At 50.4% G+C, this 141,659-nt stretch overlaps 2 protein-coding genes across 2 annotated transcripts; one reads left to right on the top strand and one right to left on the bottom strand.

Moving 5' to 3' along the window:
- Window positions 1–5,563: 5,563 nt before the first annotated feature.
- Window positions 5,564–12,235, bottom strand: IFT22 (intraflagellar transport 22). The gene is made up of 5 exons (XM_049787883.1): window positions 12,144–12,235; window positions 8,648–8,727; window positions 8,462–8,548; window positions 8,044–8,246; window positions 5,564–5,725 (listed from the first exon to the last, which is right to left on the bottom strand). Exons 1-5 carry the CDS (start codon window positions 12,180–12,182, stop codon window positions 5,577–5,579), a joined length of 558 nt encoding a protein of 185 aa, XP_049643840.1. The 5' UTR covers window positions 12,183–12,235; the 3' UTR covers window positions 5,564–5,576.
- A 19,981-nt stretch (window positions 12,236–32,216) lies between these two features.
- COL26A1 (collagen type XXVI alpha 1 chain) lies at window positions 32,217–125,395 on the top strand. Its single transcript, XM_049787866.1, has 13 exons — window positions 32,217–32,464; window positions 61,082–61,204; window positions 76,240–76,337; window positions 118,002–118,063; window positions 118,581–118,731; window positions 119,254–119,352; window positions 120,332–120,460; window positions 121,271–121,354; window positions 121,579–121,631; window positions 122,325–122,360; window positions 123,149–123,196; window positions 124,374–124,458; window positions 125,126–125,395. The coding sequence occupies exons 1-13, from the start codon at window positions 32,307–32,309 to the stop codon at window positions 125,278–125,280; spliced, it is 1,281 nt and encodes a 426-aa protein (XP_049643823.1). The 5' UTR covers window positions 32,217–32,306; the 3' UTR covers window positions 125,281–125,395.
- Window positions 125,396–141,659: the final 16,264 nt, after the last annotated feature.

Genomic DNA, 141,659 nt, shown 5'->3' with positions numbered 1-141,659 from the left:
CAGGACACTTTGGAACTTGCCATTGTGGCCTCCTTCCAGTCTAGCCACATCCCTAGCAGATGGGCCTGTAGCCTCTTAGTTCAAGAGGTTCTGCACAGCGATCCCTGCTGCACCCCTCATGGTAGAACTTGGCTTTGCACTAGGAGTTTAGGCTAGGTGGCCCCTTGGTGGTGCGACTTGGCTTTGCCATGGGCGATCGGTCCGAGATTTTATTTAGAGCCACATAAAGTGTCAAAGCAAACAACAACTCTTTCCTAAAAGTGTGTGTGGGGGGGGTGTCTCTGCTTTCCCACTTGGGTTGGAATGAATGATTTAATAGGTTTGTTCTCTGAATTCCCAGCCCCTGCTGGTCCCCAAGACCCCACAAAGGGATGAAGAATGGCCTTGTCTTCAAGACAAGTGAGGAGGGGTTTGAGCGATAGGTGTTTTTTTGTTTTTTTGGGTCACACCTGGCAGTGCTCAGGGTTACTCCTGGCTATATGCTCAGAAAATTGCCCCTGGCAGGCATGGGGGACAATATGGGATGCCAGGATTCGAACTACCATCCTTCTGCATGAAAGGCAAATGCCTTACCTCCATGCTATCTTTCTGGCCCCATGAGCGATAGGTGTGATCCCTGAATGCAGAGCCAGAAAGAATCCCTGAGCATGACTGGATGTGGCCCCAAACTAAAAACAATAACAAGCTCCAGCATATAGGGTGGTATGAAGCAAAAAAGTGACAGCCACCGCCATGGCCCAGAGTGTAGTACGGTCATGTTACTCTTGGGGCAATGAAGAATTCTGGAACATCCATGTCTGAGGAAAGGGGTTCATGGTCCTCTCTATCCCCCAATTATCTGGGAACCTCACTGAATTGTGTGCTCATTTGAGGAGCGTACTCATCTCCTAGCTCAGACCTGCCTCTATGCCTAGGCGGCCTCCTGGATCTGGAAGCTACTTTGGAACTGGTGGCCTGGAGGGGCAGAGTTCCTTGGGTTCCAGTGGGTCCTCAGGAAGACTTGACATCTTGTTCCAGTTTTTCCTGCAGAGACATTCAGAATCAGCACACTGAAGGACACATGGGGTCTTCTCCTTATAAATTCTCTAACAATAACACTTTTCCCTTCTGTGTGTTTCTTTAAAAATTGGAACCTGGGGGCCGGAGAGATGGTACAGTGGTAGGACATTTGCCTTGTATGTGGCCGACCAGGACAGACCTGGTTCTATCCCTGACATCCCATATTGTCCCCTGAGCTTGCCAGCATTATTTTCTGAGCACAGAGCCAGTAGTAACCCCTGAGCATCACTGGGTGTGGCCCAAACTCCAATCAATTAATAAACTTTTTTTTTAAATAAACTTTTTTAAAAGGGGGGGGCGGAGAGATAGCTCAGCGGCGTTTGCTTTGCAAGCAGCCAAACCAGGACCCAAAGGTGGTTGGTTTGAATCCCGGTATCCCATATGATCCCCCGTGCCTGCCAGGAGCTATTTCTGAGCAGACAATCAGGAGTAATCCCTGATGTGGCCAAAAAAAAAAAGAAAAGAAAAGAAAATTGGGACCGGAGAGGTGGAGGTAAGGTGTTTGCCTTGCATGCAGAAGGATGATGGTTCGAATCCCGGCAACCCATATGGTCCCGAGCCTGCCAGGAGCGATTTCTGAGTATAGAACAAGGAGTAACCCCTGAGCGCTGCCGGGTGTGACCCCCCTCCAAAAAAAAATGTCGTGTCATTTGGGGCCAGAGCAATGGTATAGCGGTAGGGTGTTTGCCTTGCACACGGCCGACCCGGGAAGGATCCGGGTTCGATCCTCGGCATCCTATAAGGTCCCTTGAGCCTGTCAAGAGCGATTTCTTGAGCACAGAGCCAGAAGTAACATCTGCGCCGCCGGGTGTGGCTCCAAAACAAAACACAAAACAAAAAGAATAAAACCCAAAAAGTGTCATTTGCCAAAGTGTTTGTTGAAGGAAACGACACTCTTACGTGCACCCGCGGGCCGGGCACTTTTCTGGAGCAGCGACTAAGGGGCCAATCACCAGTTGGGTCTCCTCGCCCTTCTCCAACGGACGAGGCTGCGTTCATCCGGGGGTTCCACTCGGACCCGGCTCCGACACTCGGCCAGAGGCGGCGATTCTTTTTGCAAGACCCCCTCGGCGCCCCAAGACCTAGCGAGGTGGGAGCCCGAGACCCTCCCGCTTTCCCCGCGGCCGCCCACCTCCTGCCCGGGTGCAGAGACGCCGAAGTGGAAGCCTCGCCAACCAGTGGACAAGTTGGGCAGCGGCTCTGAGTGCAACGGTAACTGTCAAACTCAGGTAACTGTCAAACCGCCTGGACTACATTTCCCAGAGTGCCCCGCGGCGGGCGGATGCCAACGGAAACGGCTGGGCCGTTAGCGGCCGTTTGCGATCTGGGCAAGCGCGTGGCTCTGTGCGGCTGAGCCCGGCTCCGAGTCCACGGCTTCCCAAAGGACGAGGCACGCGCCCGCCCTTGGCTCTCGGTCCTGAAGCCTTTGGGTTGGATCTGAACCCCGCCTCCAGCAACCAAACTACATTTCCCAGAAATCCCCGGGCAAGCCGCCGCCGAAACTGTCATGGCGGTCTGTCATTTCACCGATGCGCGGGGCCCCGCACTGTATTCTGGAATGTGCCTCTATTAATTCTGGGAAATGTAGTTCCAGAGCCTCGGCCAAGCCCCCAGCACCTGTCACAGCCTTCACCACCTTTCCCTTTCCCCGCCTGCCCTTAGATGTTTATGGCTTCCGGTTCCTTCCTACCAGGCACTGCAGGCACTGCATGGTCTCGTCTCGTTGGGGCCCCTGTTTGGGTGTCCAGTGTTCCATGGGGCACCAATTTCTGGCCTCCTCAAAGGCAAATAGGATCAAGTCGGCCCGCCGGTTTTGCATGGATAGGATTCACTTTGGCCTAGGTCTTTTCTCATTTGGGATGGAGACTTCAAAGTCTTGTTGCTATTTTTTTTTTAAACGGCAGATAATAATTTTACCTGCTGTGCGATTGCTCCGACCCCATAATTTTATACTTTTTTACATTTGTATTCCACATGCCAAAGGATAATACATTCCAAGAGCTTGGTTTGCATTGTATTCTTGAAAAGTACACTTGCAATCGTTTTGAATATGTAGAAACTAACTGCTTCATTTTTTTTAATATAAAGTTAGGATTTCATGTTTCATCACACAATATGGTTAACTCACACCTAGAGATTTCCTGGACCCTGTAAAGACATGCAAAAGATTTTTTGTTTTGGGGCCACACCCGGTGACGCTCAGGGGTTCCTCCTGGCCCTCATAAGTCGCTCCTGGCTTGGGGGACCATATGGGACTCCTGGGGATCGAACAGCAGTCCGTCCTAGGCTAGAGCTGGCAAGGCAGACACCTTACCTCTAGCGCTACCGCGCCGGCCCCTCCTCCTCCTCCTCCTCCTCCTCCTCCTCCTCCTCCTCCTCCTCTTCTTCTTCTTCTTCTTCTTCTTCTTCTTCTTCTTCTTCTTCTTCTTCTTCTTCTTCTTCTTCTTCTTCTTCTTCTTCTTCTTCTTCTTCTTCTACTACTACTACTTCTTCTTTTCATGCAAAAGATGGTTCTTTTTAGAGTGTACAGTGTTTATCTGGAAACACTGGCACAATAAAAATATTAGATGAGTTGAATCTTCCCCAAATACCGTTTGAGTATTTAAGAATTTGTAATTATGGGGCCGGGCGGTGGCGCTAAAGGTAAGGTGCCTGCCTTGCCTGCGCTAGCCTTGGACGGACCGCGGTTCGATCCCCCGGTGTCCCATATGGTCCCCCAAGCCAGGAGCAACTTCTGAGCACATAGCCAGGAGTAACCCCTGAGCGTTACCGGGTGTGGCCCAAAAAACCAAAAAAAAAAAAAAAAAAAAAGAATTTGTAATTATACTTGATCCAAAGTATGAATCCGATCTGGCCCGTGGCTTCAGAGAGACCGCGTACTTCGAGAGACCATCAAACAGCCGAATGAGGAATGAATCACGGAGTGCAGAAAGATAAATGAGGCGCTGCTCACATCAAAGCGCCCAGAACTTTCCTTTTGAAGGGGGAATACTTGGCAGTTTCACCGGCTTTATACCTTCCATGGGAAGAATTACCCATTTTATAAATGCAGATAATTATGTCGCTGATAACACCACTTGGAAGACCATCAGAAATATGTACTCTTCTAACATTTCAAAGCAGAGTATCCCTCCATTTCACTTCTTACAGCTTTTAAAATAATTAAAAAGAATTTCCGGGGCCGGAGCGGTAGGACGTTTGCCTTATCTGCGCTAACCTAAGACGGTCCGTAGTTTGATCCCCCAAAGTCCCATATGATCCCCTCAAGCCAGGAGCAATTTCTGAGCATATAGTCAGGGGTAACTCCTAGCGTCATCGATTGTGGCCCAAAAAAACAAAAAAAAATAATAAAAGAATTTCCCCCTCTCACCCCTTCTGCTGCTGCTGTGGCGATGTGAGGGAGTTGGTGGGACTCACAGGCCTGCAAGGGCCTACACTCACTGCAGTGCTCACACACACCTCATACACACTGTCAGGATCCCTGACAACAGAACAACAGTGCACACAGTGGCCCTGGGAGTTGCACTCAAGACAATGCTCAGAGCAGGGGCTTTAGCCACTGGCCATGCCTTACACCATGTTTTATTTCTTTGGGATTTTGACTATTTTTTTCAGTGCTGGGATCAAAGCCAGGCAAATGTGTAACTGCTGTGCTACATTCCAAGCCTCTAAGCCCTTCATTGTATGTGTTGGGGGGGGGGGGGCAAACCCTGGCAAATGTGTGACTGCTATGCTACATTCCAAACCTCTAATCCCTTGTGTGTGTGATGTGGGTTGTGTGTATGTGTTGGTAGTAGTGGTTAGTTGGTAATAGTTGACTCTGTAGCTCACAGCCTAGCTCTGCACAGGTAGCTTAGGGGCTACCCCCAGATCTGCGCTTATAGCTAAGTGGACGGAGGGATGATTCTCAACTTTTCTCAATGGAGTCCCCCATGTTACACAATTTTCACTTGTGTCCCCAAAAGAATATCCTGGGAGCTCACAGGGGCACATATGATCCCCAGTTGAAAAGCCTGAATTAAGGAATAAATAATATACTCAAACTGATGAACATGTATTAAAATACTGCTCAAGCATAGGCCAGGACCAGTACAGTTCCTCTGTATTTCTTTCTTCCTTCTAGGAGGCCACACCTAGTAGTGCTTAGGGCTGACTCCTGGCTCGGTGCTCAGAGACTATATCTGGAGGGGCTCAGGGAGACCATATATGGTGGTGAGGATCCAATCTGGGTCCGGGACTTGCAAGGCAAATGTCTTGCCTGCTGGACCATCTCTCTGGCTCAGTTCCATAGTGCTTCTAAAGACCTGGGTGAAAGAGACGCCTCAGTATTCCCACGCTCTGCCGGCTATACCCCCTGGAGAAGCACAAAGCCCAAGCACAGAGCTTTATTGACAGCATAGGCTGGCTCCTTCCATTGGGCAAGTGCAGTCCCAGCACACCCCAGGAAGAAGGTCACCAGTGTTTCCAAGGGGCATGTGTGGTTTGAGCACAGTGCGACCCCTCTCTTCATGGGTCAACTAGGTGATGATGGACATCTCCTCCCGGTCACGGCTCTCGGATATGGAGCTGATGACACTCTTTAAGTATTTAACGAATTCAGTCCGAATCTCTTCAGGGTCCTCCTCCAGGCAGGAGTGTACCAGCTTCAGCTTATTCAGGGGAGGTGCTGAGAAAGAAAATGAGGCATCAACTAGGGGGTTTCCAAGGGGGACATTTCCCCTCCCAAAGGAGACATAGAACTTTTTTTTTTTTTTGATTTTTGGGTGACACCCAGCAGTGCTCAGGGGTTACTCCTGGCTCTACGCTCAGAAATGGCTCCTGGCAGGCTCAGGGATCATATGGGATGCCGAGATTCGAACCACCGTCCTTCTGCATGAAAGACAAACGCCTTACCCCCATGCTATCTCTCCGGCCCCAAGACCTAGAACTTTCTAAAAGTCCTAAATCTCATGTCTGTCCTAATTACAGTCCAGAGAAGGGAAGTTTTTGTGTGCTGCAGCCCAGCCTAGGGGTACCCAGGAGCTCTTACTCTCTTCCTGCATGGGAAGGAAGGGGTTTCCCCAGTATATTTTTTGTTTGTTTTTGGGTCACACCTGGCAGTGCTCAGGGGTTCCTTCTGGCTCTGTGCTCAGAAATTGCCCTTGGCAGGCACAGGGGACCATATGGGATACCAGGATTCGAGCCACAGTCTATCCTGGATTAGCTGTGTGCAAGGCAAACGCCCTACCACTGTACTATCTCTCCGATCCCTTCCTCAGAGTGTGAAGTGCTCCCCACAATCACAGAAGCACCTCTGTGACAGGGTGGAACTCACAGTAAGGGCAGCTCTCCCTAATTCCTCTCTCATTCCTCTCTATTCCCCAACATCCCTGCAGAGCTGTGGGGCCAGGTGTGTACCCTCTGACCTTCTGTGGCTTTTAGAAGGGGGCTGGCCTGACCTAGAAGACGGGTCCCAGGCCTTGAGAAAAAAACACATGTTGAGTCCAGGGATGGGGCTCAGAGGACTTGAGCTCAGGGTGTGTGTGTGTGTGTGTGTGTGTGTGTGTGTGTGTGTGTGTGTGTCAGGGTGTGTGTGTGTGTCAGGGTGTGTGTGTGTGTGTCAGGGTGTGTGTGTGTGTGTGTGTGTGTGTGTGTGTGTGTGTGCAGGAGGCCCAGATTTTAATTCCTGCTGGAAGCAAGGCCTGAGGTGGAAGGAGCACCTGAGCACTGCTGGGTGTGGCTCCCAAACAAGGAAGGAAGAAAGGGAGGGAGGGAGGGAGGGAGAGAGGAAGGAAAGAAGAAAGGGAGGGGGAGAGGGAGGGAGGGTGGAAGGAAGGAAGAAAGGAAGGAAGGAAGGAAGGAAGGAAGGAAGGAAGGGAGGGAGGGAGGGAGGGAGGGAGGGAGGGAGGGAAGGTAGGAAGGAAGGAAGGAAGGAAGGAAGGAAGGAAGGAAGGAAGGAAGGAAGGAAGGAAGGAAGGAAGGGAGGGAGGGAGGGAGGGAGGGAAGGTAGGAAGGAGGGAAGGTAGGAAGGAAGGGAGGGAGGGAGGGAGGGAGGGAGGGAGGGAGGGAGGGAAGGTAGGAAAAACAGAAGGTAGGAAGGAAGGAAGGAAGGAAGGAAGGGAGGAAGGGAGGGAGGGAAGGTAGGAAGGAAGGAAGGTAGGAAGGCGGGAAGGTAGGAAGGAAGGAAGGGAGGGAGGGAGGGAAGGAGGGAGGGAGGGAGGGAAGAAGGAAGGGAGGGAGGGAGGGAGGGAAGGTAGGAAGGAAGGAAGGGAGGGAGGGAGGGAAGGTAGGAAGGAAGGAAGGAAGGGAGGGAGGGAGGGAGGGAGGGAGGGAGGGAGGGAGGGAAGGTAGGAAAAACAGAAGGTAGGAAGGAAGGGAGGAAGGGAGGGAGGGAAGGTAGGAAGGAAGGAAGGTACGAAGGAGGGAAGGTAGGAAGGAAGGAAGGAAGGAAGGAAGGAAGGAAGGAAGGAAGGAAGGAAGGAAGGAAGGAAGGAAGGAAGGAAGGAAGGAAGGAAGGAAGGGAGGGAGGGAGGGAGGGAGGGAGGGAGGGAAGGAGGAAGGAAGGAAGGAAGGAAGGAAGGAAGGAAGGAAGGAAGGAAGGAAGGAAGGAAGAGAGGAAGGAAGGGAGGGAGGGAGGGAGGGGTGCTGGGAAGGTGGCGCTAGAGGTAAGGTGTCTGCCTTGCAAGCGCTAGCGTAGGACGGACAACAGTTCGATCCCCCTGCGTCCCATATGGTCCCCCCAAGCCAGGGGCGATTTCTGAGCGCATAGCCAGGAGTAACCCCTGAGCATCAAATGGGTGTGGCCCAAAAAACAAAAAACAAAAAAAATAGAGAGAGAAAGGGAGGGAGGGAGGGAGGGAGGGAGGAAAGGAGGGAGGAAAGTAGGGAGGGAGGGAAAGGAAGGAGGGTGCTAAACCTGACCACCTGTGCCCAGGCAGTGCTGTGTACCAGCATCTGGGGCAGGGGCATGGGAACAGGGGCAGTGTATGTGTGTGGGGTCCTCACCCAGCGGGGGAATGCTCCTGTCACCACCAGAGCCGGACTTGTAGTGCGCAACCAGCAGACACTGGCTGTCCCGCATCAGCTGCTGCTGCACAAAGCAGGAGTACCAGGATTCAATCTCCTTCAGGTGGCTAGGCACATGGGCATTGAAGACAATCACCACGCCCTGTGCATCCTTCATGAGAGCTGGCCAGCATGACTCAAACCTGCGGGTACACACGAGGGGGTATTGTTCCCGCTTTACAAATGGGGACCCCTATTCCCCCCACTCTGCAGAAGTCACTCTCAGGAGCTTCAAGAACAGAGCTAGGCTGTGAGCTAAGCACCAAGGAAGTCGGGTAGGGGCAACCAGGGGTCCTGAGCCCAGCTGAATTTGAGTCATGCCACCTGTGAGTACCCCTCGTCAAGGAACAAACCGTACTTGGGGTCTCCACCACAATCCCAGAGCTCAAATTCACACCCGGCGCCTTTGCTGGTGGAGACCTGTGGGTTCTTGAATTCCAGGATCCTGAGAACAGACAGACACAAGACAGAGGAGCTGGGAATGCTGCCGGCACCATTAAGTGGGGATCTCGGTGGGGGAAAGGGCTGGGTGGGCTGGGCTCACCTCACTCCCTGCGTGGGCTTGTAGTCAGAGATGTACTCAGAGAACTCGGTCAGAAAGTTGGCCAGCACTGTCTTGCCACTCTGCAAAGGGAGGCAGGAAAGGGGCAGGCTGAGGGCAAAGGCAGTGAGTGGACAGCACCACCCATACTAAGGAGGAGCTGGAGTTCAGGCCACTGGGTCCCCCAGAGAAGCAGGGCAGGTGGAGCCCAGGAGCCATGTCCACTACCATGAGACTGTTATGGGGAACTGCATAGAGAAAAAGTTCAAGGATTTCAAGGAGTTTTCCACTGCGTAGGGTGGGTGTGGGGGGGCCCAGCCCCAAAGCCTAAAGTCCCAGTCATGGTTCTTCCAGGCCTTTGAAATATTGGGGAGCACATCCCCTAGAGCAGATGTGCACTTAGAGGAGCAGGAATCTACACCTGCTTGTACAGTGGTCATCATGCAGTAGGAATCACGCTGCCTCCCTCAAGATTATTACTGGGGCCCGGAGAGATAGCACAGTGGCGTTTGCCTTGCAAGCAGCCGATCCAGGACCAAAGGTGGTTGGTTCGAAGCCCGGTGTCCCATATGGTCCCCCGTGCCTGCCAGGAGCTATTTCTGAGCAGACAGCCAGGAGTAACCCCTGAGCACCACCAGGTGTGGCCCAAAAACAAAACAAAACAAAACAAAACAAAACAAAAAGATTACTACTGGGTAACTGGAAAGGCCCCATCTTTGGTCTTGCTTGATTATTTTACTGCATGTTCCAGTTTTAAATGACACTTGCCAGTCACTGGTCACAATCTAGTTTTATGCAGTTCGTTTAAGGAGAACAAACTGCAAAAATGATGGTCTGGGGGCAAGATGGCTGCCCTCATGTTACGGTCATTTCAAGACTCAGGGTGGAACCTTGTATGAGGGAAGGGATGTGGCCCATGGAACCTGACAGGTAGGCCTAGCAGGTGCGAGATCCCGGATTCACACCCCAGTATCCCAGGAGTGGCCATCTCAACAAGATGGAGGGGGGGAGGTTTTAGGGGTCATGGGCCACACCCACTGACATTCAGAGCTCACTCCTGGCAGTGTTTGGGGGACAGTGTGCAGGGCCCAGGTCAAACACCTTTCCTACAGTGTGTCTCCAGCCACACAAAAGGTTTTTAACTTGAATTTTATTGAGGGGGTGGGGGGAGAGAGAGAGAGAAAGAGAGAGAGGGAGAGAGAGAGCACGCTACATCCAGTGGTGTTCAGGGGTTACTCATGGCTCTGCACTCAGAAATTATTCCTCGTGGTAGTCAGGGGACCATATTCTGGGGATTGAACTCAGGTTAGCTGCAATGCAAGACAAAACCTTAGGTGCTGTACTAATGCTTCCTCCAAGCCTGGATTTTTAAATATTTCTTTTGTGTTCTACCCATTCTTCTGATATTTATTCTAGGCTTTCATTTTGCTGTCACTTAAGTTTTTTTTTGTGTTTGTTTGTTTTGGGGCCACATATGGTGGCACTCAGAGGTTACTTCTGGCTTTACACCCAGAAATAGTTCGCTCCTGGCAGGCTTGGTCTGTTGCCCAGGTTGTCCATGTGCAAGGTAAATGCCCTATATTGTGCTATCACTCTGGCCTTCTCTTTTTCCTTTAGGTCAGGGGTCTCAAACTCGCGGCCTGCAGGCCGTTTGCGGCCCTCTGTACAACATTTTGTGGCCCTGCTCTAGAGGAATCTTTTTTTTGTTTTATTTTGTTTTGTTTTGTTTTAGTTGTTTGGGTCACACCACCCAATATTCCAGGCTTACTACTGACTTTGCACTCAAGGATCACCCCTACTTTGCCTCTTGTGGCCCCCAGGTAAATTGAGTTTGAGATCCCTGCTTTAGGTCATACTAGGCAGTGCTCAGGGATTATCCCTAGCTCTCTGCTCAAGGATCACTCCGGGGGGATCTTATGTGGTATTGAGGACTGAACCAGGGTTGGTTGCATACTAGATTACCACCTAAATCCTTATTCCTTATCTCCAGCCTTTATGTATCTCAAAATTAGATATAAAGTTCCCATAAATTCATTGACTGGGGCTGGAGAGATAGCACAGCGGTAGCACATTTGCCTTGCAAGCGCTGACCCAGGACCAATGGTGATTCGAATCCCGGCATCCCATGTGGTCCCCCGTGCCTGCCAGGAGTGATTTCTGAGCAGAGAGCCAGGAGTAACCCCTGACAATCGCCAGGTGTGGCCCCCCCAAAAAAAAAAGAAATTCATCGACTGAGGACCCAAAAGATGGCTACAGGGATTAAGATACTTACCTTGCCTTTGGTCATCCCTGGTTCAATCCTGAGCACTGCATATGGTCTCCTGAGCACTGGTCAGGAGTGAATTTTGAGCAGTGTCAGAGGAGTAAGCCCTAAGCACTAAAGGGTGTAGCCCCAAGCCTCCCCTAAATGCATGCATCAATCTTATCTACTACAGTGAGGATTTTTTGGTCTAGTTTTTGGTCCACACCCTGATGCTCAGGGTCTACTCTGAACTCCTTTTTGTTTGTTTGTTTGTTTTTGGGTCACACCCTGCAGCACTCAGGGGTTACTCCTAGCTCATCGCTCAGAAATTGCTCCTGGCAGGCTCGGGGGACCATATGGGATGCCAGAATTCAAACCACCATCCTTCTGCATGTAAGGCAAACACCTTACCTCCTTGCTATCTCTCTGGCCCTTTTTTTGTTTTGTTTTGTTTGTTTGTTTGTTTGTTTTTTACTCTGAACTCTTGCTGAGGCTCAATAATGGGACTATTACAGGGAGGGAACCAGGCTCTCCTGCATGGAAAGCATATGCTCAACCATCTGAGTCCTCTTTCTAGTTCCTTCAGTGGTTGTTGGGAGTAAGGTTCCTGAGAAAACAGCTTTACTTAATTTTTTTTTTTGGGGGGGGGAGGCCAGCTATTCCCAGGGCTTATTCCTGGCTCAGCACTTAGGGATCACCTTTGCAAGATTCAGGGCATCGTATGTTGGGTTAGTATAAAACCTGGTTGGACCATGGGCAAAACAAGTGCCTTAACCCGCAGTTCTAGCTCTTCAGCCCTAAAATAGCGTTACTAAAGCACAAATCCTCAGTTTCTCTCCCAGATCTACTGACTTCCGAGGCATAAGGGTAGTTAGTAGATAGGGCCTGGGAATTTGTGCTTTGACAGATGAGTCTATCCTTGGAGAATAATCACCACTATAAATAATCACCATATATAGTTTTTGGTTTTTGGGTCACACCCGGCAGCACTCAGGGTTCCTCCTGGCTCTACGCTCAGAAATCGCCCCTGGCAGGCTCGGGGACCATATGGGATGCCGGGATTCGAACCACCGACCTTCTGCATGCAAGGCAAACGCCCTACCTCCGTGCTATCTCTCCGGCCCCCTAATCACTTATTTTTACACCGTTTTTTAGGGGCGCACTGAAACCAGGGCTTAAGATCTAACAGCGTCAAGTTCACAGGGAAGCCAGCAGTTGGTTTCCAGCCTCGTCAGCGGGCCCCTGCCCCGGCCTCACCTCGCAGGGCCCAACGAAGAGGATCTTGGCCTTGAGCATCGCTTCGGTCCGAACCACTCACCGTCGCGCGCCGTCGTCTGGGCGGAGCGGAGGGCGCCGCGCTGATTGGCTGCTCCGTTGCCAGGGAGACGGGGCGCGCGGCGCGGGGCCCGACGGGAGTGGGGCGTGGCCAGTCGTGAGTGGGCGTGGTGTGTTGGGGAGGGCGGGGCCTCTGTCAGCTGGCTTTGGCATTGGAAGCGCCTGGGCCCTGGGTTTCCTTCCTGCAAGGAGGCTGGTGGAAAGGAAAAAATCTCGGGGTCAAATTCATTTCGTAGGGGCCGGAGAGATAGCATGGAGGTAGGGCGTTTACATTAGACGCAGAAGGACGATGGTTCGAATCCCGGCATCTCATAAGATCCCCCGAGCCTGCCAGGAGCGATTTCTGAGCACAGAGCCCGGAGAAACCCCTGGGCGCTGCCGGGTGTGACCCCCCCCCCCCCAAAGAAGTCCCCCCTTCAAAATCAAATTCACCTACAGAGAGACCTGAAAATGAGGCTCCGGGACGGGGGAAACTGCGGGACTCTCATCCTTGGCTCTTCTCTCTGCTGGGTATTCAGGCTACTGCGTTTAGAACCAGATAGCTTTGTGTTTCTGATCTGCAAAACACATCTAGGGGTTCAGAGTCTCTGATCTCTGTAGAGGGGTCTCCAAAATGCGCACTTGGGATGTCCCTGGCTTTGCAGCTGCGTTCAGCCTTGGAGGTCAGTCTTAAGTGGCAGTCATTTGCATTTTAGATGTAGCCACAAAATTCATGATCTCTGAATCAAGGCCAGACAGTAAGTAATTGGATATAAATTACTAATTTATATAATTGGATATAAATCCCATTTTTATATCTAATTGGATATAAATTCAATTTGATATAAATTTCATATAAGCACCCATATAAATCCAAAAATTTACCGTATGGTTGATCAAAAAAGACCCCCAAGGTGCTGGAGAGATCCATTTTACAGCAAAGAGGGCATTTGTTTTGCACGCAGCCAACTCTATGGTTTGATCCTCGGCTTCCTGGCTTCCTATCTGCTCACTCAGGCCTCACCAGGAGTGATTTCTGAGAGCAGAGCTAGGAGTGAGCCTTGAGCATCGCCAGGGGTGGGCCCAAATAAAAACAAAACAAAACAAACAAAACAAAACAAAAAAGGGGAGGCTGAAGAGATAGTGCTGCCGGCAGGGCTCTTTCTTTGCATGCTACTAATCCGAATTCGATACCTTGCACCCCATATGTTTTCATGAGCACCACCAGGAACGTAACCTGAGTTCAAACCAGGATTAAGCTCTGAGCACAGCCAGGTGTGACTCCAAAGCAAGCAAACAAAAAACGAATCTCTCCCCTGGAGCAACCCCAAAGCAAGCAAACTACCTCTCTCCTTATGAAGTCTTTCTGCTAAATCTCTGCTTGACTCCATCAATGAAATATTAACTGGGAACCCTCTTTCCCCCTCTTTTGGAGTTCCCGGCTGATGCCAAGCGTTTGGTATGATTAATGGTGCTATAATTGACACACAACATGAGCTAAAATACAATTGATATATGCAATATTTTCTTTTTTTTGGTTTTTGGGCCACACCCATTTGATGCTCAGGGGTTACTCCTGACTATGCACTCAGAAGTTGCTCCTGGCTTGGGGGGACCATATGGGACGCCAGGGGGATCGAACCGAGGTCCGTCCTACAGGTAGCGCTTGCAAGGCAGACACCTTACCTCTAGCGCCACCTTCCAGCCCCGATACATGCAATATTTTCTAATCTAAATGTGGCTTTATATGTTATCTCAGGTTTCTAGTACAAACAAATATAGACATGTTCATCTCATTTAGCACATCACCAGGCATCTCTCTACAGTTAGCCTTTGTGCAATGAGTTTTTATTTGGGGGGGGTTGGGTCACACCCGGCAGCGCTCAGGGGTTACTCCTGACTCAAAAATCGCTCCTGTCAGGATAAGGGACCTTATGGAATGCCAGGATTCAAACCACCGTCCTTCCGCATGCAAGGCAAATGCCCTACCTCCATGCTGTCTCTCTGGCCCCATGATGAGAATTCTTTTTAATATTCACTGTGACTTTCACTTATAAAAGTTATTTCAACTTGACAAAAAGGCATATATCACAATCATTTTCAAGTTAATTGTGGAAACTGAGACTTATAAAATTGAAGAAGTTGTCTAGAATTCACAATTGGCAACAGGAGGTGAAGTTAAACCTAGGTCTGACCAACCCCATTTGGGGTCTCTCTAAAGTTATTGTCCTACAACTGGAAATTTGCCCAATGTCTAAATGGCTTCAGAATACAGTACAGTTTCCTTTTTTTTTTTTTTTGTGATGAGAATTTTAAAAAAGTTGTGGGGTATTTTTGTTGTTGTTTTTGGGCCACACCCGCTGACGCTTAGGAGTTACTCCTGGCTATGTGCTCAGAAATCACTCCTGGGTTGGGGGGACCATATGGGATGCCAGGGGATTGAACCGTGGTCCGTCCTAGGTTGGCATGTGCAAGGGAAATGCCCTACTGCTTGTGCCACCACTTCTGCCCCTTAAAAAGATATTTTATTTATTTTATCTTTTTTTTTTTTTTTTTGAGAGGACCCACCGGCAATGCTCTGGGGTTACTCCTAGGGCTGCTTGGGGGAACATATAGGATGCCAGGAATCAAACCCACGTCAGCCACATGAAAAGGAAAAACTCTATCCATTGTGCTATCACATTGGCTCCTATTCATCTATTTTTATTTTTTTAATTTTTTGTTTTTAATTATGAGAACAATGATGCAAAGAGGACAAGGTAAAGTTACAGTGAAAGGACAATCACCCATAAACAGAGTTCTCAGAAGAAATCCCCTTGCTGATGCCTAAATATTGAACTTACAGTCAAAGAACATTAAGAAAAATAAGGCAGAACCCATGTACAGTTACTTTGTCCACAAGTCCCCAGATTGTAGTACATTATAACATTTCTGAGTAGTACACAAAGCAATCTAAAGCCATGAGATTTATGTGACTCCTTATACATTGAAAGCATAGTATTTTTTTTTATTTTCATGCACATACATATTAGTTTAAGTTAACATCAAAAGTTTAAGAGGTTTATTTTTTAAGGGTTAGTCAAAAGGGCACAGTAAAAACGGTGTTAGAATGGCAAATATTGTTTGCATAGGCCCACAAAAATATGGGGGACATGGAAAGGAAAAGCCTTGGTCTAAAAACAAGGAGACCCCTACCCCTGAAGTTTCCTGGCATAAGACCAACTCTAGGCTCCAGGCAAACTAGTTTATTCAATCCAAGTCATTGTCTGTAGTGCCAATACAGTTTTATTTTTCACGCAGTCCTATTGTTGGCATCAGGTTTCTGTATTAAAGATCCTGGAATCTGCACATCCTACATTGAAGTCAGGCTGGTGTGGAGTATCGTCTAGTTTCACCTCACAATTAAGGGGCAATACAGAAAGCCCTGTCCAGTAAGCAGGTCGTTGTTGTTGTTAAGTCTTCTCAGTGTTAAGTGAAGTCTCTTTTGAGTAGGTCGATATCAGAGCAGCGGTAAGGTCTTCCCTAGTAGAGGATTGCCTCCAGGTGATGTTATAGACAACCTTGGATGTTTCGTAGATGTCTTCTCTAGATCAGGGTTGAATGGAGAATGCCCATTCTTCTGAGGCCTGTGCCAGGTCTTTATGTTCAGGATGTAAGGTCCCATTGTACTACAAGATTTGTGTGTTCCCATCTCTATTAAATAAGAACTTATTTGTATGTATAGTATTTTCCCGTTTTAGTGTGCCTATGCAAACAAGAAATAAAGCCACGTGGCGTTATCAGAGTATATGGGGGTGTAAGAACACGTCCAACAATACCCATGACTTGGTTCAAACATAAGCTTTAAACTGAGGGATTCTTTCACACCAAATTCCATATTGAACAGTTCACAAAGAGAAGATAAAAAAAGGGGGGGGGGAATCTTCACTGTATAAGAAAATATTCAGCAAAAGTTATAGCCGTCAAAGAAAACACACATAAAATGTTGAAAAGACATACGTGTCCTTTTTTTATTCATCTATTTTTAATTTGGAGCCATACTTGTCAATGTCCAGGACTACTCCTGGCTCTGTACGCAGGAATCACTCCTGGTGGTCCTCCAGGGACCATGGGATGTGGGAGATTGAACCTGGGTGGGCACATGCAAAGCAAGTGGCTATCCCCTAAACTATCTCTCCGGTATTTAGTTTTTATTTAAATAAATAGATTCTTTAATTGAATCACTGAGATATATAGTTACAAAGTTGTCCATGTCCAATACCCTTCAACAGTACACATTTCCTATAGTCAATGCCTCCCACCCTACCTTTGCCCTCTGTGGCAGGCATTTTTTTTTTTGTTTTTTGTTTTGTTTTGTTTTTGGGCCACACCCGGTGGTGCTCAGGGCTTACTCCTGACTGTCTGCTCAGAAATAGCTCCTGGCAGGCACGGGGGACCATATGGGACACCGGGATTCGAACCAACCACCTTTGGTCCTGGATCGGCTGCTTGCAAGGCAAACGTCGTTGTGCTATCTCTCCGGGCCCAATGGCAGGCATTTTTCTACTCTCTCTCTCTCTCTCTCTCTCTCTCTCTCTCTCTCTCTGTCTCTCTCTCTCTGTCTCTCTCTCTGTCTCTCTCTCTCTCTGTCTCTCTCTCTCTCAATGAGATCTTTGTTTTTGTTTTTGTTTTGTTTTTGTTTTGGGGGGTCACACCCGGCGGTGCACAGGGGTTACTCCTGGCTGTCTGCTCAGAAATAGCTCCTGGCAGGCACAGGGGACTATATGGGACACCGGGATTCGAACCAACCACCTTTGGTCCTGGATCGGCTGCTTGCAAGGCAAACGCCGCTGTGCTATCTCTCCGGGCCCCTCAATGAGATCTTTGTTGGATCAGAAAATGCCTTCTAGGGGCTGGAGAGATAGCATGCAGGTAAGGCATTTGCCTTGCATGCAGAAGGATGATGGTTTAAATCCCGGCATTCCATATGGTACCCCAAGCCTGCCAGAAGCAATTTCTGAGCATAAAGCCAGGAGTAACCCCTGAGCACTGCCAGGTGTGACCCCCCCAAAAAACTGAAAAAGAATAAACAAAATGCGTTCTAGGGACTAGAGCAATAATACAAGAGTTAAGGCATTTTCCTTGCATTTGGTCCACCTGGGTTCAACCTGAGCACCTTCAAGCCCTGGGGCCAGAGAGGTGGCGCTAGAGGTAAGCTGTCTGCCTTGCAAGCGCTAGCCAAGGAGAAACCGAAGTTCGATCTCCTGGCATCCCATATGATCCCCCCAAGCCAGGGGCAATTTCTGAGCGCTTAGCCAGGAGTGACCTTGAGCATTAAATGGGTGTGGCCCAAAAATATTTTAAAAAAAAAGTGACCCCTGATTATAGGACAGGAGTAGCCCCTGAGTACCAATGGGTGTGGTCTCAAATTCTTCCCCCTTTCTAAGCATGCCATTCATGGATGAAGCCCCAAGGAACTTGACTCATGAACACCTTTGGGGGAAACCCTAGTGGCCTCAGAGCACCACTCGATATCCAAGAGTGATCTTGGGTCCCCTAATGGCAAAGGCATAACATTTTACTGGGGAGCATACCCAGCTATGTTCAGAGGATACCTCCTGGTGGGGTTTGGGAGACCATAGGGTGTTGGTGTGAGACCCTGGATTTGGTGTAGATACCTAAGACCCACCCATTTCTGGGAGGGGTCTTGGGAACCAGATAGTAGGTGTAACCTTACCTGCAAGACCCCGCCCATTCCTGGGAGGGGTCTTGGAAAAGTTAGATAAGCCTTGAACCGAGGGAATTCGGCCCTTTGGCCCTTTCGGCCCTGCTGAGCTTGCTGGCTTTGGGGTCTCTGTGTTCTGGTCTTGGACCAGCATGGAGCCCAAAGGGAAGATGGCTGAAAGGAGTTTAAGACGCAGGGCCAAGAATAACTAGTGCTTAAAAGGTTATGAGATAGGCCACACACATGTGGTGAATAGGGCATGAATAAAGCTGATGGTTCCTAATGCCTGCCTGTGAGTGAGTCTTCATTACGCCGTTCACCTGGGCCTGGGACTCACCAGCTGGATGGGGTTGCGGAGCCACGTGGCCTGGGATGGCAGAAAGAAATCCATCGCCATCCACCGCCATCCAGCACCATCGTTAATTATTTGATACAACAATAGGGGATGATAGAGATTAAACCCAGGTTTGCTGCATGCAAGGCCAATACTCTGCCTGCTGTATTATTGCTCTGGCCCCAACAACTATATTTTGAGGTTCTTGGAACTTACTTTTTTTTCATTCATACATACAAAAGAATGTACATATTGGATAGTGATGAAGCATTACTAATAAAAATTCCCATCTGGAAGCATGCAAGGGTGTCAATCTGTAAAGAACTCAAAAAAGACAGATATTTCAGAAGCACATAAAAATTGAGGTCTGTAAGAGTGGGTAAGAGTTCAGTTCTTGGTACCAGAGAGATAGCATGGAGGTAAGGCATTTGCCTTGTATGTAGAAGGACAGTTGTTCAAATCCTGGCATCCCATATGGTCCCCTGAGCCTGCCAGGAGCGATTTCTGAGCATAGAGCCAGGAGTAACTCCTGAGAACTGCCAGGTGTGACCCAAAAAAAAAAAAAAAAAAAAGAGTTCCGTTCTTTGGGCCAGAGAGATAGTGTAGTGGTAAGGCATTTGCCTTGCATGCAGAAGGACAGTGGTTCAAACCCTGGCATCCCATATGGTCCCCCAAGCTGCTGGGGGCGATTTCTGAGTGTAGAGCCAGGAGTAACCCTTGAGAGATGGCGGGTGTGACCCCCCCCCCCCCAAAAAAAAAGAGTTCAGTTCTTGGAACTGGAGCATTAGCACAGTGGGGAGAGTCTTTGGCCTTGCATGTAGTCAACCTGGGTTCAATCCTGGACATCCCATATGATTCCCCAAGCCTACCAGGAGTGATTTCTAAGCCCAGAGTCAGAGTGCTGCTGGGTGTGGTTCCCTAAATTAAAAATCAATAAATAAGAGATCAGTCTTTGTTTTTTCTTTTGGGGCCAACCTTGTGATGCTCAGGGATTACTCCTGGCTCTGCACTCAGAAATTACTCCTGGCTCTGGTGACCATATGGGATGCCAGGATTTGAACCACCATCCGTCCTGAATTGGTCGCATGCAAGGCAAATGTCCTACCAATGTGCTATCGCTCTGGCCCCAAGAGATTAGTCTTTCATGTCCCTGAGGTCAATGGGCTGGTCCAAGCTTCTGGGTGCACAGTGGGTGCTCTGTAAATGCATGCGTCCTTGGTGGCCTACAAAGTCTGTAAGTTTTGAGATAACGAATGTATGGCTAGGCCATACCAGGTGATACTCAAGTTACTCCTGGTTCTGTGCTCAGGAATCATTCCTGCATTGTTTGGGGGACCTTATGGGATGCTGAGGATCAAACCCGGATCAGTCACATGCAACGTAAACTAACGATCGACCCACTATGCTATCTATCACTCTAGCCCTGAATGATCCTTTTGTTCATGAGGGTGTTAGTTTTTATTTCCAAGTGGGAGAAAAATTAAAAAAGGAAAAGAAAAAAAACTGAACTCTCCATTTCTGGGCACTCTATAAATTCGGGGTTATTATGGTGCATGATTAAAATACTTTGCTTTATGACTTTCATTTTAATTGGGAGAGGTAGGCTTCAGGCGACTTAAGCCTTTGGCCCCCCCAGGGACCCATCTGACACTGGGAAGGGCCGGGCTGGATGACCTCAGTGCGACTTGTCTCCTGAGCCTGTCACCCGCTGCAATAAAATCTCTCCCTTGGAAAAAAAAAAAGGGCAAAGAAATGCGCTCGACATATTTCAAACCCTTGCTCTCAATTGTTGAAAAGATTTAATAAAACCGCCTGTCATAAAATCTTTAATTTGAGTTGGCCCTTTGTGGTCCCAATTCTTACACATGCAGTTTTTATTACTAAGGAATAAATTGTGGATTTCCTGTTATTTGAGGGAATAAAAATTCCCCTCAATCACCTCCCCAGGCACATGGGGATTTGAACTACCCCGTTCTCTGCTCCAAGAGAGGAGTGATCACGGCATGGTTTGTAACCTGGAAATACTTTGTCCTCCGTTTCCCAGAGGATCGAAGATCAAACTTCTGGCAGAAACTTCCAGACGAGGATGTGGCTTGGCTAGAACCTCTGCTTTTTGGCAGCGTCTTGTGGGGAGTGTTTTTGGGGAGACCTGAAAAGGGGTGCTGGTTGTATTTCGGGTTTGGGAGGGCCCAGCAGCTATTCCTATCTCTGTGTTCAGGAGTGCCCCCTGGTGGAGTTCAAGGGCTCCTATATGGTGCCAGGGATTTGAACTGGGGTCTGCTGTATGCAAGACAAGTGCCTTAACTCCTGTCCTATCTCTCCAGCCCAGGGTACTGATGCTCTGGGTTTACTCTTGGCTCTGCACTCCTGGCTTTGAGGACCTGGGTCGACTGTGTGCAAGGCAAACACCGTCCCTGTTGTCCTATCACTCCAGACCCCTGAGTGTTGGTTTGAAAAGTAGAAAATTATCTAAAGAGACTCCCCCGAGGGCTCAGCATGCATTGCCTCCTCTCTCCCAATAACTTCCTGCTTTTCATGTTCTCATGGCTTTTCTCCTGAGCAGGGACAGGAGTGAGGAAAGTGTTGGGGAGACTGACACTGGCCACAGCAGGCATTGCAACTTCTACTTTCTCTTCCATCAACTATTCAGGCCACACCAGTTGCTGGGTCTCTGTGGAGACTGTGAGAAGTAGGTGAGGCCCATGGCCTGTGGGAGTCCTCTTAGAAGCAGGATCCTCTGCTCCTGGTCAGTCAGGCCTGTGGATTAGATAGGCCTGACCAGCCCTTCCATCAGCCTCCTAAGGGATCCTGAACCGGAAGTCACCTGCAAAGTTGCTCTCCCATTCCAAACCCTAGGGCTGGAGCAACAGCACAGAGTAGAGGTCACTTGTCTTGCATATGGCCAAACCAGGTTCAATCCCCAGTGTCCCATAAGGTCCCCTGAGCCTGCCAGGAGTGCAGAGCCAGGAGTAAGTTCTGAGCACAGCTGGGTGTGGTCCAAAAACAAACCAACAGGCCTGGAGAGATATCACAGCGATAGGAAATTTGCCTTACACACATCCGATCCAGGACTATGGTGGTTCAAATCCTGGTATCCCATATGGTCCCCCAAGCCTGCCAGAAGTGATTTATGAGCCCAAAGCCAGGAGTAATCCCTGAGCACCGTCAGGTGTGACCCCCCAAAATAAACAAATGAACAAACAAAAAAAAACAAGGGCCAGAGAGATAGCATGGAGGTAAGGTGTTTGCCTTGCATGCAGAAGGACAGTGGTTCAAATCCTGGCAATTCATATGGTCCCCTGAGCCTGCCAGGAGCAATTTCTGAATGTAGAGCCAGAAGTAACCCCTGAGCACTGCCGGGTGTGACTCAAAAACAAAAACAAAAAAACAAAAACAAAATAAAACAAACTCCCCAAACCCCAAATTCCAGATCCTGCCATTTCCATATCTAGGCCCATCTCCCATAATACCAACTGTGCACCTTTGAAACACTAAAATTTATGTTGTTTTTGTTTTTTGTTTTTGTTTTTTGTTTTTTTTTTTTGGTTTTTGGGTCACACCCAGCAGTGCTCAGGGGTTATTCCTGGCTCCAGGCTCAGAAATTGCTCCTGGCAGGCACGGGGGACCATATGGGGTGCCGGGATTCGAACCGATGACCTCCTGCATGAAAGGCAAACACCTTACCTCCATGCTATCTCTCCGGCCCCTGTTTTGTTTTTTTTTTTTGTTTTTTGGGCCACACCCAGCGGTGCTCAGGGGTTACTCCTGGCTGTCTACTCAGAAATAGCTCCTGGCAGGCACAGGGGACCATATGGGACACCGGGATTCGAACCAACCACCTTTGGTCCTGGATCGGCTGCTTGCAAGGCAAACACCGCTGTGCTATCTCTCCGGGCCCTTTTTTTTTTTTTTTTTGAGAAGGGTACATTTACATGTTTAACTTATCACAGAGAAGTTAACAGGGCTGGCTAACCCATGATGTATTTTCGCACACACAAAAAAATTTTATATAGCTATTTCATTTGGGCTGAAGTGAGCTAATTTCCTGCCTTTTCAGTATAGTTTGCACCCAAATTCAGTAGATTATGTTTGCATAAAATGAAGACTGTACATGTGTCTAGTTCTCAGATACGTTGTATATTTTACTTGCCTCTGTGCATTACTGGACGGCTGGCAAAACCCAATGGCATCCAGTAAAGAATTCACCCCCTTCCAACACTTGGAGTTCCAGAGCAAATTCGATCCCACAACACAGCACATGGTGCAAGGACTGTGCTGAGTCTGCGGGTCTCTTTAGACCCGGGCTGGTTGGGCCAGAGAGAGGCTCAATAGACTGAGCGTGTGTGGGAGGTTGAGGGCGCTCCCTGGTCCCAAATGGTCTCCAGACCACTGCCTGGAAAAGCCTTCAAGCACAGAGCTTGGGAGTGTCACCCCCAACACACACACACACACACACACACACACACACACACACACACACACACACACACAATGTTAGAGCAGATAAATTGAGTACCAACTCTTCTTCCTGCCTCACCTCCAGGGTCCCATATAGAAGAAACAGTATCTATTAGTTTCTCTTGTATCTTTGCTCTGTTTCCTCATTCTAGCATAGACACACACTTTTTATTTGTTTCACACCAGCAATGCTCAGGCTTTCCTCCAGGCAGTGCTCAGGATATAGAATGCTGGGGATTGAACCTGGGTTGCCATGTAAAAGGCAAGTGTCCTTTCCACTGTCCTATTGCTCCAGGTTTAGACACAGGAATATCTGGCTGGGTTTCTCCCTTTGTTGCCCAAAAATCACACACACTCCTCACTCTGTTCAGCAATTTTCTCTCCTTCCCTCCCTCCCTCCCTCCCTTCCTCCCTTCCTTCCTTCCCTCCTTCCTTCCCTCCGTCCTTCCTTCCTTCCTTCCTTCCCTCCCTCCCTCCCTCCCTCCTTCCCTCCTTCCCTCCCTCCCTCCTTCCCTCCTTCCCTCCTTCCCTCCTTCCCTCCTTCCCTCCTTCCTTCCTTCCTTCCTTCCTTCCTTCCTTCCTTCCTTCCTTCCTTCCTTCCTTCCTTCCTTCCTTCCTTCCTTCCTTCCTTCCTTCCTTCCTTCCTTCCTTCCTTCCATACTCAGCAGTGTTCAGGGCTTACTCCTGGCTCTGCACTCAGGGATCCCTTTTAGGAGAGGCTTGGAAGACCCTTGGGAGGGGGTGAGTCATGACTCTTTTCTTTTACCTCTCTCTAAAACTTACATTCTGGGACCGGGGAGGTGACCTGAAGGACAATTGTCCATGCCCCACATAAGGGATACCAGGACTTAGCCCTTGGAGCATCACCAGGAGCAAAGCCCAGGTATGGAGCCCGATAGCCCTTGAGTTTTGCCCCTAGTGCCTGTCAGAGTTACAAGCTATCACTCAGGACAGACCCTCCTTCACCAGGCACTGAGGATCAGTGAATGCAACCCTGGGAGAGTGGGGAAGGGCTTCACTAGGCTGTGTAGCACTTTCACTGCCAACCAGCAGAAGGCAGTATGCCAAATGCTGGAGCCTTGCATGGGTGAGGCCCTGGGTTTGACCCTCCCACCCTTTGGAGTTCCCAAACCTCACAAGGGAGGGACCCGTGCAGTAACAATAACAGCAACAAACATAAATCAAACAGCCCCAAGACTCCCCTCTGAGCATCATGAGTACTGGGTGGTGTGGGGTTCACCAGGACCTTCTGGAAAGATCCATGAACGCTCTGGGCAAAGGCTGACAGGGTTGATGAACCATCCATCCAAATTTTGCTCATTCTGCTTGCAGGAAATGGGGATGCGCCTAAATCCCAGAAGCAACAGGCATGGCCCCTGGGAAATGAGGTTTTGGAAGTTCACCCCACGTTTGTCTGTGGGCAGAGGAGAGGAGCGGCCTGGTGAGGCTGGGCCTGAAATGTGAGCTCTGCTCGGACTCCACCAAAGACTCCCCAAAGGGCGAGGGGATAAACGCAATTGCTTTTGACAAAGCCCATGCAAACAAGAGAATTGGATTTGAGTCTGAGGAGCCTGGGAAAATGCAAAGGCTCGGTCTGTGGCCAAAGGGCTGCAGGCAAGGTGGGGAGAAGGGGATAAAGGGTGGACTTGCTGGGCTGAGGCAGCAGACAAATGGCAGAAACCAGTCTGGCTCATGAGCAGAAACTCGTGTAGGTCCTTGCAAGATGCCATGGCCTCCCTCGCCTAGCAAATGCCAATTCCTTTTCTTTCTCTCTTTTTTATTTTTGTTGGGGGTGGGGTGAGCCATCCTAAATGGTGCTCAGGGCTTATTCTTGGCTCTGCACTCAGAGATTACTCCTGGTGATGTTTGGGGAGCCATTTGGAATGCCAGGCATCAAACCTGGTCAGCTTCATGCAAGGCAAGCATCTTCCTGCCACAGGATGTCTCTGCTCCCAGATGTCAGTTCCTTTTTAAGTACCTGCAGGGGGCCAGAGAGATAATAGTGCAGGGGTTAAGGCACTGGCCTTGCACACAGCTGACCCGAGTTCCATCCCCAGCGGGTCCCCTGAGCACCTCCTGAGTGGTGACACCTGAGAATGACTTCTGAGCAGAGAACCAGGAGTAAGCCCTGAACACTTCTGGGTGAATCCCCTTCCAAAATAGAATACAGCAAAATAAAAAATAAAAAGAGTGGAGCCAGAGTGATAGCATATGCTTAAAGTATTTGCCTTGCATGAGGCCAAACTGGGTTCAATCCCTGGCATCTCATGTGGTCCCATGAATCTTCCAGGAGTGATTCCTGAGTGCAGAGCCAGGAGTAAACCCTGGGCACTGCCAGATGTGGCCCCCCAAAAATCAAAATAAATTAATGTAACTAAATTAAATAAGAAGAGCAGCAGGCACCTAGGGATTGTCATTTTGGTTTGGTTTGAGTCTGATTTTAGCCCTGATTTCACTCTTCTTGCACATGATTGACTCAGGTTCCCCCTGAGCCCTGCCAGGAGTGATCCCTTAGTGCAGAGCCAGGAGTAAGCCCTGAGCACCATCAGGTGTGGTCCCAAAACAAATAGCAAAATTCTCATAATGAGGGGTTTCAAATCAGGATGCAAACGAGGACCACCCACTGGCTTTGGCTGTTCTTTGAATGAAAAGTCTTATAAAGACTCACGCTCTCTCTCATAAGCTTTTTATTTTCAAATAATTGTAGGCTTACAGGAGAGTTGCTAAGTGAGTACTGGCACTGAGAGTTCCCATACTCTCTTCCTCTGATTTCCCCCGAAAGCCAATATCCTGCCTTTGAAGGGGCCTGGATTTATCTCCAGCGATGTTCAGGGACTTTCCCCAGATCTGCGCTCATCAGTGACCCCTGCCGGTGCTCAAGGGACTCTTTATGGTGCCAGGGATTGGAACCAGGGATAGAGTCATTAGGCCTTAGCTCCTGAACTAGCTCTTTGTGTCACTAGCTCTTTGTCTCCTGCTCCTCGTAGGAGGTCCCTGTCACAACTAAGGACAGAACAAAAATATATGATTAATGAACTAAACTTCAGCGTTTATTCAGGTTTTATTGGTTTTCCTGCCTGTTGGGTCTGTTTCAGGACCCAACCCAGATCTCACTACATTTGCTCACTACATTTGCTCTCACTCTGAGAGAAAAACTTACCTTCTTTCCTTCATGCCTCTGGGGTTTGGAGAAACTTGGCTGGCTGTTCCTGAGGGTGGTGATTAATATTTCCTCTGCCTTTCTTAGGACTTCCTAATAAGATGCAAAGATTAGATTGGATGAAAATTCCAACTAATTTCATCCAATTAGATTGGATGAAAACTCAGGAGTAACCCATGAGCACTGCCGGGTGTGACCCCACTCCCCCCCCAAAAAAAACTCCATTTCTTCTTTTCTTTTCTTTTTTTTTTTTTTGTTTTGTTTTGTTTTGTTTTTGGGCCACACCCGGCGGTGCTCAGGGGTTACTCCTGGCTGTCTGCTCAGAAATAGCTCCTGGCAGGCACGGGGGACCATATGGGACACGGGGATTGGAACCAACCACCTTTGGTCCTGGATCTGCTGCTTGCAAGGCAAACGCCGCTGTGCTATCTCTCCGGGCCCCATTTCTTATTTTCTTAAAAATTTTTTGTTTTTGTTTTTGGGCCACACCTATGGGGACTCAAGGGTTACTCCTGACTCTGTGCTCAGAAATCACTCCAGGCAGGCTCAGGGGATCATATGGGATGCCAGGAATTGAACCCAGGTTGGCCATGTGCAAGGAAAATGCCCTTCCCACTGTGCTACTGCTCTGGCCTCATTTCTTCCCCTCCACCCCCTTCCATTTCTTATTTTAATTTCTTGCATACATCTAGTAATGCTCAGGGTTTACTCCTATCTCTGTGCTCAGAAATTACTCCTAGCTGTGCTCAGGGGACTATATGCGATGATGGGGATTGAACCCTGGTTGTCTCTGTGCCAGGCAACCGTCTCCGTTGCTCTATTACTCCAGTCCTCCCTTTTTGTTTCTTTTGAATCTAGAACCCATGCACACCCCACCTTGGAGAGCATGAGCTCCTTCCTTTCTGGATTCCAGAACATGCTCTTGGAGAGATGAGAAGTAGATGGAGTTGGGTGAAGGCATGTGGGATCACAGACAAGACCTCCCTGAGAAAGTGAAAACCCTTCTCTCCCCAACTTCCTTTTTCCCTAACCTCTTCCTCTGAGATGTAAAAGTCCACCTGTATTCCTAAACCACCTCCTCCAGGGTTTGGGAGTTGGTTTGAATAAAGAAAGGCCTCTGCCTGAGGGCTAGGAAAGAGCTTGAAAGGGAGAGCACATGGTGAATAGGCAGAACCGGCAGTGAGAGCACAGGGCAGATAGAAAAAGCACATGGCAGAGAAAGACCAGAGGAATAAAGCGAGCTGACCTCAATGAATATCTTTTCCGGCTGTTTTGGTGTATTATTTCTCCGAAGCTACCCTGTCTGCCTGAGGGGTTAGAAACAGCATCACAGGCCCGGAGAGATAGCACAGCGGCATTTGCCTTGCAAGCAGCCGATCCAGGACCAAAGGTGGTTGGTTCGAATCCCGGTATCCCATATGGTTCCCCGTGCCTGCCAGGAGCTATTTCTGAGCAGACAGCCAGGAGTAACCCCTGAGCACCGCCGGGTGTGGCCTAAAAACCAAAAAAAAAAGAAAAAAAAAGAAACAGCATCACTCAACTCTTCGATTTATTTATTTTTTTTTAGTTTTAAGGTCACACCCAAAGGTGCTCAGGGGTTACTCCTAGCTCTGTGCTCAGAAATCACTCCTGGCAGGCACAGGGGACTATATAGGAAGGATGCCGGGATTCGAACTACTGTCTCTCCTGGATAGGCTACATGCAAGGCAAACACCCTACTGCAATGCTATCTCTCCAGCCCCTCTAGGATTTTGTTTGTTTGTTTGTTTTTGTTTTTGGGTCACACCAGGCAGCGCTCAGGGGTTACTCCTGGCTCTACATTCAGATATCGCTCCTGGCAGGCTCTGGGGGCCATATGGGATGCTGAGATTTGAACCACCATCCTTCTGCATGCAAGGCAAACGCTTTACCTCCATGCTATCTCTCCGGCCCCTGGATTTATTTTTATATTGTTATTTTACAGGAACAACCACTGATGTTTGCTTCTTTTTTTTTTTTTTCTTTTGGTTTTTGGGCCACACCCGGCGGTGCTCAGGGGTTACTCCTGGCTGTCTGCTCAGAAATAGCTCCTGGCAGGCACGGGGGACCATATGGGACACCGGGATTCGAACCAACCACCTTTGGTCTTGGATCGGCTACTTGCAAGGCAAACGCTGCTATGCTATCTCTCCGGGCCCTGATGTTTGCTTCTTTTGTTTGTTTTAGGGGCACAGTGGTGATGCTCAGGGCTTACTCCTAGCCTGGTTCTCTGCACTCAGGAATCACTCCTGGTGGGTATTCAGGGGACCACTTGGGATGCTGATGATCAAACCAGGGTCAGTTGCATTCAAGATAAGCGCCCTCCCCACTGCCCTATCACTCTTGCTCCTGCCTCTATTTTACTGCGCTAGTCCCACTGAGCATGTTTGTCCCAACCCTCATTTCTTTTGAGCCACACCTGGTGACACTCAGGGTTACTCCTGGCTATGCACCCAGAAATCGCTCCTGGCTTGGGGAACCATATGGGATGCTGGGGGATCGAACCGTGGTCTGTCTTGGGTCAGCCACGTGCAAGGCAAGCGCCCTACAGCTGCGCCATTACTCCAGCCCCTGAAAATATTATTTTTTTGTTTGTTTTCAGGATATACCTGACAGTGCTTGGGGGTTACTCCTGACCTAGTGCTTGGGGGTAGGGGAGATAGGCTGTACCAAGGAGGGCTCCCACATACACAGCTGTTCTAGGGTCCTTTGAACCATCTATGGGCCCACAGGGACACCAATGAGATTTGGGGGTGTTCCCGCAAAGAAGAGCACAGAGCTGGAGTCTTGCAGGAGTCCTGTGTTGGTGGAATAGATAGGAACTTCTTTGGGTCCATCTCCTGCTCCCCCATTTCTTTGCTGTCCTAGATTCTGAAGTGGGGAGCAAGAGGGCTGCAAAGAAATCTTGCGGAAACAGCTTCCTTCCTACCGAATGTGCCCTCCCTGAACCTGGCCTAATGAGGGACACCAGAATCCATGTCCTTCAGGGCCAGGGGGAGGGCTGTTCTCTGTTTTGGGTTACCCGGAGCATTTACCGGCCACTGGGTCAATATTTATCTTGGCTTGGGACAGACCAGTGTTCACATCTCTGTTCGCTGTGCTGACTGGGCAGAAGCAGGTTTGTATTGAGTCTGCCAGGGACTTGGCGGATGGAGAATCTTATCAGAAAGGCCTAAAAACATAGTTGGGGGAGCCGACTTCATGCATGTGTAAGAATTCGTGTATATGTGCATATGTGTGGATGCATATATGTATACACATGTGCATATATGCGCGCACATGTACATGTGTCTCTGTGTATGTGTCTGTGGGGGTGGGGACCATCTTTTTGCATCCAGTAACCTGATTCCTCTGTGTGCAAACACCCACCTCTCTAAGGTGCTTTGAAGTCTAGAGCTGGGAGCCCTATGCTTCCCCTCTGTCTGAGAGTCCGGATTAACAGAGCCCCACCCCCCTTGGAACTGCCAGAATTGGGGCTAGTGCTGGAGAGGAGGCCCCACCCCCCACCCCCAGACCCTTATTGTCTGATTCCCACTGAGTGTGGCCCTCAGGAGCCTCAGCAGAATCACAGACCCAGGGACTGCTGGAACAAGTTTGAAACAAGCCTTGTGGGTGTGGATATAGCTGCAGCCTGGGGAAGTGCTAGCTCTGTCCCCCAAACCCCCCTCCCCCAGCCATTCTACCCGCCCTCAGGATTCTCTGATGTCCCTGCCTGCCACTCACTAAAAGTTTGTTTTTGTTTTTGTTTTTGTTTTTGGGCCACACCCGGCGGTGCTCAGGGGTTACTCCTGGCTGTCTGCTCAGATATAGCTCCTGGAAGGCACTGGGGACCATATGGGACACCGGGATTCGAACCAACCACCTTTGGTCCTGGATAGGCTGCTTGCAAGGCAAATGCCGCTGTGCTATCTCTCCGGGCCCCAAGAGTTTGTTTTTATACCCTGTGCTGCTTTGGGAGAGGGCACATGATGTTCAGTGGTTACTCCTGGTTCTGCACTCAGGCATTACATCTGGCAGGGTTCAGGGGACCATATGAGATGCCGGGGATCGAACCTGGGTCTGTAGCATGCAAGGCAAATGCCCTCCCCGCCATGCTATCGCTCTAGTCTCTACATTGGACACTTACTCCCTTACTTGGCTGCCACAGAGTCAATTTAGAGGAATATGATTTCTCTGATTTTTGTTTTTTTGTGGGTTTACACCACTTGTACTTAGAAAGGGCTTTCTCCTGGCTCTGTACTCTGAAGTTGCCTGACAGGATTGAGGGGACCATTTGTGGTCCCAGAGATGGAACCCAGGTCAGCTGTGTACAAGGCATGCTCTTTACCTGCTCTGTCATCTCTCTCAACCTTCTCTGTCCTTGAAGATCTCCTTATTCAAGTAAAGGAGGAGAAAAGGGAAGACAGATGCTTACAGATTCCTGTGGTGGGGATGACCTCACCAGTACTGGATGTGGGCCAACTGCCCATAGAACACAGTTCAGAATCTTTTTGGAAGGCACTGAAAATCCCCCGGTATCCCAAATTCTCCACATTTCAGGCTTTGAGAGAGGGATGGAGAGAGAGGTCCTAGGTGTAAGTTCTGATCCCCTTTTGGGGACTCTAGATATTGATTCTGTCCTGAATCCCCAGACAAATACTCATAGGACAAGCTTTTCTCTAGACTAAACAGCATTGGTAGAATCTAGTGGAGCTGAAGTGGGTGGGACATGATATCCTGAGCTAGAAACTTAGGAACTCAGGGTACAGAGGTGTGTGTGTGTGTGTGTGTGTGTGTGTGTGTGTGTGTGTGTGTGTGTGTGTTTTGTGAATGAATACTCAAGGCATATACTAGATATACAGGCATGTAAACCAAAGGGTAAAAGCCTACAGAGGAAGGGAGAAGATTTGATTGGTTGTTTTACAAAACTTCATTTGCATAGGGCATATGCCACCGTTCAATTGATTGCTTTTATACTAAAACTTATTTACATGAGGTTAACCAATCAGATAGCAGAACCAGATAACCAATCAGATAGCAGAACCAACCTGCAAAGGAAAGCTTAGGATCTATATAAATACAGGAGATCTTGTATTAGAGCTCAGAGGAGGAAGAAATGGGGTAGGCAGCTGATGAAAGTGGAACTTGAGGCAGGTACATGAGGTCTACATGGGCTGGAGTGGTGAGGAAAAGAAAAGAAAAAAAGAATGGGGACACAAAAGCTCCTGTTTCTGCCCCTGTTGCATGAGCTGTGAAATAAAGATAGTGTTATTTCAAACAGAGCAGGCGATTGGTGTGTTAATCTTACATGGAGAGCACAAGAACCTGGGAGTCAGAAGATTCTACTCTTACACCCCAACTTTTGCAGCACTTTCCTCCTGCCTTTCTCCTGCCCCACTCTCCCCAACCCATCTCATTCATCTCCAAACTAACTGGGGTTCCTGTTCAGCCTTTCCTCCTAAGGAAGTTTCTCTCCTGAGTGTCCCCCTTAGCAGGGGCAGAATAAGTCCTAAGGGTCACCACGAGTTTCAGGACACTCTGGGGAGAGAACAAAAGATGCCCCAGTCTAGGAAGTGGCTCTGAGACTGAGTGTCCGATGCCACCTGTCCTGTGTGTGGCGAATCCTGCAGCCAGAAAACACCAGCCTGGGGCCAGGTTGTGGTGAATTCTGTAAGAAATTGGGGCTCGGGGGCTGGAGAGATGGCATGGAGGTAGGGTGTTTGCCGTGCATGTAGAACAGTGTTTCGAATCTCGGCAACCCATATGGTCCTCCGAGCCTGCCAGAAGTAGAGCCAGAAGTAACCCCTGAGCGCAGCCGGGTGTGACCCCAAAACAAAACAAAGAAATTGGGGCTCAGCCTTTGGGTCTGAAAAGGAGGCCTAGCTACAACCCTTTCCAGATGATGCCTGTTGAGCCTAGGAGTCTGGGATTTGGGGACAATTTACCCACTCCTAAAGCACCGTTTGACTCCATCCTAGTTCTTTCTCCAGAAGGAGAAAACATTTTCTTGACTCGTCTATTCCGAGGTTCCATTTGGTATAGGAACGAATATGGTGAGTTGGAAGAGATGCCAAGGCAGGAACGGGGCACCCCTAAGTAGCAGCAACCCCCCCGCAAGAGTTTGGCTGGTTAAAGTTCTAAATTGCGGGGCGCCGGCCGGCGCTTTCGGAACCCTCGGACTCCGCGGGTTCGAATCCCAAGCGGTGCGATCCGGGCCTCTGCCTGCGCCATGGAGCGCGGAGGGTTAACCCGGGAGCCCCACGCCCCCATTGACGGCGCCGAGCCCACCTCGGCGAATTTGAAAAGGCGGCCCCGGAGAGGCGTGGGCGCCCCCCAGATTCTCCCCGCCGCCGCCGCCGCTGCTGCTGCTGCTGCTGCTGCGCGCCCCGCTCCTCGCTCTGCTCGCCGTGGGGCCGCGGGTTCGGTCCGCCCGGGCCGCGGGGTCCCCGCAAGATGAGGCTGGCGCTGCTGCTGCCCTGGGCTTGCTGCTGCCTGTGCGGGTCTGCACTGGCCACCGGCTTCCTCTACCCGTTCCCGGCCGCGGCTCTGCAGCAACACGGCTACCCCGAGCCCGGCGCCGGCTCCCCGGGCAGCGGCTACGGGGGTCGCCGGTGAGTGCGCGCCGTGCGCGCGCTCGGGGCGGGCAGGCTGGGCGCGTGGATCTGGGGGTTCAGGGGTGGTGGAGAACGGGGTCGCCTTGGAGTCGGAGCCGGATGGGAAGCGGAGGAGTTAGGGGTGCGGGAAGAAGCACCGGGGCCTGGGGAGTGAGAGCGAGGGCCTCCGGGCCTGGGGCGCCAAGCAGTCGGGGGCTGGAGAGATGGGGGGCCATGGGGACTGCGAGCTGCTGCGGGTTTAGGGGCTCGGGCAGTTAGCGATCGGGGGAATTGGGGGCTACGATCTGGAGAAGGTAAAGTGCGGGACCGGGATTACGGGGATCTCGGGCCGCGCCCACCCACTTTCTTCGCGTCCTGCGCCCCCCATCCTCGCCCCCTTGGATTCCCGCTGCGGGCGCTGGCGGCTCGGACCCTCCGTGGGCTGCTTGGAGTGACTCGGGGACTCGAACCCGGTCGGCGAGCGGCTCCCGCGCTTCCAGAGGCGCTCGCTCACCTGCGCGTCCGCGCCTTTGTGTGGGTCCCCAGGTTCCCGGGGGGCTGAGGCCGTGCGCCCCGCCTCTCCAGAACCCCAAATGGGGCGACTCGGCCGGGGCTCCTGGGCTGAGACGATGGAGGAGCCTCGGCCCCGGCTTCCCCTCGCCACGCGGGGACGGGAGAAACGCGCTTCGAGGAGCTGGAACCGCGCTGAGCTGGGAGGAACAGAGGGGTCCCCCCCGCGCCTGCCTAGCGGGGACCCATACGCAGCCCCCCGCCGCCGCCGCCGGCAGGTGGCGCGCCGGGACCCTCCGGCCTGGGGAGCCCCAAGTGTCCCGCCCCGCGCCCCAAAACGCGGGAGCGCGCGCGCGCGTGTGCAGCCGGCCAATCGTTACTCATAGGCACTGAGCACCCTCAATTCCAACGGATAATAATCGGGTTCATATGGCTGTAAGAGCTCTCATCAGATGCCTCCTTACCCGTCACCTTCCTCCCACCTAAAACCTAGACCCAGGATGGGAAGAGGAGTAGTATGATAAGGGAGGAAACTGAGGCATAGCGAGTGTCCCTTCCCACCTTCTCCTAATGGCGTGCATTTGGAACTAGAAGAGACAGGATCCCTAAATCTTTCTACTGGAGAGTCATCAACCCCCTGCCAGGGATCCATGTCACCCCCTGCAGGTCTCCAAGAAAGGCTATTTTGGTCAGGGAGAAGAAACGTGCTTTATACTCGCTGGACAAGACTTGCTGGAAGGCATAAAACTGCTTCTGGAAAGCGTTGCGCACGAGTTTCTTTTCCCTCCTTTTCGCTGGGAAACATTTTCCCAAGGCTTCTCTGGGTTTTATTCCCCCAGACACTCAACAGTCGTGTGCTGGCTGCTCACTCCCAGATGAGAATGGGCTGAAAAACAAGCTATTCAAGAGGCAGAGGACGAAGAGCATGATGGCATGTATAAAAGACAGAGATTCCCTTCAATAACGTAAAGGCTTATGAACAGATGCCCAGGTTGAAAAGAAGATGGGAAACGGGGCCCGGAGAAATAGCACAGCGGCGTTTGCCTTGCAAGCAGCCGATCCAGGACCAAAGGTGGTTGGTTCGAATCCCGGTGTCCCATATGGTCCCCCGTGCCTGCCAGGAGCTATTTCTGAGCAGACAGCCAGGAGTGACCCTTGAGCACCACGGGTGTGGCCCCAAAACAAAACAAAACAAAAAAAAGAAGATGGAAAACCATGGTTCCCACAGGGGTGTGCAGAGCAAGAGGCTGGTCAGGAGCAAGAAAAAAGTGGGGCCTGGGCCTCTTCCTAACTATTTTGCACTTGTTTTGGATGGTTTTACCAGCAGAACTGATTAAAACGTGTGGCCCCCAAGCAAGAAGTGATTTCTGAGCGCATAACCAAGAGTAACCCCTGAACGTCACCAGGTGTGGTCCAAAAACCAAAATAAATTAATTAATTAATTAAAAAAAAAAAAACCGTGTGGGAAGGACACACGTTGGGAGATAGTTCAAATTAGTACCTGGGCATTACACATTGGAGGCCAGAGCCTGAACCCTGAGCACTGTTGGGTGTGGTCCCCAACAAAAGTGCAGGAAGGGAGATTAAAAAAACAAAACAAAACCCAATAACTCAAACAAACCAAAAAACAATTAGACTCCAGCAGCCTGGAATAGGCATAGTTGAAGGGGTCAGAATATGAACCCAAGTCACAAAGGAGTTGAGTGTGTGTGTGTGTGTGTGTGTGTCTGTTTTGTTTTATTTTGGGGCCACATCTGGTGATGCTCAGAGGTTACTTCTGGCTTTAACCTCAGGAATTACTCCTGGTGGTGCCAGGGATCCAACTCACTGGGGCGCCCTACCACGCTGTCCAGTCTCTCCATCTCCCAAACTTGAGAGAGACCTTCAACACAAACACAATAAGCTCACACAAGTATAATTTCCTGTGGGCTTTGCACCAGGATGTGCTCCGAAAGGTATAATTAAGTGCAGGAAGATCTGGGTGGATTTGTGGGAAATGGATTCCTGAATGAATTTGAGTTCCTGAGTTCTGGGGCCAGATCCTACTCGTAGCTGAGTCTCCCTGGCACCTGGTTGGGGTCTAGGCTGGACAGGGGCTTGGGCAGACCTGATTATTGAGTCCCGTGCCTGGAGAGCTGTCAGTCAGGCCCAAGTGACCTGGATCTCTGAAATCTCAGGGTCACAGAAGCAGAGGCTTTGGACAACAAAGCCTTTGGAATGGTGCATCCCTCATTGGTGATCGGGGGTCTCTGTGATGGCCTGTTGTCTATTGTACCCTCCCCTCTCTTTCTCTTTCTGTCTCTTTCTGTCTTCTCTCTCTCTGTCTCTGTCTCTGTCTCTCTCTCTCTCTGTCTCTGTCTCTCTCTCTCTCTCTCTCTCTGTTCTGGCAGTGAGAAGCGACTTCACGCCGAGTGCTCCCGTGGGCACGCGCTTCGTGTTCTCTCTGTGCATGGGCTGGGCCAAGTGTCTGCGTCTGATAAATAAACGTTGGAACATATCACCCTCCTTATTCATATGTGCTCAACAGGCCCAGGGTTACCCCACAGTTTCAGCTTTTTTGTTCAAAAGAAGAGGACCCCATTTTTTCTTTCTTTTTTCTTTTTTTCTGTTTTGTTTGTTTGATTTTGACCCAGCCCTGGTGGTGCTCAGAAGTTATTCCTAGCAGTGCTAGGTGGCCATATGGGATTTCAAGGATCAAACTCAGGTTTATTGAGGGACCACTAATGAATGATTCTTGCCAACTGCAGAGCAGTTCAGAACAGGGGGAGAGGAACATAGCATGGGGGGGTGACTAGGGACTGCACCCCGCACAAAAGACCTCCCACATACATAGTTCTTCTGTTTTTCCTAAGAATGAATAGCTAAAAAAAAAAAAAAAAAAAAAAAAAATAAAAGGGGCCCGGCGGTGGCGCTGGAGGTAAGGTGCCTGCCTTGCCTGGGCTAGCCTAGGACGGACCGCGGTTCGATCCCCCGGCGTCCCATATGGTCCCCCAAGAAGCCAGGAGCAACTTCTGAGCGCAGAGCCAGGAGTAACCCCTGAGCGTCACAGGGTGTGGCCCAAAAACCAAAAAAAAAAAAAAAAAAAAAAAAAAAAAAAAAAAAAAAAAAAGAATGAATAGCTGAGAAACTCACTTATCGCCTTAAGCCTAGGGGTACCAGATGCATTCATAGCATTGTACCTACTGCTGCCACCACCATCGCACATTTCTAGAACTTTCTGTATCTTCAGCTCCCATTTTCAAGGCTCTGTGGTTCCTCATAGTGGAATGACTGGAGTTTCATTAGCTTGTCCCTGGTTGATTATTGGGTTGTTTTTCTGCCCATAGGACAACACACTCAGCAACCTTGTTACAACAAGATCATAGTGTTAGAAGCACAAACATTGAGGGTCAGAGTGACAATATAGTGGGGAGGACACTTGACTTGCATGCAGCTGACCCAATTTGATCCCTGGCATCCCATATGCTCCCGAAAGCCCATTAGGAGTTAATCCTGAGTGCAGAGTCAGGAGTAACTCCTGAGCAGTTCAGGGGTTACAGAGCTGCTGTGTGTGTCCCCAAAACAAACACCACTGGATATGGCCCAAAAGCAAACAAAAGAGTCATCTTTTAAGTTTCAACTTTTTTTGGGGGGGTCACACCCGGAAGTGCTCAGGAGTTACTCATGGCTTTATGCTCAGGAATTGCTCCTGGCAGGCTCGGGGGACCATATGGGATGCTGGGATTCCAACCACTATCCTTCTGCATGCAAGGCAAATGGCCGACCTCCATTCTTTCTCTCTGGCCCCTAATTTTTTTTCTTATTCTTTTTTGGGGGCACACTTGCTGGTGCTCAGGGGTTACTCTTGGCACTATTTTCAGGGATCATTCTTTTTTTTTTTTTTTCTTTTTGGCTTTTGGGCCACACCCAGCGATGCTCAGGGGTTACTCCTGGCTGTCTGCTCAGAAATAGCTCCTGGCAGGCATGGGGGACCATATGGGACACCGGGATTCGAACCAACCACCTTTGGTCCTGGATTGGCTGCTTGCAAGGCAAACGCCGCTGTGCTATCTCTCCGGGCCCAGGGATCATTCTTGACTGGCATCAAAGGATTATGTGGAGTGCTAGGAATCGAACCCAGTCGAGACACATGCAAGACAAGTGTCTATCTGCTGTCTTATCTTTCTGGTCTCCTTTTCCTTTTATTGTTTTGTTTTTTCAGTCTCACCTGGCAGTTTTCAGGGTTCTTCCTGGCTCTGCACTCAGAAATTACTCCTAGCAGTGTTTGGGGGACCATATGGAATGCCAGGCATCAAACCTGGTAGATCACGTACATGGCAAACACTGCCTTTTCAGCCCTTTCTTTTTTATTTATTTATTTTGTTTGTTTTTGGGTCACACCCAGTGGCTCTCAGGAGTTACTCCTGGCTCTGGGTTCAGAAGTCACTCCTGGCAGGCAGATGTCAGGATTCGAATTGGGGTCCGTCCTATGTTGGCCGCATGCAAGGCAAATGCCTTACCATTGTGCTATTGCTCCGCCCCCTCCCTTTTTCTTTTCTTTGTTTATTATTTATTTCGTATCACACTCTGATGCTCAGGAGTCACTCCTGGCAGTGCTTGGGGACTGTATGGGTTCCCTGGAATGGAATTCGAATGGGTAGGTGGCGATCAAACCCAGGATCTTGCAATTCCAGGCCTGCCCCTCTCTCATTGGGCCCCAGAAAATTCTCTTTCTTAGGAGAGAAAGCAGCAGAGTCCAGGGGAAAAATCCCTTTCTGAGTGAAGTGATTGCATTTTCCACTTAGTTCTGCTGCCTTCAGCCTGGCTTCTCAGGTAGACACCTCTGGACCCTAATGTTGGCCTTTGTCAGGGAAGCAGAAGGGGAAGCTCCTCTGCCTGGACCATCTGTCAGTTTGGGGGGATTGTTGCAGGGCCCCACACCATTTGTCTAAGTGCTGAGCAGCTGCTAAGTGAGATAGATTCTGTTCTGCTGGAGTTGGGGGGCTGGGCTCCCATTTCTACTCTGCGCAGCTCAGTTTCAGGCACGGATGACCAGTCTTCCTTGTTGGCTCCCCTTCTCATCCTGCTGGCCCTCACCTTGGGGGGCTCCCGCACGGTTTCCCAGCACACCCTTTAACCACACACTGGCCTGATCAGTCCAGCTGTTGGGAGGGGAATCCCACGGCTCCAGGCCTGTGCTTGGTGTGTAAGGGGAACAGTGAGCTCTGGGGTCACCCTCATTACCACAGGCTTCCCCCTGTGCTTTGTGTCCATTTCTGGGGGGGTGTCATGAGGCTCATGTCAGCCCTATCTCCCCTATGGTTGCTGCTCCCCAGTTCTGCCTTGCATCAGCATTGGGGTCTGACTTGCTGTGGGCCCCCCTGCAACCTAGCATGGGCACAGTGACAGTATGGCTGGCAGTATAGCTGTGACCAGGAGGTTAAGCAGATGACTGGAGCCGCAGTGACCCCTTGCTGCTGATGTGTCCCACCCCCTTCTGATGGGATTCGGACACTCTCTTTCGACATTGCTGGCCCGGGTCCCAGTCAGGCTGGGCATCATGTGTCAGGAGAGACTGATGGGCTGCAGGCTGCATGCATGAGTGAGTGTGTGTTCCGAGTGTGAGTGCATGAATGTGATTGGGTGAGTGCATGAAAGTGTGTGTGCATGCATGTGTTAGTGTTCTGTGCTATGGGTGTGTGTTGTGTGCATTAGTGCATGTTTATGCTAAGGGTGTGTGTGTATCTCATACAGCATGCATGAGTGCATGCGTGTTTGTGTTCTTTAGGCTATGTGTGCTCCATGTTGAGAGTGCGTTTGCATGCACGAACACTCCTTGGAGGTGCTGGAGAGGTCCCCAGCAATGCTCAGGGCTTAAACCTGGCGGGGCTCAGGGAACACTATGGGGGAGCCAGGGATTGAACCAAGATCGTCACATGCAAGGCAAATGTATGTGTACTGTGCTCCCCATTGTACTATAGCTCCTGTAGTACAATTTCTTTCCTTTTCTTTCTTTCTTTCTTTCTTTCTTTCTTTCTTTCTTTCTTTCTTTCTTTCTTTCTTTCTTTCTTTCTTTCTTTCTTTCTTTCTTTCTTTCTTTCTTTCTTTCTTTCTTCCTTCTTTCTTTCTTCTTTCTTTCTTTCTTTCTTTCTTTCTTTCTTTCTTTCTTTCTTTCTTTCTTTCTTTCTCTCTCTCTTTCTTTCTCTCTTTCTCTCTTTCTTTCTCTTTCTTTCTTTCTTTCTTTCTTTCTTTCTTTCTTTCTTTCTTTCTTTCTTTCTTTCTTTCTTTCTTTCTTTCTTTCTTTCTTTCTTTCTTTCTTTCTTTCTTTCCTTCCTTCCTTCCTTCCTTCCTTCCTTCCTTCCTTCCTTCCTTCCTTCCTTCCTTCCTTCCTTCCTTCCTTCCTTCCTTCCTTCCTTCCTTCCTTCCTTCCTTCCTTCCTTCCTTCCTTCCTTCCTTTCTTTCATTTTTGGGCCACACCCAGCAGTGCACAGGGATCACTCCTGGCGGTGCACAGGGGACCCTATGAGATACCGAACATCAAACTTGGGTTGGCTTCATGCAAGGCCGATGCCCTCCCGCTGTGTGCTGGCTTGGACCCTTGTTGTGCTTTCCAAGTCCATTCCAGAGAAACACTCGGCAGCTGCAGGAACATGACTCCAGGCTTCTCTTGGCTTGAGCTGGGCCGACACCTCATTGCGGCTTCGAGAGTGTCTGAGCTGGACCCTGACCAACTACCCAGGGCAGCGGCGAGTTGTAAGGGTAGCTCAGGGGCTGGTTGAGTTTTGGGAGCCCCTGGAGCCTCCACATGCTCACTGTTTTCTCCAAGGACTCCGGGCCTTGGCCTATCCTGTCTGGTCCTTCCTTTTCATGCCTCCTGCATCCTGGGATCTGGAAATTTCCCTTTGATGGCCCATGTGAGAAGGGCTGGACCCCATCCAGAGAGATACTGGTATGAGGTGCGGGGCTGGGGTGGCGACCCCCCAGCTATGCCCTACATAAAAATTAGAGCAAGCTAGGATGCCCCCATCCTTGCCAGCCCCCCCCTGCCTGTCCTTGGTGATGGTGTTCCTACATTAGAAAAGTTACTAGAACTTTGGCATGAGCTTGTGAGATTAGCTGGAGCTTCCTGCATGAGGCTCCAGGGTTCGTTGTTCCCCTTCGAGTGTCCTGAGTCTTGGATCTCTTGGGACCTCAGTCTGCTCCTCTGTGAAATGAGAAAGACTGAATGTCGGCCTTATGGAGCCTCCCTTGTTAGTGTCAGCAGCTCCAGTGGCCTCGGGGAGGGATGAGCTTTGCCAGACACAGGAACTCAGTTGCTCAGACCCAAGGTCAGTGGCTCCTTTTCCAGGGAGTGTTTCTCTGAGAAGATGGTTCATGGAACCCCAAAGGGAGGGCTCAGCTGCCCCTGCTAAGCCTCTGGCTTCCTTGCTGCTGCCCAAGGGTGCCTGGCACCTGCCTCACCCACCCTGTGCTGCAGGAAACTTCTGCTGACTTCCTGGCATCCCTCAGGGCTCCTGCTCAGGCTTTCAAGGCCATGAGCCAGAGCAATAGAGAGAAGAAAGAGGGGGGAGAAAGAGGGGAGGGAAAGAGAGGTGAAAGAGTGGGAGAGAGAAGGAGAGAGAGAGGTGAGTACCTGTAACCACCAAGCACAGTGGGACTGGGAAAACTTTATAGGGAGCCTGGGGAGCAACTCACCTTTAAGATGCTCATGTGAGGACCCAGAACCCAAGACCGTGTGACCCGGGACTGGGGATAGTTTCTGCTTCAGGAAGCCAGAGACCAGCAGGGCCCTCAGCAAGGGCAGGGAAAAGTATCTGTTAAATGCAGCGGATGGAGGGACTGGCCTGCTTCCCTACCCCCTATTCCCCTGCTTCTCCTGCCCCCTTGCTCCCTGGGTCCCCCTGCCCCCTTCACTCCAACCCATTGACTAAACAAAGAGAGGGGCATGGATAGTTGCATGAGAATGCATGTACGAGTGCCCGTGAGTGTGTAACTATACACACATATCCAACTATATGTGTTAAGATAGGCACACATGGGTCATGCCTGCATGTGTGATACATGCCTATATCTCCATACATGTACACACGTGCCATACAGATTTACGTGCACACATACACCTGTGCGTAGTGTACAGGTCTTCATGCACACCCACCATGCATATTCGTGTTCATAGATGTATGCAGACATCTGTACACATGTGCATGTGGTTTGAACCTGGACTGGGGGGGCTTGTGTCTCCAACATTGTCTTTTTTTTTTTTTTTTTTTTGGTTTTTGGGCCACACCCGGTGGTGCTCAGGAGTTACTCCTGGCTGTCTGCTCAGAAATAGCTCCTGGCAGGCACGGGGGGGGGGGGGGGGGGGGGACACCATATGGGATGCTGGGATTCGAACCAACCACCTTTTGGTCCTGAATCGGCTGCTTGCGAGGCAAACGCCGCTGTGCTATCTCTCCGGGCCCCAACATTGTCTTTTTTAAAAATATTTTTCTTTGTTTTTGGCCACACCTGGTAGCGCTCAGGGGTTACTCCTGGCTCTGTGCTCAGGAATTACTCCTGGCAGGCTCTAGGACCATATGGGATGCCGGAGATTGAACCTGAGTTAGCCACCGGCCATGCAAGGCAAAACACTCTCCCCGCTTGTGCTGTCGCTCAACACTGTGTCTTTGTTTGCAAGTATCTGCCCCCCCCAACTGCTCTACATTCACCCCCCCCCCCCTTCCAGGCCCCCAGTAGCTTCTGTTCTGAAGAAGGCTGACAGGGTTTTCCCTGCATGGAGCTTTTGTGAAAGGCCCAGTCAGGCCAACCTGTACCCTGGGCAGGGCCCCTGGCCCCCTGCTTAGACCCCTGGGGGTGGCAGACATTACCCCACACCCCAGGCTCACTTTGGCTCTGGGCCCACCGGGAGAAGCTGCTGCTTCCTTCCTTCCGACCTGGCTCTGTCTGCGCTCCGCCAGTTGCCTCTGGCATCTGGCATTTTTGTCATTCCTGCGCCCTGGAGGAGCTAATCCGGGAATGTGCTCGTCTCTCTTCCTGCCCTGTGGTGATTGACTCGGCCACACGGCGGGGGCCCCCTCTGGAGAGGCCTCAGCCTGCCTGGCACCGGCGATGGGGCCTCTCGCCTCTTTCTCTCCTTTGTCCCAGGCGCATGATGACGACACAAAGCTCAGGTCCTGAAAACTTCCCGACTCAGGCCCAGAAGAGGTGGAGGGAGAACTTGTCTGGGGCCCCTCCGGGAGCTCCCTCACCCTGGCCTGCCCCATCTCTGGGTGCTCTGCTTGGCCTGCAAGGGCTGAATTGACCCTCACTGCTTCCTACTCTAGGCCTTGGCCCTCCTAGGACTTTGCTTTCCCTTAGCTGGGCTAACTTAGCTTTTCTGCTCCAGAAAAGCTTCAAGCTCTGTGCAGGAGCCTTTTGTTGTGCCTGAAGTAAATACTCCCTCCTCCCAACTGCCCTTTTGTTGTCCGTTCTGCACACTCCTGTTTGCATTGTTCCCACTGTTGGACAAGGTGCTCTGTGGTAGAGATAGACATTCCCTGTGAGCTGAGTTCACACTTACTCAGAACTCAGAGCTGGGCTGGCCACCAGGCGTGGGAGCTGGTGCTGTAGATCGAACTCAGGGCTGCAAGGGTCTCACCCTTGCTTATTTTTGTTTGTTAGTTTGTTTGTTTGAGGGGTGCAGGCTCTTAGATGCATTCAGAGTTTACTCTCTTAAGTAGGCCATCCTGGAACCAGTTAATAATTGATGAAAGGTGGGGCTGGAGAAATAGCATTGAGGTACAGTGGCGTTTGCTTTGCAAGCAGCCGATCCAGAACCTAAGGTGGTTGGTTTGAATCCCAGTGTCCCATATGGTCCCCCATGCCTGCCAGGAGCTATTTCTGAGCAGACAACCAGGAGTAATCCCTGAGCACTGCTGGGTGTGGCCCAAAAAAACAAAAAAACAAAGAAATAGCATTGAGGTAAGGCATTTGCCTCACATCAGAAGGACGGTGGTTCGAATCCTGGCAACCCATATCATCCCCCAAGCCTGCCAGGAGTGACTTCTGAGTGTAGAGCCAGGAATAACCCCTGAGTGCTGCCAGGTGTGACCCAAAACCCAAAAATAATTGATGAAAGGTGTCTAGTCTGAAGTCTCAGGCTCTCCAGGCAGGCAATATTCCTGCCCACTTGCTTGGAACTAGATCTCAAGGTTCCTGCTCTGATGATCAGAAACTGCTTAATTCTGGCCTGCCAAAAGGCTGCTTATGGAGGACTTGATGGTCTTCTGTCTGACTCTTCATGTGTACACAATTTTTCTTTTCTTTTTTTGGAGGGGTCACACCTAGCAGTGCTCAGGGGTTACTCCTGGCTCTACGCTCAGAAATTGCTCCTCGAAGGCTCGGGGGACCATATGGGGTGCTGGAATTCAAACCACCGACCTTCTGCATGCAAGGCAAATGCCTTACCTCCATGCTAACTCTCTGGTCCCACAGTTTTTCTAAATTGTGTTTTCAGCTGAAGTCATTGAGGTGGGAAACCTTGAGTGCCTCACCAGATGTGTGCATGTCTGTATGTTGGTCTCTGTGTGATTCAGTAACTTGCTCAGGGCAGAAGGAAACGGTTTCATCTTTTCGTTTGTTTGTTTTGGGGCCACACCTGGTGATGCTCAGGGCTCACTCCTGGCTCTGTTCTCAGGGATTACTCCTGGCAGACTCCCAGGATTACTCTGAGGACCATATGGGATGCTGGAGATCAAATCTGGGCTAGTTGCGTGCAAGATAAGTGCCCTCCCAGCAACACTATCACTCCAGTTCCCAGACTTCATCTTTTCTAGGGTGCAGGATCCGGATGGGTTGAATGGACAATCCTGGTTGTCCCACCCCCATCCCCTGTCCCTTCTCGTCTCCTGCATTGGTTTTTTCCATGAAGATCCCAGTAATGGTGTGTGGTTTCTGGACCAACTGTGGATGCAGGTTCTGACCTAAGGCTAACTCATTTTTTTTCCTTTCTTTTTTTTTTGGGGGGGGGGTGGGCCACACCTGGCAGAGTTACTCCTGGCTCCACACTCAGAAATTGCTCCTGGCAGGCTCAGAGGACCATATGGATGTCAGGGATCAAACCCACGTCCATCCTGGATCATCTGTGTGCAAGGCAAACACCCTATGGCTGTGCTATCTCTCTGGCCTTAGGCTAACTCATTTCTAACGTCATCATGGGTTTGGAGGTATCCTGTTTCCTCTACTGGCAGCATCTAATTTTTCCTACTTTACACCCTGAATTGGCAGCATCTTTGGTCCTGGTCTTTCTTCCCCCTTTTAGGATCCAGAGTCAAAGGACGAGACCACACAATTGAAATAAAGCAAAGCAAGTCAGGGTCACCTCGTGGAGGAGACAATACCCATCAAGGTTACAAACCAGTTTATATAGGGAGGGGATGAAGAGATTCTAGCTGTGTGTGTGTGTGTGTGTGTGTGTGTGAGTGTGTGTGTGTGTGTGTGTTTGGTTTTTGGATTATATCAGGCAGTGCTCAGGGGTTACTTCTGGCTCTACACTCAGAAGTTGCTCCTGGCAGGTGCCATATATATATGGCACCATATATGGGGGACCATATGGGATGCTGGGAGTTCGAATCAGTAGGCAAACGTCCTACTGCTGTGCTATCTCTCTGGCCCCGAGATTCTAGCTTCTGATGATCTTTTTTGTTTTGTTTTGTTTTGTTTTTTTGTTTTTTGTTTTTGGGCCACACCGTTTGACTCTCTCAGGGGTTACTCCTGGCTATGCGCTCAGAAATCGCCCCTGGCTTGGGGGGGCCATATGGGACACTGGGGGATCGAACCGTGGTCCATCCTACGCTAGCGCTTGCAAGGCAGACACCTTACCTCTAGCGCCACCTTCCCGCCCCCCTGATGATCTTTAAGGTGACTGACTATTGTCTATTGTTCCCTCAAGTCCTTTCTCAATAGTCTATAATATGGCCAGGTAGCTTGGGGGTGGTGTTAAGAGAAACTTAGGCTTGAAAAAGAGAAGCCTAAGACATCTACAACATGGCGTCCTTCCTTGTTCAGAACCTAGAACCCCCTCCCCTCCACTCACAGGGGGACCCAGCTTCTGTTTGGGGACTGACAGCCTCAGCCTGCCAAGCTGCGAGGAAAGTTGGAGAGACTTGGGGAGAGTATAGGAGTCCCCTACCCCCTGTCCAAGCTAGAAATGCAATGAAAACAAAAACCAAGTTCACCTTGACTAGTAGAGCCAAGACTGCAAACCTGTGTCCCTCTGCAGAGGGCTCCTCCAGACCCAAAAGCATTGTCTTAGGGCTTCTCCAGCTACGTTTTAGACCAGAGTTAGCTGCCCTGGAGGCTGGGGCTGGCATGTGGAATGACCCCAGTTCTTCTGGGTCTATTAGAGCAGCTATGGGAAGTCACCCAGGCAGTGTGAAAGGCCCCATGTCTAATCACCTGGGTTTTGAGGATATCCTAGAGGGGAGAGTCTGGAGGTCTGGGAACATTTCCTCAAATGGACTTTTTTGTTTTGTTTTGTTTTTGTTTTGTTTTTGGGTCACACCTGATGGCGTTCAGGGGTTACTCCTGGCTCTATGCTCAGAAATTGCTCCTGGCAGGCTGGGGGGGGACCACATGAGATGCTGGGATTCGAACCACCATCCTTCTGCATGCAAGACAAATACCCTACCTCCATGCTATCTCTCCGGCCCCTCCTCAGTTGACTCTTAAGCCCCTGGTGGCACTGGGGTGGTGGTGGTGGTGGTGACCTGGTCTCTAGGTGGATACTGGAGGCAGGTGGGGGTGCACCTGACCCAAAAGCCCCACCTTCTCGCCAGGACCGTTTTGTACTTGGCTGTCCCCTAGCGTCGGGCACCTTGCAAGTATTTTGCACCCACAAGATTGCGCTGTGGACGCGGGGTGTGAAATGAGACGTTTGCATTTGGACTGTGCACTGCATTAGGTTTGTATGGGTTGATTTTTTGTTTTGTTTTGTTTTTGTTTTCTTTTAGATTTGTATGTTTTTGGCTTTGTTATGGAGCCGAGCCCAGAGGTGTCAGGGGCTGTTCCTAGCTCTGCACTCAAGAATTGCTACTGGCGAAGTTCCCTGCACCTAGAAACCAATGAAGCAGCGCCCACTTCCTCTGCCCGGGAGTTGGTCCTGCTGCCTGCCATGGGATTGTGGGGACGGGAGGAGGTGCCTGGCAGCTTGCCTGTCTGGGAGTGACTTTTTCGGGCTCCTGCCCAGGCCTGTCCTGGAGCGGGCTGGCAGCCGGGATTGAACATCCATCTGCCACCAGACCACCTAGAATGTGCTGCCTTCATGTGTAAGGCCCAGAAGTTCAAGCTAGTGGGCAGCACAGGAGCCCCAAGCTGAAGTCTAGCTGGGAGTAACCCAGCAAGTGTGCAGAGAACCCAGTGGCCCCCAAGGACTGTGCCAGGAGCCTGGCAGTTGGCAGGGTCCAGAACTTTGGCAAAGGAGCCTGCAGCTCTGCCAGGGTGTTGGCAGGGAGACAGTGGTGCTGGAAGTGGCAGCGGACAGCCGAGAGTGGGGACAGCTGTCTCCGCTTCGGACACAGGATCTGCCCGGAGATGAGTAACAGGCTGGCCGTGCCCATGGACTGCTTGGGTTACCGCCACCAGGAAATGCAGCGGCCTTACTGGCTGGTTGGGTTTCTCGGGCAGGAGTGGGATGAGGGAGAGGAGGAGGGGGGGGGGTCTAGGCCTGGCCCTGCCAAATTCACCCCCCATGGGATGCAAGTTGACGCTCTCAAGAGCCACTTTCTTTCCGTTGGACCTGAAACCAGCAGGAGCTGGTCTCTGAAATTTTGGTGGAGAGCTGGGATTGGGAACAAATGTGGATATCAGGTACAGGATGTGGATGGGCAGCTCTGCAGGCCTGGAGCCTGGAGTTTAGAGTCTGGAGCCTGGGAACTTAGATCCTGGAGCCAAGAGTCTGGAGCTTAAAGTGTGAAGCCTGGGAATGTAGAGCCTTGTGCCTGGAGCCTGGAGCTTAGGGCCTAGAGCCTGGAGCCTGAGACTTTAGAACCAAGAGCCTGGGGCCTAGAATTTGTTTATTTATTTGTTTCTTTATTTATTCTTTGGTTTTTGGGTCACACCCTGCAGCGCTCAGGGGTTACTCCTGGCTCTACACTCAGAAATTGTTGGGGCCGGAGAGATAGCCTGGAGGTAAGGCATTTGCCTTGCACGCAGGACAGTAGTTCGAATACCAGCATCTCATATATGGTCTCCCGAGCCTGCCAGGAGCAATTTCTGAGCGTAGAGCCAGGAGTAACCCCTGAGCGCTGCTGGGTGTGACCCAAAAACAAAGCAAAACAAAACAAAACAAAACAAAAGAAATCACTCCTGGCAGGCTTGGGAGACCATATGGGATTCAAACTACCTTCCTTCTGCATGCAAGGCAAACGTCCTAACCTTTTTTTTTTTTTTTTTTTGGGTCACACCCAGCTGTGCTCAGGGGTTACTCCTGGCTGTCTGCTCAGAAATAGCTCCTGGCAGGCATGGGGGACCATATGGGACACCGGGATTCGAACCAACCACCTTTGGTCCTGGATCAGCTGCTTGGAAGGCAAACGCCGCTGTGCTATCTCTCCAGGCCCACGCCCTAACCTTTAAGCTATCTTTCTGGCCCCTGAAGCCTAGAATTTAAAGCCTGATCCTGGGAGTTTAGACCTTGGAGCCTGAAACATAAGAGTGAAGCCTGGACCTGGAGCTTGGTGTCAAATCTAGAGTCTGGAGCCTGGGAATTGCAACTGAGGCTCTAGTAGCTGCCCTGACCACGTTTCTGAAGGAATCAGACACTTTTTTTTTTTTTTTTTTGCCACATCCAGGGGTGCTCAGAGGTTACTCCTGGCTCTGTGCTCATAAATCATTCCTGGCAGGCTCAGGGTACTATGGCTCGAACCCCGGTCAGCAGTGTGCAAGATAAACATCCTCCCCTCTGTGCTATTACTCTAGCCACTCAGACACTTTTCTTCAGAAAAGTGTTTACTGGGTGGGCTGGAGAGATAGCACAGCAGGGAGGGAGTTTGCTTTGCACATGGCTGACCTAATGTTCGATCCCCAGCACCCCATATGGTCCCCTGAGCCCTGCCAGGAGTTATCCCTGACTTCAGAACCAGGAATCAGCCCTGAGCACAGCTGGGTGTGACCCCCAAGCTAAAAACATTAAATAAATAAAAGGAAAAGTGTTTACCATTTTTCCTGATTACACATAACTTCTTCTCCCCTGATTATGATCATTAAGGATCATTTGGAAACTATAGAACAGTGAGAAGAAAAAAATCATTTATCATTCTTTCTTTTAGTTTAGAATTTAGAAAAATTCTTTTTATTGTGGTGCAAGGCCCAGACCACAGATCCGTCCTCTTAACTCTTGAAGTTCAATGACATTAAATGCATTGACGTTGTCTTGCATTGCAGTTTCCAACCCTTTTCATCTTGTAAAACAGAGATGCTATCCTGGGGCACCAGTGCCTTGACCCTTCCAGCTCCCCCACCATTCATTCTTCACTTTTTTTTTTTTTTTTTTTTTTTGGTTTTTGGGTCACACCCGGCAGCGCTCAGGAGTTACTCCTGGCTCTACGCTCAGAAATCGCTCCTGGCAGGCTCAGGGGACCATATGGGACATCGGGATTCGAACCACTGACTGCGAGGCAAACGCCTTTACCTCCATGCTATCTCTCCAGCCCCCATTCATTCTTCACTTTCTATCTGTTCATTTGACTCACTGGGTCCCTCCTATCATGAAATAGGACAGTATTTGTCCTTTGGTGATGTATTTCAGGGTCCATAACATTGTCAGTTCTTCCCTTGCCTGGGCCACTTTCCCCCTTCTTTATTTTGGTTTTGAGCTCACATCTGGCTATACTCAGGTCTGACTCCTGGCTCTGCACTTAGTTTTCACTCCTGGCTCAGTGGACCATAAGGGGAGAAGAAATCAAACCCGTGTTAGGCAAACACCTTCCCCACTGTACTATCTATCACTCTGACTCCCTTTCTCATTCTGCCCCACCTTTTGCTTGTTTGGGGGCCACACTCAGTGATGCTTCTGGTTCTGCACTCAGGAATCACATCACTCCTGGTGGCGCTCAGGGGGCCATATGGAATGCTGGGGCTCGAACCCAGGTCACCCATGTTCAAGGCAAGTGCTTTTCCCCAAAGTATTATTGATCCCTTGGAAGTGGGAGTGGGTGGAGAAAATTTTCTTCTAGAAAATTCCTGGAGCAGAGGAGACTGCCCACCTTGCCCGCTCAAGGCTCTGTGTTCAATCCCCTGTTAAAAAGAAGTAAAGTGAAAGAACTTCTAGAAGCTTCCTTGAGATTGGTTCAGTGTTGAATTCGGTCGTTTCAGGAAGGGCCAATCCACCACTGTGAACCTGGGAAGTGCTTTGTGCTGCCAGTTCGTACATGTGTGTATACAATGTGTGCATATGCGTGTGAATGTGAGTGTGTGAGTGTGTGTGTGTGTGTGTGTGTGTGTGTGTGTGTGTGTAGCTCCCACCCATCCCCAGGACTCTGTTCTCCAGCCTGCCTCATGTGACTTGAGGGCTCCCTCAGGACACACCCCCATTCCTCTTGTCTCCTGTTTGACCTATGCCCTTTGCTCCCTTCCACTAATGGAAGCCGGCTGTATGGGATCAGGCTGCCTGACCAGGGGCACAGGGCGGTGGAAGGAAGGGGTGCAGGGAGGGCTACAGATGGTGAATAAACACAGAAGCTTGGTGGGCGCCCACAATCCAACACAGTGGGGGTTTCTGGGCGCTCAGAACTTTGCCAACAAACTTGTGGTGGGGGAACACTCCTTTTGTGTGGAAGCATCCAGATCTGATGATTCTTCCAGGGCCTGACTTTGTTTCTTTTTTGGGCCACACCCAGTGGTGCTCAGGAATCAGGGATTCAGGAATCACTTCTGGCGGTGCTCAGGGGATTCTATGGAAAGCCTGCGATCAAACCCCCCATGCCAGGCAAATGCCCGCCCCACTGTCTCTTTCTGGCCCCATAGAGGGCTGGTTTTGTGCTCGGATTAACCCCTGACCAAAGGCCCAGCCCCATCCAACAGCTCCATCAGGAACTCTGGGAACTTCAAGGGGCCCAGAACCAGCCTCTCCTTGGAGGTGGGTTCCCCTGTAGCATGGGTGAAGTTTATAGGAAAGGTGCATTGGCTCCACACCAGTGTCCAAGTTCCCAGGGGGCAGCCCCTGTGGGATAAGGGGGAGGTCTAGGGAGGAAAAGCATTTTGTAAGGATGTGAGTGACATGTGTGCATATACGTGTGTGTGTGTGTGTGTGTGTGTGTGTGTGTATGTGTGTGTGTGTGAGAGAGAGAGAGAGAGAGAGAGAGAGAGAGAGAGAGAAGCTACTAAGAACCAGAGGGGGCATCTCTGTGCCCATCCTGGGGAGGTTACAGGTTTGTCTATGGGCTTAGAGTACAGCCTTTCTTGGGGCTCATGGACCCAGCTGCCAGAGGAGAGAGAAAGGGCACAGTGGTAGCCACCTTGAGGGGCACCTGCCTTTTCCCAAGCAGCACAGATGCTCAGAGGTAGGAGCCAGGCTGCCTACAGCCCTGAGGTGCAGTGAAGCAGCTGCGGACATGCCGGACCCAAGTTCAGCTCAGTTCTGCCTGTCTTCCCATCCGGGCCAGCTGGGCCCAAGGCCACATGGCTAAGTTCAAGGCTGTGGTGGGATAGTCCACGAGTCCCTGGCTTGGTGGAGCAAATAGCCTACAGCTGGCTCAGGGCGACACCCTCCCCCGCACCTTAGGCCTCTGGCATTGCACTTCGGATGGGGCCACTCTGGTGCCCACCCCAGGCCTGTTGGCACTGGGCCATGTGTCTCCCCTGTGCCACCTGACAAAGGCCCGCTCTTGCTCTCCTGACTCGGGGCCTCCATCTGGGTTCGGGAAATAATTCAGAGTGTGGGACCACACCTGGCAGTGGGTGCTGGCAGCTGTTCATGGAGGCACTTTGGGGGGGGTCTCTGTGACCCCTGAGGTCACACTCAGGCCTCCAGCATAGTGCTTAGCCTTCGAACCAACTCTGTCTGGCCCCATCCGAATGTCCCAAGGACTGGGCTTCCCCTATGTGGGGGTGTGTATGGGATGGGGGTGAGGGTGAAGGTCCTGGGACCCCTTCGCAGCTCTTCCTAACAGGAGGATTAAACTTAATCCCCTCCAGCCCTCCCTGCGCAGTTGTTCTCATGGAGAAATGGGGGTTCCTCAGACACTCTCAGACAGCTGTGCGGAGTGGGGGTGCCCTAGTCTAGCAGCTGGGGCTCGGTTTAACACAGGAGCTCACTAATTTGGCTCAGAGACCTCCCTAGCTTTCATGCTGTGGGAGCTGCTGCGGAGTGGGCACCAGTCCCCCATTCCAGGGCAGCCTCCTTCTGCTAGCGAATTCCACAGATTCTTATCAGTGACTTCTTCCTCCAGTGAAGGCAGGAGAAGGATTGAAAACAGAGGTACCCCTGCCCCCTCCTCCTTCACCAGCTGAGGCAAGGGGCTCCCCCTCTCAGCCTTCCTGTCCTCATCTGGGAGGGGGTGCTCAGGGCAGACCCCCTCACTGCAACTCTTTACCTAAGTGGTAATGCTTCCAAGGGACTCTGACTCAGCAGGACTCAACAGTATGGGGGTGTTTTTGAGAAAGGTGGATCTTTCCCTCTCTTGAAACTCCGAGACTAAGCTAAAGTGCCTAGGCACTGGTGGAACTTTCTAGAAAGTTTGCATCTGGCAGCCTGTCTGGCCAAATCTCCCATCTCAGTGGCTGCAAACCTGCTGCCAGGTTCCTTGCCAGGTTCCTTTGATGGTGCAGATGGTGAATACAGTCCCACTGGGCTAGGTTTGTCCCAGGCTGCTCCTGACTTAGTCCCATTCTGCAGATGACGCTTTGGGGGACTCAGATGAGGAAGCAGATGGGGTGTGTTTCCAGCATCGAGGAAAGACACATAGTCTGTCCAGCCAGCCCTGCACAATCAGGACCTGCTTCCAGAAACTGCTCCTTTCCCCCCAAGGCTGGGTGCTGTGAGAGGAGGACACCTGTTGGCTGAGGGAGCTGGTGTGTGAGTTGAAGGCCCTGACAGTCTGAGGTGACCTGCTCAGACCCACTTTGCTCACAATGGGGGGAGAGGGAGGCGAGCTCTGGGGGTGGAGGCTTCAGCCTCAAGCACCTCCCCTGCGCTGCCTTTCTGGGTCCGGGTCCAGCTCTCCTCTTGTTTAAAAGCCACTTATACCGGGGCCGGTGAGGTGGTGCTAGAGGTAAGGTGTCTGCCTTGCAAGCGCTAGCCAAGGAAGGACCTCGGTTGGATCCCCCGGCGTCCCATATGGTTCCCCCAAGCCAGGGGCAATTTCTGAGCGCTTAGCCAGGAGTATCAAACGGGTGTGCCCCCCCCCAAAAAAAAGCCACTTATACCAAAGACACAGCAGTATGTGCCTTGCATGTGGCTGAGCAGGTACCCCCATATGGTCCCACGAGCCCAGTCAGTAGTAATTTCTGAGCACAGAGCCAGGAGTAACTTGAGGTGTGGCCCTCAAACAAAACAAACAAAAAGTACTTTCTGTGACTGAGGCTGCAGCAGACCCCACCCCACTTCTCAGACCTGTGGGAAATAAAATAATAATGGGCAGCTCCTACCAGTGGCCCATCCTGGGAGCTCTCAGGTGTCTCCACTGCTGAGCCTGAGTCTACATCTGAGCCCCACCAGGCTCTGAGTCTCGCCAGCTGGTGGTGGCTGGGATTTCCCCACAGACACTCCCTTGCTGCTAGGGTGGAAGTTGTCAGCCAGATGCCCACAGCTGCTTATGCAGCCATACTAGGGGATCAGGATTTCTGGGCTTGTTGGAAAGGACAGTGGGGGGAGGGGCGGAGAGATAGCACAGAGGTAGGGCTTTCGTCTTGCATACATACAGCTGACCCAGGACAGATTGTGGTTTGAATCCTGGCATCCCATATGCCCCCCCCCCCCCAGCCTGCCAGGAGCAAGCGGTGGGAACCTGCTGGGCATGTCCTGGGGAGCACAGTCTGAGCCGCATACCTGCTGGGGATTCCTAAGAGGAGGAGCAGAGTGTAGTTCAAGGCAATGGGAGCAGGTGGACCATTCCCAGAAGGGCCCTCAAAGTTTGAGGCTTGGCTCAGGCTTCAAGCTCAGAGCCTCATGCTTGGTGAAGTGGGGGATGTTGGAGGGATGTGGCTAAGTGGAATTGGAGAACACCCCACTCTTGTTTTGAGCAATACTCATTTCTAGGCAGATCGCGATCTAGCTCTGCAGCACCCACATTCTGTAATCCAGGGAATGAGGGGCTAAAAGGAAGTGATGTCTCTGCTCTATCCATCTCTTTGGTGGTTCTCACTCCATCACCCCACATCTATGCTGGGGGCATAGGTAAGGGGGTGAATGAGAGGAATCTGGACTCCACTTTGTCAGAATTTGAGGTGCCTGGGGGCTGAATGGCGTTTTGAATTCTATCAGAAAAGTCCCGGACCCCGTTCTGATTCCCTGCCTGCCTTCCCATGTTATTTTTGGCCCAGGCTGGACTTGGGGAAGCCATTTACAGCCCATTAAAAGATCAAATGTCTAGAGATGATGAATCGAAGTATTTGAAAATGTTTCCCAATTCACAGCTCATTTCGCTATAGCAAGCCCTGGCTCTGTAGGATGGAGAGACAAGCCTGTTTGCTCCAGGCTGCAGGGCCAAATCTGGGGTACAGGGAAATGTGTGTGTGTGTGTGTGTGTGTGTGTGTGTGTGTGTGTGTGTGTGAGGTGGAGAGCCCCCATCTGTAGCTCTGGCAGGGCAGTCCCCCATCCCCAGAAGCGCAGTATTTCTTCAACACCTTTTCTTTCGTTGACATGACCAAGTCATGCAACAATTGTGGTTCATTTATATGGAAAAAATGAGATTCTCCTCAGGGCCCCCCATCACCTGCCAAACCATACAAAGTCGTGCGTCAAATCTGAACCCACACCAGCCTAGAGTCAAGTGGAAATGACTCCACGCACACCACACACACACCCCACACCCCACACGGGATATTTAGCCCAGAGGCAGGAAGGAATCTGGGGGGTCTGAACCAGGTGCTGTGTGCAGGACAATGGGGGTCAGAGGTGTTGACACCCACTTTCCATCTTGGCCTTGGGGGTTTCTTTTTCTTGGTGATAACAGGCATTAGTATAGGTCTTTCGCAAAGGCATTGTGGTGAGACAAATGTGAAAAGTGGGGGTACTACCTGGGTTGTATGAATTTGGGGGTGGTGTTGAGAGAAAGACTGCAGAAGGACTCAGACTGTGGAGTCTAGCTCAGAATTTCCAACATCAACTTCTTCCAGTTGTTGGAACCTGGCTTTGTACCCCCCTAAAATTTTCCTCCAGAAGGTGGGGACCCCTTCCCAGCCTCTGTTTTGAGGTCAAACCACTCAGCTCTTTCTCCCCTTCATTCTCCTGGGAGAGACAGACTTCAGGCTCTGTTATACTATTATACATGGTGGCCCATTGAGTTAATTAATCAGCGAGTCAATAATGACTCTCCACACAGCACTTGCCCAAACGTCCTTATTCTTTATTTTGTACAATTGATATGAATTTCTCTGCTCAACTCATCCCCAGGTGGTGGTAGAACCAGTTTGGAACCAGACAACTCCACCCTCCCTGGGGCCTTTGGGGAGAAAGATCATGTTGTCTGGCTTTCCTCTTCATGCTTTTTTTCCCCCTAACTTTTTAATTTTCTCCTAGGGAAAATTTGACAGAAATGATACTGGGGGCCCGGAGAGATAGCACAGTGGCGTTTGCCTTGCAAGCAGCCGACCCAGGACCTAAGGTGGTTGGTTCGAATCCCGGTGTCCCATATGGTCCCCCGTGCCTGCCAGGAGCTGTTTCTGAGTAGACAGCCAGGAGTAACTCCTGAGCACCGCCAGGTGTGGCCCAAAAACCAAAAAAAAAAAAAAAAAAAAAAAAAAGAAAAAAAAAAGAAATGATACTGGCCACGTTATTTCCTTCCTTCCCTCCTTCCCTCCTTCCCTCCTTCCCTCCTTCCCTCCTTCCCTCCTTCCCTCCCTCCCTCCCTCCCTCCCTCCCTCCCTCCTTCCCTCCCTCCCTCCCTCCCTCCCTCCCTCCTTCCTTCCTTCCTTCCTTCCTTCCTTCCTTCCTTCCTTCCTTCCTTCCTTCCTTCCTTCCTTCCTTCCTTCCTTCCTTCCTTCCTTCCTTCCTTCCTTCCTGTAGCAGGACAGCCCCTGAAGAGGTTGACTGATGGAGGGATGGAGAATGAGGCCCTTTTCTTCCAGCTCGGAGCACGTGTCTGCCACCCTGTCTAGCCCACGGTTCTGAGGTGAAACGGCGGGTAAACAGCTCGCAGACAATCAGGCTCGTGGAAATATTTGCTTTATTCGGATGGACAAAACTGAAGTCCGAAGACTCAGATTCAGTTCCAGCCAGCAAAAGCCTCTCGCCTTCCACAGACCCTTGCTCTTATAGTCCAGAGTCAGGTCCCACCCAATGGTGGGATCAGATACCAACCAATGGTGGAAGCAGAATCAGGTCCTACCCTAGGGTGGGGTCAGAATGCCAGGTCACACCCTAGGGTAGGGCACAATCACCTAATCAGATTAGGGTGAGCAACATAGTAATCCCCCAAAATATTTACATACACAACACTTCCTTCCTTCCTTCCTTCCTTCCTTCCTTCCTTCCTTCCTTCCTTCCTTCCTTCCTTCCTTCCTTTTCTCCCTCCCTCTCTCCTTCCTTTCTTCCCTCCCTCCCTCTCTCCCTCCCTCCTCCCTCCCTTCCTTCCTTCCCTCCTTTCTTCCTTTCCTCCCTCCCTCCTTCCTCCCTTCCTTCCTTCCCTCTCTCCCTCCCTCCCTTCTTCCTTCCTTTCTTCCTTCCTTTCCTCCCTCCCTCCTTCCTCCCTCCCTCCCTCCCTCCCTCCCTCCCTTTCCCAGCAGTGCTTAGGGGTTACTCCTGGCTCTGAGCCCAGAAATTGCTCCTGGCAGGCTCAGGAGACCATATGGGGTGCTAGGGATTGAACCCGGGTCAGTCCTGAGTTGGCAGCATTTAAGGCAAACAAACACCCTACCACTGTGCTATAGCTCTGGCCCTTTCTGTTCTTTTCTTTTCTGTTTTGTTTTTATTTTGTTTTGGAGCCACACCAGTGACGTGCAGGGATTACTCCTGGCTATGTGCTCAGAAATTGTTCCTGGCTTGGGAGACTATCTGGGATGCCCAGGATCCAACAGAGGTCTGTCCTGAGGCAGCCGCATGCAAGGCAAACACCCTACTGCTGCGCTATCATTCCGGCCCCATTCTTTTTGTTTTTTTTTTTTAATATCTTTATATATGTACCATGATTACAAACATGTTTGTTGTTGGATTTCAGTCATAAAAAGAACACCCCCTTCACCAGTGCAACATTGCAACATTCCCACCAGCAATGCCCCCCATCTCCTTCCTCCCACTCCCTGCTTATATTCGAGACAAACATTCTATATCTCTCACTTATTAACATTGTCATGATATTTGTTAGTGTAGTTATTTCTCTAACTGCACTCACCACTCTTTGTGGTGAGCTTCATATTGTAAGCCTGTCCTTCTAGCCCTCATCTCTATTGTCTCTGGGCATTACTACAATACTGTATTTTTTATTTTTCTCAAAACCCATAGATAAGTGAAACTATTCTATGTCTATCTCTCTCCCTCTGACTTATTTCACTCAGTATAATAGTTTTCATGACATCCATGTATAGGAAAATTTCATGACTTCATCTCTCCTGATGGCTGCATAATATTCTATTGTGTATATGTGCCACCGTTTCTCTAGCCATTCATCTGTTGAAGAGCATCTTGGTTGTTCACATCTATTTCTTTTTTTTTTTTTTTTTTTTTTGTTTTTGGGCCACATCCGGTGACACTCAGGGGTTACTCCTGGCTATGCGCTCAGAAGTCACTCCTGGCTTGGGGGACCATATGGGACACTGGGGGATCGAACCACGGTCCGTCCTAGGCTAGCGCAGGCAAGGCAGGCACCTTACCTCTAGCGCCACCGCCCGGCCCCCACATCTATTTCTTAAGACACAGTTGGGACTTTGGAAAATGACATGAGATCATAAATATTTCATTACCTATACAGGTTTTTTGTGGGGGGCACACCCGGCAATGTTCAGGGATTACTTCTAGCTCAGGAATCACTTCTGGCAGTCTCAGGAGACCATATGGGATGCTGAGAATTGGACCAGGATTGACAGAGTGCAAGGCAAGCATCCTATTTCTCCACCCCCATTGATAAATTAAATGTTAAATAAATTACAGTATTTGCTTGCCTCTTGGTTCATTCCTTTTTTTTTTTTTGCTTGCAGTTTCTGTAAATTTCTGCTTTCTCTGGTCACTTTCTTGCTTTTCTAATATTCGTTTCACTTTATCTTTCATAGCTTGTCTGTTTTTACTTTTTTGGTGCAAGGAAAGGCGCATCAAATGGCTCTTAGGGCTTTCTCCTGGCACTGCTCTTTGGGATCACTCCAGGCAGGACTTGTGGACTAAAAACGCTTTCAGCTTTTCTTCTTGTGGACTGGGAAAATCACTCATCAGGCTGCGGTGTGTGTTTTGAATGTAAGAGACCCAGATTCTGTCTCCTGTGTCCTTGATCCTTGGAAGGATGGACCCGCTTGCTGCTGCTGAAAAAGCTGTTTAGTGGTCCTCAAACTTTTTTTGCGGGGGGGGGGGGGGAATCACACCCAGCAGCATTTAGGGGTTATTATTCCTGGCTCACAGCTCAGAAATCACTCCTGGCAGGCTCGGGGACCATATAGGATGTCAGGATTCGAACCATTGTTCTTCTGCATACAAGGCAAACACCCTACCTTCATGCTATCTCTCCAGCTTCATCCTCAAACTTTTTAAACAGGGGGTCCAGTTCACTGTCCCTCAGACCATTGGAAGGCCAGACTATAGTAAAAACAAAAACTATGAACAAATTTCTATGCACACTGCATATATCTTATTTTGAAGTGAAGAAACCAAACAGGAACAAATACAATATGTGGCCCGCGGGCCATAGTTTGATGACCACTGTAAGATGATCAGTTTCCCCTTTCTTAGGGTTGTATTTAATATTTTCTCTCTTGGGTTGTCTGTATCCTGAGTGTGAGTGAGAGAGAGAGAGAGTGTGTGTTGTGTGTGTGTGTGTGTGTGTGTGTGTGTGTGTGTGTGTGTGTGTGTGAGAGAGAGAGAGAGAGAGAGAGAGAGAGAGAGAGAGAGAGAGAGAGAGAGAGAGAATTCTTATCACAGAAAGTATTTCTAATCATCCTGCTTAGCGGCCCCCTTTCAAATACAATGCTCACATCTTCCTTCTCGAACTGTCTTGACTATTTTTGCAAGTATCTGCTTTCCTTTGCTCTCAGTCTTCCTTGGCAAAGCTACTAGACATTGGGATTGGGCTTGCAGTCCAAGAGCCTCCCCCTCTCCCACACCAGGCACCTCTCTGACCCTCTGCCTCAGCTCAGCTTCCCCCAAAAGTTCATGGCCTTGATTTCTAGCTTAGCAGCAAGCCCTGGAGTCCCGTCCATCTGTTCATCTTATTTTCACAGCCCTTCATTTTCTTCAAAAGATGTCAATGTTTTTCATTTCAGAATTTTGGGGAGAGGGAGTTTGAGCCATTATCCGGAGATGCTCAAGGCTCTGCCCAGGGATTCCTGGCTTCATGCTCAGGGATCACTCCTGGCTCTGTGCTCACGAATTATTCCTGGCTTTGTGCTCAGGAATCACTCTTGGCTTTACTCAGGGGTGATTTCTGGCTCTGTGCTCCAGGGTCACTCTTGGCAGGGTTCTGAGGATCCTACGGGATGCCAGCGATCAAACCCTGGTTGGCTGTGTGCAAGACAAAACCCTCCCCCTGTATTATTTATTATCTCTCTGGCTCTTCATCATATTTTTTTTTCCTGCATAAAATGTTCTATCTCTTTGGGAACCTTAGCTGTGCTTTAAACATGATCCCCAACGCTCTGCTGGACTCATTGTCTTTCCCTGCTGTGTGATTTCTTGTCTGTGTGTTTCTGCTGGGAGTTGACCTTGACAGATGAGAACTTGGGGGAATTTGGGGCTTTCCATGAAGTTATGCCTGTGGCTTGGTTTGTTGTCTGCTGCCTTGCCTCTGGGAGGGAGGTGGGTTTGGATGAAGATGGGGTCAGAGCGATAGTCCAGCAGGGAGGGCACTTGCCTTCCTCTTGGCTGACTGGGTTTGATCCTCGACATCCTATAGCCTGAGTCCTGCTAGGAGTGATTCCTAAGTGCAGAGCCAGGAGGAAGCCTGGAGCATTGCTGGATGTGGTCCCTCAAATCAAACCAAACCAAAATCAAGATGGGGAAGTGTGGGAGAGCAGAGTACGTGAATTGGAGGGGTCCCCTTCACGCAATGGACTCAATCCAGGGACACTAATGCTCGATGCCAGAAGGTCTTGGGATCCCACTTCCCTATCTGTCTCCTCTCCTCTGGACCCTGGACTTAGTTGCTCTCACCTTTAGCCCCAATCCTCTTCTGTTTTGAGCCACTCCTGCTGGTGCTCAAGGCTCTGCATTCAGAAACTACTCCTACAGGCACCATATAGGATGCTGGGTCAGTCTTGTGCAAGGCAAATGCTAGGACTCTACTTTTTACTCTATTTTTTGTTTTGTTTTTGGGTCACACTTGGTAGCATTCAGGGGTTACTCCTGGCTCTACACTCAGAAATTGCTCTTGGCAGGTTCCGGGGACCATATGGGATGCCAGGATTCGACCACCGTCCTTCTGCATGCAAGACAAACACCCTACCTCCATGCTATTACTCCAGCCTGTTTTTGACTCATTTTATCCATTGTTACACCTTTTTTTTGGGGGGGGGGGGATCATATCCGGCAGCACTCAGGGGTTATTCCTGGCTCTATGCTCAGAAATCGCTCCTGGCAGGCTTAGGGGACCATATGGGATACCGGGATTCGAACCACTGACCTTCTGCATGCAAGGCAAATGCCCTACCTCCATGCTATCTCTCCGGCCCCTGTTACACCCTTTTATTTTCTCAGGAATCCTTAAAAACTTCTAGCTCCAGTTTCCTGGTACCCATTGCGGGTAGGAACTTATTTCTTTTTGTTTGTTCATTTGTTTGTTTTGGCCACACCTGGCAGTGTTCAGAGATTATTTCTGACTCTGTACTCAGGGATCACTACTGGTGGGTTTGGGAACCCTATGGGATGCTGAGGATACAACCCGGGTTTGCTGCGTGCAAGGCAAATGCCCTTTACACTGTGTTATCACTCAGACCTCTCGGGCATTTTGAAGGAAGATATTGTGGGGTTTGTTTTTTGCTCTTAGTTTTATTCCTGAGGGCGGAGAGGGCTCATTTTGCTGGTGAGTCAGGATTTACTCTGAGAAATTATTTTTTATCTCTAGTATCTGGGGTTGCCAGAGGTAAGATTAGAAATGTCTCTGCAGGGGCCGGGCGGTGGCGCTAGAAGTAAGGTGCCTGCCTTGCCTGTGCTAGCCTTGGATGGACCTCGGTTCGATACCCCGGCGTCCCATATGGTCCCCCAAGCCAGGAGCAACTTTTGAGCGCATAGCCAGGAGTAACCCCTGAGCGTTACCGGGTGTGGCCCAAAAACCAAAAAAAAAAAAAAAATTTCTCTGCCACCCTGCCTGTCCCCACTGTCCTTTGTCTCTGTCACCCCAAGGCCTGGTCACTCTCTTTCTAGTCAGTGGCTCCCTGTGGCCTCTTGATGGACCTACAGGCTGAAGCCATGACACCTTGGCCTGGCCTGTCTCCTGGCTTCTCCTGCCATAGGGCTCTGGTGGGTGTCCTTGATCCCCATTTTCCAGTGCTCATCATGGGGCTGACCGGGGGCCTGTTCTCTGTGTATTGGCTTCTCCTCTGTCTGCCCCAGCAAGCATCAGGGCAGGATTCCCGGGGGGGGGGGGGGGGAGGTCTTGGTTATGTCTTTGTCATGGATTCCATATGGAGTGTTTGACAACTGAATCATGCCAAGGCTTGGCAACTGCCAGAAGTGGGTCTTTTCCCTTCCCCTGGGGTCCAGACCCAGGAGAGCCTCAGTGGGCTCTTTCCCCAGGCTTGCAGCGGGGCCCTTCCTCAACCCCCATCCTCTGACCTTCAGGAATCTCTGGGCTCACATGACTGTGTTCTCCCCACAGGCACTGGTGCCACCACACGGTGACCAGGACCGTGTCATGTCAGGTGCAGAATGGCTCGGAGACAGTGGTCCAGCGAGTGTACCAGAGCTGCCGGTGGCCGGGACCATGTGCCAACCTTGTGAGGTAAAGGCGGCAGGGCTGGGTGCCTTGGCTTTTTCTTCCTGTGTGCCAGGGTGCAGGCAACCTAGGTGGCAGCAGGGGGTGGTGGGTGATGCAGACATGAGTGTAGAAGGGACATGACATGACTGAGTGTTACCATCACATGGGCGTTTGATGGGCAGAAACCCATGAGGATCAATGATGGGCAGGCTGGGGAGGAAAGGGGGCACAGAAAAAGGGAGCAGCCAGGATCCAGATCTTACATACAGAGTATAAAGAAATGAAGAGATTTAGACAATCCATAATGGAAGCGACCCTGAGATACCGTGATCCGGGGATTCTCAGAGGGTTGGAGGAGAAGGGACTTTGGGATACTAGTGGAAGAATAGTGCCAAGTGCCATCCCTAATAACCAGGCCCACAAACTCTGTCCTCAAAGCCATGCTCACACCCCTGCCTCTCCCACCCTCAGGGTCTCACAACTGCCCCTCAGCATTCACAAGGGTGGTTTGGAGGTACGGACTCACATTCTGGGTCATGGAGACTCTGCATATCCCACCTCAGCCTCCTCAGTGTCCCTGTTCCCCCTCTAGGGATTGCCCTCTTGCTAACCTCTCCCACCCACCTTACCCAGTGTCACGAACATTCACTACCTCAGTAGAAACTAGTTTCCAAATCAGGGCCCTGCTCTGTGCCCAGGGACTCCCTCTCTATGCTATGGGACCCTTTCTTTGGACTAAGGGGTCCTCTCTCTGTGCCAAGGGAGTATTTGTGCCCCTCCCGATGGACATGCTTTTGCACTGGGCCAGTTTTAGTCAGGATTCTCCAGAGCAGCAAGACAGGTCGAATTGCACGCATAGACAAATCTTCAGGAACTGGATCTGGTGAGTGTGGGGCGGCAGGGCCTGGATCTGCAGGACAGGCTGACAGGCTGCAGGCCCAGGCAAGAATCCACATGGCAACATGACTGGGGTGGGTGGGGTGGGGGGTGGCCAGCCCTGGGCCTCCTTTCTTCATTGGGGGAGCGCTGACAGCCGTTTGGATGAGGCCCACTAGGTTGCTGCTTTCTCCAGCTCAGCTGGCAGCAATGTCAGCTTTGCGCACTTACCTGGCTGCTGTGACCTCGAGTTGTGCAGGCCATGAGTCCTCAAGGGGTGGGAATGGTTCTTTCAGGAGCTGGTGTGCATTCCACCCCCCTAATGTTGCTCCTACAGACCTGATGCAGAGCTCCCCTCAGAACTGCCTGCAGCAGGAACTGGGGTACCTGTCAGGAGGCTGAGTGGACACTCAGGAGGCCGAGATCCTAGTCAGGGTCAGGAGTGGGCTAGCTGGTTGATTGTCTGGATCGGCATTAGAATCTTTATTGCTACTTTTATCTACTGCTATTATAAAGAAAGCAGTAGATTCCTGCTGTCAAAAGACATGTGAAAGTTGCAGAACTGAGTAAGAAATATCAGAATTATTTTGTCTCCCAAGGCTGCCTCCCTAAAAACCCTCGACATTAAAGAAGTCACTTTCTAGACTTTCTTCCCCATGCATAGGTAAACAAAACATTTTTGTTTGGGGGCTACACGTTGGGGTGCTCAGCATTTACTCCGGCTCTGCATTCAGGGATCACTTCTAGCACAACTCAGGATCCACATGGGATGCTGGAGATCAAACCCAGGTTGGCCTGGTGCAAGGCAAGCATTCTCCCCATTGTACTAGCTCTTGGACCTCAAGAAAACGTTTGCCTTGCATGCAGCCAACCGGGACGAACCTGGTTTGGTTCCTGGCATCCCATATGGTGCCCTGAGCTTGCCAGGAGCGATTTCTGAGCACAGAGCCAGGAGTAACCCCTGAGCATCGCCTGGTGTGGCCTAAAAACCAATAAATAAATAAATTGCTTTAAAAAAAAAGAAAACATTTATTTTTTATTTTGGGGGGAGGGGAGAGCCACACCCTATGGTGCTCAGGGGTTACTCTTGCCTCTGCAACTCAGGAATTAGTCCTGAGCTTGAGGGACCATGATGAGATGCCAGGGATTGAACTTGGGTCGGCCCTGTGCAAAGCAAATGCTCTCTCTGCTGTGCTGTCGCTCCAGCCCCAGGAAAAGTTTTTTTTTTTTTTTTTTTTGTTTTTTGGGCCACACCCGGCAGTGCTCAGGGGTCACTCCTGGCTGTCTGCTCAGAAATAGCTCCTGGCAGGCACGGGGGACCATATGGGACACCGGGATTTGAACCAACCACCTTTGGTCCTGGATCAGCTGCTTGCAAGGCAAACGCCGCTGTGCTATTTCTCTGGGCCCAGGAAAACAGTTTTTAAACAAAGACTATGATGATCTGGAAGCTGAGACATCTAGGACCTAAGTGCTGGTAGGTTCTGTATTTGGGGGTCACTAAAGATCCCTTCAGTGACCTCACATGATTGATGGCATGATGGGGGTCTGCTGTCTCCCAAGTCACCCCATCCTAGTGCCACTCTCTGGCCCCAATCACTTCCCAGAACCATCACATTTGGGCACATGGTTAAATTTTTTTGTTTGTTTGTTTGTTTTGGGGTCATACCTAATGGTGCTCAGGGCTTACTCCTGGCTCTGTGCTCAGAAATCACTTCTTTTTTTTTGTTTTGTTTTTTTGTTTTTGTTTTTGGGCCACATCCAGCGGTGCTCAAGGGTTACTCCTGGCTGTCTGCTCAGAAATAGCTCCTGGCAGGCACGGGGGACCATATGGGGCACCGGGATTCGAACCAACCACCTTTGGTCCTGGATCAGCTGCTTGCAAGGCAAACGCCGTTGTGCTATCTCTCCGGGCCCTAGAAATCATTTCTAACAGTGCCCATGGGACTCTATGGAATGTTGGGGATGGAACAGTAAGTCCTTGTCTTTTTTATACAAATTTCAGCATAGTTTTATCTATATCTATTTGAAATCTTGATGGAATATTGGAAAAGATTGTATTCAACCTGTTGCTTTTGGAGACAATAGGTCTACATTTGATAATGTAGGACCATAGGATCTTGACCATTTATTTAGTTTTTTTATTGTTTTTGTTTTTGTTTTTTTGTTTTTTTTGGGCCACACCCGGCGATGCTCAGGGGTTACTCCTGGCTGTCTGCTCAGAAATAGCTCCTGGCAGGCACGGGGGACCATATGGGACACCGGGATTCGAACCAACCACCTTTGGTCCTGGATCGGCTGCTTGCAAGGCAAACACCTCTGTGCTATCTCTCCGGGCCCTATTTAGTTTTTTTTAATATCTTATTTATTTACTTTTTTGTTTTGTTTTGGGGCCACACCCGTTTTGACACTCACGGGTTATTCCTGACTATGCGTTCAGAAATGGCTCCTGGCTTTGGGGACCATATGGAAGGCTGGGGGATCGAACCGTGGTCCATCCTAGGCTAGTGCTTGCGAGGCAGATACATTACCTCTAGCGCCACCTCTCCTGCCCCCACCCCACCTTTTCTTTTTTTTTTTTTTTTTTTGCCTTACTTAGTGCTTAAGGCGATACTCTAGTTGCTGTACTATCACTTCAAAGACCTCTTTTTTTTTTGTTTTTTTCAGGCCACACCCATTTGATGCTCAGGGGTTACTTCTTTTTTTTTTTTTTTTTTTGGTTTTTGGGCCACACCCGGTAACGCTCAGGGGTTACTCCTGGCTATGTGCTCAGAAGTTGCTCCTGGCTTGGGGGACCATATGGGACGCAGGGGGATCGAACTGTGGTCCCTCCAAGGCTAGCGCAGGCAAGGCAGGCACCTTACCTCTTGCGCCACCGCCCGGCCCCCCAGGGGTTACTTCTGGCTAAGCGCTCAGAAATCGCCCCTGGCTTGGGGGGACCATATGGAACGCCGGGGATCGAACCGCGGTCCTCCTTGGCTAGCATTTGCAAGGCAGACACCTTACTTCTAGCGCCATCTAGCCGGCCCCCGTTTTTTATTTTATTTTATTTTATTTTTTAGTGGCACTTTAAGGGTTAGACACCTCGATATACTCAAGGGTTACTCCTGGCTATGGTACTCATTGTTGTCATTTGTGTTTCTGCAACAACTTGTTCCATTTTCTCCGAAGCTGTCAGATCTGTGTGTTAGGGGCTATTCCTGGCTTCTTTCCTGTTCTGGATGGTGGGTGTCGCCTCTCCTGTCTCTGCCATATCCCTAGAGGTTTGTCCATTTCATTTCTCTTGCCAGAAAATACTCTTAGAAATTCTTCCACTGGGGATCAGATGGATGCCAGATTGAACCCTGATCATCTCATACAAGCACCCTACCCACTGTACTATCTCTCCAGCACCTCTGTGTGTGTTAGTTTTGTTTTTTGTTTTTTTGTTTTTGTTTTTGGGCCATACCTGATGACGCTCAGGAGTTACTCCTGGCCAAGTGCTCAGAAATCACTCCTGGCTTGGGGGACCATATGGGACGCTGGGGGATCTGACTGCGGTCCGTCCTAGGTCAGCGCATGCAAAGCAAATGCCCTATTGCTTGCGGCACCGCTCTGTGTGTGTGCGTGTGTTTTTTTTTTTTTTTTGGTGTTTGGGCCACACCCATTTGACGCTCAGGAGTTACTTCTGGCTATGTGCTCAGAAATCGCCCCTGGCTTGGGGGGACCATATGGGACACCAGGGGAACGAACCTCAGTCCGTCCTACGCTAGCACTTGCAAGGCAGACACCTTACCTCTAGCGCCACCTTCCCGGCCCCCTGTGTGTGTTTTTAATTATAGTGTCATATTTGGTCAAGAAAAGTTTCTTGTGCATTGATGACATAATCATGTGATTTTTCTTTTCTTTTTGTTAATCTAGTGATTACATAGACTGACCTTGGACTATTGAACCAGCATAAGGCCCTTGGATGAACTCTTTCTTGTTCATTAATCAGATTCTTTTTTTTTGGGGGGGGGGCACCTGGCAGCACTCAGGGATTACTCCTGGCTCTGAACTCAGAATTCGCTCCTGGCAGGGGATCAAGCCCAGGTCCATCCTGGTCAACTGCGTGCAAGGCAAACACACTACTGCTGTGCTATCAATTTAGCTCTGATATAGATTCTTTTAATATTGCTCATATTACTTGTTCAGGATTTTCTTTATGTTTATTTGTTGTTTTTTTTTTGTTTTTTTCTGGGGGGGCCACACCCATTTGATGCTCAGGGATTACTCCTGGCTATGCACTCAGAAATCGCTCCTGAGTTTGGGGGACCATATGGGATGCCGGGGAATAGAACCGCTGTCTGTCCTTGGCTAGAACTTGCAAGTCAGATGCCTTGCCTTTAGTGCCACCATTCCGGGCCCCATGAATTTTCTTATTTATATCGCGAAGTATATTGGTCTGGAGTTGTCTTATTCTGTAATATCTGTGGCTGATTTTATTACAGAAGCTGAATCAAATGAATCAGGATTCACTTCCCTTCCCTTCTATTTGCTCGAGAAGATGGCAGGGAGTTGGTATTCATTCTCTGGCACTGTTTGGTAGACTTCTCCAGGGAAGCCATCTGGATCTGGAAAGTTCTCTGGGGAGAGTTTTTTCAGCTACAAATTCAATTTCCTGAATGGCTCTGGGGCTATCCCAGTGATAGATTTCAGCTTGCGGAATTTGTCATTTGTGTTTCTGCAACAACTTGTTCCATTTTCTCCAAAGCTGTCAGATCCTTCCTGTTCTGGATGGTGGGTTGTCACTTCTCCTGTCTCTGCCATATCCCTAGAGGTTTGTCCATTTTATTTCTCTTGCCAGAAAAAGCAGCTTGTAGATTGGCTTTCTTCTTTCACTGGGTTTAATTTCAAAAACTTGGACTCTAACCTTGAGACTCTTCTCTCTCTCTCTCTCTCTCTCTCTCTCTCTCTCTCTCTCTCTCTCTCTCTCTCTCTCTCTCTCTCTCTCTCTCTCTCTCTCTCTCTCTCTCTCTCTCTCTCTCAGAATTACACTGGGAGTTGATTTTGGTTTTGGATAAGTCTTGGGCAGAGGTGGGTGCGGATGGAGGTAGCCATGATGGTGGCTGTGGTACCTGGAAAAAAACAGACATGGATTGAAGCAGGCAGACTCAGTTGGGTTCTGAAGCTAAGATGTCCACTGAAGAGCAGCAGAATTGGGGCTGCCTGGACCGACCTTTCATGGAGCTGAGGTACTGGCAGAAGGTTGGACCCATCTGCTATGCTCTGGCCCAGCAAGACATAAGATGGCAGGGGCAACTTTCTGGGGGAGAGTTGGTCGCTGGGGGCTCTGTGGCAGTTTCAGGAGGACTCAGTGGGGAACAGGGATCAATCATGGTTCAAGATGCCACAGGTGCATAGATGGGCACTAGGGGCTGGAGCACCTGCCTGGCATGTGCAGGGCCCTGGGTTTCATCCCTGGCACTATTGTACCTCTCTGTTGGCCCCTCCAGCACTTGTGGGACTCCTCCTCTCCCACAAGGAAAGAAACATAACCTATAAAGATAAAGAATGTGTGAGGCTGAAGTGATAGGACAGTGGAAAGGACATCCCTGGCAACCCTTAGACTACCAAAAGTGATCTCTGCATGCAGAGCTAAGGAGTAATACCTGAACAATGCTGGGCATGATCCCCCCCCCCCCAAAAAATAACCAAAAGAACTGGCTAGAGTAATAGCATAGTGGGAAGGGAGTTTGCCTTGCACATGGCCAACCTGGGTTATATCCCAGGCATCCCATTAGAGTCCTCCAAGCCTGACAGGAATAAATTCTGAGCACAGAGCTAGGAGTAACTCCAGCGCACCACCAGTGTGGCTCAAAAACCAAAAACAACAAACAACAAACAAACAAACAAACAATTTTTGGGTTTTGGGGGGGCCACACCCAGAGGTGCTCAGGTGTAACTCCTGGCTCTGTGCTCAGAAATTGCTCCTGGCAGGCTCAGGGGACCCTATGAGACCCAGGATCAACCATCCTGTGTCGCTGAGTGTAAGACAAATGTCTTACCACTGTGCTATCTTTTCGGCCCCAAACAATTATTTTTTTAAAAGAACGTTGTGGAAGCTAGAACAATAGCACAGCAGGGTAAGGTATTTGCCTTGCACACTGTTGATCTGGATTCTATCCTTGGCCTCCCATATGGTCCCCCTGAGCCTACCAGGAGTAACTCCAGAGCACAAAACTAGGAGTAACCTCTGAACAGTGTGGGCAGCATCCCCGGTGGCTGCCATAGGAATAAGAAATCAGAATTAGCTCAGGATCGTGAGTGTCACATGCAGAATTTGAGCAAGGCTGTGGAGTGAGGTCCAGGGGAGCCATTAGAGGGACGAGGGGCGCTGGCTAATGCTGACAGTACTGAAGCGGCATCAGTGAGGAAGATAGGGAGGCAGCTCAGCCTGGAAGCCTCAGATCACTAAGTATCATTTAGCCAGATTGGGGGGTCTCGCCAATGCTGAAAACTGAGGTCTGACCCTGGGTGCATTTGGGGGAGAGGAGGTGTCTTGTTGGTTATTTGAGGTGGTAGCTCAAAGTAGACGCTGCCAGTCAAGAGGAGGGGGCACATCAGAACAGTCGGGGGCACCCATTTCCTTCAGACACAGGCACCATCTACAATTGGGGCAACTCGATCCCCAGATGTGTGGTGCTCTCAGTGCTGGTTTAGTGAGCACAACCAGTGTTCTGGGGGGTGGGAGACAGGCCACAGCCCCTGGGGCTTCTGCATATGGGCATGTTAAGTGTGAATGTGTGTGTGTGTGCGAGCATAAATGTAAGTATGTGTGCATCTAAGAGAATGTGTGAGTGCCTGTACATGTGTGAGCATGTGTGTGTACAAATGAGTGAGTGTGTAAGTGTCTGAGTCTGTGAGCATGTGTGTGGAAGTGTGAACAGAAGTGTGTGAGTGTGCATCTGTGAGCGATGTGAGAGAATGTAAGAGTGCTTGTGAGGTGTGATTATATGTTGTGTGTGACTGTGTGTGTGTGTGTGTGTGTGTGTGTGTGGTGTGTTGGAATTAGTGTCTGCTTGGAACAGCCCCCAAATGCAGCTTCATGAACCACACTGAGGCCCAGAGGACCTGAGGGAGGCGGCAGATGTGCCTCCAGTTTGCTGGACCCAGGTCGGATCAGTTCTGTGCTTAGTTGGGAGCTGCACGAGCATGTGAGGACCCTCCCTCTCATGTGGGAAAAGAGGGTGGCCAGCATGGGGGCCCAGCTAAGACCTCCCAGGGTTAGAGCTAAAATGAGGGTGAGGGCAACAGGCATCCCCTGCCCACATAAATTATGTGCTCCCTGTATGTCTCCTTCTGGATCAGGAGCAGGTCCCCTTTATACCCAATCTAGCTCTGGGGAGATATCAGGCCCCTGTGGCCCCTGTGGCCCTTCCCCCAACCCCGGGGCCACTATGGGGTCAGTGGCTGCCATAGGGCTGGGCTGACAGATTTGGAGGCTGAAGTGGGGCCTTGGGGTTAAGTTCCCTGCCCCCCATCCTCCTGCACTGCTCTTTGATGGCAGCAGAGTAACCTTTTCCAGATGTGCAGAGAGAGTGCGGGGTCTGCCTGAACCCCAGGGTTTCAACGCCCCTCTCCTTCTCTCCGACAGCTAGCCTCCACCCCTCTGCTTGGGTTGTTACGCCTTCCCCTCTGGTTGGGTCACCATCGTGAAACCCTGGTCTTTGCCAGACCTGGTCTTCCTCTCCCTCCCTCCTCCCAGCATGCCTCTGTGAGGTTGAGTGGTGGGAGCTCATCTGAGGGGCCTCCCGTTCCCCCACTGCAGAAGCCCCGGGCTGGTGGGGAAGGCCTGGCCACCAACCCTTTGGTGTTAGGCACTGGCAGCCTGGGTACAAGGGTGCAGAGCTTGGAACCCCCACACACCACTGACCTAGCATTGAACTGTCCCCTGCCCCCGCTGCTGCTATATGTCCAGGACGCCCTCACCTCCAGGTGGGCCCTGATGGGGGCAGGCCAGTGCAGAGGTCTTCCTGGAAGTGCTGGGGGGGGGGGGGAGGTGAGGTCCCACCCCTCTGGGCGTCTCCCTCATGAAGGTCTCACACCAAGGGAATGCCCTCCTCTTCCTCACCTTCACAGGACCGCTTTTGGGGAACATAGAATACTCATAACCTCATCCACTGGCTTTGGAGAGGACCCCTCCTGCCCAGAGTGGGCGGGGCTGATGAAGACATGGGGCTCAGGAGGACGCATGTGTCAACCTTCCTAATGTTAAGTCTCCTTCACCCCCCTCTCCAGGCCATCGGTCTAGTGCTCCCCGGGGTCACCTACCACAAGGCTGTGTACTGAAAGCTGGAAAATCCCACCCAGCTTTTGTTTAATTTTCAACCCACAAAACGAGAGTAGAAGTAAGCTATGGGGTGTGTGATGGATGCTGTCGGTAAATAACAGGGTGCAGGGCATGCAAAGGCTCATCTGTGGGGTGTGCAGCACTTAGTGGCCTGGGCAGGGATGAATGCTCACACAAAGACCCAGGCTACACCCTGTCCTCAACAGAGAACCCCAGTTTCCCCATCTTGCCTCATCTTCTCTTCAGAACACTCCATTCCTGCAGGGCACCAGATTTCTCTTCCAATGACCGCCTCCCCCGCATGTGCTGATGTTAGGTGCACTTTGCTCTGGGCTCAGGAGACAGTCCTTTTTTGAGATCATCCCCATTCATGAAAACAACCAATAAGGCAGACAAATCTTGCTCATCTTACTAGATATACAAACAAGTCATTTGAGGATGGAGTGGTAGCATAGTGGAAAGAGCATTTTTCTTGCACGCAGACAACCCAGGTTCAATCCCTGGCATCCCATATGGTATTCTGAGCTTATCAGGGGTAATTCCTGAGTGCAGAGCTAGAAGGAACTCCTGTGTGTTTTTGTTTTTGGGTTTTTGCCATTTGAAGACCAGAAAGATAATACAGTATAGGCATTAAGGCATTTGCTTTGCATATCCTCAACTGCAGTTTGATCCCCAGTACTTTGAGGTCCACAGAGCATATCTGGGAGCAACCAGCAGCTTAGATCTGGCCTCACTCACTGCTGAGTGTGGCCTAACATCCCCACTCCCAGATTTGTACAATAGAGTCTCACACAATGCTAAGAAAATAAGACTCAGGGCCAGAGAGAGCACAGTGGTAGGGCATTTGCCTTGCATGCAGAAGGATGGTGGTTAGAATCCCGGCATCCCATATGGTCCCCAAGCCTGCCCATGTTCATGGATAGAAAGTCAGTGTTAGGATGCTAATTGTTTCTACCTGATCATTTTTCAAAATCACACTGGGTTATTGGGGGGGGGGGGCAGAAATTTATAAGTCAATTAAAAAATCCTGGGGAAATCAAAGGACCTTGAAGAATAGAGAAAGTCTTGGAGAATAAAATGGGAGGAGTCACATAATCGGATATTAAATGTAGATTAAGAATGTGGTTTGAGTACAAGGACCAAAAAAAATGGTTAATAGAACAGAAATAGACACGTATTTGGATGTTAACAAGTGGAGTGAACTAAAGCCACACAATGAGGATAAAATTTTGCAGTAATGTTGGGAACAAATGATTGTCCAAATGATGAAGAATGAACCTTGATTTCTCCTCCTCCTCAAATCATATTGTTTTGTTTTGTGGCGATACCCTCCCAGCTGTGCTCAGGGCTCACTCCTGGTTCTGGGCTCAGGAATCACTCCTGGCAGTCTTGGGGAACATATAAGGTACTGGGGAATCAAACCCAGATCAGTCGCATGCAAAGAAAGTACATGACCCACTGTACTATCTTTCTGGGTCCAATAGATATTTAAATTATGTTATTTAATTTTTGTTTTTGAGTCACACTTGGCTGTACTACTGGCACTGTGCTCAGGGATCACTTCTGGTGGTGCCCAGGGGATCATGGAGTGTCAGGGATTGAACCCAAGTCAGTTCACTTCTGGTGGTGCCCAGGGGACCATCCCTGGAGTGTCAGGGATTGAACCCGGGTCAATTGCTTGCAAATAAAACACCTTACCTTCTGTGCTATCACTCTGCATCCACCCAATAAAATTTTGATTGATTAAATTGTACTTTATCAGAATGAAAAGATGAGCACCATCATCATGGCCCTTTTCAAAAAATGAAAAGGAGACCTTCAGAGGGGAGAAAGCAGTGACAATCCATATACCTGACAAAGACCTCTATAAAGAAGATGTATGGGGCTGGAGAGATAGCATGGAGGTAAAGCGTTTGCCTTGCATGCAGAAGGTTGGTAGTTCAAATTCCGGCATCCCATATGGTCCCCTGAGCCTGCCAGGAGCGATTTCTGAGCATAGAGCCGGGATTAACCTCTGAGCACTGCCAGGTGTGACCCAAAAACAAAAACAAAACAAAACAAAAAGAACATGTATACCTTAAATTTAGTATAGAAGAGACAAAACTCAATTTAAAAATAGGCAAATAATTGTGGCTGAAGTTAACCTTGCATATGGCAGACCCAGATTCAATCCCTGGTATCCCATATAGTTCCCTAAGCACAGCCAGGAATTATTACTGAGCACCACCAGGGGAGACCCAAAAACAGACACTCCCCCCACAAAAAAAAAAAACAACAAATAAAATGGACAAATAATCTTATGGGCATCTTCCCAAAATATATTTAAATAACATGGAAAGGGAGTAAATTAAAATGAGAATTGTAGTGAAAGTGATATGCCTTCATATGTCAAAAAAGGAAAACACTGATGAGATCAAAGTTGGCAAAGACATGGGGAAACAGGTATATGGATCTTCATTCATGCAAAACTGCTCAAGGATCTACTCAAGTGAATTATATATAGCCATCCTGTGGTCCAATGTCAGATCTGATCTGCTGGAGATGAGTCCACACTGCTGGAGTCCACAGGGCCTTGCAGGAAAGACTCTGACAAATATGTCAGTCTTATTTATTAGAGAAGCCAAGGGGCCTCTGACCAACCCCTAGGCCAGGAGAGAGATAAAGAGGGAGAGAGTGCTGGGTTTGGGGCTATCCAACTGTCTCCTCCAAATGCCAACAAACTCTTCTCTTGCTCCTCCAACTGTCTCTTCTAACTGCCAACCCTAGGGAGGGTTTTACTAGACTCAACAGCCAATCACGATTAGGGGTTTATTTAAAGGGATGGTATCTTATTAATTACTTAATTAATTTTATTTTTTGTTTTTTCGGGCTACACCCATTTGATGCTCAGGAGTTACTCCTGGCTAAGCACTCAGAAATTGCCCCTGGCTTGGGGGGAATCACATGGGACGCCAGGGTATCGAACTGTGGTCCTTCCTTGGCTAGTGCTTGCAAGACAGACACCTTACCTCTAGCGCCACCTCACAGGCCTCTTAATTAATTAATTAATTAAAGGGGTGGACCCCTCTTGTGGCTGTCTGGTGCTGGACTGTAGGACTAGAGTCCAACAGTGCCATTGTGGAACAGAGACTTATGCTCATGAATACTGACACCAGAAAGCTCATAGCTCATAGCATCACAGCTCAAAACTGGAAACAACCCAAACATGTACCAACAGGAAAACAAATAGTGTGGAATATGGCTACAAAGGGAATATTTACTTAGCAATGAAAAGGAACACAGTCCCACTAATTTCCCCATGCGGATGAGCATCACAGAGACCAAGTGAGCGGTATCCATGTGAAATTCCAGGACAAGAAATATGAATCTCTGGCAAGAGAACTCAGCAGAAATCTAGAGCTAGATGATGGACTTAGGGGGGCATGGGGAGCTGGGTGAGTTATGGGGGTGTTAGTGCTGACATAGATGAAAGTTGTTTACTCACCAGTAGAATAAAACTTGCCAGTCTAAGCAGGTAGGGTGCTTCCAGTGGTTACTTTCTGTTTCATTTTCAAGACCATGATTATGTGATTTGTGTCTAAGCTCTGGTTTTGAACAGAGTTCAGGCCACATAGAACACTCTGGGACCTGAATGTAGGAATAGGCACGGGGTGAACTACTGAGCTGTGTCCATAGTGGCCGAAGAGAGAACCTCTAATATTCTGACCACTGGTAGGAGGAGAGAACACATTTGAGCCTTAGCCTGGAGGCTATTGAGGATTCTCGCTGGTAGGATAAAAGGAAGAAGGCAGAGGGTCATGTGCAAAGGTCCAGGGGGAGGAAGAGCATCCATTGTGTGTCTGCATGGCTGGAGGGGAGCAGAGGAAAGCAGGAGGAGCAGAGCCTTATTTGATGAGGCCCTGAGAGTTTTCTCTTTGACTTTGGTAGCCTTGGTAGGGTCTGAGAGAGGACAGTCACAGAACTGGACCCACATTTAGAAGGGTCTCTGTGTTTGCAGGCTAGACTCTAGGGGGCCAGGAGCGCGTTGTGGATGTAGGAGTGACCTCGAGTTCTCACCCTGACTTTGGAGCTTCCTATAGGGAGCCCCAGGCCTTCAGGTGGGGACCCCAGGATCCCCCACGCTAAGCCTTTGCCCTTTGGATTGGTGGAACAGCGCCACCTACTGGTGTATCTGTACCGCTCTCCAAAGTTGACTGATGGGTGTGTGTGTGTGTGTGTGTGTGTGTGTGTGTGTGTGAATGTGTGACGTGAGTGTGTCTATGTGTGATGTGTGGCTGACAAATGGGACTGTGTGATGCATGTGCATTTGATGCGTGTGATGGTTGACTGTGAGCACATATGTGAGTATGACTGATGTGTGTGATTAAGTAAATGTATGAATGGGCCCATGTGTGAATATATAATGTGAGTCTGACCTTGTGTGATGGCTGAGTGTGAGTGAAACCACACGTGTATGCAATGTGAATGTGACGTTGTGTGTTCTGTGAATGCATATGTGTGATGGCTGACTGGGTATGATGTGGCTGTGTGTGGAGATGACCCTGTGATGCGTGTGTTTCTTGTACAACCTGTCGGGATCCTTCGATTCAGGTCCATGGTCCCTCTGTCTCCAAGCCCTGTTGTCCAGAGCACAATGCTGATGGTCACTCACTCCAGGGGCACCCAAGGGTCAGATGCCGGGGTCTGTGCTCAGCTCCCAGTTAAAGGCACCTCTTTGGGCTCAGCTCTGCACCTTTCTGAAAGTTTCCTGCTGTGAGAAAAATAGTTTACTGGAAGTAGGTAAGAGGATCTTACATAGAGAGAAATGAGTGGGAGGGCTCTAAGGATCAGGGCAGTGTTTCTGGGATTTCACATGTAGCTTGTGTCTGTTCATACTTGTAGTTCCCAGTTCACACCTGAAGCTTTTTGTTCACTTCTTGGTTTTCCTGCATCCTTACTACCACTGAGGCCAGCAGGGTTGAATTGTGAGGTCATGTCACTGTCCTTTCAATGGTAGTGGTGGTCGGGTGGTGCTACCTGGATCAGTCAGTGGCTCTGTGAGAACCCTATGCTGAATTTTTGGAACTAGATGTCCTTGTCCTTGCACCCAAGTCCTGAGCAGCTTCTCAGCCTCTTCTGGGAAGTCTCTGGGCTGTAGAGGTGGGAATCATATTGAAGGGTTTCCTTTTAGGGGTGCTGGGGCTGTGTCCTGGATGGGAGGGTAGGGAGGCCGGGTTCGATCAGTCTGTGACCCCAGTGTAGAGGGCTCAAGATGTCTCATTGTTGACTGTCAAGACACAAGGCCTGGGCTCTAGATTGGATTCAGGTTACTACTTGTTGACAAACTAATTGTCAACTACCTACTGGCTACATGTGAAGGTCCTATTTTCTCCTTCATCCTCATGGCCTCTGTCTTAACTCAAGTCCCAGAGGGGCTGATTCCCCCTGCCCGCCACAGCTCATCCACTGAGTGGTTGCATCTGCTCTGAGCCCTGGGTTTTGCTCTGCTGCCCTCATGGAGATCTCCTGCCTCTCCCCTGTCCTCTCCAGGCCACCCATGTGATGGCCTTGGAGCCTAACGTCCAGCCTCTTTCCAAGTTCCTGAAAGAGTCTCAAAATAGAGTTGCACCAGAGATTAGGGCTCATGCATTTTGGGGCGGTCACAGTCCGCACGACACTCCTTCTCAGGAGACCAGGAGACCATGCCTAGCACCTTGCAGGAAGGCAGGCCAGGGGCACTTGAGAGCAGACATGCTGCATGGTGGTCACTTGTCCCGTGGGTGCAGAGCTGGGCTGGTGGGGTGCCCAGGGTTGGCTTTTGGCAGGGGTGGGGGTCGTGGAGGAGGGAGTCGGGCACACCGTCCTGACGCTGCCCCTGTGTTATAAGTTACAGGACTCTCATCAGACCCACTTACAGAGTGTCCTACCGGACGGTCACAGCGCTGGAGTGGCGGTGCTGCCCTGGATTCACTGGTAGCAACTGCGAGGAAGGTGAGTCCTTGGGGAGGGACCTGGCAGGATGGGACTGGGCTACTCAGAGTTGGGGCGGGATGGGGTGGGACCAGTCGAGTGTGGGGCGGGGCTTTGGGTGGGACCAGTTAGAATGTAGGGCGGGGTCTTGCTTGCAGAGCCAATCGGAGTGCAAGATAAGGAAAGGGGCAGGGTCTGGAGCAAGGCCAGCTATGGTGAAGGGCTTGGCCAGGTAGCCTGGGGCGGGGCCAGGCAGAACACAGGGTTGGGCTGGACAGGCCTCCTACCTGGCCTTTCTGTGAAGCCTCTGGAAGCACCTGCTCCTAGGAGGTGAGGGGAGGGGGCTTTTCTGCACCTTCCTTCTGACCCCAGTACCTAAAAAACCTCAGGCTTAGGGCTGGCCCAGTCAGGCTGCTGCCAGCCTGTGTGCACTGAAAAGCAGTCCCTGTGTCCAGTGGCCTTGTGAGTGGAGAATCCTAAACGCTATCCTTCCCATTGAGACTATCTTTTCTCTCTGATTACGACTCCCCTGGGAAATAGGTTAGGCTGTCATTTTAGAAGGGTCACGGGGCTTAGAGCAAAAGCAGATGAGGAGCCAACAGCTGGAAGGAGAGGAGGTAACTTTGGCCAGCTAAGCCAGCTCTGACCAGGACAGTCCCAGCATCCCGTAGGTGAAGCTCAGTGCTCAGCTTTGAGTGAGGATCAAAAGCCACTTCAACTTCAACTTTTTCGCTTCATTCTTTTGGCCTTCCCATTGGTGTTGGGGGTCCGTGGGGCCCCTCTGGAGATGGAGATGCTCAGGGTGCAGGCTTGGTGGTTGGTGCTCAGGCAGTTTCTGCTCAGTCCCTGCTCTGAGGCTCTGAAATTTATGAATCAAGTCATTTCCGCATTAAAATTGCATATTCTTTTTTTTTTTTTTTTTTTTTTTTTTGGTTTTTGGGCCACATCCGGCGGTGCTCAGGGGCTACTCCTGGCTGTCTGCTCAGAAATAGCTCCCGGCAGGCACGGGGGACCATATGGGACACCGGGATTTGAACCAACCACCTTTGGTCCTGGATCGACTGCTTGCAAGGCAAACACCGCTGTGCTATCTCTCCGGGCCCAAAATTGCATATTCTTTTGACTTATTTCTTTCTCCTGCTTATTGGACCGACTAGAACTCCTGGTAAAATGTTGCACACGTGGTAAGAGCCAGTTTCCTCACCTTGGGCTGACTTTAGGGAACGTCTCTGTAAGTGTGGTGTCAGATGTGGGCATTACTTATCTGCTAGGTTTAACTGAGTTCATTCATCAGAAATAGCAAAGTCTTGGGGATGCTTCCTATGACTTGGATGGCATGATTCCTTTATCCCTTCAGTGTTAACGTTCAAATGACACAAATCTGAAATATGATATCAACTTTTTAGGGGGTTGGGCATCACCTGGCAATGTTCAAGAGTTACTCATGGCTCTGTGCTCTGGACTTATTCCTGGTGGATTCAGGGACCATATGGAGATGTCAGAGATTATGGGATGTTGGGATTGAATTTAGGTCAGCTATGTGCAAAGTAAACCCCCTGCCAAGCTCTAGCCCCAAATCAACCTTTTATTCCCCTGGGAATAACCTTATTATTACCAGAATTAGCCTCCTTTAAATGCATTATTCCTTTTTATATTTCTATATTTGACATTTCAAATATCCTCTTTCCTTATAATGTCTTTTCAGTATTTATTGAGGGTTATGCTGTTCTCATAAAAAAATTTGGGAAAATTTTCCTCCTCTATTTATTTTTGCAAAGTGGGTATTACTTTCCCCTTAAATGTCTACTAGAACTCACTGTGAAACCATCTGGACTTGAAGTTTGCTTTGTGAGGAAGTTTTTGGTAGCGAGTTCATTTTCTTTAATAGACATAGTCTATGTGTGTTGTGTTTTCACATGTGCATGTGTGTGGTCGAGTTTGGCCATACTTGGTGGTGTACTAAGGGCTTTTCCTGGTTCTACTCCTGGGGGTGCTCTAAAAATCCGAGGTGGTGTTGGGGATCAAAATCAGGCTAAACTGCATTAGAGGCACATGATCTTCCTGTAGTACTATTTCTCTGTTTCTTTGTTTCTATTTTTGAGAGGGGGGGTCACAACAGTGGGGCTCCTGACTGCACTCAGAAATTACTCCTGTCTGTGATTAGGTACCACAGAGGATGCCGGGGATCAAACCTAGGTCAAGTGAATGCAAGGTAAACACCTTATCTGCTGTACTATCACTCCAGCCCCATCCTCTGATTTTTAATAACTACATTTTAAAACTTTATTGAGATAAAATTTCCATATAACTTATTTGTACATAACTTACAGACATCAGAAACATGCAGTTTAATAGTTTTGACACATGAATAATTTTTTTTTTATTTTGGGTCACACCTGGCAACGCTCAAGGGCTACTCCTGGTTCTCCACTCAGAAATTGCCTCCGTCAGGCTCAGGGGACCATATGGAATGCTGGGATTTGAACCACAGACCATCCTGATTAGCTGCATGCAAGGCAAATGCCCTACTGCTGTGCTATCTCTCCGGCCCCATGAATAATTTTTGACAGGATTCTCTTCTCTGAAACTCTGTTCTCTAATTTTCTTCATCCTCCATAATTCAGAGAAATGTTCATATTCTACAAAGCCCCCCCCCCCACCCAGGGACCTCTAGGAAGACCTTATCTGTTTTCTCTTTGCTCTTGTCCAGTATCTGTTACCATTAATCTAACACATTTTGTTCATTTTTTTTAATTTGTTTTTGATTTTTGGACCACACCCAGTAGTGCTCAGGGGTTGCTCCTGGCAGGCTTAGGGGACCATATGGGATACAGAGGATTGAACCTGGGTCCATCCCCTGTCAGCTGTGTGAAGGCAAATGCCCTACTGCTGTGCTCTCATTCTAGCCCCATTTTGTTCACTTTTTTAGCTATGTTGGGAAGGCAAATTCAATGGGAGTTAATCTGTATGTGGACGTAGTCATTGCTGCTTGTTCTTTATATGGTTTCCAGTCATACCTCTCTATTATTTTTCAGGAGTTCATCTGAGGTTTACACTGTGTATCCTTCTACTTTTTATTTTAGGACATTACCCAGGGGTGTTGAGGGCTTACTCCTGGCTTTGTGCTCAGGAATTATTCCTGGCAGTGCTCAGGGAACCATAAAAGATGCCAGGGAGTGAACTCAGGTCAACCGTGTGCAAGGCCAGCCTCCCACCCTATTTATTATTACTCTGGTTCTGCGCTGGGCTTTCTTATCAAAGAACACTCAGTAATTATAAGACAATTCCATATAAATTGGAAGAAACTTTGAACTCTTCCACTATCCTATTGTCATCTGTTTTAAATCTAAATATATTAAAAATGTCACAAGTCAATATGATAATTTTGTATTAAACAGATCATCCTTTTTAAAAAACGGGAGGGAGGAAAGAATGATCTTCTAGTTATCACACAATTATCATTTCTAGGAATCTTTATTTCTTCCTGATGTGCTCCTCTCCATAAGCTCCATCTGGTTTCCTTTTTTTTTTCCAGCTTTTCTTATTACACAGATTTGCTTTGCTTGCAGCAAATTCTCTCAACTTAAACAAAAACCTAAACTATTTTATCTTAATATTAATTAATTAAAGTGCACTAAAAGGCATCATTTTATTTAATTTAATTTTTGGATTGGGTTCAGACCTGGCAGTACTCAGGACTTACTCTATATTTTTTTTCTTTTGCTTTTATTTTCATATTTTTTAAATAAATTATTTAGTTGAATTATCACTGAGTTACACAGTTACAAAGTTGTTTATGATTGAATTTCAGTCATACAAATTCAACACTCTTCACCAATGCATATTTCCTGACACCCCTGTTCTCAAGTTCTTTCACCTTTCCCCTTGTCCTCCTATCTTCCTGCCTCTATAGTAGACTCTCTCTCTCTCTCTCTCTCTCTCTCTCTCTCTCTCTCTCTCTCTCTCTCTCTCTCTCTCTCTCTCTCTGTCTTAGAAATTCTGGTTTTCATGGGGCCAGAGAGATAGCACAGTGGTAGGGCATTTGCCTTTCATGCAGCTGACCCAGGACTAATGGTAGTTCGAATCCCAGCATCCCCTATAGTCCCCTAAGCCTGCCAAGAGTGATTTCTGAGCATATAGCCAGGAGTAACCCCTGAGCATCACTGAGTGTGGCCTCCCAAAATATACATATACCACAAATGAGTGAGATCATTCAATATCTATGCCTTTCCCTCTGATTCATTGCATTTGGATAATACTATTCTCCAGGTCCATCCATGTATAAGCAAATTTCATTAATTCACTTTTTCTAATAGCTCCACAGTATTCTATTGTGTAGATGTACCACAGTACCTTGATCCACTCATCTGTTATCAGACACTTAAGTTGTTTCCAGTATCTGGCTACTGTGAATAGTGCTACAATGAATATAGGAATGCAGAAGATTTTTCTGCATGTTTTTTTTTTTTGGGCCCGTAGGCTATATTCATTGGAGCAATATTGCTGGGTCATATGGGAGTTCAATTTCTATTTTTTGAGGAATATCTATATTGTTTTCCACAAAGGCTGGACCAGTCTATATTCCCACCAGCAGTGAATGAGAGTACCTTTCTCCCTACATCTGCACTGGTTGTTCTTGTTCTTTATCATGTGTGCCAGTCTCTGTGGTGAGACAGTATCTCATTGTTGTTCTGATTTGCATTTCCCTGATGATTAATGATGTGAAGCATTTTTCATGTGCCTTTTGGCCATCTGTAATTTTTCTTTGAGGAAGTTTCTGTTCATCTCTTCTTCTCTTTTTTGGATGGGGTTAGATGTTTGTTTCTTGTTAAACTCTATGAGTGCCTTATATATCTTAGATATTAATCCCTTATTAGATAAGTTGTGGGTGGATAGTTTTTTGATTTCCTGGGCAGCCTTTGTATTCAGGACTTACTCTTGACTCTGTTTTAGGGAATCACTCTTGGCAGGATTCTGGGGACCATATGTGATGTAGGAATCAAACCTGGGTCAACATATTCAAGGCACTGCCTTATCTGTTGTACTATTGCTATGGCCCCATTTTAGTTTATTTCTGGTTTTTTAAATAAAATCATGGCCACATGTGGTCAGGGAACACTCAGGGAACCATTTCTGATAAGTTTGGGAGACTATTTGCCATGCTAAGAATTTAATCAGGGTTGGCTGTGTGCAAGGCAAGGGTTGGCTGTGTGCAAGGCAAGCACCATATCTACTATACAATCTCTCCAAACCATTTAAACAGTTTTATTTTATTATGTTTTGTGGGGGTCCTAACATTGGTGATCATGGAACTATTATTGGCTCTGTACTTAGGAATGACCTCTGGCAAGTTTTAGGGTACCCTATCTGATGCCAGGGATTCAAACCAGGGTCAGTAGGATACTGCCTTGCCTCCTGTACTATCTCTCTAGCTCCTTAACTATTTTAAAGTGTATATAGTGTGTTAAGTACATTCATGCTTGTTTGGCAATTCAGAATCTTCAGGTACCTTGGAATCAACTTAACTAAAGAGACGAAAGACATATAAAGAAAACTACAAAACACTGCTTCAAGAAATAAAAGAGGACACAAGGAAATAAAAACACATATTCTGCTCATGGAATGGGAGGATCAACATCATTAAAATGGCAATACTCCTCAAAGCACTGTACAAATTTAATGCAATCCCTTCTAAAGATACCCATGACATTTTTTAAAGAAAGAGAACAAACACTCCTGAAATTTAAATACCTCAGAATCAAGTGCCTTAGAATCTTTACTATTACCCCCAAAGAGAATCCATATACTTATTAAACAAATTTCTTTTTTTTTTTTTTTTTTTTTTTGGTTTTTGGGTCACACCTGGCAGTGCTCAGGGGTTACTCCTGGCTCTATGCTCAGAAATCAGTCCTGGCAGGCTTAGGGGACCATATGGGGTGCCAGGATTCAAACCACCATCCTTCTGCATGCAAGGCAAACAACTTACCTCCATGCTATCTCTCTGGCCCCTAAACAAATTTCTTAGCTCTTCCTGTCTTAGCTCCTGGGAACCACAAATCTACTTTTTATCTCTAGTAATTCACCTATTCTGGATATTTTTTCTAAATGGAGTCAGACAGGTCAGAGAGATAGGACAAGGGTAGGGCACTTAAGCTGCATAGTCACAACCCAAATTCAATTTCTGACCCCAGGACTGGGGACAAAACCATAATTAAACTCTGAACATAGGTATAGCCCAGAGAAAACAACAGAACTTAGTCCTATACTAAATTCCTCCCTTCATGGGGAATTCCTTTTCCTGTCTCCTCTTCTTTCCAATATGCTTTCTACCTTCTAAAAAAAAAAAAAAAAAAAAAAGAAGTAAAAGAAAACAACAAAATAATTAAGTCATAAAACATGTGGCTTTGTGTGTCTGGTTTCTTTTACTTTGCATAATGTTTAGAAACATCATCTAAGTTGTTGCATATATCTGCATAACAAATACTATTCCATTCGAGGGCTAGACCGTGGTTTGTTTATTCATTCACTCATCAGTGGGTGGCAGACATTTGGGTTGTTTCTTCTGTTGGCTAATGTGAATAGTTCTGTGATGAACACTCATGGATGCATTTTTTGTTTGTGCACCTGTGTTTGATTACTTTTGACATAGATTTAGGATTGGGATTTCAGAGTCACATGTGAAATTCGTGTTTAATGTGCTGAGCAACTGCTAAACTGCTTTCATGGTAACTGCCTTTTTATGTCCCTACCAGAGGGTACAAAGTTTCCAATTTCTTATATCATATTGGATACTCGGATTTCCTTTAATTTTTTGAATGATATTTTCATTAGCCTCATATTCTAGACTTACATTTTTTTTTTAATTTTGAGCCACATCATGATGCACACTAGTAACTTATGGCTCTGCACTCAGGAATCACTTCTAGAGATGTTCAGGAAACCATACAGGATGCTGAGAATTGAGCCCAGGTTAGTCTCATGCAAGACAAGTGCCCTACCCGCTAGTGTATCTCTCAAGTCCCCTGCATTTATGCTTGTTTTTTCTTTTGCACTGAAAAGGGAAGTCAACCCCACCTCCACAGTACTTAAAACAATAATTGGTGGTTCCATTGTCTATTGGCATCCATCATTTCAGGTGAAAAGTCTGCTGTGTTCATTATCTCCTAATTTTGTCTGTTCTGTCTCCTCTAGTTATTTTGAAGACTTTTCTTTCTTTGTTTTTAGATCCCACCTGACTGTGTCCAGGACTTATTTCTGGTTTTGCACTCAGAGATTACTCCTGGAGGACTGGGAGATCATATCAGTTTTTACACTTCTCTGCTGGTCTCTCTCTCTTGCTGGTCAGTGGCTGGTCTCCTTATTTATCTTCTCAGCTGGTCCTGTTCTTATCAACCTTCCTCTGGTTATTTTCTGCTGACTGATCTTTTTTTTTTTTTTTTTTTTTTTCATGCTGAGCTCCTAAATGGGCCAAGGATTTTAGGGAGTTTGTTCACAGAGTTTGGGGGTTTCTGCTCTGTATGCTCCTCTCTGTTCACTTATTCCCCAATTTTCTTGGTCTATGCTCTGTCTTAAAGAACTCACATTACTAAGGCTCTGAATTCTGAGGGTCAGTTTAGGCCCCCAAAAGTTGTTGTCCACACAAATGCAGACAGGCCAAGCTGCTGAAGACATTTCTGAGACCAGAAGGTGTCAACACCTGCTTCCCCACTCCCAGCCATTTGTTGAATCCAACTCCCCATTGGGATGGTGTTTGTGAGTGGGATTCTTCAGGGATTGGATGAAATCATGGTGTGGGGAGCCCCCTGCATTTAGGTTAGTGCCATCCTGAGAAGTGACCTCCAGGGGCTTTCTCTGGTTTCTGCCATGTGTAGCCACTGTATAAAGATGAATAAAGGTCTGCACCAGGAAGTGGGTTCTCACCAGCTATGGAATCTTCTGGGACCTTGATCTGGGACTCCCAAAAGCATCAGAAATAGATACTTGCTTTGAGTCTCTGATTCTGGTTTTCAACAGTACAAATAGACTAAGACAGAAGCAGACGCTATAGTTCAGAAGTGAGAAGCAATGGATGGGCCAAGGTCAACCAGCTGGGAAGGGATATATCCAGCAGTGCTCAGGGATTACTCCTGGCTCTGCACTCAGGGATCATGCCAGGTGGAACTCAGAGAACCATATAGGATGCTGAAGATTGAATTCAGGCTATCTGCTTGCAATCCTCCTCACTGCACTATCTTTCCAGCCCCATAACTCTTGATTAAATGCTCCGGGGACCTTGGAGCTCTTGAGAAATTCCACCTTAAGTTGGCCCTGTGCAAGGGATATGCCAACTGGACCCTGGGTCTCAGGATTTTGTCCCCAGAGTCCCAGAGCTAAGATCCCATTCTTGCCAGGCTGTTGTGAAACTGCCACAGAGCTAATGGAACCAGACCCTTCTCGGGAGATGAAGTTTCACTCAACAAGGGGCTTTGTTTTTTGTTTTTGTTTTTGTTTCAGCTGGAGTCCTGAGCAGGACAGGAAATGAGTCCCTGAGTCCCCCAGATGGCAAGGCCAAGCCTGGGGCGAGGTGGCTTAGCTGGTGCTTCCAAGCTCACTGATTTGCATCCAAGATGATGTTGCCCTTTCCCCCCTTGGCTTCTGCTCCACTTATGAGTGTGTTTGTGTTTTCAATGGCTGAGGGTTCAAAGCCACGAGGGGGTCCTGGTGGGAGGAGGCTGTGGCCTTCTGCAGAGCTCAGCACTTTAGGAGACCGGAAGTCTTCTGCATGAGTGTGATGGGATATGTGGGGTTGTAAGAGTGAAGGAGAAGTTGGGGGACAGATTCAAATCAACTGAGGGCCTGGGTTGTTTCTGGCACTGTGCTGGTGGATGTTGGGGTCCCATTGATGAGATGGGGACTCCAGGAGCACCCAGATGGGACTGTGGATAGGGAGTTGCTGGTCTGGGTTGGGGGGAAGCCAGAGATGTGGACAAGTCAGTGGAATGCTGTGGAATACAGGCTGGGCCGTAGGGGGCAGGATATGGTGGGTCTTGCCAACTGACCCTTGGCTTTCGCTGTGTCACTCACTGTTGGGGACTCTGGCTCTGAGCTTCCCCTCTCCAGGATTTTCCTCTGCTCTCTCACTGCTCTGTCCCATCTGCCCTGCTCAGTTTTAGGAAAACCACGTCGTGAATCTGCATCTATCTGCCTGAGACCACTGCCCTGCTGCTCTCAGGATTTTCTTTCTTGAAGCTTCTAGAAAGGAACCACCTCCCTCAACCCAGCTTTCTTGCTCCTTCATCTTTTCCAGCTGGTGAGGTCTGGTCTCTGCCCCCTTCCCACTCCAGGGTCTTATTATAGGGGTTGGGAGAGGATTACCTCTTGGCAATGGTCATTTTTATGTCCCCAGAAAATAGCCAGAGCTGGATCTGTTTCTGAATGACCAATGGGCTGGCCCAGGCCACATTCCAGTGAAAAGGGGGCTCAGCAAGGAGAGGGGGCTCTTTGCCAGGGGAGATAATGGGATTGAAGAGATGTTAGTTTCGCTGGTGAAAGGCTAGTGGGGTGGGAAATGCTGGCGGAGTGACCCAGATAGGAGCTGCCCATCACTGCCTTGCTGGCTGGTCACACCATCAGTTGTAACAGCTGTCTGGTTCCAGGAGGCTTCTGAAAACCTCAGACAGCCTGTGGTCATGGGATGAAGGGGCATATCTTCTGCACTCAGCACACAGCAAGAATGAAGGATGCTGGACCCTTTGGAATCCTGTCCCAGCTGTTCTGGCTCTAGTCAAACAAGAATCTCACCCTCTTCATGCTGTGTAGGGCTGGAAGCCACCATAGACTTTACCTGTTTTTGTTTGGTTTGTTTGGATTTTTTTGTTTGGGGGGGTTTGGGGTCACAATCGGTGGTGCTCAGGGATTACTCCTAGCTCTGCGCTCAGAAACCGCTCCTGGCAGGCACTGGGGACCATATGGGATGCCAGGATTCGAACCACCATCTGTCTTGGATCAGCTGGATGCAAGACAAACACCTTACCACTGTGCGATCTCTCCAGCTCATGGTTTGCTTGGTTTGGTTTTTGGTCCACAGTTGGCTGTGCCCAAAGGTCACTCAGGGGCTCATCCCTGACTTTATGTTCAAGGCTCACTCCTGGTTCTGTGCTTGGGACTCACTCCTGGCTCTGTGTTCAGGGATCAGTCCTGGTAGGTATGGCGGACCTTATGGAGTTCCAGGAATCAAATCCACCTTGGATGCATACTAGGCAAGTGCCCTCTCCACCACACTAGCTCCAGCTCTGCCTTTTTTTTTTTTTTTTTTTTTTTTACATGTTTCTGTTCAGGGCTGCACGGCTGTTCTGTCTGGGGGTTCTCTGCCTACCCCTTGGGATTCACACATGCATGACGGGAGATGAGTGTGAAGCTCCTGAATTTTTTCCTTTTTAGTTGTTTTGGCCACATCCACTACTGCTGGAATGTGTGGCAGCTCTGTGGTTCCAGGGAGGGGGACCCAGTCCCCTGCGTACAAAGCCCTAGTCCCACCTTTTGAACACCCTCTCAGGCCATGCCAGAAGCACCAGAGTGTTTTGAGATTCTTTTGGCCCCGGGCAGGATCCATCCACCTTCTGTGTGTGTGTGTGTGTGTGTGTGTGGTGGGGGGGGGGGGGGAGGGAGGGCAGGGAATCCTGGGCATTTGCCAGTTGGCCTGGGACATTTTGTATTTCTTTTTTTTGTTTTGTTTTGTTTTGTTTTGTTTTGTTTTGGGGGGGAGGTCACACCCGGCCACGCTCAGGGGTTACTTCTGGCTCTGTGCTCGGAAGTTGCTCCTGGCAGGCTCAGGGGACCATATGGAATGCCGGGATTCTAACCACCGGCCTGATGCATGCAAGGCAAACGCTTTACCTCCATGCTATCTTTCCAGCCCCCAACATTTTGTATTTCCATAGTAACGTCAGGCTGCTTGTTATGGGAGCTGCGCCCTGCTGGGAGTCAGGGGAGAGGGGTGCTGGGCCGAGTGGTGAATCTCTCTGACTTTGACATCCACCTCCTTGTAGGTGCACTATGGCTATTGCAGAGCCCAAACCCATGAAGCCGGGAGAGATGTGGATGCTCTGGGGGTGAGGGATGGGGGTGGGGCTGTGAAGAGCCAAAGAGGGTCAGTAAAGTGCAACAGGTGAGTTTGTTGCACCAGCCAAAAGCTTGGGTCATGAAAGTCTTGGGTGTTGAATTCTTGATTATGCTGAGACTCGGGGGAGTCATTCATGCTCAACACAGTGGCTGGGTAAAAGTGGGTGCTCACCTGAACTTGGGATGGCTGGGTTTAGGAATGGGGTACCAGAATTGGGAACAAGAGGAGCAGAAGAAAAGAGGCCAATGGGCCCGGAGAGATAGCACAGTGGCATTTGCCTTGCAAGCAGCTGATCCAGGACCAAAGGTGGTTGGTTTGAATCCCGGTGTCCCAAATGGTCCCCCCGTGCCTGCCAGGAGCTATTTCTGAGCAGACAGCCAGGAGTAACCCCAGAGCATCGCCGGGTGTGGCCCCAAAACCAAAAAAAAAAAAAAAAAAGAGGCCAATGAAGGAGCTCAGTACTTCCCTGTGGCCAAGTTCACTTTCTGGTGTTGTAATGCTGCTGGAGACACAGGGGACACCTCACTGAAGAAATATCGGTTGGAATGTTCAGGAAGGAAGCATTTCTAGAACTTTCCAGCCCAGACTAAGAATACAGACAGCAAGTGTATAAAAACTACACAGTGATCAATAGGATCAATAGTTGGTTGCCTAAGTTTAAGGTTGCGTCTAAAAGGTATTGGGTTGGGGCCGGAGAGATAGCATGAAGGTAAGGTGTTTGCCTTGCATGCAGAAGGATGGTCGTTCGAATCCTGGCATTTCATATGGCCCCTCGAGGCTGCCAGGAATGATTTCTGAGCATAGAGCCAGGAGTAACCCCTGAGCACTGCCAAGTGTGACCCCCCCAAAATAATAATAAAATAAATAAAAGGTATTGGGTCAATCTGGGCCCAGGCTATGCATTCAGCCTCTGCTTCTTGGGATGCTTAGATTGATGGTTCAGGCATGTGCAGCTGAGCTGGACCCCTGGCCTGTTATAAAGACTGTGATGGATGGGCCAGAGTGATAACACAGTGGGGAAGGGAGGGTATTTTCTTTACATGTAGCTGAGCCAGGTTCAATCCCCGGCATCTCATTTGGTCCCCTGAGTACCAACAGGAGTGATTTCTTAGAGCAGACCACAAAACAGAGACCTCAGGAGGAGAGCTTATATTTTGAAAGAAACTTCTTTGCTTCGAGTGTGGACTTAAAATGTGCAGGAAACCATGTTGTAAACAGATGTGCGCTCGTCCCGGCTTTGCTTGTTCCATTTATAGATGCAGGCGGAGTAAATTTAGCCTCATTCTTTGGGGGCCCTCACATCTCAGGATGGTAAGCAAGAACTGGCTTCGACTTCAAGTCTCCCCCCCCCACCACCACCACCACCGCTGCCTTGTCCTATCCTTAGAAGCCAGGCATTGACATCTCTCTGGCCACAAAAGTTCTAGAAGGCGTTGTCTTCCAGAAGAACACTGTCTCCTGCTTGCTTGGCGTGGACACCTTCACCAGGGGTTTTGTTTGATTTGCTAGAGAACATGCTGCAGTTTGTCCATCAGCTGCTTCAATCTGAATTTCAGAGACTTGCCAATGACTTTGTTTAAACTTAGTGAACAAGTGACACTGGCAAGTTGCAACAACTTCCCTGTTCTTTGCCTTGAACTGGACTTTGTCTTAAGGATTTTGGCTTAAAGCTTATCAGCTGTGGCTAAGATGGATCTTCTATCTAGACCACTCAGGCTCACTTCCTAGGGGCAGGAAGGCTTGTTCCCTTTCTTCTTCTTATTCCTGTAGTAACACTTCCATCTCCTTTCTAGAACATTCACTTTGAGTGCATACCCTGACGTCCCCTAACTTTGAACCTGTGTCCACTTTTGACCTCTCTTCCTTGCTCAGCCCCACTGTTGCTAGCTTTGAATATAAATGAAAATAATTACATACCTTTTCCAGCATAAGAAGATTCAGAGGCCTTTGGAGGGTTGGAGATTAATCAATCTAATTCATTATTGCTGGCTCTCATGGGGTAGGGAGGCCGGAGGAACTGGAAAGAAATGGGAGGAACTTTCACAACATAGAAACTTCTGCATGCTTGATTGTCTCCTTCACAGTGAATGTGGGCAGAGTTTGAGGCATCCCACTAAATATCGTTTTGGTGTTGTAATCTATGTGGCATCATCTCTGATTAAAGATCACAAACCATCCTAGTAGTGGAAAAAGTTAGAGATAGTCTGAGAATTGCCAAAAGTACCTGCTGTTAGAAAAATGGTGCACGGTTCCTCCATAACACTGAGCAAACCATTATGGATGGAGGGATGGAGATTGGGGTCCAAATGATGGCAAAAGTGAGTTCAACCCACATGGTTGGTTTTCTGCATCAGCTACTGAACTGGGAGCAGGAAGCTCAGGTAGCCTGTGGACCACAAACTTTGAATGAAGGGGGCTTTGGGGGGGAAAAGAACCAGGACTTTAGAAGACAAACACCCAGGGAAAATCAGGAACTGAGTTTTCTAGCATTTCAGAGCAGGAGGTCTTAGATGTCGAGAAGGGGCTTTGGTGGATGGGACTTAAATCTCACATTTAGGGATGTGGGGGTGGAGAGCAGGAGAAAGGATTCGAGCTCTGGGTCCTCTCTCCTGCTTAGAAAATGGGGCAAGAGGGGCTGGAGAGATAGCATGGAGGTAAGGCATTTGCCTTTCATGCAGTAAGTAGGTCATCGGTTCAAATCCCGGCATCCCATATGGTCCCCCGTGCCTGCCAGGAGCAATTTCTGAGCCTGGAGCCAGGAATAACCCCTGAGCACTGCCGGGTGTGACCCAAAAACCACAAAAAAAAAAGGAAAAAAAAAAAAAAAAGAAAATGGGGCAAGAGAGAGGACCTGGGAGAAAACTCCGTGTCCTCGAGGGCTCCTGCAGCGCCCTCTGGCAATTAGCGAGTGCCTCCCACTTGAAAAAGCTGGAGCTGAGCTACAACTCTTGGGGTGCATCTGTGTCCGGATTGGGGGGGTAACAAGGGAGCTTGGGGCGGCCACAGCTGAGTGAGCTGGAGCCAGGTGGCCGCCTGTGTCCCTGATGCCCACAGCTGCGTTTGCATTTGCTCAGAAGCTGGACCCTGCTGGTGAATGTAGGGCCGGTCCCTGGGTATTCTAATTGATCTGCAGCCTGCCCACCTCAATCCAATCAAAAGGGGATTCAGCTCCAGGAACCTCTCACTCCAGGATTTCAACTAGGTAGTGAGGATTTAACCAGGTCCCTGACCCCAGTCCTTGGCTGCCCAGTGGCAGAGCAAGGCTGGCTGTGGACTTGGCAGAAATGTAGCCCCACATCTCTGTGCCTTCCCCCAAAGCAAAGCATATGGCCCTCATGTCCAGCCTCGGTGGGAGCGGACCTCCCTGCACAGCGTGGCTACTTTTTCATCTCCCCATAATCCTCTCTGCCCTTGTGTGTGTAAGACCCAATTGCCACCCCACAGATGGTGTCTCAACCTTTCTGGCTGAACGAACTCAGTTTCCCCGATGGCCCTTTAGACTGGAAGGGACCCTGTAGACTCCATCCTTCTCACTTCTCCTGGAAATGAGGTGGGGAGTGGGGTGCATGGAGAATGTATTGACCCAGACCAATGGATTCTCCAGGCTCTGATTTTCTCCAGTGCCATGAGACTTTTTAAAGCTTGGGGTTCACTGGGGACCCTGGTCTTTCTCTCAGTTCATCCCTGGACCCAGACTGTCAGGGGGAAAGGGTGTTCAGCCTTACTACACCCCAAGCCCCCTGGCTGTGTTATACAGGACATCAGGGCTGCAGGGACAGGCATCAGGATGTGTTCTGTGTCACCAGAGACCTGTGGCCATTGTGAGGGGTTATAAATGGTATAGAACCTCACTTTCCCAGGGTGAACCCACTCAATTGGCTCAGGGCAGAGTGCTTGTCTGCCCAGTCCAGAGCAGCACCCAGCAGAGTGCCTGCTGCCATATGACTTGAACCTCAGTGTCCTTGTTATAGCTCCACATGGGGAAGTGGCTCACAGTCCCTGGCAGGTGGCACAATGTATTAACGGTGAGTTCCTCATCCTTCAGCTTTAGGTACCCTGGGAAAACCTGGGTGACCCTATGATGGAGTCTCAGTAGATGAGCCATTTCCTCTCTGGAGGCTGCAGTTGTTTCCTCATCTGTTGCATTGTTGGTCTTCTTGTCCTTTAGTGGAAGTGGATGATAAGAACCAAGGAGATTCAGGATAAGGGGCCACCAATGCTCGAGTCCAGAGCACCAGATAGGTTAGGGTCAAACCAAGCCCCACACATACTTCGGTGGCCTCTGAAAATGCAAGTTGGGTTTGCACTGGGCTGGAACTCATGATATGCAGTGGTTTTTGGGGCCACACCCAGCAATGCTCTGGTGTTACTCCTGGCCCTGACATTAGGAGTCAACCTGGCGGTGTTCAGGGGACCATATTGGATACTGAAGATAGAACCTTGGTCAGTTGGCCACATACAAGGCAAACGACCTCCCCACCGAGCTATCTCTCTAACCCCTATAATGCCATGTTTTACCCTTAAACTCACCCGAGGGTGCTAGTATAATCCTGAGGTGTGTTGGTCACCTTGGAGGACAGTTTGAGGGGTGTTTTCTGTTAACTCAATAAAACAAGGTGGATTTCTGGGTGCAGGCAGTTCTGAATGATTTCTTTTCCGGAATGAGGGCAATAGGCCAAGTCTCTGGTCTAGTCCTAACTGAGTGGAACAGCTGAGAAGGAGCAGCCCAGTGTCCAGTGTCTTAAAGAGCCAGTTGCATCTCCTGGATGCCCCTTGCAGAGATGGCCTGGGGCAACACTCCATCATTGGGCTGGTGGCTGCACCCACACACCCAGCTGAGTATGTCATGGATCCCCCCTTCACTTCCACCAAAATAAAGCAGGACATGCCAAGTGTAATCAAGGGTGACATGCTCGAGCAAAGCTGTTCCTCTGATGATTGTCGTTTTTACCCTTCCATTACTCCTGGCTCTTCTATACACTCACAGCTCCCAGCCTGCCTGGTCTGAAGGTGTTTGATGGACGGGCTGAGAAATGTTGGCGGCTTTGCTCTCAGAATACAGGGTGTTTGGGACCAAAACAGAAATGGAAACCTTGGTTACGTCCAGAGTGTGTGTGTGTGTGTGTGTGTGTGTGTGTGTGTGTGTGTGTGTGTGTGTGTGTGTGCGCGCGCGCGTGTGTGAGAGAGAGAGACAGAGACAGAGACAGACAGAGACAGAGACAGACAGACAGACAGACAGAGACAGAGAGAGACAAAGAGACAGAGAGAGAGAGAGATTTAGAGATCGAGGCAGACAGAAATTAGCTTGGCCTCTGCTTCCTGTTTAGAAATGTCCAGATTTTCAGTACACATGGGATTAGATGAATAGATTCCAGAGGTAGCAGGAGCCACCAGAAGTGGGGTTCATCTGGCACTGCAGCAGCAGTTTTAAGGGTCCTGGGAGCCCTATGAGGGCTCCTTGCAGAGGTTATGCCCCCTTTATTCCTCCTTAGGGTATCTTACAGCTAGGAATCCGGAGTCCCTTCCACCCCCTGCAGACAGCTGCAAGAGTACTGAGCTTGAGGTTTGGGGCCTCATGGCTCCATGTTCCCAGCCAGATGACAAGTCACCTGTCGTGGGTTTCTCTCCTGGAAATGGGGTTCCCACAGTCTTCCTGGGGCTGGGGGGCTCTGAGGTCTCTGCAAGGAGGAGCCAGGGCTCTGGTTTTTGTAAACTCCCTACAGAAGGAGGCGGACCATGATGTCATGTCTAGACTCCCCGGGCAGGTATAAATTATGGAGACAAAGTTGCATGTTCAGTGGTTAAACTGTAAAACTTTAACAAGAGCCGGTCCCTCTGCGCCAGGGGCCTGCGCTGCGCTCTCAGAGGAGAGGGGCTTCCTTCCCTTCCCTGTGCCCTTCCTCCCCGCTGCCCCTGGCTACAGCTTCCCCCTAGGCTGCACACACTGAGTGGCTAGAACTCTGCCTGCTCCTGGAGCCTTCCTTTGACCAGGCCTAGCCTGTCAAATGTCAAATGGGGACTGGAGGGACTCCTGAGAGTGGAGGTTTGGGGGTCTGCTTCTCTGGAGGTGGCAGAGGGAGACCAGCGGGCAAGAGAAATGCCTTCCTAGGGATTTCTGCCTCCCAGCCAGGCTGACGGGGGTGTGGCCATGTAGGGGTGGGGTGTGACCAGATGGTGGGCTGTGGCCATATGGTGATAGGAGTGTGGCCATATGTGATGTGGGTATCCTCATAAGATGGTGGGGGTGTGGCCATAAGTTGGTGGCAATGTGGCCAAGTAATGATGGGGTGTGGCCATGTGGTGATGGGTTTGGTCATCATTCACATGGGTGTGGTCATAAGGTGGGTGTGGCCATGTGGGGTATGGCCATGCTGGGAGAGTTGTGTGGTCACAATATTATGGGGCTGTGACCCCATGTGATGTGAGTGTGGCCATGAGGTGATGGGAGTCTCACTCTGTGGTGTTCAGGAGCTACTTACTTCTGACTCTCTGGTCTGGGGTCAGTCTTGGCAGTGTTGCGGGGGAGCAGTGGTATCGGGGATCAATCCATGGTTGGCTGGATGCAAGGTATGAAAAACTTTAACCCTTGTACTTTCTCTCTAACTCTGAATTCAAATCTTTTAGAATAAATTCCAGAAGACCCCTATGTGGGGCCCGGAGAGATAGCACAGCGGCGTTTGCCTTGCAAGCAGCCGATCTAGGACCAAAGGTGGTTGGTTCGAATCCCGGTGTCCCATATGATCCCCCGTGCCTGCCAGGAGCTATTTCTGAGCAGACAGCCAGGAGTAACCCCTGAGCACCGCCGGGTGTGCCCCCCCCAAAAAAAAAGACCCCCATGTGATCATTTCCTTAGGTCGTGTCTATCATTTTCCCAATTCTTTGCTTCCAGAGTCCCTTGAATATGAAGAGAATTCTCAGCCTGCCCACTCTGCCCGATTATCATGCCCCTTCCTCTTTGTGTGTACCTTTTGCATGTGGGGCCATTTCCTGGGTGGCACCTTCCCTCGTGGAGTCTCATTATGGTGCCCACATGCTTTTTGATGAGTATCTCTGACTTTGAATTAGTCTATATTTTGTTTATTTCTTTTTCATTTTAGATTTGGGGCCACACCTGGCAGTGCTCAGGGGTAACTCCTGGTTCTGCACGTAGAAATCGCTCCTGCAGGCTTAGGGGACCATATGGGATGTCGAAGATCAAATCCAGTTTGGCTGTGTGCAAGGCAAATGCACATGAACTCATTGTTCTACTGCTCTGGCTCTATATATAATTTCTTTTTTTTTCTTTTCTTTTTTTTTTTTTTTTTTTTTGGTTTTTGGGTCATACCCAGCAGCGCTCAGAAATCGCTCCTGGCAGGCTCAGGGGACCATATGGGATGCCGGGATTCAAACGACCAATCCTCTGCATGTAAGGCAAATGCCCTACCTCCATGCTATCTCTTGGCCCCTATGTTTAATTTCTTTCTTTTTTGTTTTTCAAAGAGTTATTTGTTTGTTTCCTTTATTTATTTATTGAGGTTTTTTGTTTGTTTTTTGGGTTTTTGTTTTTTGTTGTTTTTTTTTTTTTGGTATTTTGGGCAGCACCCAGAGGCACTCGGGTTACTCCTGGCTCTCTACTCGAAAATCTCTCCTGGCAGGCTTGGGGGACCATATGAGATGCCAGGAATTGAATTCAGGTCTGTCCTGGGTCAGCCTCATGCAAGGCAAATGCCCTACCACTGTGCTATCACTCCGGTTCCTATTTGTTTGTTCATTTATTTATTTATTTATTTTAAAATATATAAAAATCTTTACTTAAGCACCATATTTTTTTTTATTTTTTTGTGGTTTTTGGGTCACACCTGGCAATGCTCAGGGGAAACTCCTGGCTCCATGCTCAGAAATTGCTCCTGGCAGGCACAGGGGACCATATGGGAAGCCGGATTTTGAACTGATGATCTTCTACATAAAAGGCAAACACCTTACCTCCATGCTATCTCTCCAGCCCCCTTAAGCACCATATTTACAAGCATGATTGTAGTTGGGTTTCAGTCATAAACAGTGCAAAATTCACCAGTGCAAAATTTCCACCAACAATGCCCCCCTCCTGTTTTGTTCATTTATTTATTTATATTGTTTGTTTTTAGGGCCACATCCAGCAGTGCTTAGGGGTTACTTGACTCTGTGCTCAGAAATTACTTCTGGAGGGCTCAGGGGCTCATATGGGATGCTAGAGATCAAACCTTGGTCAGCTGTGTGCACTGCAAATACCTAACCTGCTGTACCCAACCAGAGTCTGGTTATCTTATCCACAGCCCACATTTTCTTCTCGATTGGGGCTCTTCCATGCCGGGTAGCTTCCCCCTGTGGCAGCCATTTCCATGTTACTTTTGCAATATTTGACCCTGAGCTGGGCATTGTGCTTGTTTTCTATGTGCATCTGGGTACCTGGCAGGACGGAGCCATTCTACTACCAACTAGCACCCTCCTGCCCAGGCATTGATGGGCAAACATGGGATTTTATTTTGATTTGTATTTTTTGTTTATCGGGGGCCACACTTGGGGCTGTTCAGGGCTTTCCCTGACCTTGTGCTCAGGGACCACTCAGGGTGGTGCTTGAATGGGAGCACTATCAGTGCCAGATATCAAACTGAGAGGGTGCATCAAAGTTCCTGGGTGGAGTTTGAGCTGAATTTTTCTGTGGTGTGCCTATGGGTAATTTCTCACAGGCTTCTGTTCCTCATGCAAATCCCCAAGTTTTGCATGTCTGGGGCAAGTTTCTGTTTATGTCAGGCCAAGGGAGTCACTTTGTCATTCCCACCTGGGAAGCCTGGTCTTCGGCCAACTATTCCTGAAGGGCTGCTACCACCCCCACTCCATTTCACAGCCCCTCTGGGCACAGATCTGTACCAAAAAAAAGTGCCTGCAACAACTACATTACCTTGACATCTTTTTTTACTTTCTTTTCTTTTCTATTGAACTTGATTGATTGATTGATTGATTGACTGGTTTGGGGGCCACAACTAGTGGTACTCAGGGGTCTCTCCTGACTTTGCACCCAGAAATCACCCCTGGCAGGCTGGGGAACCATATGGGGTGCCAGAAATCAAACCTGGTCCATCCGAGGTCAGCTACATGCAAGGCAAATGCTCTACCGCTGTGCTATCTCTCCAGCCTCTTCTTTCTTTTCTTAAATAGCACCCCCTTCTTGGTCTGGGAATCCCAGTTACTGTCTTAAAGCACATCAAGGGTGGCAGTGACAGTACAGTGAGTATGGCTTTTGCCTTGCATGTGGCTCAAATGAATTTGAGCTCCAGCATCCCATATGGTCCCCTGAACCTGCCTGGAGTGATCCCTGGGCATAGAGGAAGCCCTGAGAACCACCTGATGTGGCCGCAAAACAAAGTCACACACACACACACACACACACACACACACTTGAAATATTCTTTTTTTTTTTGTTTTTGTTTTTGTTTTTGGATCACACCCGGCAGTGTTCAGAGGTTACTCCTGCCTCTACACTCAGAAATCATTCCTGGCAGGCTCAGGGGATCATATGGAATGCCAGGATTCGAACCACTGTCCTTCTGCATGCAGGCAAATACCCTACCTCCATGCTATCTCTCCGGCCCCTGAAATATTCTAGTTTATTTTTAAATACCGACGTTTACAAATCTGTTCATAATGCTATATTTTTGGGGTTTTTTTTGGGTCATACTCGGCTGTGCTCAGGGGTTACCCTGGCTCTGCACTCAGAAATCAGGAGACCATATGGGATGCTGGGACTTGAACCACCATCTTCTGGGTTGGTCGCGTGCAAGACAAATGCCTTACCACTGTGCTATCTCTCCAGCCCCAATAATACTATTTTTTGGGATGGCTTTCACTGTTCCAACCCCAATTCTTCTACCAATGTGACGCTGAACCTGGTCCATTCCAGGCTGGCTGCATGCAAGGCAAATGCGCTGCCCCTAGTTTTCTACCCACCACCCCAGCCTGCTCCCTTAGCAGGCATCAAATACTTTATTTTATGTTACTTGTTACAACAAAATGGTAAGTGAAATTATCAACAACAAAAAAAGTTCAGTGAAAGGAAGCTTGTGAAATGGTTTAATCTCAGAATAGTGCTGTTAATGCCCTTGTCTGAGGATTTACTGAGTTGTTTGTTGCTTAGTTGAGCTTCCTGTGTTATTGTTTTTGCTTCTTGAACTGAATGGTCTTCTGTGCGACATTCCCATCTACATAATTTGCTGTGCTCCTACTGGGTTGTAGTTATTATCAAATATGAAGGTGTTATGCATACATGTATATAGCCATGTGCCCCAGGAGCTTTACAACTGGGTTAATTTTTTGCCCACCATTTTCCCAAAGAGGCCCCAGAGTGTTCAGTCCAAAGACTAATGTGCCTGGGAGTTTCATCAGCTTGGCGTCTCTTCCAAGATCAGTTGTGAAGCTGTGAAACTGGGCCATGTACATGGCGGAGGCTGCAGGATGTGGTGGTAGTATTTTTATTCATGTCAAATTTCTCTAGGTCTGAAGCATTTCCTCAGAGTGTAACAGGAAACTGTTCTGATTTGCCTTGACACTTTTTTTTCTGTTAGGATCAGAGGTCTCCTTGCCTCAATCTCATCCTCTCTAAAGTGGGACTAGAATTGTCTTTTGCAGACCTTGGGCAAGCAGCCCACTAAGTTCACCACAGCTCCACAAACCACCTCCCCATAAAGGTGAACAATAAGAATGATTTTTTTTTTTTTTTTTTTTTTTTTTGCTTTTTGGGCGACACCCGGTGATGCTCAAGGGTTACTCCTGGCTATGCACTCAGAAATCGCTCCTGGCTTGGGGGACCATATAGAATACTGGGGGATTGAACTGCGGTCCATCCTAGGTTAGCACATGCAAGGCAAATGCCCTACGCTTGCACCACTGCTCTGACCCCAATAAAAATAATGTTTTGTTTTTGTTTTTGTTTTTGGGCCACACCCGGCTGTGCTCAGGGGTTACTCCTGGCTGTCTGTTCAGAAATAGCACCTGGCAGGCACTGGGGACCATATGGGACACCGGGATTCGAACCAACCACCTTTGGTCCTGGATCGGCTGCTTGCAAGGCAAATGCCGCTGTGCTATCTCTCCGGGAATAAAAAGAATCTTTTTTTTTTTTTTGGTTTTTGGGCCACACCCGGTAATGCTCAGGGGTTACTCCTGGCTATGTGCTCAGAAGTTGCTCCTGGCTTGGGGGACCATATGGGACACCGGGGGATCGAACCGAGGTCCGTCCAAGGCTAGCGCAGGCAAGTCAGGCACCTTACCTTTAGCACCACCGCCCGGCCCCGAGAATAAAAATAATCTTGACATTGGTATCACATGTTCTTTCCTCTCTGCCTCTTTTGTAGAGGTGGTAGTATGTATCTGTGTGTGTTGTGTGTGTGGGGGGGGTGTAGAGAAAGAGAGAGACTTGAACCCTTTGACAATAAAATAGCAACGAGCTCTTTTCCAATGCAAATTGTGTTTATCATTGTTGTTTTGAGGGCACAGCCTGTAATGCCCAGGGATCACTTTTGGCTCTGTGCTCAGGAATTACTCCTAGCAATGATCAAAGCACTATATGAGATGCCAGGATAGAACCCACATCAGTCATTTGGCCACGTGCAAGGCAAATGCCCTACCCACTATACTCGATTCTCTTCCAATGCAAATTGTGACCTTTAATCATGTTCAGTTTATTCTGAGTAGGAGATGGGGGGAAAGACTGGAGTAAACATGTTGGCATATTAGACACATGACCTCCTGGCATCCCTTAACAACCTCACAGTGTCAGATGTTGTGTACTCAGGATGTACCCAGGACACTTTTGCTGACAGTCACAAGATTTCAGGGTGAGTTTTCCCAGCTGAAGTTTCCTTCTTGTTCTGTCTCCCAGTGAGGTGTGGCGATACAGAGTCCAGGAAGTTCCGCCATCTTGCTGCTGCAACTTCTGCTATGGATGGGAGGTGGAAGGGAATAAACATGTGGGCATTTGGCCACCACAATCTCTGCTTCCCTCTGGGTCATGTAACCCAGATTCACCCTAAGGGATCCCAGAAAGGCAGGGCAGACAGTAGGGTACCGGATGAGGTTGGCTCTTCCCAGGTGACTGAAGGAAAGGACTGTCCTTCCACTTTGTTTAAGAATCCAATTCTGAGATCAGCTTGCGCCCAAATCCTCTCTCTCTCTCTTCTACTATACTGAGCGTATGAAAAAGCTCAGTGAGAATCAGGCCCTTGGGCAAGAATGCCACACAAGAGGATCCAGACTTTGGTTTCTTCATTTATGTGGCATCTTTTTATAAAGGGAATAGCCAGAGGTACCAGGGATTGGGGAGCAGGCCAGACCCCTCTCTGGCCACATCAGTGCAGAGAGATGATGCACCTCCCACTCACCCAGTGAGGCCTTCAATCTATTAAGGGTAGGGAGGAATGAATCCAGGCCAGGTCAGAAGACTGTTGTGCTGGAAAGACTGAGGTTCCCCCAGGATATACACTTGGGAGTGGATGGATCCACAGGCCCACAACTCTTCTCATTGTGGTCTTCTCTTGGCCACTCTCTGGCTTGTCATACTCCTGTCTCTTGACCTGAGCTGCCTCAGGTTTTTTTTTGGTTTTTTTTTGTTTTTTTTGTTTTTGGTTTTTGGGCCACACCCGGCGGTGCTCAGGGGCTACTCCTGGCTGTCTGCTCAGAAATAGCTCCTGGCAGGCACGGGGGACCATATGGGACACCGGGATTCGAACCAACCACCTTTGGTCCTGGATCGGCTGCTTGCAAGGCAAACGCCGCTGTGCTATCTCTCCGGGCCCAAGCTGCCTCAGTTTTTACAACTGATTAGGAAGCATAGAAGTCCCTACCTGAGTCTCTCCCCAGGAAAGGTTCTTTGAGGTGTGGTACAGAACTGGGTTCTTGGACCTTCCTGCAAGGCTTCCTTGAAGCTTGACCTGGTAGAGGGGCCCAAAGTGGTTGACTGGGCAGGTTGGTTAGGCTTTGGTCTTTGAATCTCCCACATTTTGGGGGGAGAGCCACACCTGGCGAAGCTCAGGGCTTACTCCTGGCTCTGCACTTAGGGATCACTCTTGGCAGGCTCGAGGGACCATATAGGATGCCAGGGCTCAAATCCAGGTCTTGAATACATTTAGAGCAAATGCCCTCCCTGCTGTGTTATGGCTCTGGCCCTGAAACCTATTCGTAGTTCAGAGAGGATAGGAGTGGGCAAAGCTGCCTTTGCCTGAGAGACTGGGGGGTGGGGGGGTCATGTTCTCTGGTGTCTCTCCCATGGGGCTCTGGGACTTTGGAACAGGATGGCCAGCTGGGGTGGGGGGACCCCCACTCTAGTCTCAGTATTCACCCATGATCCACCCCAGGATGGTTCTGGGAGACACAGCAGGACTGTGAAGTATCCATAGAGGATACTCTGATCCTGAGCTGAGGGTCCCCGCAGGCGGCTCTGCAGGGGGGGAAGCTAGAGATTGGGGGGGACTCCCCACTCCCCACCCCCTACCCAACCCTGCCTTTGCCACCATCCGCTGTGGGAAGGGCCCCGCCTGCATTTATCGAATTCCTGTCTGCACCGGCTCCACAGTTGGTTTTGATTAACATACAAACCGACATTAGTGTCGTACATCTGTTGTTAATCCCCAGGCCAGGGGAAGGGGGGTGCCAACACATCGTTTATTAGGCACGTCGATCCCATAATGTCCTTCTCCTCTGCCTTTGTCCCTCCTGGAGCCTAGGGCAGGCTGCAGGAGGCCTTTCATTTTTGCTGGAGACCCCGGTTCCCCCTGCCAGCCGCTCAGGGCGTGATGGATTCCAGGATGTAATTTATGCTGTTGGGGAAGGAAACACCGCATGCTGGGCCTCGAGTGAGCTCCGGAGATGCTGGGGCTCCCCCCTCCACCCGTGACGGCAGGCGGACTCGGGGACCCCCAGCTGCCAGCTCCCCACAAAGGGAATTCCAGGCAGGCGTGGGAGGGGAGGTCCTGGGGAAATAGACAAAGGGAGCTGAGAGGATGTGGGAATGGGGGTTGAAGGCCGGGACTGGGAGCTGCTCAGCTTGAACTGGAAGGCCCTGGAAAAAAAGCCCCCACCCCACCTCCACCACCACCCACATACAATTGGGAGGTGCTCAATGAGGGACCCCCCCCCTCAGAGTTTAGGCAAGCTGACTCCTGACTGTGCTCAGGGATCACTGTGGGACTTGGAACCCTATGGGGTGCCAGGGATCAAATCCACATTGACGGTGTGCAAGGCAATCGCCCTTCTCACTGTGTTATGGCTTCAGTCCAGTAGTTTATTTCTAACTGTAGTTGATGGCTGATGCCACACCTGAGGCTGAGGTACAGTTTGTGCAGCAGGTTAATTAAGGGGCACTCAGGGCTCTTGGACTCTCCACAGAAGACATGGGAGGTCAGGCAGAGACCCCAGGTTTCTGTGCTCAATTCCTGGGTGTAGACTCGGGAGACTCGGCCTTGGGCAATAGATATGGGGATGATGAGAAGGCAGGTGCCTTTGTTCCCTCTTCCTACTGCTTCAGAAAGGACAAGCAAGCAACCAAGGTCACTCTGTAGCCTGGGGGGTCCCTCAAGGGCTTTCAGCCCCATCTTCCACTAAAGTGCGGGGTCTTAGGAGCAGAGGGACTCCAGTGTCTCCCCAGCAGGCCATACATACAAAGTTCTCGGATTTTGGAAATGCTCGGACAATGAGCTTAGGCTTTTGTTTGGTTCCAAAGAGAAGCCAGGGAAATCCCAAAAAAAAGTGTTAGTGGAGAAAATGCAAATACTTTTGCTGGGGACTGTTGGGATGTCCCTGGGATTGTATGCTGAGCCTGCAGGCCACCAGAGTCTGTCTCAGTGTTGATTAGTTACCCCATCCCTCTGCATCCCTGTTAGTCTGTTCTTCAGTCCTTTCATCTGTCTTTCAGTTTATCGATCTGTCCTTTAGTCTGTCCATCTGTCTTTCAGTCTGTTCTTCAGTTCATCTATTTTTCCTTCAGTCCGTCTGTTTGTCCTTCAGTCTGTCTGTCCTCATCCATCTGCCTTTCAGTCTATCCATCTGTCTTTTAGTCTGTTCATCTGTCCTTCAGTCCATCCATTTGTCCTTCACTTTTTCATGTCAGCCACACTCCAGGTCCTCAAGGGACAGGGCCACATGTCTCTGGGGCTCATGAACTGGTGGGCTGTCATATTGTCATAACTGGAGGTGTCGTATTATCACATTTTCGCTTAGGGGAGTGCCCACCAGGAAACCCATAAATGTGCCTGGGACACGCCCCAGGGCTGTATTGGGCAACAGACACTTGGTCCCCCCTGAGCTGTATGAGGGAGCTCGGCAGACTGGAGAGACAGCACTGGGCTGTGGGGAGAATGTGGCTGTGGAAACAGCTCCCTAGGCTGAGCAGGAGGATGCTCAGATCCATCCCTTTCATTGCCAGGAAGAGAGGCCCCCCAGAACAGCCCCTGGGCAACTGCTGGAGTGACCCCAAATCAGCAACAATCGAAAATGTGGGTGACGAATGATCTAGTTATGAGACAGCCACCAGTAGCCAGGTGTGGTAGGCCGTTCTGACCGTGGTTGAGTTTAACTCTCAGTTCTGGTGGGTGCCTGACCAGTCCAGGGATCATGTACCCCCCCCTCCTCCAGGGACTTGGAGCTTAATATTAGTGTTGGGGATTGACCTGGGATCTGTGTAAACCACAGTGTACTTCCTTCCTCTCTGCACAGGGCTCACAGTCTGGATAGACTAGGCTGGCCTTCCCCTCTCCCTGCTGTACCCCTTTCCCCAAACCCCCTTCCCTGTTACTCCCTCTCCCCAATTTAGTTTGCCCTCTCTCTCTCTGTTCCTTCCCTATTTGACCAGCCCTAGAGGTAGAGGTTACCTTCTCTGTGAAGTCCCTCTGGATTTCAGATATTTTGGTTTTCACCCCTGAGGCTCTGGTGGCCTTGTAAGGCCAGCGTGTCTTTACTCTGGACACCAGGACCCCCTTTGGCTGTCTGCAGAAGGTTCTTAAATGCAGCAAGTAAACCTCACAGCTATACCTCACCGCAAAATGATGTTACCAAGAAGATGTTTAAATCAACAGAATGACACACCATAACACAAGCGCTTTCCACGAACATCATAAAGAACAAGGCTGAGGGGGTGTTTGCAGCTGGCAGCTCCCCAAATTCCAAAGTCGTGCTGAGTGTTGAGGATGTTTCTAGAACAGCAGCCACAGGACCCTGAGTATTGAGGAGTCCCAGGAACAAAGACTTCAGGTGCTTCTTACTTATATATTTTATTTTTTTGTTTTTGGCACACCTGGCAGCACTCAGGGGTGACTTGTGGCTCTGAGCTCAGGAATCACTCCTGGCAGTCCTTGAGGGACCAGATGGGATGTCGGGGTTCGAACCTGGGTCAGCCGCTTGCAAGGCAAATGCCCTCCCCACTGTGCTATTGCTCCAGCCCCAATGGTGAGATTCTTGACTTCAAGACTATGACCCCATCAAGCAGGGATGCTAGGCTGTCAGAGTGAGCGTGGAAAGAGGGGGTTCACTTATATCAGCTGTCACCACCAAGTACAGCCTTGCTGGCTGCCCCCTCCCCTTCCTCTGCACTTTCAGACTTTGGCTCACAGAGCTTTCCAGAAAATTCAGCCTGCCCCCCTCTCTCTCTTTCTCCTCTCTCTTTCTCTCTCTCTTTCTCCTCTCTCTCTTTCTTTCTTTTCTTTTTTCTTTCTTTCTTTCTTTCTTTCTTTCTTTCTTTCTTTCTTTCTTTCTTTCTTTCTCTCTCTCTTTCTTTCTTCTTTCTTTCTTTCTTCTTCCTTCCTTCCTTCCTTCTTTCTTCCTTTCTTTCTTTCTTTCTTTCTTTCTTTCTTTCTTTCTTTCTTTCTTTCTTTCTTTCTTTCTTTCTTTCTTTCTTTCTTTCTTTCTTTCTTTCTTTCTTTCTTCCTTCCTTCCTTCCTTCCTTCCTTCCTTCCTTCCTTCCTTCCTTCCTTCCTTCCTTCGTTCCTTCCTTTCTTTCTTTCTCTCTTTCTCTTTTACTGGAGAAGCTGCAAGCTGCCTGTCCCCCTAAATTCCTGGAGGTCCTGCAGGGGGCTGGGATTAGGTTGGTGCTGGGTGGACTAGATTGGGCATGAGGGCAGCGTTGGCTCTGGCCCGGGTCTCCCCCTGTGGCTCGCTCAGGGCGACTGCGTTCCTAGCCCAAAGCTATTGTCTTTTTGGAGTCACGGACAGAAGACAGATTCTGGGGGCTGTGCACATGGCAGGGAGGTGCACATACACACCCTCCCACCAGAATCTGGTCTCATCTCTGCTGAGCGCTTTCAGGCAAGGGAGGGAGAAAGGGGATCAGCCAGCAGCGGTGTGTTCACGAGTTTAACAGGGAGATTGGAGATTTCATTTCGGAGCACACGGCCCCTGAAGGCTTGGGAGTAATTGTGCTTGAAACGGAGCCATCTAGCCTCAATGCTTTCCAGATTGGGGGAACAGAGGTATGTTCTTCCTGGACTGAAGGAGAGGGCTGAGGGGGGCACTATCTCCAGGACCCCCCAGCACCCACCTGTGTCAGCTCCCAGAACCTTACTTAGCACTGTGCCTCTCTCCTTCCAGCCAGCAGCTGAGCAAACCCAGACAGGCTGTGGGGCTGTCCGGGCTCAGAGTGGGGTCAGATCTGGGGCTCCTGACTCCACCCTTCTGGTTAACATCTGACCCCCCAGAGTAGAGCCCTCAGTAATTTGAAGGACTCAGTACCTCCCCCAGCACTGGTCTCCCAATGTGCTTCTCTGGGTTTAGCAGAAGGCAAGGTCAGACAGTCACCCCACTTTGCAGGTAGGGAAACTGAGGCTCAAGAATATAGGAAAACAGAAGATTTCAGAGGGTAGCATCATCCCACAGAGCCTCTGGAGTGAGACAGGATTGAGGAGGTGCCCAGAAAGGCAGCTCTTGGGAGGGGGCAGCCTGTGTTCAATTCTGGCGTGAACAGTTCAGAGCAACACAAGGGGGAAAATCCCTCTACTTCTTGTCTCTGAGCTGGGGAGATGCCTGTTCTGCCCAAAGGACTGTAAGGAGGACAGAATGACACCATACCCAAGAAACAACTGTCACGGATGAGCCCGAAGGAAAGCTCCCAGGGAAGGATTCTGATTGGCCCAACCCTTGAACAAAAGCTTTCAGGGAAGGAATCTGATTGGCTCTTCCATGACTGCTCGATACTGGACAATAAAGAATGTCCCTGAGAAGAGGGGGCTAATGCCTTATGATGGGATGGGATCATGGGAAACAAGTAAGGACCAAAAGCTTCCTTGGGGTGGGACTCTGTTCTAGAACCTGGCCGGTGGAGGTCAGGACTTACCTTCATTCTCTCTCCAGGGCCACACATTATCACATCATCATGCCCTCTAGTATCTGGTGCCCACTCTGGATTAGAAAGAGCAGCCCTTGAGTGTGTTCTACACCCTCAGTAATAAAACATTGATGGTCACAAGTCCAGCCTCAGTGCCAGTTTGGGTGATAATAACAACTGCTAATTTAATTTAAGGAAAAACTTACCCCTTCCCCATTGGGCCCTGCCTAGGGAAGAGGAAATAGGAATGAGGGGGGGAGCATTCTCACCTTCTCTACCTCTCCTTCTCTACCTTCTCCTCACCCATTCAAGGTATAAGTTGGGATGTGAGACCAACAGAGGATGGGGCACAGCTACTTGATAAGCGTTGTGTGTTAGGCTTATAGCTGACTTTCTGTTGGAGCCACCCCCATCCCAAACACTTTGGGCAAAGGCCTTCCTCAGACAATGGCTTGTGACTCTTACTCAGGGACCTTTGGACCTAGTAGACAGGAAAGGGACATCAGGGGAGTGCTGCTTGCTGTGTGCAGAGTCTGGGGTCTTGTGTAGAGTTTAGGGCTGTATACAGAATCCAAGGCTGTGTACAGTCTCTGTACCAGGTTGTGTGTAGAGTCTAAGGCTGTGTAAAGAGTCTAGGGCCATGTGGAAAGGTGTCTCCCAACCAAGGCAGAATCAGGAGGGCATGAAGGAGGAGGCTTGGTGAGGCCCCTCTGAGCAAATTTCAGACCCCTTCTGAGCAACCCTCAAATGTGGCTGCTGCTCCAAGGCCTGAGCACTTGGAGAAGGCAATGCAGTTGTGGTCCCAGCACCAGTGGGTGGGACTTCAAAAGGGCCCAGATACCTGCAGGGATGTGAGAGAGGCCAGCAGGCACCTTGAGACAGAACAGGAGACCCAGTGCCAGAATTTCTTCATGACTGTGAACTTGTTAGGGTGTGTCTAGCAGGGCTGAGCTAAACAGCAAATTGAGGTGGGCCTGACTCTGTTGAAACCCCCCAGAATCCTCCTATAATGGGACCAATGTCATGAGCTCCTTCTCATGAAGGGAGACAAGTTCAGAAGCACAAAGACAAGACGGTCACTTCCTGAGGTCACACAGCATTGTGTGACCAGTCCTGACTCTTGCTAACCACCAGGGAGATGTTCTTTCCTTCAGGTCCTGTTCCCAAGTAACCCCCAAGTCAGGAGAACAGTTTGGGGCGCCTCTCCCCTGCCCCTATCCGTGCTGTCCGAGTTCATCATCCCTGCCGCAAACCAACCCGCCCCTCTCCCTCCCAGGGGCCCCCGGTCTCCGCTCCCCAGGCCCCCTGGAATCCTGCATGTTGCGAGCACATGTTCTCAGCGGACTGCGCGCGAACCCACGGCGAAAACCACATTAAAATGAGCTGGAGGAGAGGGACGCGCTTTGTAGCAGGCTGTATTTTATTTTATTTTCAACTTGGAAAGAAGCATGTGTTGGCGTTGAGTCAGAGAGTTGGCGTGGGGGTGGGGGCGCTTAGAATGCAGCAGCCTCGGTCTGCACCCCGGAGAGCTGAAAGGGGGTCTCCAAGCCCAGACAGACACAGACCCCGGCCTGGGGCTCCCTGCCTCCTGGTTGTGGCTCCCCCCACCTTTCTTCTTTTAGTGCGGTGGTTGGGGTTCAAACGGCAAATACGGGAACCAGAATGGTAGAACAGGGACTTACTTTGCAAGTGGCAGATCCTGGTTCTATCCCCGGCATCCTATAGTGTCCCTGAGCACCACCAGGAATAAACTCTGAGCCAGGACTAATACCTGTGCACCACTGGGTGTCACCTTAAGGCCCAAACCAAAGAAAAACAAACATACAAAAAAAATAACCCCAGCAAATAGGTTGGGGAGGCAGGACTTCCTGAGTCCAGAATCACAATTTTTTTTTCATAGGGGACATGGCTCTGTTCTCCAAGTGTGGGAAAGCAGGAGTTATTTAAAGGTTAGGGTGCAGGAGGGGTTCAGGATTTGGGGTACCTTCCCTGAGTGGGGGGCATGCTAACTTCACATCCTGAAGGAAGATGGGGAAACTCGTATTTCATTCCCCCATTCTCACTTTCAGGATTCTATAGGTGTATAGGTGTCCTGTACTGGTCCCAGCGATGGGGGTGCATGCCCTGGGGTGCTTTCAGGTTCAGACACCCCCCTTGTTTACCTCACTCACACACAGAATCCCGTGTAGTACCTTCATGGAGCACAGCCATCTCAGTTTCCTCTTGCCTCAGTTTCCTTTTCTTACAGCCAGTTCTGCAGCGTCCCCTTTAAAGGGGGTCCCGAGAACCCTGGGTCATTTCGCTCCTCAGCCACATAGATCGCCGTGCTCTCTGCTCTGCTCTGGTCCCCCTCTCCCCTGGCCTGCTCCAGTTGCCCACCCGCTGCCCGAATTCAGCTCCCCTTTTTCCAGTGACCTTCCTTCCTAACCTCAGCCCCATCCTCTCCCCTTTGTGCTTAGGAGAAGCCGGTGCTCGACTGCCACCTGCTGGAAATGAGCTGAAATAACAGTCAGCATCCTGGCTTGGAACACACCGTGATACCCAAAGGTCCTGCACCCTGGGCCAGGTCCTTAGATCCTAGTCCCCACTGAGAACCCCTATCCAGTTCTTCCAAAGGTTTCCAGTGCTCAGGGACTGCGAATAGGCCCTGGCATGGGTTTCCAGGTGTGCTGGTTGGGTCTCTGCGTGGCCCCGTGTCCAATCCTGTCTTCTTCACTGTGTCATCATGAGATTAAATGAATGTTCACAAAGTGAATGTTCACGGAGTGAGAGCACAACAGGGAGGGCGCTGATCTTGCACGTAGCTGGCCTGAGTTCGACCCACGGCATCCCATATAGTCCCCTAAGCATCATCAGGAGTGATTCCTGAGCACAAAGCCAGGAATAAGCCCTGAGCACTTGCAGATGTGGCCACAAAACCAAAAAATAAATGTGTAAACTAGGGTTGGACACAGAGTATCTTCCTGATATATGTTCTCTGTCTGTCTCTCTGCATCATCATTTTCTCAAACAACTCCTGAAGCTTCTATGGTGTCCCTGCATGTCCCTGGCCCTAGGGCTCCTTTCCAAAATTCACCCTGAAAAATGCCAGTTGTGAGTGGTTTGCTCTTTGTGGCTGAGTTCAAGCCCCTCAGTAGCTGCAATGCAGGTCCTTTTCCAAGGCAATCAATCTGGGTTTGACTTGCGAAGACTCGTGTGCCTGCCAGGAAGCTACAAGCTGATGGGGGCTTCATTCAGCCTGGTTAAGGGACTCAAACATCCAGACAATGGACTTAAAGGGAAGCCCAGGACAACCAGTGAATCACGCTATTAGCAAATGCTGGTGACTGGCTGTGCCCCATGAAAGGTGGATGGAGGAGTGCAGTAATTGTTCACTGGCCTGAACTGGGGTGTTCTGGGGGGGGGGGCTGTGTATTTCTGCAGGAGATGTAGGCACCTGCTCGCTCTGGCCCCTCAGCTGAGAGCCAGGCCACAACAGGTGTAGGTCACTTTGGAATTCCTGGGTGGAGAGAGGAAAAGGGGATCACATCTTACAGCCTATGTTTGCATTGCTGTTGGGCCTAGACTCTAGATTTGTAGCTGTAACCCAGCCCCCACTCTCCAACATAATGGAAGTCATGTGCCTTTAAAGGGGCAGGAAGGGGGATGACAGGAAGGGAGCACTGGGATGGGAGATGACATGGGGGGGGATTGGTGTTGAAATATTATGCGCCTAAAACTCCACTATTGACAACTTTGTAAGCCACAGATATTTTTCTAAAGAAAATTATTTTTGTTTTGTTTTCTTCTGGGGCCACATTCTGCAATGCTCAGGAGTTACTCCTAGCTCTATGCTCAGAGATCACTTATAGCAGGCTCTGAGACCATATGGGATGCCGAGGATAGAACCTGATTCAGCCATGTGTAAGGCAAACGCCCTTCCCTCTGTGCTATCACTCAAGCCCGATTTAAAAATAAATTAGGTATTACTATGAAGGATTTGTAATTCACTTTGACCACAATAAAAATTAAAAAAAAAAAAATTTAGGGGCCAAAGAGATACACAGTGGTAGGGTGTTTGTCTTTCAAGTGGCTGACCCAGGACCCACGTTGGTTTGAATCCTGGCATCCCATTGGTTCCCTGTGCCTGCCAGGAGTGATTTCTGAGCACAGAGCCAGGAGTAACCTATGAGTGCCACTGGGTATGATAAAAAACAAACAAAAAAATGATTTTTTGTTTTTGTTTAAGAATCACTCCTGGTAGTCCTTGGGGGATCATATGGGATGCTGGAGATTGAACCCAAGTTGGCCATGTGCAAGGCAAATGCACTCCCCTCTGTTCTATCATTCCACCCAATAAAATGTTTTTAATTAGAAAAAAAGGGAAAGGGGAAGTGGGTGCGGTGCCAAGGGGCATGTGCAGTCTTTGCCCTCGGAGTCTTTGTACTGGCTCAGGGCCCCTCCCAGGAAAGCTGCAAGCTGGCACCCCAACCCAGTCCAAGGAATCTGAGCTCATGCCCAGCTCTGCCCATTGTGTGGTCTGAAGAAATTCTTTGGAGGTTCCTAGAAAGTGGCAACGACTAGGGCAGGGTCCTGGGGGTGTGGAGCCTACCTGAGGGGGGGGCTCTGTCCAGCCAGAAGTGGTGACCTCTCAGCCCTGAGCCTTGGCTTGGACGTGCAAGTGTCCGTCCATCCTGAGTCAGCCTGGGAGCAGCAGAACTAAAGTCCATTGTGTACTTGGAGGTGCAGTGGGAAGTGGCATGGGTAGGCCTGACGTGGGGTGCCTGGGGAAGTGCAGAGTGCACTTGGTGGTAGATTTTCTGGTTTGTTTTTATGGTTTAAAAAAAGATCTCGAGGCCGTGGCTGACCCAGGATGGACCACAGTTCGATCCCCCAGCCTCCCATATGGTCCCCAAGCCAGCAGCGATTTCTGAGCACAGAGCTAGGAGTAACCCCTGAGCATCACCGGTGTGGCCCCAAAACAAAAACAAACAAACAAAAGATCTGGGGCCAGAGCGATAGCACAGCAGCAGGGCATTCACCTTGCACAGGACTGACGGTGGTTCGAATCCCGGCATCCCATATAACTCTGAAGCCAGCCAGGAGTAATTTCTGAGCACAGAGCCAGGCATAACCTGAGTGCCACCAGGTGTGAACCAAAAACAGAAAAAAAGATATTTGGGGGTCAGAGCCATAGCACAGAGGAGAGGGCGTTTGCCTTGCACGTAACTGATCCGGGTTAGATACCCCGCATCCCATATGGTCCCCCAAGCCTACCATCTGGTGTTATCCCAATAAACAACCACTCCCAAATTCTTTGGAGCATCAGAACAGTAAGACAGGGATTAAGATGCTTACTTTGCACCCAACCAACCAGGATTTGGTCATTGACACCATACATGGTCCCCCAGTCGCCACAGAGTTAGCTCTGAGCATCACTTAGTGTGGAACCCCAAAAACAAAACAAATCTAATGAGGTAAAGTTAAAATGAAATGAGACATTTTATTTCTTTTTGGTTTACTTTTTGTTGTTGTTATTGTTGGTGGGGGTCCCATCCAATGGTGTTCCTTGTTCTTTGGCCCCAAATAAACCATTTCAAGGTGAACTTTCTGTAGTCTTTAGTCCATATTCCATCATGGGTAACCACTTCCTCAGGTCTGAAAACCTCCCCATCACCCCAGACCTGATCAAGCCATTCTCCCCCACACTTCCCCACATCATGAGAATGTCTCTGTTCTGTTCTGAGATGTCCCCAAGGACTGAGAGGTTACACCGGGAGAAGCCTCTCTTCCTACTTGTGCATGGGCCATGATTTTTCATGACTGAGCAATATTTCACAATAAGTTGACTCTCCCCACCCTCTTATCATTTCTCTGGACTATTTCCACCTTTTGGATTTGGGGAGCCACATTAGATGGTGCCCAGGGCTTACTCATGCTTCTGTGCTTAGGGTTCATCCTGGTGATATGTAGTGTCAATGATCATACTCACATTAGACACATGCAAGGCAAACTCCCTAACCCTTATATTAATGCACTGTGGGTATTAATATATATATATATATATATATATTTTTGGTTTTTGGGCCACACCCGGCAGTGCTCAGGGGTTACTCCTGGCTGTCTGCTCAGAAATAGCTCCTGGCAGGCACGGGGGACCATATGGGACACCGGGATTCGAACCAACCACCTTTGGTCCTGGATCGGCTGCTTGCAAGGCAAACGCCGCTGTGCTATCTCTCCGGGCCCGGGTATTAATATTTTTAATGGGGGCCACACCCAGCAGTGTTCAGGCCCCACCAGGTAAAGCTGGTGGGGAGGGGAATGAGGGTTTGGGCTTTGCCAGTGCTTAGCATGTGCCCCCCATGTGAGATCTCTCCTACCTCTGCCCCCTGAGTTCTGTTTCTTTGGCTCTGAAATAAAACTGCACATTGGGGCTGGAGAGATAGCATGCCTTGCATGCAGAAGGTCAGTGGTACGAATCCCGGCATCCCTTATGGTCCCCTGAGCCTGCCAGGAGTGATTTCTGAGCATAGAGCCAGAAATAACCCCTGAGTGCTGCTGGGTGTGACCCAAAAACAAACAAAAACAAACAAAAAAACCCGCAGACCAAGGTTCTATATTTTGGGCATTTATTGCCACAGTAAGAGAGTCCAGAGTTGGCCTGATTAGGGGGTGACCTCACTTCTACTTCTCCCTCATTGACTTTCTCCCAACCACAGTGTCCCCGCTTTGGCTAAGTGCCCACAAACCTGCTGGGTCTACATCACCACATGGAGACTTCGATGGCCTCACACTGATGTTTGTTCCCTACATTGGCCTACTGTAGTATATGAACCCACCAGGTCAGGTTCAAGTCTCTTGTGGGTTTGCTGCCAGATTCTACATCTGCACAGAGCTGGGGTGTCTTGGAGAGATTGAGGTACTGAGGTGATGAGGATGGAGCCCAGCCCACACATTTCCCTCACAGCAGCAAAAGGACGGAAAAATAGTCAAATCTGTCAGTTCTTTAGGCATTTCTGTTGGCATTTATTTGGAGACAGTTTTTTATTTTGTTTTATTTTGGGGCCACATGCAGTGATGCTTAGGGCTGAATCCTGGCTCTGCACTCAGGAATCACTCCTGGCTCTGCTCGAGGGACCATAGAGGATGCCAGGGATCAAACACAGGTTGGCCATGTACAAGGCAAATGCCCTTCCCACTGTGCTATCACTCAGGCCCCACAAAGTTTGTTCTGTGGAAGAAAATGCTTGTGGACTAGAGCTTCTCTCTGACCTGGGTCAGGCGGGGTGTGAGTAGACACCCAGGGGTTAAACTACTTATTTCTGCCCTGATCACCCTTTGAATCACCAATGAATGGGGCCAACCAGGATGCCCCAGTGGGTGGCAAGCTAGCCTGGGGGTCTTCCTGGGGGAAGAATGAAAGATCCCCCCACCTCTCTCCCCTGTGGACTTCAGGGCTGGGCTCCATCTGCTCTCAGGTCCCGGGCTTGTGTCCAGCTACCACCCACGGGCCGCACCTCTGTTTGCCTTGGAAAAGCCCAAGCGACTGCCTGGATTCCCTCAACCTAATTTTAGCCTCTGGGCAGTGCGGTTGGAAGCTGTGGGCCGGGCCACAATGGCATCAGCTCCTGAGCCCTGTTCCTGCCAGCCACGGTGCTCAGGGGCATTTGGGCTGCTCCCGGACCCCATCTTCTCTAGGACATGCTGTGCCTGGGGTGTCCCGCCCCCACCATGATGATCCCCAAGGAGAAGGGCAATTCCCACCATTCTATGGGCCTTTCCGGACCACCCGGAGTCTGCCAGGAGCTAGATGCCCCTGCTAGATGCTCCCCCAGAACAAGTTTCCAGCCCTCCCAAGCTCTTGAGTGAATCGAGTAGGGAATTTAGGGTTTCTCACGCCCCAGCTTAGCCAGCCCCCTCATCCCAGGACCCCCACCTAAGCTATTTTTGAGGCCCCTTTCGGACCCTCTCGGTATTGCATTTCCAATGCTTGGGGTCATTTTGAACTGGAGCAGGTGGGGGAGGCCCTGCCGGTGGTGAGGGTGGCCTCCCCGCAGGAAAGAGTGTGGACAGTGTGATTTTGCAGGACCCAACTGGATCATGTGGAGTGTAGATGCCTCTCAATGGTTTTTCTCTCACCACAGCAGGTTCTTGAAGCTTCTCATCCACACCTGCGTCCCTAAAACTCTTCAGCAGGGTTTGCTCTGAGGCCGCAGCCCTGGTGTGCCCCCCATTCCTCATTGGCGACTGCGGGGTCCACACCACATGCCACATGCCTGAGTGGCCACTGGGTCCTCACGACACAACCAGCCATTGGGCAACGTATCTGCTATGCATGGAGGGAGAACCGGGCTGCTGGGACCCTGCCTTCCCCTCACCATCCCATCCCTGCTCTCAATTGGTAGGACTCTGCAGAGATTGACCGCCACCTTCCTAGAAGCGGGGTATCCCTACTCTGCCCTGCTTTTCCCTTAGGGTCCCCCCTGCTCTGGACTCAGGGAAGTCAGCTCTTCTTCCAAGCCTCCCAAGTGTGTCCCCAAAACAAACAAACAAACAAGGGCCAGATGTTTGCCTTGAGTGGGGCTGACGTGGGTTGGATGTCCGAGCATCTCAAGCCCCACCAGGAATGATCCCTGAGTACAAAGCCAGGAGTCAGCCCTGAGTACCATCATGTGTGGCCCCAAAATCAAACCAAACAGGACAAAAGATCAGAAGCCAAAGAGACCAGAGAGATAGCAAAGTAGGGTGATTGCCTTGCATGTAGCCGATTCAGAACGGACAGGGTTCGAATCCTGGCAACCCGTATGGTCCCTCATGCCTGCCAGGAGCTATTTCTGAGCATAGAGCCAGGAGTAAACCCTGAGCACTGCCGAGTGTGACCCCCCCCAAAAAAAGATCAGAAGCCTCGAGTAGGTCTGCTGCTTGTGCCAGTCCCACCAGGCTGCAGATCCCCTAGTCTGGGAGGTTCCCAGGACCCCTGGGCATGTTCTCACACACTAGTCACATCTGTATGCCACACCTGCCTATCCCCGATCCACCCTGCCTTGAGAGCACCCAGCTGTGTTCTTCAGGTTCTCAACTCACGAGGCACAGGTGGGACCTTTCCCTGCCAGCCCAGGGTCCGAGCCATGTCACACTGTTCCCCAAGTCTGCAAGACCCATGCCCTCCCTGCTATTTCCTCACTCTGGACCCCTAATTTCCCAGGTATTTATTTGCTATTTGAATCTGGTTGACTGAGCGTCAGCTGGCTTTGTCTTCCAGTCATTCTTGCTAAGCCAACTTGGTAGTTCTTAAAATTAAGGTGGATTTTATGGGTGTGGTCTACCCTTCAATCCTGAGTGCTGGTGTGGATGGAGGAGGAGGCAGAGGAGTCTGGACATGGCTAGTCAGGTCAGCGGAGCCCCAAGGACCAGAGTGTATGGGAGGCCCAGCCATGGCCAAGCACTTGTCTTCAAGTGATAACACAGTGGGAAGAGCGCTTGCCTTGCACACAGCAACCCAGGTTCGATTCCAACATCCCATAAAGTTCCTGAGCACCATAAGGTGTGACCCTTGAGCAGGAGTTAGCCCAGAATACTGACAAGGGTTGCCCCCAAACAAACCACAATAACAAAACAAAGGCAAACAGGAGCAAGAGCCCCCCCCCCCCCCTTTCCACCTCCGCACCTCAGTCTCACATTGCTTCCAACACAGACTGAGTCCTACCTTTACTGTGGTTTTCTGGGGACTTGTTCAATTGTGTGTGTGTGTGTGTGTGTGTGTGTGTGTGTGTGTGTGTGTGTGTTGCCACATCTGGCAGTGCTCAGGAGTTACTCCTGGCTCTGCACTCAGGAATCACTCCTGGTAGGCTCAGGGGACCATATAGGATGCCAAAGATTGAAATTGGACCAGCCATGTGCAAGGCAAATGCCCTCCTGTTTGCTGTGCCATTGCTCTGTTCCCTAGCCTGGAGTTTCGTCCCCCAGAACCGGACAGGGAACCCTCACTTTCTCCAGTTTATCTGTCTGCACCAGTTATTACTTCTTGCTGCTCCCCCTGTGGAATGTTCTGGAACTTCTTTTTCCCTTCTCTCTTGAGACCTCCTCCCGGTCATTCTGCTTCTCAGAAAAGTGTATCCTGGGTCTTGAGAGATGGATGGTGCAGGGGTGAGGGCCTATGAATGAGCCTGGTTCAGCCCTGGCCCCCGTGGCATCTCCCGAGTTGTGCAGCTTTGGTGTAAGTTGAAGGGAAGAAAAGTTTCCACATGAAGTTGGGGTCTCTTCAGGCCCGACTGGTGATGCCCCACTGCTCCGGGGACCTCTGTCAGGGGGAGCTGGTGTCCCCTAATTCCAGAGCCAATGTTTGTCCCAGGAGCAACACTCTCAGAACCCAGGTCTCGGGGGCCAGGGTCCTGAAAAGGGGTTCTGAGTCTGGCCACATGCCCTGCCTGGCAGCAGCGCTGGTGGGTAGACCTCTGAGAGGTCAAGGGTGAGAGAGCGGACAGATAGGGAAACGGGTACAGAGAGGGACCTCTCAGGTCCTGGAGTTAAGATGTACTCATCCTTCCATGGGCCATGCACAAACACACACGGGCACACACATATACAGGCATGTTGATGCATATATATATATATATATACACACACACACACACAATCGATGCACATAAAAATGTACACGGGCACACTAGCACACAGATATCGAGTCTACATAGACTCATAAGCAGGCAGGCTTGAACCAGGCCCATGCAGACACATATATGTATGTATGTATGTACATCCGTATCAACATGCACTTGTTTATGTAGACCTATGTAGACACACATGTGTGTGGCTGCATGGACAAACACCCACATGTATGTAGACATGCATGGACACAGCTCTTGTGCACACATGCAGACATGCTCGCCTACCTGCTTCGATTGCTACACTGGGCCGAGGTCTTCTGATTGTGTGCCTGCCAGAGGTGCCAGGAAGTGAGTGGGCCCAGGAGGGCTCTGGGTGGTGCCATTGACGTCCAAACATGTGGGGACGGGGCTGGAGTGATAGCACAAGGGGTAGGATGTTTACTTTGTACTCAGGTTTGATCCCTGGCATCCCATGTGGTCCCCTGAGTTCTGAGATCAGATTCCTGGATCACAGAACCAGGAGTAACTCCTGAGCACCTGGCCACCAGGTGTGGCCCAAAAAACAAACAAAAGAAAAAAATGTAGAGACACTGGAAGCCGGAAAACTGCCCATCCAGAGCACCCACCTGGCTGGTGGCCTCAAACCCCCACCCTCATCCCCATGCGCCCCGAGCTCCTCAGGCACCTGCCCATGGCAGCCAGGACATATTCACCTGCCAAGGCCAAGGGGGCACCAATGTTGAACAAACACTGGGTGAAGACAGTACTTTCCAGAAACATCCCAGGAGCCCTCCTAGCCTCCCTGACCCCCTATATAGGCTTGTTTGTTCCTCAAATACCAGAATGGGGTGCAGGGCTCTGGCATTTCCCGTCTATTCCCTAGGCTGCTGGGGCACCCTTCATCTCCCTTCTGCTCCCTCCTACTCAACCCTACTCCTCCTTATGTCCCCCACTCCTTGCTCTCCTTAATCCCTCCTCCTCCCCCTATACCCACTCCCTCTTATTCCTCTCTACTCCTCCCAGCTTTCTCTTACTCCCTCCTGCTCCTTCCTACAATCTATCCATGCCACTACTTCCAGGCAGTCTTCTTTGTTTACCCCCAGCCCAACTGGCTCTAGTGCCCTAGGGTATCCTCTCAGTCCAGAGCAGCCCTTTCCATCCCTGGCTTTTCACTTGTCTACTTGTGCTATGGCCCTCAGGGTCAGAGGACCATTTTATGTTTTTGACTTTTTTGTTTTATTTTGTTTTGTTTTTGGACCACACTTGGTGGCACTCAGGGGTTACTCCTGACCCAGTGCTCAGAAATCACTCCTGGCAGGCTCAGGAAACCATATGGGATTCCAGAAATTGAACCCAGGTCCATCCCAGGTCAGCTGCATGCAAAGAAGGCAAATGCCCTACCACTGTGCTATCTCTCCAACCTCCTCGAGGGCCATTTTGGATTCCTAGGTACCTCAGACCCTTCCTTGGTACTGGGCACTGAGGCACGTGAGCTGGAGCTTCTCTCAGGAGCAGCATCAATTCTGGCTCCAGGGAGACCAGGCAGGCTGCCTGGAGGAGAGGACCCTAAGAATGAGGCCCTGCAGGATGGGTAGAAGTTTTCTGACAAATGCCTGGTGCTTTCCCCACCTGCCAGGAGAGGCCTCAGCCCATCGCACACACCCCTTCTCTTCCAGAATGTATGAACTGTTCCCGCCTCAGTGACATGAGCGACAGGCTGACCACGCTGGAGGCCAAGGTCAGGCAGCTGAAGCTGGCTGGGCCCGGAATACTGGGGAGATCCGGGGAGCACCAGGGTGATGAGCTGGCTGGGATGGGAGCCCTGGGGAGCACTGGGAGGCCTGTGATGGAGCAGCTGGGTTTAGGTGCTACAGGGCCCAGATGGGCACTCTGGGGGCAGTACCCCAGGGCCCTCCAAATTGGAGACACAGGGAGGTGGGGCCCACAACAACCAGGGGGCTTTATCGGGGGACAGGACAGGGCAGGACAGGTTCTTGACAGGTTCTTGAACTTGACAGGTTCAGGACTCTGCCTGGACAGGAGGGGCCCTTTAGCCTCGTTCCCTCCCTCCCTTTCTCTTCCCTCCCTCCCTCTCTTCTTCCCACTCTCACTACCTGGCCTGTCTGTTTCCTGGAGAGAATGCAGGATGAGAAAGAGGTGGGAGCCTGTGGCAGGGTCAGTCCCACGAAGGGTAGCAGATGGGCAATGTGGACCCGCCTGCCTGATTCACCTCTGCCCACTTCTCCTCCACTCAGGTGCTCCTACTGGAGGCGGCTGGTCACCCCTCGGGCCCAGACAATGACCTTCCCCAGAGCAGCCCTCCGCCCTGGAACGAGGACTTTCTGCCCGACGCCATTCCCCTGGCACAGCCTGGCATCCGCAGGAGGCGGCCCACGGGCCCGGCGGGTAAGTGGGTCCCTTGGGAACAGGCTCCAAACTGGGGTGGCATCAGTCAGGGTTCTAGTAATCTGGGGAGAGCCGTGGCCGCTGTTTGTGACGCTGAGCCCCGACGGGAAGCCCGTGTCCCCTGACAGTCCGCATCCGGCCTGGCCCCTGGTCACCAGCAGTCCACCCGGACCGTCCAAACCAGGAGCTTGTAGTTCCAGGAATGGCCACTAGGTGGCGCACGACCCCACAAACAGGGCCTAGAACCCCTGGAAACTGAACCTGGTTGGGTGGGCGCTCGCACCCTGCAGACCTTCACCCCTTTCAGACCCCAGTTGGACCCCCCTGCTGGCTACACACTCTTTCTAGGTTTTAGCCGTTCCTGTATCAGTCCTGCGGGCCTCTCGTGGCTCCAACCTCCACGCCCCTTCCACCAACCTTTCTGGGCCTCAGTTTCCCCACCTTTATGTGGGGGCAGAGGACTGGGTCGGGCTCTCCCAGTTTGATTCTCAGCCTTGTCTCTCTCTCTCTTTCTCTCCTCAGGGCCCCCCGGGCAGATGGGAGCTCCAGGCCCTGCTGGGCCCCCAGGCTCCAAGGGGGACCGGGGCCAAGCAGGAGAGAAGGGCCCAGCAGGGCCACCCGGTAAGGACCCCTGAGCAGCCTGAAAATGTCTGAGGGGACACAGGAGCAGACAGGTGTCCTGGCACCCCTAGAGATTGCTGGGACCCCTAACTGTCTCGTCCCATAGAGTCCCCCATTAAGCCTCCAGGAAACAGGCCAGGTAGTGAGAGTGGGAAGAAGGAAGGGAGGGAGGGAAGAGAAAGGAATGAAGAGAAAGAGGCTAGAGGGCCCCTCCTGTCAACCACACCCCATACTGCTGACCCCTGATGGATCTACCAGCCTCCTGTAGATCCTGTAGATCCACTCACCGATAGGATCTCCTGAATCTACTGACTCCTAGAGTGATTCACTGAACCCCTGTGAGATTCTCTACTCCCTGAGGGGTCCACGAGCAAATGACCCACTAGGAACCCTAACTTTTTTGGGGATCTACCGACCCTATAGATCTTCCAACCAATAGGACCTACTGAATTCTCATGGAGTTCACCCCCAAGCGATCCACTGACCCCCAGGGTTCCATCAACCTCACAGAATATACCAACCACTGAGGAATCCACTGCCCCCAACGGAATCTGATGGGCCCCAGATCCGACTCCCCCAAGGATCCACTGACTTTCCTGGGGATCTACTGACCCCATGAATCGGTTAAACCAAGACCACCACAGGAACCATTGTCCTATAGACACCAATTTCCCTAAAGGATCCAGAGACACTTGCAGAATCTGCTGACTGGTGGGATCCGCTGACATGCCAGAGCCCAGATCACCCTGGCCGGGTTGGCCTCTGGTAGTGCTCTCTGCTGGGTTCTGGGGAACCCTGGTGCTCCTGGCGCAGAGCTGGGGTCAACCTCCCTTCAGCCAGGCCCCCAGTTCTTACATCCAAGGGGAATGTCTGTGGGTAGTACTTGCACCCTTCTCAGGTTCCGTTCCTGTCCCACACACCCCTTTCCACCTCTCATTCTGTCCTCAGCCCCTTCACATCTCATCTTCTGCCCTTTCAGGCCTCTTGGGGCCCCCTGGCCCCCGTGGGCTTCCAGGTGAAATGGGGCGCCCCGGCCCCCCTGGCCCCCCGGGCCCTGCAGGCAGCCCCCACGGCGTCCTCTACTCCCTGCAGCCCTCGGACAAGGCCAGTGAGTGTGGGGGTCGGACCCTGGCCCTGGGTACTCCTGAACCTGTGGGTGGGGTGGCCCTGGCTGGATCTGGCCCCGGTGACCCCTGAGCTCCACCCCACGAAACCCAGGACTTGCTTGGCACCAGGTCCCTGTCCCCCCATGGCCTGAGTGGAAGATGGAGGAGGCTGTTCAGGAGGAACCCTAGGACTGGTGTTTGTTGCTTGTAGGGGCAAGGTTCCAAAAAGGCTGGACTGGGTGCAGTAGGTGCTAGTGGGGACCCCAGGCATGGCTGGTCACCAGGTCCTTGCTCCTCGGGAGGCTCAGGCTATGCTTGGGAAGAGCTTTGGGGCCTTAGAACTCCCTTCAGAAGAGCCTCTGCCCCCCTGAACCTACAGATTTCAGGTTCCCTGGTCATGAGACTGGGGTCCCTGGAAAGAGAAACCCCCATTTTGGGACTGACAATTATGGCTCAGGAGAGAATAGGAGAAGGGGTGATGTCCTGTGGATTTTCTGTGGAGCCCCACAGGGAGATGAACCCCTTCTAACTCAGGGGTCCTGATGGAGGCTGTAGGGTTCCAGGGGGTGCACAGAGGAGGTGACTTGAGTGAGCCAATTGGGCACAGGCAACATATGGGGTGGAGTCCAAAGGAGAGCTTGGCTGGGAGCTCTGGTGAGCAGGACCGGTGCAGGGCCTAGAATATTCCAGAAGGAATGGATGCCGGATGTGGAGCACTTCGACCTGGCCCCTGTGTGCTCTTCGCCACCCACCCACCCAGTGCTGGGAGACCCCACAGGGCCCGTCTCAGTGGGACCTCTGCGCTCCCCTAGATTCGGACACTCAACTGGGTTCGGCCGCTGTGGACACGGTGCTGGCAGGGGTCCCAGGGCCCCGTGGCCCCCCAGGCCCTCCAGGTGAGACTTAGAGGGTGCTAGGCCAGACTAGTTCAGGACAGGGTTGGTGGAATGTGGATGTGAAGGGGTCAGCAGGGTTGGAAAATGGAAGCATCAGGGCTTTGGGGATACAATCTGAAAGCAAGGGGTGTAATCTGGGGGCTGGGGGATTCAGACATTCCTCCACCTGGGTGGGAGAGCAGGGGCTTCTTGGCCCTGATGACAATTTCTGACTCTGCTGACAGGTCCTCCTGGCCCACATGGGCCCCCAGGACCCCCTGGAGTGCCGGGGTCCCAGGTAAGGTGATACTCTTTGGGGGTGGGGGTTTCCTGTAATGCAGCTCCCAAGCCCAGCAGACTCTCTTCCCCTGGCCCCACGCCCCATGCTGAGCTCACCGAGGCCCCCATGTTCTGATGGGGACCTCTGAACTCCAAACTCATGAACCCCTAAATAACAAAATCTAAATCCAAAACTCATGAACCTTGAACCTTAAGCTCATGAGACCCTGAACTCCTTTTGCATGGAGTTGTGTGACTTTTGAGGGGACACTTACTGGTGGATATTTTGGGGGACAAAGGAGAATGAGATTGGTGGTGGGTGTGGGGTGAGGTGGTCCAGTCCTAATGGATCCCCCGTATCCCTGCACCCCAGCAGAAGCCACAGCTGGACCCTGTCCTACTATGCTCTCACTATTGGGTGGGGGCTCTGGGGTGGCCGGGTGGGACAGTTCTGCCCTCTGGAGTGTATTTCAAGGTGACTCTGCTGGGGGCCGGTTACAGTAGGACAGGTGTCTAGGTGGGGTGCCCTGGGGTGTCTTCATGTTGAGTTTCACCCCTTTCTTCATGTGAGTCCTGCCCACATCCTAGTGGGAAGATGAGGCTCATCTGGGATCACCCAGATCCCCACCCACCCTCCCCTGCCCGTTTAGGGGAGTTCCAAATGCAGCGGGGAGGGAAGGGAAGCACTGACTCTCTGGTGACCTTTCCACAGGGTCCAGCTGCAGAGCGGAGTGTGACGACCCCTGCTGTGAGTGGGGGTCTGGGGGTGAAATCTTGGGGGGCTTGTCCAAGATGCTGGGAAGGTGTCAGGACACCCCCTAGTGGCGGGTCTGAGCAGAATCTGCCCTTAGCAGGGTTGAAAGACAGTGCCCCAAGAAGGGGGTGTCCTGAGGTCTCTGCAGAGAGCTGGGCCTTGAGTCAGGGTGCTGACTGCCCAGCCACTGGGACCTGCACTTTTCTGAACCCCCAGAAAGGAGTAGTTCAGACGCCCCAGCACAGACCCTTCTCACAGCTGGTCCCGTGAGCTGAGCCTCCACCTTTTCCATGCTTGTTTGGGCCTTTGGCACCTGCATTAGGGACACCCCCTCATGGAACTACTGTGCTCACCCCCCCCCATGTCCCTTTGAGCCAGTCTAGCCACAGGACTCTGAGATGTTAAGTCACCTGCCCACATCCACACAGCTGGTCTCAGCGGAGCTTAGGGACTTTGGGGCTGAATCCCCAAAGTTGGGCCCATCTGGGACACGTGTCTGGCCCAGTGGGCCCCCCAAGAATGCTAATATCCACAGACCTGGATGCTCCCGACTGGCATGAGCCTTGAGGAACAGGTATGGGAGGCCTGCCCCAGGTCACCAGCGGCCTTGCACATGGGGCTGGGCTGATCTCGAGGTCTCCCAGCCCCTTTAGGGAAGTTACTCCAGATCCCTAAGTACACCCCCATACCCTGTGTGGAGGGCCAGGGCCATCCCCACTTCTCAGCCCAGCCCCTGCTGAGAGAGTGCAGTACCCAATACTTGACCATGTCTCTCCTCGCAGGGGGAGCCTGGCGGGAAAGGGCAGGATGCAGATCAGGCCGCTGCTGAGGTAACTGGCCGGGGGGGGGGGGGGGGGGGGAGGCTCATCCAAGAATAAGGGGGGTCCCGGCTCATGGGGACATATGGGGGGCTTCCCTCAAGGAGCACTGTGCCAAAGGCTGAGAAGATCCTCTAAGGGAGGTCCAGGGACCCTTCTGCTCATAGGTACAGCCCCCATGGCCCCTACTGCAAACTGAGGGGTACAGTGCAGGAGACTGGGGGTGAGGATTGGCACCCATAGGTGCCCAGAGGGGGTGCAAAGGAGCTTCTGATACTCAGTGCTCAGAGAAGCTTGCCCAGTGGGCAGATATACCCCCTAAGTGACCCCACTTGGGGAAGTGCTAAGAGGCCAAGGTGGGGGGCATCTGTGGAGATTTTTGGTCTTGGTGGCAGCAGCTAGAGGAGGAGTTTTAAGAGATTCTTGTGAGATTGGAGCTGGAGGAGGAGGCTGGCGCCACAGCAGCAAGGATGGGCTCAGGAGCCAGCAGGCAGGTCAGATGAGCCATTCCTTTTGACCCTGCTCCCCAGTTACATGCGAGTGGCAGGGGTCAAGGCCTTATCTATGACCCTTGGAGGTGGGGCTCCTTGGGACAAGGACCCTCCATGACACCTCCTGGTTGGAGCTGAGTCAATTCAAATGCCCTAACTGAGCCAGAGAAAGGGCCCAGAGTTTGCTGGGGCCATAACTGCAGATTTTTTTTTTTTTTTTTTTTTGGCTTTTGGGTCACACCCGGTGGTGCTCAGGGGTTACTCCTGGCTGTCTGCTCAGAAATAGCTCCTGGCAGGCACGGGGGACCATATGGGACACCGGGATTCGAACCAACCACCTTAGATTCTGGATTGATTGCTTGCAAGGCAAACACCACTGTGCTACCTCTCCGGGCCCATAACTGCAGATTTGAATCTCACATTAGTGCTCACTGCCCCCAAGCCAGCCTGTCCTCGCTCCCTCCTCTCTCCTGAGGCCCAGCCCTGAGGGCCCCCCCATCTCCACCATGGGCCAGGCAGGACAGACTGTGAGGGCTACAGTCAAGGGACAGGTCGTCCCAGGCTGTCCCTCCAGGCCCTGGGCTGTCGTTTCAGAGCTCCAGGGTGTTTGTCTGCACCCAGCACTGACTGCTAGTGTGCTGGTGGCCACAGAGGGGACCCTGGTGATGCTAATGGGGGCTCCTTCCTCTTTCCTGCAGGGTGAGGGGGTGCAGCAACTGAGGGAAGCACTGAAGATCCTGGCTGAGAGAGTCCTCATCCTGGAGCACATGATAGGGGTCCACGGTGAGGGGGTATCCCCCCTTCTTCCTCCCTCCTTGTGGCCATTCTCAGGCTGAACTCCCCCATGGCTGACTCTGCCCAGCTCAAACCCCGCGCCCCCCCCCCCCCCATAGCTACAGGAGCATAGCTGGAGACCAAGGATTCCACATGCATTTTCTAGCCCATTCCCCACTGCTGTTTCTGTTTTGGGGTCACAAAAGAGCCAGCTGGCTCCTGGCTCTGTACTCAGATGGTTCACTTCTGGTGGTACTCGGGGGACCATATGGGGCGTCGGGATCGAACTTGGGTCTGTGGCATGCAAAGTAATTTCCTCCGTGCTGTGCTATTGCTCTAGCCTTCAGCCCCCCACTGCTGGATGCTGGCCCCAACCTGGGCTCTGCTCACAGGCCTCCTCCTCCAGGAAGCCTGTCTGCTCTGCAGGGGGCCCTCAGAGTCTCTATCCTGGGGTGTCCCCAACATCCGGGGGGTATTTAACACCCCTCAGGGATGTCAAGTGAAGTGATGAAGGGATGAAGGACAGAGGAGGAATGGGTGAAGGGCTGAATAAAGGGGCGAGGATGAGAAAGCAGAGGGTAGGGAATGGGGGACACAGGGACAGACCATGTGTCCTCCACCCTCCCCTTTGGGGGTCCCCTTGCCCTGTCTGAAGCACCCCCTCCTCTCCTTCCAGATCCCCTGGCCTCCTCCGATGGGGGCTCAGGCCAGGACGCGGCCCTTCGAGGTCTGAAGATTAAGCGTGGGGGGCCACGGCCTGAAGGCTCCCTGGCTGCCCTGCTGGGCCCTGACCCCGGACAGCCACGTGTGGGCACCAGCAGGGCCCAGTGAGGAATGTAGAGGATGCACCCGCAGCTTCCAGCCCATGGGGGCCCCAGGCATGGACTCTCCGGATTGGGGCAGGAGCAGATCCAGGGCCCCTCCCAGCCCCCCAGCCCTTCTTGGAATCAACAGCCCTGGAGCAAGGCTGTCAGCCCCCTCACAGGATGCTCAGGGGCTCGGGACTCCATGACCCAAGAGGGCACCTGTCCCCACTCCCTCCTGAGCACTACTCCCCAGGGGGTCACTCACATTCAATTCAAGGCTATGAGATGGGGGACAGCTGCCTCAGCGTGCCCTCCCAGCAGTTTTCACCTCTAGCCCTGAGCCCTCCCCTGAGTGGAGAAGAGGGAATACTGGGGGGTGAGCCCTCTGTCCCCCCACACTCCAGGCAGCAGTGAAAAGGCAGCTGCTGCCACACTTGCCCTGGGGCTTCTCCCCACCCTGGCTTGTGACCCCACAGTCGCCATATCACTCGGGCCTGGACCCCCCCCTCCAACCCTGTCAGTCCTCTAGGCCGGGCTGGGCTCAGTGCCCCCACAAACTCAGCCCCAGGTGCTGGTGCCACCTGGGTGCTCTCCCCAGCAGGAACCCTTACCCTGCCGGGGTCTGTCCCAGCGGCTGGTCCCAGGGCCCGGGGGCTTCCTTGGTGGGGCGGCAGGTCAGGGGCAGGACTCTGTACCCCTGGCAATAAAGGTGCTCTTCCGTGCTGTGGGCTGCTGTCTGGGTGGGCACAGGGCTTGTCCTGGGGAGCCCCTCAGAGTCGGGGACACAAGGGGAACAGGTGTGTGCTGGGGTGCAGAGGAGGAAGGGCATGGACAGAGGGCTGCACTTCCTTTTCTCATCAGGTCTCACCTCCCTCTCACTGGTGCCCCCACCTGCCCTGAGCCACCCCTCTTAGTTGGCAGAATCCCACCTAGTGCAGTGTCTCCCTCAGGATTAGCCCCAGTGAGGCAATCAGGAAGTTGGTCAGTATCCCCAGACCTTGTGACACCCTGAGATACTGCCCCCTCTTAGTGCTCCCTTGGGGCCTCCCGGCCTGTCCTTAGAGCGTCTTACAGGGGACACTGTGCTGACCACTCACCTTGACACAACCCCCTAGGCTTTGACCTTCCTCAGCACTCCATATGGGCCCCTGAGTCCCACCAGGAGTGGTCCCTGAGCACAGAGCCAGGAGTCAGTCTGGATGGGCATCCAGAGGGCCAGTAGCCTACTGGGACAATGACTTGGAGGGAAGACTAGAAAGAGAAGAGACACCCCCACATTAGATATCATTCTGAGCTGCCCCATTCCCTGTATGGACTTTCTGAACCCTCAGCCCCACACGACACAGCAGGGGCTGTCATCATGGTACATGAGCAAATCAAGGCAAAGGCAGTCATGTGACCCACCCAAGGTTCCCGGAGCATGCGTGGAAGGGCCAAGGTCCCCGAATTCTAACCCCTGCCAGTGGCCCTGCAGTTCGCACTGTCTACACCACACTTAATGGAGCTCTTGAAAGTTCTGGTGTTTGGGTTACACCTAGGAGTACAGTGCTCAGGGGTCACTCCTGGTGGCATTGGTGTTGGGCACGTGAACGGTCTGTGGCCTGTAAGGCAAGTACCCCCCCCCATACTACCCCTCTGGCCCTTTTGCCTTTTTTGACCTTGAATTGTCTTCTTGTTTTGTTTTGGGGCCACACCAGGCAACACTCATGGTTTATTCCCAGCTTTGCACTCAGGAATTACTCCTAATGTGACTTGCAGGACCATATGGGGTTCCAGGGATCCAACCCCAGTTGACCACATGCAAGGCAAATGCCCTTCCCACTGTCCTATTGATTCTGTTCCTGGCTTGTCTTCTTGACCCTAAACATTCAGCCGCCCCGTTGCATCACACTCTGGGGGTGCTACAAGAGCAAAGAACTTCCCTCCCTCACCCATAGACTCCCCTCTTTCTTAAACCTCACCCCCATAACCCAACAACCCATGTTGTTAACGGGACATTAATTTTCCATTCCACAACATGGCCATCCCAGGAGGGTTTGGGGAAAGGCAAACCCAAAAATGCATCTTTATTAAGGAAGAATCAGCCCTGGTGCCGTGGGGACAAATGCTCTCCGGCATCTCCGTTTCCATAGCGACCCGCATCTCTGCTGCCCGAGGTGGCAGCGCAAATGGGAAGGGGCGACAGATTATTCAATAAATGGTGCCGGGACATTTGCTTAGCTATTTGGAAAGAAGTAAAATTAGCTCTTTCCTTCACACCACATGCCAAAATAAATTCCAGAGGGTTTTAAAGAATTAAATGTTAAAAGGAAACTCATCAAACCCAAAAGAGACAAATATTTGATTTCGAGGTGAGCAAAAACTTTTGAAATAGAAAAGCAGTGGCGGGGAGGAGATGTTAGAGCAGAAATGTGATACCAAAATGTGAACTTCCATGCATTCAAGGACCATTGCATTGAACTTACTAGGGAAGGACAAAAATAGGGTTGCAACAAATAGGATAAGAGGTGGGTACCTCTAATATATAAAAAGCAATCACAAGTCAAGAAAAGTTAGCAAAATGGCCATAAGAAATGTACGGAAGGGGCTGGAGCTTTAGCACTCTGGGAAGGTATTTGCCTTGCACATGGTTGGCCCAGGTTTGACCCTGCATATGGTCCCCCAAGACTGCCAGGAGTAATTTCTGAGTGCAAAGGCAGGAATACCTCTAAGCATGATGGATGTAGCCCACCCCCCACACACACACCAAAACAAGCCAAAAGAAATAAAAGAAAAGAAAACAGGGTATCAATGGGTTCTTAGTTGCTTCAATGACAGTCACTGGCAAAACAAAAAATAAACTATTGGGAAAATATACAAAAATACAAGGGCTCAGAATCAGTGGGGACCCAGGACCACTGGGCTGGGGAAACAGCCAGACAAGGAGCTGGCCACGGAGTCCAGATCAGTTGAGGAAGATGCTAAGGATTCTGCCCCAAAGTCATTACTTCCTATGCTGTCTGAACTGTTCTCATTGGTGAGTCAAAGCATGTATTAGAGAGGGGGAAGGGAAGGAAGAAAGCAAAGGAAGGATTAAAAAAAAAAAGATAAGGGGGCCGGAGAGATAACATGGAGGTAAGGCGTTTGCCTTGCATGCAGAAGGACAGTGGTTCGAATCCTGGCACCCCATATGGCCCCCTGACCCTGCCAGGAGCAATTTCTGAGCATAAAGCCAGGAGCAACCCCTGAGCACTGTCGGGTGTGACCCCAAAAATTACAAAAAAAAGAAAAGAAGATAGGGGCCGGAGAGATAGCATGGAGGTAGAGCGTTTGCCTTGTATGCAGAAGGTCGGTGGTTCAAATCCTGGCATCCCATATGGTCCCCTAAGCCTGGCAGGAGTGATTTCTGTGCATGGAGCCAGGAGTAACCCCTGAGCGTTGCCAGGTGTGATCCAAAAACCAAAAAATAAAAGAAAAAGAAGATAAGGAACATGAGGAAGAAAGAAAGGAAGCAAGATAGGAAAAGAAGGGAGGAAAAGAGTAACAAGGAAAGGGGAAGGGATGAAGGAACAAGAAAAGAAAGTGAGGAATAAGGGAAGGAAGGATCTGAGAAAAAGAGGGAAGGAAGATGGTGAGCTAAAGACGAAAGAGGAGAGGAAGGAGGGTAGAAAGGAAGGGGGAGTGAGGAAGGAGGGAGGGAGGGAAGAAGGAAGGAAAGAGGAAGGAAAGAGGAAGGAAAGAGGAAGGAAGGAAGGAAGGAAGGAAGGAAGGAAGGAAGGAAGGAAGGAAGGAAGGAAGGAAGGAAGGAAGGAAGGAAGGAAGGAAGGGAAGGGAAGGGAAGGGAAGGGAAGGGAAGGGAAGGGAAGGAATCTCTACTAGCCGGCCATTGGCCAGGGGAGGCCACGTGGTCCAGTTCACCTGCGCCTGTGCTGGAGCGGACGCGAGTGGGTCAGCTGGGAGCAGGCCGGACAGATGGCGGCTCGGATTTGCAGCGATTTTCATTTCGAGGCTGCTATTTTTAAAGGTGTGGATGGGATCAGGGAGAACAGGAAGGAAAAACGCAGTGAACCAAAACTGGGGGCAGTCCAAAGCGGGAGGAAAGCGCCCCCAGCTCCAGGAATGCTGTGAACCAAGCCTAGGAGAGAAGGAAATGCAGAAATTACTCTACATGCAACCAGAAAAGGCGCAGCAAAAGCAGGGAGACCAAAAGGACTCGAAGGGAAGGGGCAGCAGTGAATGACGAGTTAACTCCTCTCAAAAGTGCCTTCCCGGGGCCGGGCGGTGGCGCTAGAGGTAAGGTGCCTGCCTTGCCTGCGCTAGCCTAGGACGGACCGTGGTTCGATCCCCCGGTGTCCCATATGGTCCCCCAAGCCAGGAGCGACTTCTGAGCGCATAGCCAGGAGTAACCCCTGAGCGTTACCGGGTGTGGCCCAAAAACCAAAAAAAAAAAAAAAAAAAAAGTGCCTTCCCTACCCCAGCTCCACAGCCTCAAGCTATAGAAAGAAAAGGCTTACAGTGATAGAGTTTGAGGTTTTTACATCATTATTTTTAAACCGGGGTATAATTGACATATTATGTTCATGTCAAGTGTATGACATACTAATTCCATGTTTGTATACTGCGTGAGAAATCTTCAACACAATTAGTCTTGTTTATCCCAAGTATCACACACAATTTTGCCTTCTTCTGATGGGGACTCTTTGTTGTTGTTGTTGTTGTTGTTGTTGTTGTTGGGTCACACCCAGCAATGCTCAGGGGTTCCTCCTGGCTCTATGCTCAGAAATCACTCCTCCACCCACCACCACCACCACTTAAGAAAAAAAAAAAAAAAAAAGATGGGGCTTGAGAGAGAGCACAGCGGTAAGGCGTTTGACTTAGACCAGGGGTCTCAAACTCGCGGCCCACCGGCCGTTTGTGGCCCTCCGTACAACATTTCGTGGCCCGCGGCCAGCCTTCAAATATTGCAGTATTCGCGATTATTCGCTTACCGAATAATCGCAATAAAAATCGCATTAGTAGGGGCTGGAGAGATAGCATGGAGGTAAGGCGTTTACCTTTCATGCAGAAGGTCATCAGTTCAAATCCCAGCGTCCCATATGGTCCCCCGTGCCTGCCAGGAGCGATTTCTGAGCTCGGAGCCAGGAAAAACCCCTGAGCACTGCCGGGTGTGATCCAAAAACAAAACAAAACAAACAAACAAAAAAATCGCATTAGTAAGAAAAAAATTGCATTAAACATTCTCATACCCCGAACAGTTCCGTTTGGGGTATGCAAATGTTTAATGCGATTTTTTTTGTGTGTGTGTGGTTTTTGGGTCACACCCGGCAGTGCTCAGGCGTTATTCCTGGCTCCAGGCTCAGAAATTGCTCCTGGCAGGCACGGGGGACCATATGGGACGCCGGGATTCGAACTGATGACCTCCTGCATGAAAGGCAAATGCCTTACCTCCATGCTATCTCTCCGGCCCGCGATTTTTTTTCTTACTAATGCGATTTTTTATTGCGAATATTCGGTAAGAGAAATCCCTTATGCGGCCCTGCCTCACCCCGACTTTGCCTCCTGCAGCCCCCAGGTAAATTGAGACCCCTGCCTTAAACGCAGAAGGGCGGCGGTTCGAATCCCGGCATCCCATATGGTCCCCTGAGCCTGGCAGGAGCAATTTCTGAGCCTGGAGCCAGGAGTAACCATTGAGCGCTGCTGGGTGTGACTCAAAAACCAAAAAAAAAAAAAAAAAAGAAAAGAAAAGAAAAGAAAGAAAGAAAGAAAGAAAGAGAGAAAGAGAGAGAAAGAAAGAAAGAAAGAAAGAAAGAGAAAGAAAGAAAGAAAGAGAGACAGAAAGAAAGAAAGAGAGAGAGAGAAAGAAAGAAAAAGAAAGGAAGGAAGAAAGAAAGAAGAAAGAAAGAAAGAAAGAGAAAGAAAGAAAGAGAAGAGAAAGAAAAGAAAGAAAGGAAGGAAAGAAAGAAGAAAGAAAGAAAAAGAAAGAAAGAAAGAAAGAAAGAAAGAAAGAAAGAAAGAAAGAAAGAAAGAAAGAAAGAAAGAAAGAAAGAAAGAAAGAAAGAAAGAAAGAAAGAAGGAAAGAAAGAAGGAAAGAAGGAAGGAAAGAAGGAAAGAAAGAAAGAAAGGAAGGAAGGAAGGAAGGAAGGAAGGAAGGAAGGAAGAAGGAAAGGAAAGAAAGAAAGAAAGAAAGAAAGAAAGAAATAAAGAAAGAAAGAAAGAATGAAAGAAAGAAAGAAAGAAGAAAGAAAGAAAGAAAGAAAGAAAGAAAGAAAGAAAGAAAGAAAGAAAGAAAGAAAGAAAGAAAGAAAGAAATCGCTCCTGGTAGGCATGGGGGACCATATGGGATGCTGGGATTCGAACCACCGTCCTTCTGCACACAAGGCAAATGCTATATCTCCAGTCCCCTAATGGGACTCTTAAGCCACTTTTAGGGGGGCGTCCACCCAGCAGCGCTCAGGAGTTACTCCTGGTTCTATACTCAGAAATCACTCCTGGCAGGCTTGGGGGACCATATGGGATGCCAGGATTTGAACCACCATCCTTCTGCATGCAAAGCAAACGCCTTACCTTCATGCTATCTTTCCGGCCCCTCTTAAGCCACTTTTAAATGTTCATTCTTTTCAGATTTTCACCTCTCTCTCTCTCTCTCTCTCTCTCTCTCTCTCTCTCTCTCTCTCTCTCTCTCTCTCTCTCTCTCTCTCTCTTCTCTCTCTCTCTCTCTCCCTCCCTCCCTAACGAGGGAAAGAATTTAATGATAATAGAAAAAGATTTAAAGTTTATGATTACCCAAGTCAACTGAATGCAACACATGAAAGAAAGAAAGAGGGAAGGATGGGCCCGGAGAGATAGCACAGCAGCGTTTGCCTTGCTAGCAGCCGATCCAGGACCAAAGGTGGTTGGTTCAAATCCCGGTGTCCCATATGGTCCCCCGTGCCTGCCAGGAGCTATTTCTGAGCAGACAGCCAGGAGTAACTCCTGAGCACCACCGGGTGTAGCCCAAAAACCCAAAAACCAAAAAAAAAAAAAAAAAAAGTGGGAAGGACAAAAGAAAAAGGGAAGGAAGGAGAGAAGAAAATGAAGTAAGGAAGAGAAGGAAAGAGAAAGGTAAACAATATAAGGAGAGAAGAAAATGAAGTAAGGAAGAGAAGGAAAGAGAAAAGGTAAACAGTATAAGTGAAAGAATATAAACACTACGTATTAGTTTCTTTAACATAGTGCCACTGGTTTATACAAAAATAATTTCCCTAATCCATGGTTGGCATGAAATGTGAGAGAGAAGCAAATGTCTTTCTCTTTCTCTATGGTGTAATGAGATGACAGTGGGATCTGGTGCCTTCCCTTCAACCATCTTCTGGAGAGCCCCCACATCACGATGACCTTGGGGTCTAGAACATCTGCACTTTTGTGGAAGCCTGAGTCTCACCTGCTTTCTCTACTGAGGAGTCTGTTGAAATGGAATCACCCCCCCCCCAATGCATTCTTGGAAAGTTCCATTTCAGTGCTCTCTGCTCAGTTCTCAGAATTGGGTGGCCCCCTCATTTGCTATCCAGGTTTAAGCTAGGTCCATTCCTCTCCCATTAAGTCAGGGGTCTCAAACTCAATTTACCTGGGGGCCGCAGGAGGCAAAGTTGGGTTGATCCTTGAGTGCAAAGTCAGTAGTAAGCCTTGAACATTGGGAGGTGTGACCCAAACAACTAAAACAAAACAAAACAAGAAAAAAGATTCCTCTAGGGCAGGGCCACAAAATGTTGTATGGAGGGGCCATTTGCGGCCCATGGGCCGCAAGTTTGAGACCCCTGCATTAAGTCTATTCTCATTAGCATTTCCTCTTCACCATGCCCCATTCCTGCCAGTGATCCATTTCCTATCTGAGTGGATTTGTTTATTCTAGACATTTAAGGTAAAGGGTGTTTGCCTTGCATGTAGCTGACTTGGGTTCGACCCCCAGCATCTCATATGACCTGAGCACCATCAGGAATAATTTCTGAGTGTAGAGCCAGAAGTAAGTCCTGGGTGTGTTGTACTAAGGCTCTGGCTTAGTGAGGACTGATGAGGCCATGACCACATGAGTTTTCTTCCTTTGTTCTGGCCACGTGGTGGATGACTCTGGTAAATCAAACCATCTTTGCCTTCCAGGAATACATGTTTAGAGACAAGGATACATTACGTCTTTGCATATACTGCTCAATTTGGCTGGCAAAGTGTTGTTTACATATTGTTTGCTTGACTTCATTTCACTCTTTTTTTTTTTTTTGACTACACAGAAACTTACTGTCTCAAATACAGGTATAGAATATGCCACATATATACTACCTCTGCATAGATTAGGGCTCAATATGACTTTTTTTTTGTGCTTTTTATTCCCATTTAAAAATTGGGATAAATGATTTTTTTCAAAATATGATATTCTTTTTTTTTTCTTTTATCACCAGTGCAACATTCCCATCACCAATGTCCCAAGTCTCCCTCCTCCCCACCCGACCCCCGCCTGTACTCTAAACAGGTTCTCAATTTCCCTCATACATTCTCATTATTAGGACAGTTCAAAATGTAGTTATTTATCCAACTAAACTCATCACTCTTTCATTTCACTCTTTAGCTCTATGCATCTAAGATGGTTTGCTTAGATCCTTTATTGAGTCACTCTGTCTTTGAGTCCCTTTTGGGAACAGTTTCTAGTAGATTATTACTTTTTCCCCCTTTGAATAGATCATACATTTTTGGGGTTTTTTTTTGTTTTTGTTTGTTTGTTTGTTTGTTTTTTGGGGGGGGTTGTTTTGTTTTTAGGTCCATACCCAGTGACACTCAGGGGTCACTCCTGGCTATTCGCTCAGAAATCGCTCCTGGCTTGAGAAACCATATGGGACATCAGGGAATCAAATCGAGGTCCATCCTAGGCTAGCGTGGGCAAGGCAGACACCTTTCCTCTTGTGCCACCGCTCCAGCTCCACATTTTTGTATTTTTATATGCCTTCTGATTTTATTCCTTTCTTCCCCTCCCTCCCATATCATACTTGGCAATGTTCAGGGCTTACACCAGGCTCTGTGCTCAGGAATTACTCCTGGTGGTGCTTGGATGCCAGGAATCAAACCGGGGCCAGTTGCATCTAAGGCAAGTGCCCTACCCGCTGTACTATTGATCCTGTCCCTGATTTTTTTTTTTTTTGTAACTAGACATGTGAGCCTAATTATGTAGTGTCTCTGAATATTAACTTTTCCCATTTCCCTAGAGTTTGCTCCAGCACATATCCCCCACTCCCGTTATTTTTAGTTGTTTTTTTTTTCTTCATTCATTGTTGCTATCTCTGTCCAAACATCAGTTAGAACAAGGATTTCTCTGCTGTCTGAGCCTTCCCCTGGGCATTCACTTTCTACTTTTGCCCAAAAATAGGCACTTCAGTTTGACTTTTATTTGTCTTTAGCTTATGTAGCCCCAAAGGGGAATCTAGTAAGAAGTGACGGGGAGAGAAAGGCCCCCCATCCCCGAATCCCTGGAGAGGTGCGGGTCCCCCTCAGCTGCAGGGAGGGTGGTTCTGTGATCAGACGTCAGGGACCAGATCCTCCTTCATAGGGTCATGCCCAAGGTCCGGAGTGTCGCAGAAGAGACGCCAGGGGGCGCTGGCGGCAGCTCTGTGCTTGGTCGGGCAGAATCCGAGCAGCTGAAGGGTTTCTTCCCCATCTCAAGGTTAACCTCCTCTTTTCGCTGCTTTATCTGACCGTCAGGGCACCTGCTCTGGCTGCGGGGGTGTGGGGAGAGCCTATGGGGCTAGGGAGGGCTGCACCTGGACGTCCAGTCTAGTCTGGCTGCGGTGCCAAACATTAAGCTGCGGGGGGACAGCCTGGAGGGGGTTTCCCTAGTACCGTGCACCATGCTAAGCACTGAACAAGCAGACTCCTCCATAGAGGGGAACAGACAGGTAATTCCAATTTTCTTTTTCTTTTGAGGGGGTTCCCAGATTTCCTCCAGAAGGCCTGTATATGGGGAGGGGCATACCAGACTTGTTTTGGACCACACACACACACACACACACACACACACACACACACACACACACACACACACACACACACACGGCTTATTCCTGGCTCTGTTCTCAGGAGTCACTCTTGGTGGTTTCATATAGGGTACCTGGGATTGAACTCACGTCAGCCAAGTGCTCTACCCACTAAACTATCACTTTGTTCTGAGAATTTTATTTTATTTTATTTTTATTTTGGGGGGGAGCACAACCTGCAGTGCTCAAGCCTTACTCCTGGCTCTGCACACAGGCCCAGGGATCACTCTTGGCAGGCTTGGGGGATCATATGGGCACTGGAGATTGAGCCCAAAATGGCCACATACCTGCTGTTATGGCTCTGGCCCCTTGTGTTGAGGGCTTGGATGTTACTCCTGGCAAGATCTGGACAGCCTGGGCAAATGGGTCAATGCAAGGGTAGTGACAATGGTGCCCTGCAGTGCCAGGGGCACAGCTGGGGTCCTCACAGCCATACCTGGCAACATTAGGTACCCACGGAGTCGCGCTTGGTCATGCTTGGGGGATCCTTCGGTGCTGGGGAGAAAACCAGGGTTAGGCACATGCAAGTAGGTACTGATCCCTGGGGTCCTTCCAGCCCTGGGTCCCATTTTTTGATAAGGAAATGGAGATTTAGAGAGGTGAAGGGTTCACCAAGGCTCACACGATTCATGATGGTTGGAATCTGGCGTGATGGGGTGTAGACAGGAGCCAGGGAGGCAGAAGTGACTCTGCAGGCTTACTCCAGGCTCTAACCAGGCCTTGAACCCCACTTGAGAATCACCCCCATCTCAGCGACAACAGATGAGCTGCAACTGCCATGGCTGGGACATAATTTCCAGCGAGACAGGATCGTTTGGAAAGTCATAAATACACGTTCAGATGCACTGATGGTTAATAAACTTGGCTCCAACGAGTCACTTGAGCCCCTATAAATCTTGGCTGCGTTTTCTTCCCTGGAGCCTGTAAATCAGGTCCTCTCTCTGCCTTCTCCTCTTCGTCCTGGGCCCCGCGAGGGGTGCCATCCATAAAGCTGCAGGTGGAAACGGCTGACAGCAGCCCTAGGCTGCCCCGTGCACCGCCTTCATCAGGTCACCAACCTGGGATCCGAAGCCCGGGTGCCCGCCCCTGCAGGGCCCAGCGGAGCCATCCAAACACAAGCCCAGGGAGGGGAGGTTCCACAGTGGATGTCTTTGGAAATGGGGTTATGGGAAGCTAGATCGCTATGGCTGCCCCCCTTCCTGAGTCCTGGGCCTCTGGGTCTTTCTGCTCCTCCAACCCCAATGCAAGGTGCAAAGTGGACCCTGGAAACCTCAAGTCCTTTCTCTGGCATTGGGCCTTTATCCTTGCCCATCCTTTGCCATGCAACCTGACTCCCTGGCCACGCCCACCACACATAGCCACGCCCACAGGGCTCCGCCCACAACTTCGCCCCCAACAGCTCTGGCCACACCCTCTCCCGGCCCTTATATGGCCCCACCCACACGTCACCACGCCCCTCGTACGTAGCTCCACCCACTCCCTTGCCACGGCCCCACAACACTCCACCCACATCACGTCCCTTCCTCTGGCCCTGCCTATCACTCTTGTGGCCCTTCCTGCTTCCAGATCTGACCCGTGGCCTTTCTTACCTGTTAGCTTATTCTCCGGATTAAGTGGTGCCCCCCTTTCTCTGCTCCCTCAAACTGTAACATAAAAATCTAAGAGTTGTAAGATCACCCCAGACACCGTATTTCTTTTCTTTTTTGGGGGGAGGGTCACATCTGGAGGCGCACAAGGGTTACTCCTGGCTCTACACTCAGAAATCGTCCTGGCAGGCACAGGGGACCATATGGGATGCCGGGAATCGAACTACCATCTGTCCTGGATCGTCTGTGTGCAAGGCCCTACCGCTGTGCTATCTCTCCAACCTTGGGCACCTTATTTCTTTTCTTTTTCTTTTTCTTTTTCTTTTCTTTCTTTCTTTTTTTTTTTTTTTTTTTTTTTTTTTTTTTGTGTTTGGTTTTGGGGCCACACCCGTTTGAAGCTCAGGGGTTATTCCTGGCTATGCGCTCAGAAATCGCCTCTGGCTTGGGGGGGACCATATGGGACGCAGGGGGATCTAACCGTGGTCCGTTCTACGCTAGCGCTTGCAAGGCAGACACCTTACCTCTAACGCCACCTTCCCGGCCCCATGGGCACCTTATTTCTAATTCCCACGCAGCCAGGTTTGAAGAAGCAGGGTAGCCTTGAAGAAATAACACACCAAGCAGTCAGGAAAAGATGGCAAACATAGCATCCGAGGCCTTTTGCCTCGTGCTCTCAGCCCCAGCAGACAGCAAACTGCTTTCTTCATTCAAACCAATTCCCAATACCAGGAGGGGGATACTCCAGAAAAACAAAAGTACTAACCAGTGGGCTTTTACATACCAAAACAAAAGATTTTTATGCTTTTGTTTTTTGTTTGTTGTTGTTGTTGTTGTTTTGTTTTGTTTTGGGGGGGCACAGCTGGCACTGCTCAAGGGTTACTCCTGACTCTACGCTCAGAAATCACTCCTGGCAGGCTCAAAGGGACCATATGGGATGCCGGAAATTGAACCACCGTCCTGCATGCAAAGCAAATGCCCTACCTCCATGCTCTCTCTCTGGCACTCAAAAGAAGAGGTTTAAGGAAAGAGGAAGTTAGGGAAACACCTTTATTTGGGGGTAGATTGCTTGGTATCTTTTTGTTTTGTTTTGGTTTTTTTGGGCCACACCCATTTGATGCTCAGGGGTTACTCCTGGCTAAGCGCTCAGAAATCACCCCTGGCTTGGGGGACCATATGGGACGCTGGGGGATTGAACCGTGGTCCTTCCTTGGCTAACACTTGCAAGGCAGACACCTTACCTCTAGCACCACCTCACCGGCCCCGATTGCTTGGTATCTTACATAAACCACCCCAAGATTGTTGCAGCACAGAGAAGGGAGCAGGAGAGAGCACATGGCTTGTGGTTGCTCCCAGAGAAACATGGTAAGACCCTCGCCTCAACCTCTTCTCCAGCCCATGTCAACAAAGAACATTGCAGAATCCCTTCCTCCTAGGAGCCATGCATCACCCTGTTCATATAATTTGCCAGAGAGAACAGAGAAGGTTCTGGCACAGGGATCTAGGTCAGCACTGGTGGGTGAATGTGATGGGCCTGTTCTTGCACCCTGGGCCTGGGGTCAGCGACTGACCCCATACAGGAGATCCTCTTCGACAGGCCTGGCCACTCCCTGCCAGCCCTGGCCCAAGCAGGGCCCTGGGGTGCCCAGTGATGGTGCTGGTGGGTCAGGTTGCACTCCGAGGTTACGCTGACGGGTGACAGATTCACATCTGTGCGTGACTCACCCTGCTACCCCCTGGGGGGGAACCACAGCAGGCTCTGTTTTCTTCTACGTAAAGTGAGGAGAAATGAGGTCACTATGAAAATTTCATGAGGGCTATAAAGGGCTCAGAGATGACTTACATGTATATAAAAGTGCTCGGGGAGTGGGGTTCATCCTGGGCTGCATGATGCGTGCTCTCCCCCACCCCCAGGTTCTCTCTCTCATTTCTATCCTCCCACCCATTCCTCCCTGGGGCTGGTACCAGGCCACATCCAGGTCCTTCACCAGTCCTGGCATGGCTTCAGCCTACTTAACTCAAAAAATGAACAGTCGGGGCCGGTGAGGTGGCGCTAGAGGTAAGGTGTCTGCCTTGCAAGCGCTAGCCAAGGAAGGACCAAGTTTCGATCCCCTGGCGTCCCATATGGTCTCCCCAAGCCAGGGGCGATTTCTGAGCGCTTAGCCAGGAGTAACCCCTGAGCATCAAACAGGTGTGGCCCAAAAAAAACAAAAAAAAAGAAATGAACAGTCAGTCCTGACCCCTTCCTGCAGGAAGCCCTTCGTAATTTGCTAGCTACCTCAGGGTCAGAGGGCAGCTGCTGAGGCAGCAAGGCAGGGTAGCGTCTTTCTGGCCTCTGGTATCTGCCACCCACAGAAAACATCCCACCCCAGGAGGTTGAAATTTCTTCAGGAGGTCATGTCTAGAAGCTATGGGATTGCAGGGAGGCAGGGAATTGGAAAGAATTGGGAGGTGGGCTTGGGGAGGCCAAGGGAGATACACTTTGGGGACCCTTTGCTCTATTCCCAGGAGATCAGAGACCCCGGGACTCTCACCCTCCATGGGCAGGGCCAACTATGTAGGGAAGAATCCTGTTTTCGATCAGTTCCGTGGTTATCATGGGGAGGGGGCTATACTCGCTTTCCCCCCAACTAGGAAAACTCTGCCCATCCTTGGTGTCTCTTTTTCCATCTTTCGTGCTCAGAGACACCCCATAAAGCACCAAAAATAAATGCCGAGCATGGCTTTCATTTGGGGACAATTTGTCTCTCCCCTTTTATTATTTCTTTCCACGCCACCCAGCCTTTCATCTTTCCTGGTTCCGTGACCTAGAAGGCGGGTCACAGGCCTTGTGTCTGGGCCTCTTGGGTCAAATGAAGGCTTGTTTCTGGAATGTGGAGGCGGAGCAGAGCCCAGGGAGGCTGCCTGCGGGAGGTGGCATATGCTGAACAGATGAAGGGAAACTGAACCTGGGTTTTGCAGGATGCATAGAAGTTCATCTGATGGGGAACAAAATGGGGTGTGGAAACAGAGCTCGTGGGAGAATGGAGAGCAGCAACAGGTAGATGGGTCTGGGGCCTGTAGTGGTGTGGGGTGGGGTGGATGCTGGGGCAGAAACCCCAGATGCCTTCTCCTGAGCACTAACAGGCCACCAATATAAATGAGATGGGAACCCAGTGGGGCGGGGGGTGACCCTTCTCTGCCCCCCACTCAAAGGCCATATTGAAAGAATCTGAAAGAAGCTTCCACATAAAATGCCTCTTGAAAGAAAGTCCCCATTTCCGTGAGGGTGTAGAAATTAACGAGGAACACATGCGTTCCATTTTTCATAAATTGCACGGGATCAAAAGGGAAGGAAAAAGCTCTTAGGCTAAAAGACAATGTGAGTTCCATCCTCCAGCGAACAGCCCACACGCCTCCTTGGAACGGGGGCTGGGGTGCCACCTCCTTTCTTCCACCTCTGCACCCCACTGCTGCGTCCTCAATCTTAGCAAGGGATGTGGAGGGGATCAGGGCAGCCTGGATTCCAGGTGTGGCAGTTGGATAGGTGGAGGGGGGGGCAGCATTGCTGGGAGTGGGGCTGGAGGGGGGACCCACAGGTGTCTTGTACTGGGTGAAGAGAAACGGAAGGTGTGGGCCTGCAGGGGTGAGGAGAGATGGGAGGTGCAGGCCTACAGGGGTGAGGGGAGCCGAACATGCAGCCCAGAAGGGGTAATGGGAGACTGGAGGCTTGGGCCTTCCCAGGGCACAGTGGAGTAGAGCCCACTGCATGTCCCCCTCCAGCAGAGATAAATCAGGGTGTTGAGGGCCTCACTGCTTTACCAGGGGAGTGGGTCCAGAAAGGCAGGAGGCTGGATTGGCAGCTCTCCACAATCCACCAGTGACCCAGACCTCACACCTTGGCACGCAAGACCATGGTCAGGGCTTGGAGAGATGAGAAAACAGTCCCTGGCACTGAGGATGCAAAACCCAGAGTTTGTACCGCCAAGAAGAGGGGCCACACTTAGGGTAGGGGGCTGATCCTGACACCCCCTGATGTTCCAGTCAGAATGAGACCGAAAGACGGCTGGTGGGCAACATGGAGCCTGCAAGCCCCGCTCCTGGGCTCCCTCCCCAGCGCAGAGCAGCACCCAGCCTGCCCGCCCCCGCGTGGGTCCCGTGCCAGCGCCCCAGGCGGGCGGTGAGATAATCCGGCCAGACGGCTGCCATCCTGGCACATCCCGAGGCGCCCGGGGCCGCGGGGAGCTTCAAAAGGAAAATTAATGTCTCTTACCAGCAATTAGAGGAAATTATTTAGATAGAAATCTTGTTTTATATCTCCTCAGCCATGTTTTTCAATCCCCTGCCTTTGATTCTGTCTTCTTCGGGGATTCTCAGAAAGACTCGGGAAGCCGGGCCCGAGCACCTCGGCCTAATGAGCGGGGCCCCAGTCGGCACCTGGCCCACCACCCAGACCCAGGACTCCGCCTTCCCCGAGCCAGCTTGGGGGTCTCCCCTCCCGTGGCGGGCAGTTGTGGGTGGGCCCCGGCTCTGGCTGGCTTTTCCACTGCCCCAGGGGGGAGTCTCGGGGGCCCAGACCTGGCTGAGGTCAGGCCGTCCGTGATGGCACGGTGCCCAGGCAGGTCTGGAAAGGCTTGAGAGACAGATTTGGGAAGGCACAGGCAGATCTCCTGTCTGAACAGGGAGACCCCGTGCCTCCTGCCCTGCTCCCCTGCCCTTGCCCCTAGCCCTGGCCACCTGTTCTCCCTGCAGCTGCCCCTGGGTCTTGGCTCTCACCAGCCAGAGTCTGAGATCTACCACCTAATCTTCTC

Source organism: Suncus etruscus, chromosome 15 (genome assembly GCF_024139225.1).
Source record: "Suncus etruscus isolate mSunEtr1 chromosome 15, mSunEtr1.pri.cur, whole genome shotgun sequence".
In the NCBI taxonomy this organism is placed as follows: Eukaryota; Metazoa; Chordata; class Mammalia; order Eulipotyphla; family Soricidae; genus Suncus; species Suncus etruscus.
This window is presented reverse-complemented; position numbering and strand designations above follow the sequence as displayed.

Excerpts from the sequence above, each read along its gene's own strand:
- IFT22 (XM_049787883.1), bottom strand. The coding sequence starts at position 12,182 with ATGCTCAAGGCCAAGATCCTCTTCGTTGGGCCCTGCGAG. Across the intron at positions 8,728-12,143 it reads TCTTCGTTGGGCCCTGCGAG|AGTGGCAAGACAGTGCTGGC; the intron begins GTGAGGCCGGGG and ends CTCCCTTTGCAG. Across the intron at positions 8,247-8,461 it reads GATTGTGGTGGAGACCCCAA|GTTTGAGTCATGCTGGCCAG; the intron begins GTACGGTTTGTT and ends GTGTACCCGCAG.
- COL26A1 (XM_049787866.1), top strand. The coding sequence starts at position 32,307 with ATGAGGCTGGCGCTGCTGCTGCCCTGGGCTTGCTGCTGCCTGTGCGGG. Across the intron at positions 32,465-61,081 it reads AGCGGCTACGGGGGTCGCCG|GCACTGGTGCCACCACACGG; the intron begins GTGAGTGCGCGC and ends TTCTCCCCACAG. Across the intron at positions 61,205-76,239 it reads CCATGTGCCAACCTTGTGAG|GACTCTCATCAGACCCACTT; the intron begins GTAAAGGCGGCA and ends TATAAGTTACAG.